We start from the raw sequence: 144,179 nt of genomic DNA, 5'->3' as shown, positions 1-144,179 counted from the left end.
CTTTGAAGGTTGAGTATTCTTGCTAGACGCACTAGCGAAAGGGTCGGCAGGCGCCGCCTTGGCTTTCTAATCTTTCCCAGGTGCAGGGTTGGGAGTGGAAGGAACTGTTCTGGCATGACGGGGCCTATCCCGATTTTCTAACTGGCTTGTACTGCCTTCGGTTGGAGTAGGGAAAACATCATCCACAGCCTTACCTACGACTGCGAATACCTGTTGTTTACTCATCCCCTCGGCTTTCAAAGCCTCGATTGCCCATAGCAGTTGTTCAATGGGATCGGTATCTGCCTTCATTTTGTTCTTGCCTCTGGCCTCATCCTGATCGAGGGTTTAGGTTGATGTTGATACGTCATTGTTATAGTTGGAGGCCACCTCGGGTTGGCTAAGTTCGATCACAATCCGTCCCAACGGTGGGGGCTCCTGTGGCACAAAATTCCCGGCATACGGTGCGGCTGGTTGCGAAGCTGACATTCCGTAAGCGAGATCCACCACGGACCTCTGGCGGTCACCTATCATTCCCATCAATTCGAATGTGGTGGGCTCACGAGCCTAATACAACTGGGGGTCCAGACTGGGTGCGCGACAGGCGACCTGGGTGGATGCGGTACATCAACATTGGTCTCGCTTTGCAGAGTGATTCCTTGATCTAATGCGGCCGTCATAACCACAATCTCCTCTAAATTCTGTGTCATGATAAGTCCGCTGTACTGAACAGTGACTGACGGATCAGATATCTGTCTTGCCTCAGCAAGGGGGAACACTAGCTATTCTGTATCAACTCTCTGAACTGAAAGGAAAAACAAGCAGCGTTTCAGCCCAAACGGATCAAACACAGATGTAGCCGAACAACTGTACTCTACTGCTGACCATTGTTGCCCAAAATCACTGCCCCCAAAATAGTGAATCGAATACCCACAGATATAACTGATTCTCATAAACTGATACTAGTGCCCTCAGGCCTGATACTCAAACTTGCAAACTGATATGTACGTTCCCTGTAGAGATGCACTCTAAAGGCACATAGCAAGTAAAGAGAGCCAAAACACCCCTAAGTTGGGGTAGGGTTTCCCTGTCCTATTTTGTTAGGAGCTAGGCTTTCACTATGCACGCAGCAGTTTTCAAACAACCTAACATCGGGTAAGCAACCTGTCCTAGTTTGGAATAGTCATTATGGATTTCGATATGCGCTAGGTCGAATGGTCGAAAAGGGTGCCCCGGTAAAATCGGGGTTTGTGTTCCCATACTGTCAGAGCCCACAACCGGTCAGCCTTATGGCACGCTTTGACAAAGTCAAGCCTCCGGCAAACCGTTCAGGAATGGCAGATGGCAAACACGGTGTCCTAGGCGTACCAATGCAAATGCAATGCAAAGAGACACATAATTGAAATCAAAACAGGATATCATGAGTTTGAGTCAAGCTCTCTAAACTCCCCAGCAGAGTCGCCAGAAACTGTAGATGTCCCCAAATGCCCCGGGAGGACGAGTCCCGTTCAGTTCGTTTGGGTTCACTACAGTTCGGACTCTCAAATTGTCACGATTCTAAATCTGAACCAAAGAGTCCAAATCCGGCAAATCGTTCTGAGAAAACAGATTTTTAGAAAAGAAGTGCCAAACATGGACTGCTTTGCCAGATATAGAGTGGCCACCTAAATATTTTTTATGGGGGAATTTAGGAAACCCTGACTCAGTGCCAAAGGCCACGTGTCCGTCATCACCAAAGTTGCCTCGGCTCGGGAGCTTGGGTACGATTGGGGAAGGTCAGCTATGAGCACCCCCTCTCGCCCGATCCGAAGATCGGCCTCTACTAACTGTGATATCCGTTTTTGAAAGCGTTCGGTGTTCTTATTCCGGTTATTAGCCTAGAATTACTATGTTATGCGTACACCAAACAAATATAGACCAAATCGCCTAAATTGGAACAAAACATTGCATGTTTGTTTTGAAAATGGTTTGCTACTCGTAAGTAGGTTAAAATGCAAGTTTTTCCACCCTCAAGTGGGCTTTAGAAAAGATGGTTTTGCCACTATCTAGTGGGCTTAAAACTCACAGTTTTAATACATTATTCCAATTTAGGTAATTCAACCTCTACCCACAAGCATTCAAGCAGTTATATCATATAAGCAAGTAGCGTCATGGTAAGCATGCTGTCATGGCAACACTCACACGCATGCAAGGATGCTAAAACATAAATGCTCACCGAGTACTCCAAGCCGAAACAGAAACTAGTTAGTAATCATATGCATAATCCTAGTTCATGTTAAGATGGCTAATGCAACACATGCAAGATGCTGCTACAATAGGCTCGGCTAATCTATGGATGACATATGATGATGCTACAACTAACACGTATTCAACTTTGAATTGAAATACAATGCAGTTAGTAAGATGCGCCGAGCCCAGTGCATGCAAGACAAATGTATAGATGCACGCATGCATAGCTTAAGGTATGCTAAATCAAATATGACCTAATACTAACCATCAAAAGCGGATAAGTAAAAGGGAGAAAGAAGTGGGGGTTGGAAGACATGCACACATGCACCCGCACTTATTACAATTTAGCCCTCACTCGGAGGGACCGAAAGAATAATACAATTTAACTAACTAACAAACTAATTAAATATTACAGAGCACCTAATTAATTAAGCAAATTAATTAATCTAATTTAAGCAATAAACAGCCTCGAGAAGAGGGTCCAATGCGATGCGTGCTCGATTCTGCTCGGATGTCACTGCCATGCACAAGCTGCCTCTGCTTTGACTGTTCTGTGTCTCTAAAGACTGCACATGTCCCAGGGTTGCTTCTCTGAGTGCTGTGGAGCACCACCGGCCGTGAGGAATAGTCACCGGCCATGTATGGTGGTCACCGGCCTCAAAATAATCCATCGGCCAACAATGGATGGCCGGTCGACACTTAAGATGGCCGGCCGGCCAAAACTTCCTGCAAAAAACTGGTTTGACAGCAGCAGAGGACAGAACTTGGCATGGCAATGCATTTCAAGCAATGTATGCACCAACCACATTCCTTATCATATTTACGAGTCAAAGGAGGATGGGCCTCGATTCTTGGGCCACCAATCACGCATTTCCATGCATGATGGCACAAAGAATCAAGTGTGCATGTTGATATGGAATGCAATGCACATAATCAAGCAAATTGAACTCAACCTCTATCACAAGCAATTCAAGAGGCGAAGCATGCATGCCAATGCAATGCAATCCTAAGCATGTCGACTAGTATGCAACATGGACAATGCTAAGAAGCATACAAGGCATACAATGGTCATGCAAGACATAGGGCATGAGACAATGCAACTAACAAGTATGCAAGGCACAATGTGGATGTTCGAGCATGCAAGCAAGCATGTGACTTCATTTAATCATGCAACTCCAATCATGCAACAACACACAAATATGCAATAACATACAAGGTGGACATACAACAACATGCAAAGGGGTGGGCTTAAACTAACATGGGTAGCTTGCAGGCTTGCCAAAATCAGTGGCCAATGCTATGGAAGTGAGGTCCAACACACACACACGCATGCATACAAATATGGTCCAACACTTAAGCATATGAAGACAACTTGTAAGCACAAAAACATGGACTAATGACATGCAACATAAGCTCTGAAAATCATGTTAAAATGGTGCCAAACCAAGCAAACAAGACAAGCATAAGCATGCAATTAGAGGTCCAAAACTCAAAGCAAGCTAAAGAGGTATTGAACTACCCTTAGCAAAACCAAACATGGCATGAATTAAATGACCAAAAACGGAGTTTTAGCATATTAAAACAAAGCCTAAAGACCACTTAGATGGCATCTAAATGACTTAATTTCAAGGGCATGCACAATGACCAAACATGGAGCATAAGGCACAACCTCATAAGGCATCAAAGAGGCATCAAAGGCAAGCATGCAAGCATGTCATGAGGACTGAAATGATGCTATAGGTGGTGTCGAACCACTAAAATAAATCAAACAATGCATGCTTAACACTTCACACATTTAAAGCCTACAGGCTAAACAATGTAAAGGGGCTATACAATGCATGCCATTGTCGACCAAAACAACTAAAGGCAGACCTTAAGCTTGGGGAAACAAGTACAAAAGCTTCACAAAACAGGGCCTAAAACATGCTTGAACAAGGGTCAAAGCCTAAATGCATGTTAAGGCTAAATGACGGCATTACAAGACATGTATGCAAAGCATGCAAGGTGTGTCCAAACCAACTCAACACAATGCTATTTCATGGAAAAATAAGCATAAATATTAGTCAAGGCATGGTCAACACACACTTAAACTAGATGCTCCCTCTAGAGGCAAAAATAGCCCTTTTCAAGGACAACAAGGATAGGGGTGGCCCTCTCCTTCCTAGGACCTCAAGGCACCATCCTCACCTCTGAAATCCCTCAAGATTTCAGTGGTGAGGAGGCCCAAACACAATGGTCCCGGAGCTCAACCAAAATGGCACAAAACAAAGGCCAAACAAGCCTTAAGAGGGGTCAAACAACTCCAAAGCTTAAAACACCCTTAAGAAACTATTTAGAGAAGATAAAAACAAGACTTTTCAATGTTATATGTTAAGCTCAAAAACAGTTGCAAGATAGGCAAAAAGACTATGCAAGAATGGGGGATAAAGGGTGAAGTTCTTACCCTTGATGACCCTTTTCACAAACAATGGTCCAGCAGCTTCTCTAAGCTCAAAACCAGCCAAAAACTTCAAGAACAGCCTCTTAGTACCTCAGTAGTTAAAAGAAGGTGTGATGGTGGGTGTTTATGCACAAAAGCAAGACAAAACACACACAAAACACAAAAGAGAGGGAGATATAGATATAGGATAGATACACAACTCAAACCCTAAAACTAGAACCCTCTGAAAATATTGCCTAACCTAAAAAAGGGAGAAGAGGCCCCTCTTTATAGAACTTCCCTCTTGTAAAGCTTCTCAAGTAAGCCATCTAAGAGGGAAATCCCTCCATACACGTGTATGGAGGGGAGCAAAGTGTATGCCAGCTAGCACAGCTGGCACAAAAAATATCTGCAAAAGCAAATGAACAGTGATCGGCCAGCCAAAAAAGTAATTTGGCCAAAATAGATGGCCGGTCGACTATATATAGTGCCGGCCGGCCAAATATTTGGCCGATGGAAACAAAACACAGCCGGTGGCCTCAAGCCATGGCCGGTGATGTGTGGGGATGGCTCACAAGCCGTTCCCTTCCCCTTCAAGGCAAAACACAAGTGTTTGGTGCAAAACCAAACACAAAACAGTCGAGTCAAGAGGCCTTGAGGCAAGGCGCGTAGCCGAGACCTCCGGAAACTCAAGACGAACACAAACAAGGATGATCACCGGGTGTTCAAGCAGTGACGTCCAAGTCTTGAGGACGGGCAAAAATGGGGTGTCTACAAGATGCAATCTGCAAGAACAAAAAACATATGAATGAGCAACTTCAAGCTTAAAACCAACGCAGATTCCATGCAAAAAGATCTAAAACACACTCTGACCACGCCAAAATACGGGACGAGGAAAGAAAAAACACTTCTCAGGGTTGCATTTCACACATCCTGAGAAGCTAAGAAACAAAAATCGCTCTAGGTTGTGTTTTACGCGTCCCAAGATAAAAACTGCTCAAGGTCGTGTTTCACGTATCCTGAGAAACAAAGAAGAGAAAACCACTCGTGATCGCGTTTCACGCATCCCGAGATAAAAGCCACTCAAGATCGCGTTTTACGCGTCCTGAGAAATAAGAAAAACCGCTCGGGCTCACGCTTCATGCGTCCTGAGATAAAACACGCCTAGGGCCACGTATCACACGTTCTAAGAAACAAAAAAAACTGCTCGGGCTCACGTTTCACGCGTCTCGAGATAAAACACGCATAGGGCCGCACTTCACAAGTCTTGAGGAACAAGAAAAATTGCTTAGGCTTGTGCTTCACGCATCCTAAGAACAAGGAGAACTACTCAGGCTCGCGCTTCACGTGTCCGGAGATAAAACACACCAAGGGTCGTGCTTCACGCGCCCTGAGGTACAAAAAAATTGCTCGGGCTTGTGCTTCACACGTCCCGAGATAAAACATGCCCAAGGTTACGCTTTACGCGTCCTGAGATACAAGAAAATTCACTTGGGTTTGTGTTTCACCTATCCCGGGATAAAAAACGCCTAAGGACGCGCATCACGCTTCCTAAGAAACAAGAAAAACTACTTGGGCTTGCGCTTCATGCGTCTCGAGATAAAACACGGAGCACAGAATATGCGCGATAGATGCACAAAATGAATAAGTGCGATAGATGCACAAAGAGAATAAGTGCGATAGATGCACAGAGTGAATAAGTCAATATAGTGACAACGCTTATTCTATGCGTAATAAACATCCTACGTATGATGTTAATTGAAAGCATGTTCCATGCAAGAAACAAAAGCATATTCTATGCATGAAACAAGAACATATTATATGCAAAAATTGACGTCATGTTCTAGGCACGAACCATAAATGATACAAGACATGCGTGCAGCATACGTATATGTGAAAATGCACATTCTATGCAACGGAAGAGAACAAATACGTAATTTGACAAAAATGAATAAAATAATATCTGGTGACAACCTCTGATTTACCTCTCAGAGGCATTGCAACATGCTCAAAAAGGATACACCTTATTTACAGTGGAAAGTGGGACACGTTCACACACCAGAACGCAGTTGTAAGCAACCAAAACATAACCTTCCATACACTACTCAAGAAGCAGGATCACAAAACAGCTCCAAGACCCACCTGACAGCCACCAGCCACCCACCAGTCACCAGAAGAAGTTGCCGACCACTAGAAAACCTTGCTGGTCATAGATGTGGCCTGCCGGCCACTGATGGCGGATTCCGGGCGAAACTGTCTCTTTGGCTCTGGTCTTTAAGTATACAACCCAAGGCTTCATTTCCTCACTTCTCCAACCTCGAAACTTCTCTCCCTCTCTCTCTTGGTCCTTTCTCTCTCAAGATCCGTGCTTTATACGCGTTTTTCAACTCCTCACGCAAACTTTTTTCATAAAACCCTCTTAGTTCTCTACATTTTAAACGGATTAGATTTGGATTTTGTCAATTTTTTTTGAATTTTCACCACTTTAGGCTTGTTCCCCTCGAGTTTTTCTCAGGTTTCGTGAACTTTCCCAGGTTTTGACTTTTTCTCTCAGTTTCTCTCTCCTAGGGTTGACTTTTTCCAAGTTTACCCTATTTTCCTCATTTTTCTTTGCTCTTCACCTACTTTTCACCCATTTTCCAGATGGCAGACGATATATCTCATGACGGAGCTCCTTCCATGGTTCCACCTACGTTTCCACCCGTAGCCGAGGTAGAGGAGCCAGCAGGTGCCGAGGCTGGAGGCGCGGCTGAGGACATAGAGGCTGATCTCGAGGCGGAGTTCGCTCCAAAGTTCGAGCTAGAGCCGTTACCATTGAGAGTGCGGCCCTCCAATCCAGTGACATATCATCCTCGTACACACATCTTACCACTTGGAGGCATTAGGAATTTCAGCGACTTTGCTCGCGGCGCACCAGAGGACCTCTTGTTGAGAGAGGCGACCTCCCACCTTTCTTCTAGCGCTACTGAGGTATGAACTCTGTTTTCATGCATTCCTGTCTTTCTTTTCTCTGCATTTCTTGCACTGCCTTTTCATCAGATTACTCTTTCATCACTTCCTTTCATCTAATTCACCTGTTCTTTGCCACAGGGAGACTTTTGTGCCTACATGGGGTACGGAGCGACAATGGCGAGGGACTGGTACAATGAGCTACCTACCGGGGTCTGTGACATCGTTGATGAGGCTGCCTTCGGCCTTTTCTACTCTGGACTGAGACGCGTCATAGCGAGCCGCCCCCTTCTAAGAGCGCTAGTGGAGAGGTGGTGGGACACTACCAACTTCTTCCACCTCTCTAATGTCGAGGAGATGATGATGACTCCCTACAACTTTGCCATAATCACTTGCTTAGGAGTAGGGGGCAAATCGATCCCTTTTGACACAGGCATGAGGGAGTGAGAGGCTGCTTGGATTGACCTATTGGGAGTGTACCCACCTCTGTACCAGCTAGCCATGGTGAGATACAGTTGGTTCGCCGAGCAATTTTGCAGGAGCGAGCCTGAGACACTAGAGGAGATGGAGTAGTATGCATGGGGCTTCCTGATGTTGGTTCTCGGTACCACATTGTTTTTGAACAGGTGGAACACCGTGGGTTTATATCTATTGAGCGCCTTGGTGACCCTTCCCCAAGTATGCTTTTATGACTGAGGCAGAGCTGGCCTCGCCACCCTATACGGTTATATGAGCTCCACCTCCTGCCTAAGGGGAGAGTGGATCGGAAGCTACTGGCAAGCTTGGGAGGTATGCATTGCAGTTCCCTATTTGCACTTTACACTTTCTACTTCACATTTTCTGCTTTATATCTATTCATGTTGTGTGCTTTCTGCTTTCCACTTTCTATATCTGTTCATGTTGTGTGCTTTTTACTTTGCGTTTTATATATCTGTTCATGCTCTGTTGATCACATATCACTGCATTTTCCTTGCAGCTATGGGTTTATGTGTATTTTCCAGACCTCGCTCTAGAGCCTATAAAGGAGCTCCCCTTCGCAGTTCTGTACTTGAGATGATACAACAATCGGTGTCAGCGCAGGATTCGTGAGACTTTCGCCTTCTTTCTCCATTGCTTTGATATAGTGGCCCCCTACGAGGTAACATGAAACACAGTCATTTTTCCTTTACAACGATTCTGATTCATACTTAGCAACTAACGGCAACTAACAATCTATACATCCCCTGTTTGCAGATCGCGTGGCAGCCTTGGGCCGTGATGTCAGCCGAGGTGAGAGATCAGTATGCTGGAGCTTGGAGCACATCGCGCTTACGGATTCTGCTGGCGGGCCCAGTCTGCTGGGCTTGATTTTTGAGTGAAAGATTCGTTCGCCAGACTATGGGCTTGCCTAATCCAGTCGTTCCGATGCCACCCCTGAAGTCTATGAGAACAGCAGATAGCCTATCTGTTGACGCAGTCATATAGTTCATGGTAGGCTTGGACGTTGACTTCTTTAGAGGAGAGGGCAATTACACGACATTCATTCAGACCCACCTTATGCCTCTTCTGACGGGCACTCACGTAGGCGAAAGAGCAGGGGCTTCTGTGGCGGGCAAGGCGATTTGGGCGACAAGGTCTTATACGAGAGGGGCTTCCCCTATTGAGCATACTACCCATTGGCTGGAGCTTTCCACCGTGCTCACATGCTGGTAGCCTACTGGGATTGCTTACCAGATTTTGATCGAGCTAGCAGAAGCAAGGCACAAATATGTCAGAATTTGGGGCTTGTCCCAAGTATGGACCACACTTTACAATTTGCATCTCCATATTCCCATTTCAAATATGTTTATTCCAGACATTAATAATCCAAATGCACTTGCAAGCATCTATAGAGTGTACGGGGAACCTCCTCAAGCTGGTGGCTTTCCTTATGGGTATGGTGCAGAGGAGGGAGATGCTGCTTGGTGTAGACACCCCATTTTTTACCGTGCTCAAGACTTGGACGTCATCGTTTGAACACTCAATGATCATCCATGCCTGTGTTCGTTTTGAGTTCTTGGAGTCCTCGGTCGTGTGCCTTGCCTCAAGATCTCTCAACTTGTCTGTTTTGTGCTCGGTTGTGGACCAAGCACTTGTGTTTTTGATTTTGAGGGGAGAGGGTGGCTTGTTTGCTATCCTCTCAACCCATCGGCCAAGGCTTGAGGCCATCGGCCTTGTTTTCTTGTCATCAGCCAAAAGTGTTGGCCGATCGGCACATTATTTGGTCGGCCGGCACTTATGTTGGTCGATCGGCCATGTTTTCTGGCCGAACCCTGTTCATCTACTTTATGCAGATATTTTATGCCAGCTGTCACAGCTGGCATGCACAATTCACACCCTCCATACACGTGTATGGAGGGATTTGCACCTTTGCTTAGCTTGCTTAGGAAGCCTTGGAATTGGATTTCTATAAGAAGGGAGCTCCTCCTCCCTTCTCAGAGGTTCTAAAAAATAGGGTTAGAGAAGTTGTATCTATCTGTCTCTATAGTTCCCTCTCTTTACATCTTTGTGTGTGTTTTTGTGCTCTAAAGGGTGTTTTGTTCTCACTATTGCACACAAACAACTAGCAATACAGCATCCTTGGTTGTTGAGGTGCTAGGGAGTTAGTGTTAGGGTTCTTGAGGTGATTTTGATTAGAGAAAGTTGCTGGAGTGGTGTTCTTGAAGAGGTTCTTCAAGGGTGAGCAAACTTGCTTTTAAACCCACATTCTTGCTCAAGCTTTTAGACCTACTTGCTTATTATTTTAAGCCTAGCTCTTAACTGATAAAAGTTCTTTTTTTTTTGGTTCTTTAAATCTTTGGTTAAGGTCTCTTTTTGGTTTGGGGTTGTTTACCCCCTCCAAGGCCTTGTTAGGCCTTGTTTGGAGCCATCCCTTTTGGCCTTTGTTCTTGTGTTTGCATGACCTTTCTACCACTGAATTCCAGAGGATTTTTAGTGGTGGAAAGGTAGTTTTGAGTTCTTAAATAGGAGAGGGTCATCCCCTCTTCTTGTTATCTTGTATGCTTGCATAAATGGCTTATGTTGGTAGCATGTTTGTTAAGCTTGTCTTAGCTTTATTTCAGAAAGTATTTGGTGTTACTTTGCCATCCTTTACCTCTGTCTATGGTTGGTTTAGTGGCATCTTGCATGTACCATACACTTATAGTGTAAATCACACACACTAGCTTTATATGCTTCATGTTTGAGCATGTCTTTCTAGCCTATGTTGTGTCCATTTCAGCATGTTTTAGGTGATATTTTGCCATATCATACCTCTATTTGGGTTTGGTTTGGTTAACCTTTGCATGCTCCTTGCACTTGTGGTGCATTTCCATGATTTGGCCTAACATGCATCATGTTGTAACATGTCATTTTGGCATGATTTTGGCTCAACTCCATGAAGCTTTTAGCCTTGTTTTATCATTCTTGAGCTCTATTTTGCATCGTCTTGGTCATGCTTGCATTGTTTTGTATAGCTACCATGCAATCTAGCTTGTTAGCTTTGGGTGTTCAAGTCACTAGCATGCTTTACTTGGCTCATTTCAATGATTTGGCATCATTTGTAATGTTATTTCAGTCCATGTTTCATACTCATATACTTGCATTTGTTATCCTTTCAATGCTTTGAAAAGTTGATATTTTATACCTCATGATTGGACCATTGTGCATGCTTCCATGTTTAGGCCTCTAGGATGCCATTTCAATGTGTTTTTGGGCCTATTTTTGACATGCCAAAACTCTGATTTTGGTTGCTTAAATCATGCCATGTTTGGTTTTGATAGGTGTAGTGTAACACCCCTTTTGTGGCCTTGCATGCCTCATGCCTTGTGCCCTTCGTTCTAGCCTATTTTGGCTTTGGTCCTTGCATGTTTTAGACTCATTTTGACATGATCTAGGACTGTTTTAGATTATACATGCCATTTGCTTCATGTTTTGCATAGCCATGGTTTGAACCCCTTGGCTAGCCTTGAGCCTTGAGTCTTCTTGCATGATTTGCATGCTTTGGCACCTTTCCTAACATAATTTCAGAGCTTACCATGTTTGTCACATGCCCATATTTTTCTCCTTTTAAGTGCTTTTGAAAGTTGCCCTTTTATGCCTAGGTGATAGGCCATTACATGTGCATGTTTGTATGTGCTTTTGTCCATTATTTCTTAGCATTTTGGCCACTGATTTGGGCATGGCCGAGGTCCTCCCATTTTGGTTTAAGTCCATCTTCGCATATTGTTGCATGCTTGCCTTGTATGTTGTCGCATGCTTGTTGCATACTAGTTTCATTGCATGCTGTTGCATGCTAGTCCTATTACATCATGCTTGCATGCTCGCTGCATGCTTGTCAAATTGCATGTTGTCTCATACTTGCTAATTAATATGTTGTTACATACTTGCCCCTTTGCATATTGTTATATGCTAGTTGAATTACGTGGCATTGTTGTTAACATGCTCATGTTGCATTAGCTTTGCTTGCATACTTAGGTTGCATTGCATTGTGTGTGCATTCCCTTGCCTCTTGATTAAGCATGATAGAGGTTGGGGCCCCTTGTGTGTTTTTGTGCATTTCATTCCATATTGAATTGCACACTTGGCCTCTTTGGCCATCATGCATCGAAATGCGTGATTGATGGTCCGAGGGTCGAGAACTACACTCCTTTGAGTCTCAAACATGATAAGGGGTGTGGTTGTGCAAACATTATCTTGCAAATGTATTGCCATGCTCTGTCTGTCCTCAGTTGCAGCAAAAGAAGCATTCAACAGGAAGAGATGACCAATTGGCTATATTCAGTGCCGGTCGGCTAACAGCATTTGGCCGAGAGCCTTATATTTGGTTGATGACCAATTTCCCATGGCCGATGGCCCTATCTTTTGGCCGATGGCCTCTCAGCATGCCCAGAAGGTGGTTCTGAAGTGTCACAAAAGTTGGCATAGTTTTCAGAGGTACAGAGCAGTGTAAACAGAGGCAACATGATGCATGGCAACGGATTTTCGAGCGAAGCCGACCGAGCATGCATTCGTCCCTCTTCCCGAGGCTGCTTTACTGTCTTCATAGCTTAATTAATTTGTTAATTATTTAAGTGTTGTAATAATTAGTTGTAGCTAGTTATTCATTTGGTTTTGTAATAATTAATTAGCTTGTTAGTTAGTTAGTTAGTTAATTAGTTAATTTGTATTATTCTTTCGGTCCCTCCATCGAGAAGGCGCAATTGTGTAATAAGCGTGCGTGTGTGTGATGCATGTCTTCCAACCCCCATTTCTTTCTCTCTTTTACTTAAACCGCTCACGATGGTTAGTTCTTGGGCACATTTCATTTAGCATACCTCATGTTTTAATGTTTGCATCCATTCATCTGTATTGCATGCACCGGGATTGGCGCATCATACTAATTGCATCGTATTTCAATTCTTACTTGAATACATGTATCGAGTTGTCACACCTCATATGCCATCTTAGAATAGCCGAGCTTATTCTAGTTTTATTTTGCATGTGTTGCATTAGCCATCTCAACATGAACTAGGATCATGCATGATTACTAACTACTTTCTTGTTTTGGCTCGGAGTACACTGTAAGTGTTTATGCTTTAGCATCTTGTATGTATGTGAGTGTTAACATGACAACATGCTTGCCATGAGGCTAATTGCTTATGTGATATAACTGTCTTCTCTTGCCATCAACACAAGCACACAAGAGAAGAGGATGGGGGACAACCCCCATCCACTTGGGGCCTCAAAACACACTTTCTACCCCTGAAAATCCACTGGATTTCAGTGACTAAAAGGCCAAGAGAAGGTGATCTCAAAGGCCTAAAGAGGTGGCACAAAACAAAGCATAACAAGTCACCAAAGGGGGGTAGACCACCCCTAACCCAAACCAAACCTGAAACAGACATTTTAATACTTAAAAATGAAACTTTTTGCAGGTTAAAGTTAAGCCAAAAGAAACATGCAAATAGGGCCAAATAAGCAATGAAAACAAAGCCTAAAAGAGGGAATAGGCTCACCCTTGAAGAACAACTTCAAAGCAGCTTCAACAACTTTTCTAAGCTAAAACCAGCTCTTGAGTCCAAGCAAGACCCTTAGGTACCTCAGCAACAAGATTGTGGTGTTTCACTAGGTGCTTTAGTGCAAAAGTGTGAAGAAAAACCACTTTAAGGCACAAACAAGTGCAAACATATAGACAGAGGGAGAAATATAGAGAGAGAGATATCTTGTCTTTAATGAAAATTTCTGAACCTCTGAAAGGGGAGAGGAGCCTCCCTTCTTATAGAAATCAAAGTCTCAAGCTTGTTGGACAAGCTAGAGGCTTGGTGCAATCCCTCCATACACGTGTATGGAGGATGAGTTCTATGCTCACCAGTTGGCAGAACTAGCAATAAAAATATCTGAAAAAGCAAAGAAAAGGGCCTCAGTGAAAAAGTATGGCCGACCAGCCATGAAAGGTGCGGACCGGCCATCAGTGAAGCCGACCGGCCACCACTGATGGCCGATGGAAAAAGGGAATGGCCGATGGACAAAGGGCTGGCCGATGGGTTGTAGGGCTAGCCAACAGGCCACCCCCTTGCCTCAGAAACAAAGCCACAAGCTCTTGGTCCACAACCAAGCACAAACCAGACAAGTTGAGAGGCTCCAAGGCAAGGCGCACAGCCGAGACCTTCAGAAACTCAAAAAGAACACGAGCATGGATGATCATCGAGTATTCAAACGATGACGTCCAAGCCTTGAGGACGGTCAAAAATGGGGTGTCTACAGTTGCCCCTCTTTGGTAGAACTCGAATGTCAAGAGATGACGGGAGTGAATGTCAAAGCCCAGAGACGATCCATTTTTGACAAGGCCGAAGACTTAGACAAATATACAAAATAACAATGAGATGTGCCCGCAGGTTGGGGCAAAATGCAAATGACATGCACAATGCAGAACCTAACTTATGATTATGCAAAGAGAGCAGTAATGAAGCATTTATGCAAATGTTCTGCAAAAAAATGCTAAAGCAAACTCGTACACAAGCAAATAAGTAAACACGCCACGTGTGGGAATTACAGACCGAACTACATTTCATGCAGAAAGGATGTAAGAAAATTATGCAATCTTAGTGAACATGGGCGATAGATACACAAAGCGAACGTGGTGTGATAGATACACAAAACGAACGTGTGATAGATACACAAAGTGAGCAAAGTGCGATAGATACACAAAGCGAACGTAGTGTGATAGATACACTAAGCGAACATGTGATAGATACACAAAGTGAGCAAAGTTTGATAGATACACAAAGTGAACGTGTGATAGATACACAAAGGTGAGCATAGTTCGATAGATACACAAAGTGAGGAAAGTGTGATAGATACAGAAAGCGAACGTGTGATAGATACACAAAGGTGAGCATAGTGTGATAGATACACAAAGTGAACGTGCGATAGATACACAAAGTGAACGTAGTGTTATAGATACACAAAGAGAACGTGTGATAGATACACAAAAGTGAGCATGTGTGATAGATACACAAAGCGAACGTGTGATAGATACACAAAGTGAGCAAAGTGTGATAGATACACAAAGCGAACATGTGATAGATACACCAAGGTGAGCATAGTGTGATAGATAAACAAAGTGAGCATAGTGTGATAGATACACAAAGGTGAGCGTGTGTGATAGATACACGAAGCGAACGTGTGATAGATATACAAAGGTGAGCATGTGTGATAGATACACAAAGCGAACGTGTGATAGATACACAAAGTGAGCAAAGTGTTATAGATACACAAAGTGAGCAAAGTGCGATAGATACACAAAGCAAACGTGTGATAGACACACAAAGGTGAGCATGTGTGATAGACACACAAAGCGAACATGTGATAGATACACAAAGTGAGCATGTGTGATAGATACACAAAGTGAGCATGTGTGATAGATACACAAAGCAAGCAATTTTAAACGAAACTTCTCTGAATTAACCGCACATCCAATCGCCCTGTTGCGCCAACTTCAAATGAACCGTACATATAATATCGTCCGTGTATGAGAGGGAGACTTGAAAGATACGATGCAATGCCATGCATGTCTTCTGCGAGACGAATGACAACGATGCACATGCAATGCAAGATAACCAACAGTGCATATTCAATGCCAAATAAACAATGGTGCATAACGATGCGAATAGAATGGTGCATAGTAATGCAAGTGAAAAGTGCATAATAATGCAAGTAAAGTGTGCATAACAATGCAAGTGAAAAGGTGCATAACAATGCAAAGAGAGTGTGCATAACAATGCGACTAGAGTGTGCATAACAATGCAACTGAAACATGCATAACAATGCAACTTTGCATACATGACCAGATGCACTAACGCAACACATTCAAAGGCGATTCATCGATCTTGTGGTATACAAAAGGATACAGAAAAGGATATACTTTGTTCGTACTGAGTGCCATGCACTGGAAAAACAGTATGGAGCTTCCATGAAAACCGCTTGAGCTCAAAGGTGTATTTTCTTGAACTTTCTTGAGAGATAAGGGTACAAATCAACAGAAAAACCCCAAACAAGGGCATTGGAGGTCCATCAGCCACCAAAGGGAGCCATCGGCCATCAAATAAGCTAATTGGCCAACAAAGTGGCCGGCTGGCCAACAATTTGGCCGATCGGCCAAAAATGGCAGATTCGGGGCAGCTTGGCCCATTTCTCTCGGGTCTTTAAGTATAGGGTTCCAAACCCTATTCTTTCACTTCTCCCTTGCCAAAATCCTTCATCCTCTCTCTCTAGATCGCTTTCCTCCCTTCGATCCGAGCTTTACACACATTTTCAAACCTCCCAAAACTTTCGATTCACAAAACCGTCGTTGTTTCAAACACTTTGAACGGATTGAAAAGTGATTTTGGTGCCACATTCTTGATTTCCATCACTTGGGGTTTGTTTCCCCTAAGTTATCCTTGATCTTTGTGCCCTCTTCCGCACTTCAACATTTGCTTCCATTTTTTCACCCCTCGGAGTTGACTTTTTGTTGACTTTTGGCATTCTTGCCCATTTTCCATACCTTCGACCATTTTTCCCATTCTTCTCGAGATGGGGGATGACATTCCACATGATGGGGCTCCTCCAGGGATGGAGATGGATCCCGAGTTTGAGCTTTTGTCGCTCAGCATTCGACCCTTCGATCTAGCGTCTTATCACCCTGACATACATGTGTTACCTCCCGACAGTATTCGCCAGTTCAGGAGCTTTGCGCGAGGTGCTCCGGAGGACCTCCTGTTACGCGAGCCGGAGTCACACTTATCCAATGGCGCCGCTGAGGTATACTCTTCCTTTTTACTTTCTGCAATGTAGGTCATATGTCTTGGATAGCCAATATTACCCTTCATCTGATTAATCCAAACACACTTGTACATCACATGCCTAGTTCATTCTAAACACATTCATACATGATACTTCTATTATCCTGAACAAATGTACACACTGCATTTCTAGCAATTCCGAGCACATGCATACACTGTATTCCTGACACTGCTTCACATCTGTTTGTCTTGAACACAGGGAGATTCTCATGCCTTCCGGGGCTATGGGAACACCATTGCACGAGACTAGTACATAGAGCCTGCATAGGACTCTCGCGCCTCACTGCGAGTCCGCCTCTTCTAGGTGCCTTAGTGGAGAGGTGGTGGGACACCACCGATTCCTTCTACCTTTCTACAGCAATGGAGTTAACGATGACTCCCTTTGACTTCTCCATGCTCACTGGCATCGGAGTAGGGGGTGATCTGATCCCTTTTGACACTGATATGGGCGAGTGGGATGCTGCTCAGATATTTTTGCTAGGGACTCGCCCACCTCTCTCTCGACCAGGGATGGTATGATATTCATGGTTCGCCAACCAGTTCAGGGGAGAGACACTGACGACTTGCGAGGAGGCCGAGCACTACGCCTGAGGGTTCCTCATGTTCTTGCTCGGCACTACTCTATTTGCCGACCGGGCAAACACCATTGGCCTCTACCTCTTGAGTGCACTAGTAGACGTGTCTCAGATCCGGCATTATGACAGGGGCAGTGCAGGCTTGGCCACACTGTACGGATACATGAGTTCCTCATCTCGCCGGAGTGGGCACCTGTTAGGAGGCTACTGGAGAGCCTAAGAGGTACATCTTTCCCTTCTGCTTTACAGTCCTGCTTTACATTTTCTGTACACCACACACACTTCATAACACGTAATCTCCTTTACACTAGTTGTACACTGCATACACTGCACAAGACACTGCACATCATTCTCTAATTTCTGCTTTATCTGTATACTGCTTTACTGATAAACATACTCATTATTACCCTTTCACATTCTGTAGTTGTGGGTATATGCCTACTTTTCGAGGCTTGCGCTAGAGCCGGAGGTAGAGACGCCCCCCATGGTTCCATATTCACATAGGTTCGATGAGAGATGCAAGCAGAGGCCGCGAGAGTCTTTCTCATTCCTCTGCCAATATTTTGACACTCTAGCCGCAACAGAGGTATTTCAAACCTTACAGTTCATCTAAGCTTTGCTTTATATTGCACTTTCAATAGCATATAACAACCTGTGTATCCATCATTTGCAGATCACTTGGCAGCCCTGGGCAGTGTTGCCTAACGCAATTACACACCGGTTTATGGGCGCTTGGGAGACTTGCTGATTCCGAGTTTTACTTGAGGGTCCGGTCTGTTAAGCGTGGTACATGGGTGAGCACTTCCTGTCACAGAGCCTCGGTTTACCCGAGCCGGTGGTTCCGATGCCGCCTCCTTCGCACATGAGGCATACAGAGACATACACCCCGCAGGAGATGACCGATTTCACGATCGGTTGGGATGGCGACTTTTTCAGACTTGATGGCGACTACACCGTTTTCATCCAGACATATCTCACACCGCCTTTGGCCAGTGTTCGCCGAGGTGAGAGAGAGACCTGTAGCCCCAGCAGGAGGAGTGGGAAGATCCAGGGCGACCTAGGCCCATGGCAGGAGGGGTTCCCGGAGGGGATAGAGGGCGGAGTGGCCAAACCTGCCCACTACTATGACATGCCGAGGTCGGGCTGGAGAGCCTTATCAGATTCCCATCGCTCCTCCCCCAGTTGATCATGAGCTCGTCGGAGTTCGAAGCTCGACCCCAGTATATGCTATACTTTACATTCTGCAAATTCATTTCATTTCAGTTGATATCCCACAGATTACTGATTACCTCAACACTTTTACAGGCTTCCATAGAGTACACTGGGCAGGCTCTGGAGCTGTCGGCTTCGGTGATGAGGATGCTGCAAAAGAGCATGGACCTGCTCAGTATTTACGGTTTTCTGGTATGTTCTTTCAACCTCTGTCCCAAAACCCTCTATAATCCACTCCGTACTGATCTGATGCATCACATTATCAATATTGCATTTGATACACCACACTCATATACCACTCACGGCACTGATACACTGCATCTCATATACTGGCCACAGCCCTCATACACTACAATCATTTACCGCTCACGGCGTTCATATACTGCTCACAGCATTCATACTGTAATCATTCACTGTATTTGATACCATACTCAGCTTCGCATAGCATAACTGATGCATTTGCCATATTGTTATTTTCAGGCCCTATTCCAGATACCAGCCATAGCGGGCGCCTCAGCGGGACCTTTAGTGCCTCCCCGAGCAGCAGGGGGAGTGGGACGAAGGACTCCTGCGCACAGCCGAAGCAGAGCTGGGCGTGCTCACACCGGGAGTAGTTCGTGGGAGCCTGCTCTAGATGATGATGAGTCTGACGAGGAGGCAGTGAGTCCGCAGTCAGAGTCGTCTCAAGATGGAGATGAGGCTGGAGATGGTTCAGGTTCAAACTCAGGCAGTGGAGTTGATGGTGGTAGTTCTGGGCCTTCATCGAGGAAGAGGACGAGGAACGCTTCCCGCTCTTGAGGCGACTGGCGCCGATTCAGATGTTTTGTTTTTGCTTTATTTCTCTTTTTTCGCCTGTAGTTTTTGCACATTGTACTGCCTCAGGCAGTTTTATGTTCTTAAAAACTTGTACTTTTGTAAAAGAAGAAATCATGATGGAATGAAAACAACTTTTTTTTTTTTCAAAAAGTGTTGCATTTTACATTCTAAGCATCGCATCGCATCACACAACATGTAAATAAGATTGAACTTTCTTTGAAAACTACACACTCGAATTGCATTGCCTTAATCAGGTAGTGAGCCAACTGACAACCGAAAGAACAAAACAACTCGATAAGAAAAACAAGGACTAGACATGCTAACCAAATGTAAATACAACTCGATAAGCAAGACAAGACCTTAACAATCCACGCAAAATACAACTCAATAAACAAAAATGCAACAACTTGATAAACAAATTGAAGTAACACAGGCATGACTTCACAAAATTGTCACAAAAAGGCATTCGAAGTGGAACAAGTCACAAGTTCTCAACACCTCAAACATATGGACAGCTCAGAGAACAAAAGGAGAGGCCATTGGCCAGAGTGGGAGGCCATTGGCCACCATAAAGGGCTATCGGCCACAAAAACTAGCCGGTCGGCTAAAAAGATGGTCGGTCAGCCATCATCACTGGCCAAGTTTTCGGCGACACGCCCTCTGCTTGTGTATGTTGTCTTATTTCTTGCTTGCCCCAGGCTCCGGAGGATCGAGCGTCCTTTTGATTGAGGTTGCCCAAGTCTTAAAAGAGGGCAAGAGCTGCATTGCGATGACACTAGCTAAGACATTGATGGGTTTGGATCCTTTCCATCGCCGGGAGTCGACTAGGTTTGCGGGGAGTCCACTACTGTTGCAGGTAATGTTTGCCACCCTATCTCACAAATATTTCTCACATCACTCGGCCCTCAGGCTCGGTTTTTCTCTCAAAATCATTTTCTTACTTTTCTCTCCACATACACCTCTCTATTCTTTAATCTCTCATTTTTCATCCCTTTCCAAATATGGTTGATGGATAAGTTGAAAGTTATGGACTCATGCCCAGCATATTCAGCTCGCGGCTATTTCTTCCGGTGACATCTAGTCGATGCCCCTGATGAGGGATAGTAGTGCGAATGGATGTGCAGTCTGTTTGCTGCCAGTATTGCTTAGCATTGCCCCTGGCTTAATCTGCCAGCGATGAGCTACAACATGTCTTGCCAGCCCGGGATTCAGTTGATCGGCCTGACACATTGCGTCTTTTACTTCCCGTTTCGAACCCGGCGCTAATTCGGGCATGATCAGACTTTCCCGGAAGAAGGGATAGAGTACCCTGCCACATTTCCCGTCCGAGGCACACAGCTAGCTCGGTGTGCCACAACATGGAGGACGAGAGAGCTTCTGGCCCCCGCTCCCACTTTCAGTTGCACCCTATATGATGAGTGCATAGCTTGGCTTGATGAAGAGGCACAGGTTGGGCCTACTTTGACATCAGAGGCTTCCACAAGCTCTGGGAGGGGTTGCAAGGACACCTGACTATGCCCCGAGTTTATTTGCTTTAATCAGTACTTTCAAGTTTTCTTTATGAATGTAATAAAAATCAACTTCAATTTGTATTCATGAGCAGAAGAACTCTGTACTGAAATCAATGTAATTGAAGGTTGTGGGTATTGAAAATTTTTCATTTGGTCCAAAAATGGTCTAAGTCGTAAAAAGATTAATTTGAGCAAAATCAACTTTTATTAAAACTTTTCAAAATCATTTTCGATATGGATCACAACTAGACACGCTCGAGATCTATCACAGAGATGTATAACCCCGGATCTAGCAACTGGAAAGGTGCCCCTAGTCTGAATAGCACTGCACTGGAGATCATAACCGAGCTCTTGAATGTAGAGTAGACAAAGATGGCCAACATGATCACATGGACAAAGTTGATTTGGAAGTGTTTATGGCTGGACTTCAGAATGAAGTTGCCTACATATCCCAAAGATGGGAATCAAGCCTTACGTAGTTCAGTTCTGGTTCACTCGTCTATTAACACTCTCCTTTTGTGCTCTAACCTTTGCCAAGGCCGCCCTTTCCGGGTTTTCAACCTTGCGAGCTCAGTTTTTATCATTTTAATTTTTTCATGCTCTAACTTTTGCCTAGGTCTCCCTTTCGGGTTTTCGGCCTAGCGAGCCACTCAGGGATAGTATTTCTTCAACTTGTCCATATTGATCGGCTGGGAGAACTCAAGGCCATCTAAATCCATCAGAACAACAGCTCCACCCGACTAGATAGACTGTTGATGTACGGACCAGTCCAATTAGGTCTGAAATTGCCCCTAGGGTCGTGGATGAGAGCTTGGTTGTCTTTGAGCATTAGATCCCCCTTTTTCAAATTCCTAGACTTAACCTTCTTGTTGAAAGCCCTGGCAATTCTTCGTTGATAACCCTGAACATGATACAGTGCTTTCAGCCTTCTTTCATCAAAGAGCATGAGTTCTTTGAACCAGCTTTGTTGCAAATCTGCGTCAACTATCTGACACTCAGCCAATACCCGTATACGTAGCCCCAACATTCTTCAACCCAAACGGCATCACCCTATAATAATAGGTTCCCCACGGGGTGGTGAAAACAGTCTTTTCCCTGTCTTTGGATGCCATCAAAATCTGATTGTAGCCTGAAAACCCATACATGAACGAGAGCAACGAATGCCCAGAAGTGAAGTCCACTAATTCGTCAATATGCGGTAGAGGGAAGTCGTCCTTCAGACTGGCTTTGTTCAAATCCCCGAAGTCCACACATACCTGAATTCTGCCATCCTTCTTCGACATCGGAACTATATTGGCCAACCAAGTAGGGTATTCAGATACCAATAGGAACCCTGCGTCAATCTGCTTGGTGACCTCTTCTTTGAGCTTCAGAGCCTAGTCCGGGTGGATCCTTCGGAGCTTCTGCTTAATAGGTTGGGCCTCTGGGTCAAAAGGGATCCGATGCTGTACAATCTCAGGATCGATTCCAAGCATGTCTTCATAGGACCACGCGAAAACGTCTTTCAAATCTTTTAATAAAGCGACTAAGCGCTCGCGCTCCTCCAAAGACAACGTGGACCCGATCTAGACCAGCTACGGGTCCTTCTCAGTACCAACATTAATTGTGGTGATTTCATCAACCAAAGGTTTTACAAACCTCTCCTGCTCTTGATCAATAAAACGTTGTAAAACGGGAGGAATTTCTTCCTCGTCGTTTTCATTAAAATTTTGAAAGTCTTGATTAATGCAATAAATTAAAGGCATAGAAAAGTACTTGGAAGCCACAGCCGTACCATTCTTATGAATAACATCCAGTCCGCCTGATTTCCCTGTTACAACAGACTCAAAGGAAAAAGAAAAAGACGACCTGGACAGGACAATGGCATCCGGGTTATCACCCCCAAGAATACCGGACTCAGACTCAGATGAGCTGGAACCTGATTTTGACTCCATAGACTCAGTGGAATCAGACTCTGACTCACTACTTGATCCGAAACTGCTTGATAAAAAGCCCTCCTCGCATTGCCAGACGAGGGAGGGTGCGACGGATGCGTCAAGAATGCCTGAAGATGGGCCCACAGCCGCTTCATCCCTGATCATGGAAACTGAGAAGTTATCCCCTAAGCACTCCGGTATGATCTGAGGATCTGCCAGGAGACAAGCCAGTGCTACCCCTATCTCAATTTTTGTGCTCTCGGAATCCTCCTCCTTGCACTGCTCAGCCTTAGGTGGTGGGTCTATCTACTCTTCGGCAATTTCATCCCCGAATAATTGCAAGTTAGAGAAAATCTCAAACCCCGGCAAGCGCCGCCTCTCTGCATTTAACCATGGCTCCGGAAAATGACAGAACGGGAAATCTTCCCCCTCCCAGACAAAGCGTCCATTCAGGGCCCCCTAGATAGGTCGGCGCACCAACTCATAATGTTTCTCGGCTTGCTTTGCCTTGGCTCTTCCGGCCATTTCTCTTCCTTTCCTCGCCCAATCTTCCTTGGTAGGCAGATAACCTAAGGCAAAGGTATATGGGTTGTGCGGCACTTCGGCCAATGCTGCAACGCCCTATCGGCCATTTCACCCTAATCCCATCCCGGGGATGTGTTAAAGCTTGTTCATAAGGTAGACAAACTGTGCACTGACGTGTAGCCACTCATCAATAGCTAGAATATTCTGTACAACTCGGGCCTCAACTAGGGTGAATCCTGACAAAAGCACATCCTCCATGCTATGCTCAATCTCCAGAACTGGTGTAGAAACCTCTAGCGGCGGGTGTATCAAAGAATTCCCAAAAATGATTGCCACCGCCTTCCCAAGGGGGTATTTCAGCATTTGGTGTAGGGTGGAAGAGACAGCCTTTACCTGGTGCAGCCACGGCCGCCCTAGGAGTAGATTGAAGGTTGCGGGAACATCCAAGACATGAAACTCAATGTCCTGTTGTCCTGGACCGACCTGAGTCTTTATCCGTACGGTCCCCATCACCTCTCGGTTGGTATTATCATAGGCCCATATCACCTGGGCCGTAGGCACAAACTTCGCAGGCTTCAACCCAATAGCATATATCGTTCTCGACGGACATACATTGATAGCAGATCCTGTGTCAACAAGGACCACCGGTATCCATTTCTCTCTACACTCGACAGAGATATAGAGCAGTTCGTTAAGATTTGAGCCCTCAGGCGGCAGTTCCTTGTCAGTGAAGGTCAATGTTGGGGATGCTCCTCCCGGGAAAACCAACCCTACCAACTGCTCAGGAGTTGTATCGATTGAAAGTTTAGCCCTGTCCATTGTAGAAAGGACAACTTGTCTGTGAACTCTTGAGGCCATAAGCAGTCCCGAGATGGAGATGTCTGCTTGAATTTTCTTAAGCTGTTTCAGCACAGCCTCCTCCTCGAGCAGTTTTTCCTTCTGCCTCTCTGCTTCTTTGTCCTTCCCGGACGCCTCCGGTTGGTCCAAGTGTGGGGGTTGGAAATACTGCCCACTCCTGGTCATATGGTCAACCTCCTCAACATACCAGGTGCCATCCAGTTGGTTCTGCCCTCAATCTTAGTCAGTGTGGGCAAGACGTAAGTCGTCGTCTTCTCACCACATCCCGTCGGTAACCGACAGACAGTTGTCCCATTCTGTTGCAACTGTTCCTGTGCTCATAGCACATTCCATCCCTGCAGGCGCTTTGGCTTTCCTAGCCCTCTCAGATCCTCGATCTTTTCTCGCTCAAGACGCTTCAATACAGCTTCCTATTCAGTATCTTCTGTACTCAAACTGCTCGGATCCCGAGCAAAATTTTTAACACCGGTGATCTCCGACGATGCTTCCTGATTCTCAGCCATTCCAGCCACTGCTGATGTTCTCGTTCCTGACGGTCCCTATTCTAGCCGAGGCTGCTCAACAACATCTGGCTTGTCACTGAGCCACCCTGTATTTTCTGTCGATCTGTCTAGTTCAAACCAGTTGACAGTCACGTCCCCTGGATTTTGCTCGTTGAAGAACTGCAGATTGGCAATATCCTCTTCTAGCTCTGCTAGGTCATCTAACCCCTGACTTGGTTCATCCCCTCGAACTGCACTGATCTCTTCCCTAACCGGCAACTCTATCCTCGGCTTAACCTGATCTGTTGATGTGATATAACCACTCAGGTTGTACGCAAAGCTCCCAGACCCCTCAAACTCTGGATCAACATTCCCATCTATCTCCAAAGTCATCCCGGTTCTGTCTTCGACAGTCACCACCACCAGTTCAGGTTGAGTTTGGGAGACGCTCAACATGCATAAGTCCGTGCTGTCTTGAATGACACCTCAAGCTTGGGTAGATGGGAGGGTGTGATATATATGCTTGGGTCATATGGAATAGCCGCGGTTTGAAATAGGTTGATGTATTTAGGTGGTGAAGCTTGGTTATGTGGTAGGAGTGGGTTGGTGGTGACATTCAGCTTCTCTAGAGGTGCAATCACCTTATTGTCAATGAGATCCGTGATCTCATGACGCAGTCTGTAGCACTGGTCGGTGTCGTGACCATGCTGTTGGTGAAAGGCATAGTATTTGGTCGGGTTATGGGAAGCAGGAAGTTTTTTTGGTAATGGCTGCGGCTCTAGGGGCTTCAAATGCCCTTTCTTGATCAGGAACCTCAGGGCCGTTGATAGAGACATATATAGTAGGGTGAAGGTTCTCTGGCCTCGGGGTGGATATCTAGCCGTTTGTGAGCTGGTTCTAGACGCACTGGTGAAAGGTGTAGCTGTAAGTGTTTTTGGAGTGGTGGTGGTAACCATGCCACATCAAAAGTTCTGGCAGCTGCAGCACTACTCGTGTCTGCATTCGAACTGCGAGTAAATGCCCTCTTGGGCTACTCTCTCTCGTGGTCAATCAAACCTTGCTTCATAGCGTCCTCAATCTGTACCCCAATCTCGTGTAAATTCGCAAAGGTGGGAAGGAGTAAGACGATCATTTTCTGCATTAGCTTGGGTTGGAGGTTGCACACAACCATCCGTATCTGATCCTTCTCGACCGGTCTGGTGGTCGTCATAGAAGCTTTGGCCCTCCAACGGGTTACAAAGTCAGAGGAGCCCTCTTTTGTCTCCTGTCTGGCAGTCTCGAGATCACGAGTTGTGATCTCGATCTGCGTGTTATAGGAGTATTGAGCTATAAAGGCCTCAGCCATCTCCTCCTAGCTTCTCTTGATAGAGTCCTCTAGCTTTGCGTACCAAATAGCCGCAACACCCGACAGGGTCTGGTTGAAGAGGGAAAGCTTTTGCAGTCTGGAGAGGCCCATTGGCCTTAGGATATCTGAGAACAACCGCAGGTGTACCATGGGATCCCCAAAACTGTCAAAACGATCTATATGCGGCATCTTGAACCGGTTCGGCAAAGTCACTGCCGAATTCGTGTATCCATCCTCTATGTCCAGAATGGAATTAACGCCTTGAGCCTTTTTGAATAACTTTTCTAACTTGCTCACTTTCAGCACTGTTGGATCTACCTCTAACTCAAACAGTGTGTCCATTAGATTAGCTGGTGCTTTGGACAGCTGAGGTAGGATTGGGAGTGGAATTGGCCCCGTTGGGATGTTCGTATTCTCCTAGACATTTGTCGTTTCCCCGAGTGTTGGAACTCTAGGCTGGGGTGGGTGTGGATGCGAGGCAGATGCTTCGACTTGTTGTGGTTGCTGCTATTGCTGAAGTCTGGCAATCAACTCTGTCTGTTGAGCCACAACCTCTGCCTGGCGTGCGGCAAACTTTGCCTGGCGGACAACATCCCGCTGCATGGCTTGCATGGTCTCTTGGAGCTGACGCATCATGTCATCCATACTTGCCATAAGGTGCTGATCTTACTGGACAACAAGTTTATCTCTCTCTGTGGTAGAAACGGAGACCTCATCCCGACTACTCATTGGTGGGGTGGATAAGGACCGTTGATCTGGTAATCGCTGTACAGATGAATTGTGCCTAACTGACCTCCATCTAGTAACCGGGGGTAATGAAAGGAACACTGCTTGTCCGTCAACTAGATCCTTGGATCGATGAAGTCTTCAACCTCTAACCCAGAGTGCTTGGGGAATATCTGCCTACTCAGAAGCAATGATGCTAAACTACCTTGCAAAAAGATAAATAAAGCATAATGAGGAAACAATAAGCAGAAAAACGGACAGCTAATTACGACAACACACAGTTGATATTGTAAGCTGAACACACTGTTCTCAATACTGATCACTATTCCAAAATCACTACCTAAAATCTAATACCCTCGAGCAAAACTGATTCCTCCAAATACTGATGTCCTCAGACTGATACTCAGACTTGGAAACTGATACGTGCATTCCTGTAGAGACACACTCTAAAAGCACATAACAAGCAAGTGAGAGCCAAAACACCCCTATGGAGGGGTAGGGTTTCCCTGTCCTAGTTTCGTCAGGAGCTAGGGTTTCACTACGCACGCAGCGGTTTCAAACAACCTACGATCAGGTAAGCAACATGTCCTAGTTTCGAATGGTCACTATAGTTTTCGATATGCAACTAGGTCAGCCTTATGGCCCGCTTCTCAAAACAAGCCTCCGGCAAACCGTTCAGGAATAGCAGACATCAACCACTGTGACTTAAGCGCACCAATGCAAATGCAAATGCAAAGAAACACATAAGTGTAAACAAAACAGCATATCATGATGTTCGAGTCAAGTTCTCTAAATCCCCAGTAGAGTCGCCAGAAACTGTAGACCGCCCGAACTCCACTCCGCGCGCGAGGGCGTGAATTGGGTTCTAGCTACTAGAGTTCGGACTCTTATCACGGCTCTGAATCTAATCTCACAAAGGGCAATGTAAGACTGATAAATCACCAATGAGTCCAAATCCAAAAAATCGTTTTAGAAAATCGATTTTAATCAAAAAGTGCCAAACATTGACTACTTTGTCAGATTTCAGAGTTGCCACCTAAATATTTTGTTTTTGGGATATTTCGGAAATCCTGATTCGTGCCTAAGGCCACGTGTCCATCATCACCAAAGTTGCCTCGGCTCGGGAACTTGCGTACGAGAGGGGAAGGTCCTGAAATGAGCACCCTCGCTTGCCCGATCAAAGATCGGCCTTTACTAACATGGTGTGTTGTTTTTGAAAACACATGTCTTCTTATTCTGAATATTAATCTAGAATTACTATGTGATGTGCCCAGCATACAAGTGTAGACTAAATCACTCAACTTGGAACAAGACATCTCATGCTTGTTTTTCAAAAATGGTTTGAAAGTGCTATTCGCAAGTAGGCTAAGATGTGGATTTGCCACCCTCAAGTGGGCTTAGAAAACATGATTTTATCACTCTCAAGTGGGCTTAAAATGCACATTTTGATGAATTGTTCCAATTCAAGCAATGAAGGCTTCATCCACAGGCATTCAATGCAATTGAACACTTAAGCACATAGCCTCAGGGCAATCATGCTATCATGGCAGTCACTTACACACATGCAAGGATGCTAAAGCATAAACACTTACAGTGTACTCCAAGCCAAAACAGAAGCTAGTTAGTAATCAATGCATGATCCTAGCTATGTTAAGTACCTAATGCAACACATGCAAAATGCAACTAAATGGGCTCGGCTATCTAAGATGGCATATGAATGCTACACTTGATACATGTATTCAAATAGGAATTGAAATACAATGCAGTTTGAATGATGCGTCGAGCCCGGTGCATGCAATACGAATGAACAATGCACGCATGCAAACAAAAAGTATGCTAATTGAAACATGCCCTAAAACTGACCATCAAAAGCTGGTGAATAAAAGGGAGAAAGACGTGGGGTTGGAAGACATTCACACACTCACGCACACTTATTACAACATTGTTCCCTCTCGACAGAGTGTCCGAATGAATAAGCTAAGCTAATCTTAACAAAGCTACTTATTACAAGCCAAAGCTAATTAACTAACTAGCTAATTAATTATTACAACACAAATTGAACAATTAGCTAATCTAAGCTAATTAAAGCACAAAATGAATTAATTAATTAAATACATTTAACTAATCAATTACAACAATGACTAAGCTAACTTAGCTAAGCAAAACAATTAGAAGGCCTCAGGACGAGGGATGTATGCATGCTCGGTCGGCTTCGCTCGAAAATCCACTATCGTGCCTCATGATGCCTCTGTTTGCACTCTTTTGGACTTTTGAAACTTATGCCAACTTCGAGAATGCTTCTTACCCACCTTAGGAACATGCTGAGGAATGGTCGGCCAAGAAGGATGGCCATCGGCCAAAGTTGATGGCCATCGGCCACTTCTGATAGCCCATCGGTAGACTTTGTGGCCGATCGGCAGCCTTGATGGCCGGTCAGCCACTGCTTCCTGCAATTTCTCCTTTTGCTGCAACAGAGCACAAACAGAGGCATGGCAGTGTATTTGCAAGGAAATGTGTGTGCAACCACACTCCTTATCATATCTCAAGTTCAAAGGAGTGTAGTGCTCTGCTCTTGAGCCACTAATCACGCATCTCAATGCATGATGGCCAAAGAGTCAAACTTGTACAATGTTGATGAATGCACAAACAACACATAAGGGCCTTAACCTTTATCATGATTGATCAAGAGGGTTGGCGACCAAGAAATGCAACACGTTTCATCACTTCAAGTACAAAACGTGCCACATTCCTTGTGTTTGGATCAACACTCGATCCAAACACAATCCAACAAATACAATATGATCAACCGATCAATGCTAATGGCATGCACAAGATTCTATCATGTAAACAATGCATGCATGGCATATTTGAAGGCTAAAGCATCAAAGCAAGTAAAGAGCATCATACAAGAGGCATGCAATACAATGCTCAATGGATTAAACCAACCCTAAATAGTCCTCATGCATGCCAAAATAATGGCCAAAATGCTAGCATTCAAAGCAATAAAATGCATGCTCATGCATTGGCCCGTGAATAGGGCATAAAGGTGCAACTCTTAAGAGCACTTAAAGAGTGAAAAACATGGAAGTGTGACAACACTATATGCTCTAAAATATCATTCCAAATGATGCCAAAACATGCACATAAGACAAATGAGGCACGCTAGGAGACTCAAAGCTTAAGGCTAGCAAAGGTACTTGCACCATAGCCATATCAAACAAGCCCCAAAGGGCCAAGATGACTCAAAATAGTCCCAAGGCAGGTCAAAACAATGCCAAAACATGCATGGAATGAAGCCAAAACAAGCTAGCATGGTAAGCCAAAACACCACGCATGAAAGGCCAATGAGCATGGTTACACTACAAGTGTAAGAAGCAAATGAGGAATGCTCTAACCAACCAAAAACAGAGTTGTATCATGGCAAAATATGACCCAAACACATTGAAATGGTAGCCCAAAAGCTTAAGCAAGCATGCATGCATATTAGCTCATGTTTAAGGCATAAATCATAACTCTCCAAAGCATTGAAAGAGTGAAATATGTGAGGGCATGATAGTGAAACATGCTCTGAAATCATATACCAAATGATGCCAAATCATGCAAATAGCCCAAGCAATGCATGCTAGTGACTTGGAAACTCAAAGCTAGTGAGCAAGATTGCACTATGGCTATACAAAGCAAAGCATGCATGACCAAAACAACTTAAAACAGAGCGTAAACATGGCAAAACATGAGTAAAATTTTGCTGGAGTGGAGCCAAAAACATGCTAGAATGATGGTTCAAAGCATGATGCATGTTAGGCTAGTGAGTGGAATTGCACTACAAGGGTATGAAGCATGCAAGAGGCAATCAAACCGACCCAAAATAGAGCTATATCATGGTAAAACAAGGCCTAAGACATGCTGAAATGGAGCCTCAAGGAGGTAGAAAAACATGCTAACTTGGTGAGCCATCAACACAAGCACACAAAAGAAGAGGAGGGGGGACAACCCCCACCCACTTGGGGACTCAAAACACACTTTCTATCACTAAACATCCAATGGATTTCAGTAGCTAAAAGGCCAAGAGAAGGTGATCTCAAAGGCGTAAAGAGGTGGCACAGAACAAAGCATAACAAGCCACCAAAGGGGGGTAGACCACCCCTAACCCAAACCAAACCTCAAACAAACATTTTTAATACTTAAAAATGAAACTTTTTGCAGTTTAAAGTTAAGCCAAAAGAAGCATGTAAATAGGGCCAAATAAGCAATGAAAACAAAGCCTAAAAGGGGGTAAAGACTCACCCTTGAAGAACAACTTCAAAGCAGCAGCTTCAGCAACTTTTCTGAGCTAAACCCAGCTCTTGAGTCCAAGCAAGACCCTCAGGTACCTCATCAACAAGATTGTGGTGTTTCACTAGGTGCTTTAGTGAAAAAGTGTGAAGAAAAACCACTTTAAGGCACAAACAAGTGCAAATATAGAGAGAGAGGGAGAAATATATATAGAGAGAGATATCTTGTCTCTAATGCAAATTTCTGAACCTCTGAAAGGAGAGAGGAGCCTCCCCTCTTATAGAAATCCAAGTCTCAAGCTTGTTCAAAAAGCTAGAGGCTTGGTGCAATCCCTCTATACACGTGTATGGAGGATGAGTTCTATGCTCACCAGCTAGCACAATTGGCAATAAAAATATCTGAAAAAGCAAAGTAAAGGGCCTCAGCCAAAAAGTATGGCCGACCAGCCATTAAAGGTGTCGACCGGCCACTAGTGATGGCCGATGGAAAGAAAGAATGGCCGATGGACAAGGGGCCTAGCCGATGGGTTGTAGGGCTGGCCAATAGGCCACCCCCTTCCCTCAGAAACAAAGCCACAAGCTCTTGGTCCACAACCAAGCATAAAATAGACAAGTTGAGAGGCTCCAATGCAAGGCGCACAACCAAGACCTTCAGAAACTCAAAACGAACACGAGCATAGATGATCATCGAGTACTCAAACGATGACGTCCAAGTCTTGAAGACAGTGAAAAATAGGGTGTCTACAGTGGCAGGTAATCTCTCGATTACTAGCCGGTTATGACCTTAACCCATGGAGGTAGGTACGGGCCATGACTGAGTGGTATTAGAGCACGAGTTATTAACTCACACACTTGTCCAAAAGAGCAATAAGCATCTAGAAAAGATCTAGGATGCATTCATGTGATAAGTAAGGATTTGAAAACATCAAGAATGTGCTTAAATGCTTCAATATGAATGATTATGTGCTATCTGTTTATGATTTACTTGCATTGCGAATTATTTGAATATGTGTGCTCTTTGGTATATGCATACTTGTGAACCTTTTGTATAAGGAATAATGCAAGTCTAATCAGATGGTGAGAACTAGAGGTGATGAGATAGAGGAGTCTTCTACTGCCAGAATGGATAGGATGGAAAGATTGATTCAGGAAATGGCAGAAACATTTAAGGCAACAACAACAGTGGCAGCAACCATATCCTCCACCTCCATATACGGCACCACCTGTGCCAGACCTACAAAATGATGACCAAATAATAGCTCTTACCAAAGAGTTTAAGAAAATAAAACCACCACAGTTTCATGGGGGATTGGATCCGTTGGAGGCCGAAGCATGGGTTCTCAACATTGAAAATCTATTTGAAGTGTTTCTTTGTTTAGAAACATAGAAAGTACTTCTAGCCACCTTTATGCTAGAAGATGAAGCAAAAAGATGGTGGATGTTAATGCGTGAGAATCATAAAGACATTGGCTAGAAACAGTTCTTGGAAATTTTCTACGACAAGCACTTTCCACAATGTGTCTGTGATAGGAAAGTATCGGAGTTCACGGAACTTAAACAAAACAGCATGACAGTAGCTAAGTATGAGGCCAAGTTCACTGAGTTGGCCAGATTTGCACCACATGTGGTCGATACCGACTACAAGAAAGCGAAGCATTTTGAAGGTGGGCTTTGGGATGATATCTTAGAAATGGTGAATGTTCTCAAGCTAGAAACCTATATTGGGGTGCTGGACCGGGCCATAATATCAGAAGCTAACATAGCCAACCAGGCCAAATCAGTAACTGACTGGAAAGGTAGTAAAAGACATGGTTTCTTTTCGAAGAAGAAATTTTCAAAGAAGCAGAATACGGGCTCCTCAAGTACTTTGAATTCTTCCCGAGATACATCTCCAATGTGCAATATTTGTAGTAAAAGGCATCGCGGAGTTTGTTACCGTGTGTCAGGAGCTTGCTTTAAATGTGGTAAAACTGGGCATATGGCTAGAGATTGTAATCAGAATAGTGGAAAGTTAGCTGCTAGCTCTACCGCATCGATCCAAAAATCGAGAAATACTACGAGGCCTACTACCACCGGAGATACCGTCAGTCAAGGGAGAGTTTTGCGCTTGTTCCGGGTGATCCACGGAACGTCGAAGCCGTTGTCTTAGGTACTATCTCTATATGCAATTAGGATGCCTTTGTATTAATTGACTCCGGATCAACACACTCTTTCGTAACTCTTGCATTTGCTTCTAGACTGAGTAGACCTCTAGAATCATTGCCATATTTGCAGTGTGTATCTGCTCTATCTGGGGAATCTGTGTTATGTCATCTGTATATCGATTTTGTGACATGCGTATTGGGAATGCTATTCTATATGTAGATTTATTACCCTTGGACTTTAGACATTTTGATATAATTTTCGGCATGGATTGGTTAACTAAATATTGTGCCACCATTGATTATGTAACGAAACGAGTTATATTTAAACCACCGGAATAGGAAGAAATTATGTTTGTGGGTAATGGGGTAGTGCCTCCCCCTTATTTGATATCTGTAATGAAAGCATGTGAATTGATCAAGAAAGGGTTATTTGTGTTGTGTGCTATCTGAACAATCTGTCAATGTTGAATTGAACAGTATCCCTATTGTTAGCCAATTTCCAGATGTATTCCCAGATAAATTACCAGGGGATTTGGTTGACAAGGAGATAGAGTCTACCATTGAAGTTGTGCCAGGCACTCAGCCTATTTCTAAAACTCTGTACAGAATGGCTACTGCTGAAATGAAAGAATTGAAAGAACAATTGCAAGGCTTACTTGACAAAGGGTTTATTCAACCTAGTATTTCACCATGGGGTGCACCAGTGTTATTTGTGAACAAGAAAGACGAAACCTTACGAATGTGTATTGACTATCGATAATTGAACGAAATGACAATAAAGAATAAATATCCTCTACCTCATATTGATGATTTATTTGACCAGTTGCAAGTATCACAAGTGTTTTTCAAAATTGATTTGAGATCTGGATACCACCAGTTGAAAGTAAAAGTCGAGGATGCTGAGAAAACTGCGTTTCGGACAAGGTATGGCCATTATGAATTTCTTTTTATGCCATTTGGGGTGACTAATGCTCCTGCAGCATTTATGGACCTAATGAAGCAAATTTTTAAGACTTGCCTTGATGATTTTGTTGTGGCCTTTATTGATGATATCTTGATATATTCAAAGAATAGACTTGAACATGAGCACCACTTGAGAACTGTCTTGAAAACACTTAGAGAAAAGAAATTATTTTCCAAACTAAAGAAATATGAATTTTGGTTGGATGAAGTTATTTTCTTAGGGCATGTTATCAACAAGGAAGGGATTTCAGTGGACCCACAGAAGATAGAGGCAATTGAAGGGATTTCAATGCAACTGAAGTCCACAGTTTCATGGGCTTGGCTGGGTACTACAGAAGGTTTGTGAAAGGTCTTTTGAAAATAGATGTGCCTCTTACCTAACTGACACGCAAAAGGCAACCATTTGAATGGAATGACGAAATAGAATCTGCCTTTCGTGAACTGAAAATGAGACTGACCGCTGCGCCAGTTTTGACATTACCATCAAGTACGAAAAACTTTGTGATTTTCAGTGATGCATCTTATAAAGGTTTGGGTTGTGTATTAATGCAGAATGAGAGGGTGATTGCCTACGCCTCTCGGCAGTTGAGGCCGCATGAGAAGAACTACCCAACACATGATTTAGAATTGGCCGCGGTTGTATTTGCTTTGAAAATCTAGCAGCACCACTTGTATGGGGCAAAGTGTGAAGTCTACACGGATCACAAAAGCCTAAAGTACTTCTTTACATACAAAGAGCTAGATATGCAACGGAGGAGATGGCTTGAATTGATAAAGGATTACAATCTTCAGATTTACTTTCACCCCGGGAAAGCCAATACAGTTTCTAATGCCTTGAGCAGGAAATCGACGGGGAATTTAGCTTGTTTTCTTACTGAACAGAAAGAAATGTTACTAGATTTTGAGAGAACCAAGATTGAAGTCGTACTACGCGAGCAAACCAGGCTGATTGCCGCAATTTTAGTTGAACTACCAATAATTACAGAAATTAAGCAAAGGCAAGAAGAGGGTGAGTTCCTCAAGAAGATAATTGATGAGTTTGAGGCAAACGCGAAATCAGAATTCAGCATTGATGGTGAAGTGTTGAAATTTCAAAACCAACTATGTGTTCCAAACATTTTGAACTAAAGAAGAGGATCTTAGATGAAGCCCACAAATCAGTGTTTGCTATGTATCTGGGAAATAACAAAATGTATCAGGATTTGAAGCAAAGCTATTGGTGGCCCAAAATGAAGAACGAAATTGCATAATATGTGTCCAAATGTCTTCAATGTCAGTAGGTTAAAGCTGAACACAAGAAACCAGGTGGTCTACTTCAACCTCTCCCTATTCCAGAATGGAAGTGGGAACATGTAACCATGGATTTCGTTGTTGGCCTACCTCGAACTCCTTGAGGTATGGATTCTATTTGGGTTGTAGTTGATAGACTGACCGAGTCAGCACATTTTCTACCTATTAGAACTACATTTGATGCTTATAGACTGGCTACTATATATGTTGACGAGATTGTTCTTTACACGGAGTTCTAGTATCTATTGTCTAGGATAGAGATTCGAAATTAGTATCTAGATTGTGGAAAAGTTTGCAAAGAGCTATGGGAATAGAATTGTGGTTTAGTACCACATTCCACCCACAGACAGATGGGCGATCAGAACGGACAATACAGACCTTGGAAGATATGCTAAGAATGTGTGCCTCGGAATTTCAAGGGGGTTGGGAAGATTATTTTCCACTAGCAGAGTTTGCATACAATAATAGCTTCCACTCCAGCATCGGTGTGGCACCATACGAGGCACTGTATGGTAGAAGGTTTAGATCACCGATTTGTTGGATAGAAGTCAAGAATAGGGCTTTACTAGGGCCTAAAATCGTGCATGACACTTCTGAGAAGATTAAAATTATTCAGCAAAAGCTCAAGACAACTCAGAGTCGGTAAAAGAATTATGCAGATGTTCGAAGAAGACCTCTTGAATACAAGGTTGGTGTGAGACGATGAAATATCCTCTCATATGGATGTTGTAGACAGCCAACGAAGAGAAGAGCTTCATCCTTGTAGATCTGCAATGATGAACATAGTCGGTGCCACCCAATCGGGGTTGCCGGGCGGGGACTCTCCGATGATGAAGTTAGTCATTGAATCAAGGAAGTAAATAGTATATCCATTTGAAGAGGTATGTGTTCTGTAGAGAAAGATGAGACATACCTTCCACTTGGGATGGCCCCTCCTTTATATAGATAGGGGGTGTAATATTTGTTTGGGGTGGACCCATTGTAGGCTTTGTTTGGGTTAGGCCCAATAAGCTAGTACCTTTATTTTTTTGGCTCCCACAATTGCCCCAAAACTTTCATTGTCTTCGGCAGAAGGAATGAGAGTTTTTATTGCCGAGCTATGCTGTTCAAATAGATGTTAGGTCCTTTGACAAAGAATACATTTGATAAATGAATAACATAAATGAATGAATGGCTGGATGAATGCATGTATGTATGAATGTATGTACAAATATATGTATATAGAGGAGAGAAGTGAGCTAAAGCCTAGTGGGTAATACCATCTCTATAACGATGGGTCATGGTATTACAACCCCCAGGTAAGGGTGTAGGCCGCGGTATTATAACCCAGGCAAGGGTATGGTATATTGTTGAGTGCAAAGATTGCTTCCAAATATGGACTTTCGTGCCGAGCTAGAAATATTTCTATAGGCTGAGCACGGAAATGATTGCCTAAACCAAACAAGATAGATTAAATAAGGTAGATATATCAGTCAAAAATTGGACCACGGTATTATTACCCCCGGGTAAGGGTGTAGGCATGCAATATTATAACCCCCGGGTAAGGGTGTAGGCCGCAATATTCTAACCTCCGGGCATAGGTGTAGGCCGCAGTATTCTAACCTCCGGGCGTAGGTGTAGGCCTTTGCTGATGGCGCTCCGTGCCGAGTGCGAAGATTACACTATACTCAGAGACTTTGCTGATTCTAAGTGGTGACCAAGTGCCAATATGGCAAGGACTTTGACTAATGCATCCTGTCAGTGATGGCCAGAACTGAATCACAAAGAATATTGCTCTACTTGTAAGGAATGACCAAATAGATATTAGGCCAACTATTTAATTGCTGAGTAAATTTTGAGCCAATTAGCATTGCTCGGTTTGCGTTTAGTCCAATGTAGACTTGCCCCATTGCTTTCGAATGACAAGCGTTAGTCACAAGGAATGCAGATTGGACTTGCCCCATTGCCCTATGTTGTGGGGAAAATTCGGCTTTGGTAAAATGATGGCGCGTAAAAATATGCGAATTGCCGACTGCCAAGTGTGTAATGTATTGCCCCAAAATTGGCGCTTGCTTCGAGCTGTGTGAAAAGGAGCGGGAGTTTGTAACTCAAGTAAATGTCTTTGTAATGTTTGGACCAAGTTGGCCGAGTATGCATGTATAGCGGAGTGAAAAGCCGAATTGCAGAGTTGAGCAATGTTGCAGTTAATTGTTTTGCCGAACAATGTTGTTAGGCGTATAAAGTTGCCAAATACTGTGGCCAATGTTGCTGCATAAAGTTGACAAATAGTGCCAAATAATCCTGCCGAGTAAAGGTGTTGCACTGCCGAGTAACTAGTGCCAAAACATCGGTGTCCATTTCATACATAATGTGATTTTTCCGAGAAGTTGGTCAGCAACACTAGGGTCGGTAATCGTGCTGATCTTTTGGTCGGCAATTTTTTTTAGTTTCGCGGTGTATCGGCGTCCCTTCGGAGTTTGGATTTGCTAAACTTGGATGGCAACGGTTGTCGATTTATTGAACTTGAGTTTCTTGTCCAACATGTACTTGTCCCATTGCTTTTGAATGACATTGGTTATTCAAAAGGAATAAAATTGACTTGGGCCAAAATTGTCGAATAGGCCGATAAAATTTTGAAACGGATTCTGTGCCCTTGTTTAGTGCCTTGGCGATAGCGGAATGAAGCAGAGACAAAGTAGGGTGCTTGGTGATATGTGAAAGAAGCCATTTCGCACAATTCTTTGAATAAATTCTGCATTTTACTTTATTTTATTATTATTATTTATTTATTGTGAGTTGAATTTGCAAATTATGATCGTACAGATGGACCCGGACTGCGTCAAATAGCTGGAAAGGACTATTGGATCGTTGTAATCAGACTCCTGATGGCGTAGTTATAGCCGAAATAAAACTGATGGCTTAGATCGGTTGAGAATTGTGCACCGCGAAGCATCGGATAACTTCTCTTGCATGGCTGGTTCGTCGTCCTCAGCAAATTCGTCAATTTTGAGCAAACTTTGATCGGCCCGCACGGTGTTGTTTTAGCTCTGATTTTGACGCGGTTTGTTGTGTTGGACTCGTCTTAATGAGCACTTCACATTGGTATGGTCAAAACTTGAGTTTGACAGCTTTTAAAATTTCAGTTTTCGGCACGTGTGATCCGTTTCACAACTTTCGGCAGACTTAGGTTGCTTCTTGGCTTCTCGAGTTGGTGGGTTTGGACTCCTTGTGCCGATACGAATCCTGTGGTATGCTCAGATGTAGATTTTGGCAAGCCGAGATGCTAATTCTATGGTGAGATATTAGTGCCGAATAAGTTACAACGTTGCCGAATATTTGATGTAGAAGAATATTGCAAGTTGTATTCAAAGGATGTGCCGAATAAGATGCCGAAGCCGAGTTGATCATATGCATGCGGCGTTCATAATGCCGATGAATTCTGTTGCCGAATAAGTTGACTATGTTGTATAGTCAAAAAATGTTGTCGTATAAAGTTGACAAGTAATATTGTTAGCCGAATAACGTAGATAACAGTGGGAGATTGCCGATGCTGTGCATGACGTATGGGCGGCCAAGTAGTCTTGCGGCCGAGTAGTGTTAGCTGCCGAGTATGTTGCCGAAGCCAAATTATGTAGAGTAATGTTAGCCGGTTCAGAATCATTTGGGTGACCGTAGTGGGCAGCTTAGGTGAGCATAATGATGCTGAGAAGGGAGGAAGAGCTACCGAATAGCCTTGTCAGATTGCCGATTTTAGCAGTAGGTTGCCAAATAGTAGCTTGGCTTGGCCAAGATGGTTAATTTTGATGACGAACTAAACTGCTAAGCAATGAAGCCGAGGTGCTGGTGCTATATTAAGGTGCAGTGCCAAGCTTTGTGGGTTGGTCTCTATGAATAAAGTGTCGAACAGTATGTATATGAGGTCGATGATGGAGTTTTCAAACCTCCTTTATATAACACTAAAAATTATTTGGGCAACAAGAGCTGTATAGATTGCTTCATATTCTCATAAATTATGAAGTAAAAAATGTTAAATTACTTGTGATAATAACTCATGGCTTTATGAATGTCAATTTAGTCTAGAGAGACAAAAAGTGAAGACCCACTTAGTGATGAATAGATCATGCATGAATTTGGCTGAGAAACTCGATTAGTGATGCCGAAAAGAGCTGAAACCCATTTTTAGAGAGAATGAGTGAAAATGCTCTGCTTTGTTTTTGTTCTTGTTGGTTTTAGCTACACAAAAAATGATATTCAAAAAATGAACCCACCATAACTGGCATCATAGGTATATAATATTATATGTACGTAGATATGCATATTGCGAATCAACCTGAATCAAAATAAAAATAAGAGACCCAGCTGTGGGCCATATTACTCGGAATTGAGTTTAATTTTGTAAAAAGTGCACTAACCTTAATTCAACTAACATACGTTTACTCACAATAATATGTTTGTTGTGTTCTTCATTGATCTCGTTCAATCGTTCCCATAGATGGCGCCAATTGTGAGACCATGAAACATCCTCTCACATGGATGCTATAGAGATCCAATGAAGAGAAAAGTTTCACCCATGTAGATCTGCAATGATGAACATAGTTGGTGCCACGAAACCGAGGTTGCCAGCCGGGGACTCTTCGATGATGAAGCTAGTCATTGAATCAAGGAAGTAAATAGTATATCCATTTGAAGGGGTGTGTGTTCTGTAGAGAGATGAGACATACCTTCCACTTGGGATGGCCCCTCTTTTATATAGATGGGGGTGTAATATTTATTTGGGCTGGACCCATTATAGGCTTTGTTTGGGTTAGGCCCAATAAGCTAGTACCTATATTTTTCTGGCTCCCACAGTTGGTGATCATGTATTTATTCACGTGACTCCGATGAAGGGCGAAGTAAGATTCTGTAAGAAAGGAAAATTGTCATCCCGTTACATTGGGCCGTTTCAAATTCTGGAAAGGCTTGGTCCAGTTGCTTATCGAGTCGCTTTGCCACTGGGATTCGAACAAATACACAATGTATTCCACGTGTCGATGTTGAGAGGTTATCTATGAGATTCGTTTCATGTGATTGATTATCACTGGATAGCTCTTGATGAAAATATGGAATACGCAGAATGGCCGAAAGGAATCATTGACCGGCAAGTGAAACAGTTGAGAAGGAAGTGCAACCCGATGGTGGAAGTGGAATGGAAAGAACACTATAGGACGGACGCTGCATGGGAAAAAGAGGATGAAATGTGACTACACTATCCACATTTGTTTCCAGACGAAGGTAAAACAAGTTTGGAGGACCAAACTTCCTAAAGGGGGAAGATTGTGATAACCATGTTCCGTATTATCCTAATTGATCGTAATTATGATTGTGATTATGTGTTTAATATGATTTTGAGTGTTATTTATATGATTATATGTGGTTTTGAATTTCTATATGTTCACCATAGGAGAATCTGTTAAACTTACTATTGTAAACTGAAAATTGAAGGCCTTATCGGCCACAGAAACTTAAATGGACTACGCCATTGTGATTGGCATAATTTTTAGAGCCTACGGTGAAATTTAATTGAAAATTTATTCGGATAAAAATAATTAGATTCATAACTATTAAATTAGAGCATTACTTAGCCTTAATCAAATTTGATTAGGCAAACATATATAAGGGCCTTATTACACTTAATCTCATTCCTTTTGAACTCAAAATCTAAAAATCACACCCTAGAGAGAGAGTGGGCCGAATTTAGAGAGAGAAAGGAGCTAACATTGAAGATTTTGATAGGAAATTGGAGAATTAAGTGGATTAACTAAAGGATTAACTATAGTTTGAAGAATTGGATCTCCTAGGTGAGTAAATTCATGAGTTTGAGTTTGTAATTTGTGAATTCAAAATTAAATGGTAATCAAGAACATGAATTGAATTGATCATGAGGAGATTGAAGTCTATACACACATGCATGTTTAGAATTGCCATGAATTTGCATAATCTAGCATTAGGCATGATGAACATGATGAATTGGGCACCAAATTTCACATGCATGCATAATTTTCATGAGTTTCATGATTATAAGTATCATTTATACCATTTGAAATAAGATTGGAGTCAAAAGTTAACATGCATGCATGATTGATGAAAATATGGAGCTTGTATGAAGTTGAATGCATGAGTTTTGAAACTTATGAAGGGAACTCAAGATCATTTTGTAAATGGGCCATGATTTTGAACAATTGGCCTCATATTGCTTATATCCTCATGATATATAATGTGTTCCCACATTTTTGAACCAAAAACATGACTTTTGGGCCTTTGAATGCTAAGTTTGAGTTTCAAGAACAATTCTGAAAATTCCAAAATTTGGCATGCCCGCTCAAGCGGGGAAAGCGCTGCTCGAGGGTGAAATGTTAGTTCCCAGAACTTTTGCAGACATTGATGTCCGCTCGAGCCGAAAGAGTTACGCTCGACTGCCAGCCACATATTTTGACTCTCAGCTCGAGCGTCCGAAGTTACACTCGAGCGTAAAAATGAGGCAGCTAGTACTTTTGCAGACCAAAGGGGTCCGCTCGAGCGGCAAAAACTGCGCTCGAGCAGGGAGCCCTGTTTCAAAAATTTTGAAAAGTGGTTTTGTGTTTCGCTTTCCGTTCTCTTTCATTTCTAAGCACTTTTAGGCATGCATTGAACATTATAAATGAGTTAAAAGGATAAGAAAGAAGCCTAAGAGGAATGTATATATTAAGAATAGATTGAATCGTTTGTAACCCCTTATGTGTTATGTAATGTGTAGGGTCGAGCTCAAGGGCGAATCCACCGGCAGAACACTGTGAGTAATATCTAGGTAAAGATATTTTGAAGTATGCTTCTCGTCCAAATGCTTATTTCTATATGAGTATCATGAGTTTGTTAATTCGAATTATAGACAAGTATTTGTTATGCCATGCGATTGAATAAGTCGTTGGATAGAAATGATTGGGCCAAAGGCCGTTTGACATGAAAGAATGGGCCAAAGGCCATTTGATATGAAACAATGGGCCAAAGGCCGTTTGACATGAATGAATGGGCCAAAGGCTATTTGACATGAATGAATGGGCCAAAGGGCGTTTGATATGAATGATTGAGCCAAAGGCCGTCTGGCATGAATGATTGGGCCTTAGAGCTGTTTGAACAAAGTGGAACAGAGGCCGTTTGATATGTTCGGGCTTAAAGCCATGTAATGAACCAGTTGGAAACATGAATGAGCCTAAGGCCGTTTGATATATCTGTTTCGAATTTCATTCATGTATCTTCTTTATTTGATATTATTCATTGGGCTTTCGCTCACTCTCATTCATGTGTATGTAGGTGAGCCAAGAGATGTTCAAACCCAGCCCCAGTGAAGTATGTGAGAAAATGTCAAAGTTTTGAGGAGTCAGCCCAAACGTCTCACGCACGAGACTTGTATGATTCTTTTGTCTTTCTTTTGTCACCTTGGTGAAAATGTTAGATCACTATGTACATAAACTTTTGGTTTAACTGACTTTGATTTGAATGATCCTGTGTGTATAAGACCTCAAGTTGTTTTCCTTTTTGGTGTGGGTTATTAATGAATACGTATATGTGATGTTTTGATGTGCCATATAAGCACAGCTCTATGGAAAAATTTAAAGTTTGCTTCAGTTTTGGCCCCTTAACTCTGTTGTAGTATGCTTAATTAGGTTTGAGGCCGTAGGTAATCTCTCGATTACTGGCCAGTTATGACCTTAACCCATGGGGACGGGTACGGGCCATGACAGTAACCTTGCCTAAAAATCTTTTGGGCTAACATAACTCCGTTTATGTGCGTCCCGCACTTCCTGCCGTGGATAGCCTCCATCTGGCGCTTTGATTCCTCTTCTTCAACACATAAATTATGCATTCATAGATGACATCGTTTACACAGTTTACCTCTGCAGATGATAAATTGGACAGCTATTCACTGTATTTGCCTTTTGTCCTTAGCATTTTTCCCTGGTGGATAAATCTCTTTTTTCATGAAGTTCCAAATATCATAGTACCAGGGTTTTTGTCTTGCACTTCATCTATTGTGGCGATAGTTTCATAAGACGGCGTGTATTTCTGATCGATGATAATCAGACGCATCCAGACTCCAAGTGGGATGTCTACTATAGAAGATAGAGTTACTAAAACTAGGATGAGATAGCAGAGACTTTCATTGCACAGTACTTCTATATCACACAAATTGAGATTACGACCCATGATCTTGAGACGACAAGGCAGGAGCCTAAGGAGAGCTTCTCTTAATTCGTAGCCCGGTGGAGGGCAAAGGCCTTAATGATGACCCTAAGGCCTACTAATAAAGACCAAATCTGGATGATTGTGAGCAATCTCCAGCCTAAGCTGATGCAGAAAATGATCGTGCTCCCCTTCCCTACCTTTTCAGATCTGCACGAGATAGGAGTACAGATTGAGGATGCCTTGAAACAGGGCTTGATTGATAATGACAGAGAGCAACCCAGAAGAACCTTCAACCGCAGAAACAATACAGGCACCAGCAATGCCGCAAATGCTAGAGCTTCAGAAGTAAGTATGGTCACCACCATTCCCCCTCCAAGACCCATGGCAGCTACACCTTTCTCCGACGCGTCAGGAAGCAACACACAAACCACCAAATACCAACCTCAAGGCCAGAGAACCTTCACCCCATTATATATGCCCCTGTCCAAGGCTCTTGGGGTATTAATCAGGAAAGGGCACTTAAAGCCCCTGGAGCCGAGGCCATTGCCAAATCCACTCCCTCCCTCTCATAACCCAGCAAAATACTGCGCATATCACCAACAACATGGTCACGACGCTGACCAATGTTTTAGATTGCGTCATGAGATTCAAGATCTTGTTGACAAGCAGGTGATTGTGCCTCTCGAAAAACCCAATGTCACAACAAACCCTCTCCCACCGCACAACCAAGCTCCACCCCCCAAACGTATCAACTTTATCCAGACTGGGGTCGTATCTTACGATCCTAGCATATATATCACCCTGTCCCACCTACCCAAGCCGGAGGTGCTCCTTCCTGACTGCACTGACTTGTGCATGTTAGACATCTCCATAACCCAACCCGAACCAATGATGGTGACTATCAAAGACCGAACAGGGGAGATTTCAGGACAGAATAAGATTGTTGAGTCAGAATCCGAGGAATCTGGGAGTTTTGCTGAGGAGGTATACAGTTCGAGTGACTACATTCTATCAGTAGACCAGGTTGGGTCAAATGTGGAATTGCCGGCAGGGGCAGAGCTTTGTGTGATACAGGGGAACGAATCTGGTCAGAGGATAGATGACTTGGCAGTTGTGGAAGGAGACTTTGCTAACCTCCAATTTTTTAATGAACAGGATCCAGAGGGCATGGTAGTCAATTGGTCAGATTTTGAGGAGTCAGCAGAGGTCACCGGGTGGCTTGATGACCTACCAGATGTTGTCGATGAAACTCAGTTGGGACACGGCCCGGTAGGGTCAAGAACATTAGTTGTGGCCGGAAGGCCCGAAAATCAGAATGCATCGCCGGAGAGCGCCGGTGCTAAGAATTTCGCTCAGGCTCTGGGCATTTTGAATACAGGAATTATAAAGCAGCCAGCTGTACTGACGCAGTTGGAACAAAAAGAGTTTGAGAGAATCGGAAAAGCCAAGGCCCCCGTAGGGAGTGAAAGGGCTGTGTGTACAAGGATAGAGAATGTCACGAGCATGTGGACAGAAAGTACTGTGAGTACAATTGTACCGGAGCCGGACAGGTATCTGTTGGCTGCCGACGGAATGTGGTGGGAGGACGATGATTTATGTCTTTCCCACATGGATGAAGATTGGGGGAGTAACCAGCCAGACGATACCTGGTACATTGGTGAAGTCGACCATATGACTAGAAACGGGCGGCACTTCAAGGCCCTGCACCTAGATCAGCCAGAGGCGTCTGGGAAGGATAAAAAGGCTGAGAAGCAGAAAGAGAAGCAACTCGAAGAAGAGGTTGTACTGAAGGAGTTGACAAGGATACAAGCAGACATCTCCATCTAGGGACTGCTTATGGCATCGCGAGTGCATCGACAAGTTGTCTTATCGGCCATGGACAAGGCCAAGCTCTCAATAGACACCACTCTTGAACAGCTGGTGGGCATAGTTTTTCCAGGAGGAGCTACCCCAATGTTGACTTTCTCCGACAAAGAACTGCCACCTGAGGGTGCGAACCATAACAAGCCACTCTACATCTCTGTGGAGTGTAGAAACAAATGGATACCCGTGGTGCTTGTCGACACAAGGTCCGCCATCAATGTGTGCCCGGCAAGAACTGCATATGCAATCGGTTTAAAGACCGTGGACTTTGTGCCAACAGCCTAGGTGATTCGGGCATATGATAACAAGAGCAGAGAAGTAATGGGGACAGTAAAAATTCAGACCAAGGTTGGGCCGGGACAGCATGAGGTAGACTTTCACGTCTTAGAAGTTCCCGCAACCTTCAATCTACTCTTGGAGCGGCCGTGGCTGCACCAGGTGAAGGCAGTTTCGTCCACCTTACATGAGATGGTGAAATACCCCCATAGGAAGGGAGTAGCCATTATTTTTGGGAATTCATCGATCCATGCACCGCCGGAGGTGTCTACACCAGTCCTGGAAATTGAGCACAGTATGGAGGATGTGTTCTTATCCGATTTCACGCTGGCTGAGGCCCGGGCTGTGAAGGACATTTTGGCTATTAATGAAGGGGTGTATGTCAGTGCTCAATCAGTATACCTTATGAACAAGCTTCAACACATCCCTGGGATGGGATTGGGAAAGAGCGGCCGGAAGGGCGTTGCAGCGTTGGCCGAAGTGTCACACAACCCACATACCTTTGGTTTGGGTTATCTGCCCACCAAAGAGGATTGGGTGAGAAAAGGCAAGGAGATGGCTCGGAGAGCCAGAGAGAAACAGGCGGGGAAGCCTTTTGAGCTAATGCACCGACCCATCCAGGGTACCCTAAATGGACGTTTCGTCTGGGAAGGCGAGGACTTTCCGTTTTGTTGCTTCCTAGAGCCATGGCTGAATGCGGAAAGGAAGCCCGCACCAGGTTTTGAGATCTTCTTTGATCTACAGTTATCCGGGGATGATGTTGCCGATGAGCAGACGGACCCATTAGCTGAGGCTGAGCAGAGCAAGAAAGTGGACTCTGAGGATGCCAAAAGTGAAATGGGGGTAGTGCTGGCGTGTCTACTTTCAGATCCTTTAATCGAACAGAAGTGCTTGGGGGATAACTTCTTGGTATGCGTGATCGGGAATGAAACGGCTGCGGGCCTACAAGCAAACATTTTGGATGCATCTATCGCACCCTCTCTCATTTGGCAGTATGAAGAGGGATTTTTGTCAAGCAGCACCGGGTCAGGTAGTGAGCCGGAATCTGATTCCACCGAGTCTGTTGAGTCCGAATCAGGTTCCAGCTCGACTGAGTCTGAGTCTGGTATTCCAGGGGGTGATAACTCGAATACCACAATCCTGTCCAGGTCGTCTTTTTCTTTCTCTTTTGAGTCTGTTGTAACCGAAGAATCGGATGATTTGGATGAGCTTAATGAGAATGATGTGGCTGTGGTTTCTGAGTACTTTTCTGTGCCCTTGATTTATTGCATTAACTCAGACTTTCAAAATTTTGATGATAACGACGAGGAAGAAATTCCTCCGGTTTTACAACGCTTAATTGAACAAGAGCAGGAAAGATTTGTTAAACCCTTAATGGATGAAATCACTACTGTGAATATTGGTACTGAGGAGCACCCGCGGCTAGTCCAGATCGGGTCCACGTTGTCTTCGGAGGAACGCGAGCGCTTAGTCGCTTTATTAAAAGATTTCAAAGATGTTTTCACGTGGTCCTACGAAGACATGCCTGGAATCGATCTTGAGATTGTACAGCACCGGATCCCTCTTGACCCTGAGGCCCGACCCGATAAACAAAAACTCAGAAGGATCCGCCCAGACTGGGCTCTCAAGATTAAGGAAGAGGTCACCAAGCAAATTGACGCAGGTTTCCTGCTAGTATCCGAATACCTAACTTGGTTGGCCAACATCGTTCCGGTGCCGAAGAAGGATGGTAGGATCCGGGTATGCGTGGATTTTAGGGACTTGAATAGAGCTAGTCCGAAAGACGACTTCCCCTTGCCGCATATCGATGAGTTAGTGGACTTCACAGTGGGGCATGCTTTGTTTTCGTTCATGGATGGCTTTTCGGGCTACAACCAGATAGTGATGGCACCTAAAGAACGAGAAAAAATTGCATTCACCACCCCGTGGGGGACGTATTGCTACAGGGTAATGCCATTTGGGCTGAAGAACGCTGGAGCTATATATCAACGGGCCATGACCACAATATTGCACGACATGATCCACAAAGAGGTTGAGGAGTATGTGGATGACATGATTGTCAAGTCCAAAGAAAGAGAGGGCCACTACACCGCCTTACAAAAGTTCTTTCAAAGGATCAGAGAATTTCGGTTGCAGCTGAATCCTCAGAAGTGTACGTTTGGTGTTACAGCAGGAAAATGCTAGGCTTTCTGATTACACAGAGAGGTATCGAAGTCGACCCTTCCAAAATCAAGGCCATCCTAGAAATGCCACCACCAAGGACTGAAAAGGAGGTGCGAGGCTTTCTGGGTAAAGTACAATTCATAAGATGGTTTATCTCAAAATTAACCTTGACTTGTGAACCACTTTTTGGCCTCCTGAAGAAAGGAAAGAAATTCCAATGGGACGGCCGATGCCAAGCTGCTTTTGAACAGATCAAGGAATACTTACAGAACCCGCCCGTGTTGTCACCGCCAGAGCTGGGGAGACCGTTGATTTTATATTTTTCAGTAACTGAGACTGCAATGGTCTGCATGCTCGCACAAGATTCAGAAGACAAAGTGGAGAGAGCCATCTACTATCTGAGCAAGAAGATGCTATAGTATGAGACTCGCTACACACCGTTGGAAAAGGCTTGCTTGGCTTTGGTATGGGCTACCAGGAAGCTGCGGCACTACCTGTTAGCTCACTCCATAATGTTAGTTTCACGACTAGATCCCATCAAATATCTCTTCGAGAAACCGGCACTTATGGGTAGGCTAACTCGTTGGTTGCTGTTGCTTTCCGAATTCGATCTAAAATATGTAACGCGCAAGTCAGTCAAGGGAAGAGTAGTAGCAGAATTCTTAGCCGATCATCCCGTGGAAGGAGGTGAAGTAGTTGAGTATTTATTCCTAGATGAAGCCATTTTGCATATCGAAGACGAAACTTGGACGATGTACTTTGACGGAGCATCGAACCAATACGGGTATAGGATAGGAGTGTTGCTAATAGCACCCGACAACTCCCGTATCCCTCTAGCATTCAAACTCTGGTTCAAAGTCTCGAACAATGAAGCAGAATATGAGGCATGCATTGTCGGTCTAGAAGCCGCCCTAGAACTAGGGGCAAAACGGTTGGACGTCATTGGGGACTCGAACCTCGTTGTATCCCAAGCTAAGGGGGATTGGAAGGTCAAAGAAGAAAAGATGATAATGTACCACTAGACCTTGAACCTGCTGATTCCTCGGTTTGAGAAGCTAAACTTCAATCATCTACTAAGAGAAAACAACAGGTTCGCAGATTCACTAGCAACTCTATCTTCCATGATAGACATCCCGTTCGGAGTCCTGATGCGTCCAGTCATTATCGACCAAAAATTTGTGCTGGCTTACGAGTCGATTGCTGCTATAGATGACGTTCAAGATAAGAACCCCTGGTATTATGATATTTGGAATTTCTTGGAGAAGGAAGCATATCCACCAGGGGTAAATGCCAAGGATAAAAGGGCAATCAGAAGAATGGTCGTTCAGTTCATCATCTACAGAGGTAAATTGTATAAGAGAGGTCATCTGGGAATGCATAAGCTGTGCGTTGAAGCTGAAGAATCAAAACGCCTGATGGAGGCCATCCATGGAGGGGAATGCGATGCGCATATGAACGGGGTCATGCTAGCGCGAAAGATCCTCAGACAAGGTTATTATTGGTCCACCATGGAGGAGGATTGTATCGGCTTTGTTCAGCGATGCCACAAGTGTCAGATCCATGCAAACCGCATGAACATTCCGCCGTCGAAGCTGTACAATATGACTTCGCCATGGCCATTTTCAGTTTGGTGAATCGATGTGATCGGGGCTGTCACTCCAAAAGGGTCGAATGGGCATGAGTTCATCCTAGTCGCGATAGATTATTTCACGAAGTGGGTTGAGGCCCAATCTTATGCGGTGTTAAAGGCATCGCACGTTGCAAAGTTTATCAGAAACAGCATCATCTGTCGTTATGGGGTTCCAAACGAGGTCATTTCAGATAATGGTTCCCACTTCAAGAAGGAAGTGATTGACTTGTTAGAGAAATACAACGTGGCTTTTCATAAGTCATCCACATACCGGTCGCAAACCAATGGAGCGGTTGAGGCTGCCAACAAGAACATCAAGCACATACTGCAGAAGATAGTGGAAACCTACCGGGATTGGCTAGATATGCTGCCATTTGCTCTGTGGGGTTACCGGACGTCAATTCGAACTTCTACTGGGGCGACTCGGTATTCATTAGTTTATGGGATGGAGGCTATCCTACCTATCGAGATTGAGGTTTTGTCTTTACGAGTGTTGGCTGAGTGTCAAATAGCCGAAGTAGATTGGCAGCAAAGCAGATTTGAAGAACTCATGCTCTTTGATGAGAGAAGACAGAAAGCACTGTACCATGTTCAAGGTTATCAGCACAGAATTGCCAGGGCTTTCAACTAGAAAGTTAAGTCCAAGAATTTGAAAGAAGGAGATTTGGTGCTCAAGGACAACCGAGCTCCCATCCACGACCCTAGGGGCAAGTTCAGACCCAACTGGACTGGCCCTTACATCATCAAGTCTATCTGGTCAGGTGGAGTTGTGGTTCTGATGGACCTAGATGGCCTAGAGTTCTCACAGCCGATCAACATGGACAAGTTGAAGAAATATTACCCCTGAGAGGCTCACTAGGCCGAAAATCTGAGAGCGCGACCTAGGCAAAAGTTAGAGCACAAAAAATTTGAAATTATAAAAACTGAGCTCGCAAGGTTGAAAACCCGCAAAGGGCGGCCTTGGCAAAAGTTAGAGCGTAAAAGGAGAGTGAAAATACTCGAGTGAACCCGAGCCTGAACTACGTAAGGCTTGATTCCCATCTTTGGGATACGTAGGCAACTTCATCCTGAAGTTCAGCCATAAACTTTTCCCCGATCAACTTTGTCCGTTTGATCATCTCGGCCATCTTTGTCTATTCAACATTCAAGAGTTCGGTTATGATCTCCGGTGCAGTGCTTTTCAGACTAGGGGCAACTTTCCGTTACTGTGCAGTGCCGCGGTACTATTCAGACTAAGGGCAACTTTCCAGTTGCTAGGATCCGAGGTTGTGCATCTCAGTGACAGATTTCAAGCGTGTCTAGTTCTGATCCATATCGAAAATGGTTTTGAAAAGTTTTAATAAAAGTTGACTTTGTTCAAAATTAATCTTGTTACAACTTAGACCATTTTTGGACCAAAGCGGAAAATTGTCAGTACCTACAACCTTCAATTTCATTGATTTCAATACAGAGTTCTCCTGCTCTTGCATACAAATTGAAGTTTCTTTTTATTTCATTCATAAAGAAAACTTGAAAGTACTAATAAAGCGATAAATCCGGGGCATAGATAAGTCAGGTGTCCCTGCGCCCCCTCCCAGAGCTGGTCGAAGCCTCTGATGCCAAAGTGGGCCCTTCCTGTGCCCCTTCATTGAGCCAATCCAAGCACTCATCAGACAAAGTGCAACTGAAAATGGGAGCGGGGGCCAGGAGCTCTCTAGTCCTCCATGCTGTGGCATACCAGACAAGTTATGCACCTCAGGCTAAAAATGCAGCAGGGTACTCTATCCCCTCTGGTGAGCAAGTCAGATCATGCCCAAACTGGCGTCGGAATCGGAATGAAAAATAGAAGACACAGTGTGTCATGCCAATCAATTGAATCCCAGGTTGACGGGTCATGTTGTAACTCATTACCGGCAGATTGAGCCAAGGGTAGCGCCAAGCAACGCAGTTTGCAGACAAACTGTGCATTCAATTGTACCACCACCCCTCATCCAGGGCATCAACCAGGCACTGTCGAAAAAAGTAGCCGCAAGCTGAGTATGCTGGGCAAGACTCCACAATCTGTAAGTTGTCTATCAACCACACCTGGAGAGGGATGAAAAATGGGAGAATAAAGAATAGAGAGATGCACGATGAGAGAAAAGAAAGAAAAGGGTTTTGTGAGAAAAATCGAGCCTGAGGGCCGAGTGATGTGAGCTATACATATGTGAGATTGGGTGGAAAACATTACTTGCAATAGTAGTGGGCTCCCTGCAAGCCTACCCGTCTCCCGGCAATGAAAAGCATCTAAGCCCATCAATGTCTCAGCCAATGTCATGGCGATGCAGCTCTTGCCCTCCTTCAAACCTTGGGCAACCTCGATCAACCAGACATTGAATCCACCGAAGCCCGAGGCAAGCAAGAAATGAGATATCAAACATAGGCAAAGCGCGTGTCGCCGATAGCCCTGCCAATGATGGTCGCCGTGATCACCGGCATCAGAAAACCAGCGCACCAAGCTTGAGATGTCCAGCTCCCCATCGTGAATCAATGATCAAGCGTCATGCAAAGTGAGGCCGCACATTCGCCCTAGGGCTTGGACGTGGCCAAATCGGAGTTGAGGCAAGATTTCCTCATTGCGCTCGGATTCCATCAAAGCATGGAAATCTTCGAAAGTAGGACACATCTCTTGCCCGCTAAAGCTAAAGACGTGTGTTACCGGGTTCCAAAACCTTGCCACGGCATGGAGGAAAGGAAGATGCAGCAGAGTACGGCCCAGCGTGAATAGTGCATTCAAGCCGAAGCCCCGGAAGTTCAACTTTTCCGAGCCATCTAGAGAAGCAATCCAAGCTGTGAGATTTTGGACAAGGAGCGCCTCCATTTTGGTGCAAAATTGAGATAAAATGGATGAACCACGAAGCTGGAACTTTTATAGAGGATAAGGCACTGTTCGGGGGACACGTGTCAATAATTTGGTGGTTGCCAAGCCAGGTGGTTGGCCGACCACCTTTTCTGGTAGGCCGACCACTCCTTTGGTTTCTAATGAAAAAAGCTGATCGGCCAGCTCCCTCTAATGGTCGGCCATGAAGAGAAGTGGGGCTTTGGTCTTGTCCTAGCCTCTAGAAGAAAGTTCCTAGCATTTCCATGCATCAAGAGTGTTGAAGGTGCGATTTTTCTTCTGTTTCGGATGCGTTTCGTCACTCCGATAGTCCGAAATGCATTTTGTTTATCGAGTTGTTGTTGAGTCTTGCTTATCGAGTTGTTGTTTTGCTTATCGAGTTGTTGTCTTGTTTATCGAGTTGTTTTGTTTATCAAGTCATCGAGTTTCGTGTATTGAGTTGCTACTCTCTGTTTAATCAACATTGTTGTGTCTTGCTTATCGAGTTGTAAACTTGCTAAGGTTTTATTGTTTCCTAGTAAGTTAAATTGTTTAGTTTGTTGTGTCGGTTCACTACCTGACTTGACAATTTTCAGTACACAATTCCATTCAATCTCATTTTCATGCAAAATGATGCGATGCAATGCTAAGAACATAGAATGCAACACTTTTTCAAAAAACTGTTTCATTCCATCATGCTTCCTTTGTTACAACATTTTACAACAAGGGTACAAGTTTTACAGAAAATAAAACTGCCTAATAATGTACAATGTGCTACAACTACTAGTAAAAAAAGGCAAATAAAGCAGGAATAGCTGTATCAGTGCTATCAAGCACAGGAATAAGAGGCCCTCTTCGTCCTCTTCTGCGGAACAACCTCTGCACCATCATCATCATCAGAATCAGAGTCGCCGCCCTCAAAATCCTCCTCGGCATCATCTCCACTACCGGAACCGAAACCAGAGTCATCCTCTCTGCCAGCGGATGTCTCTGACGGGGGATGTGCAGGCTCCTTCTCCTCGCTGGACTCCTTCTCTACGACAGGTGCTCTGCGTCTGCCTCAGCCGGGAGTCGAACCCCCTCTCCCAGCTCTCCGAGAAGGCCTGAATGGCCCGGCCTGTGGCCCAGTATGTAGTGGAGGCATCTGAAAAGAAAGAGCGCAATTTGAATACATCAGCCAATGTATGTATATCAGATGCAGATGCAAGAAAACTACATAGAGTGGGTGTATGCAGATACATTACATGAATGTGGTGTGTGTCAGATGTGCTCTACACATACAGTCAATCAATGCAGTGAAATGTTCAAATTCAGCATGTCATCAGAAGTATGATAAATGCAAGAAAACTAAAGAGTACCGGGACACCGACGATGGATAACTGTGTCTCTCTCCGCAGGACCATGCCCTCGAGTGAGGCTACTAACCCGAGTAACCCCTCCGTATACTCCCTGGTAGGCTACAGATACAAGCTCAAGTCATCAATGAGTAAATGCATGCCTAAGTACATGAGTTGTAAATGAAAAGGAGTGGAACATACCGGTGGTGAGTCAGGATCACTGACGTATCGGTGATCGGGCATAGGGGGCTCTATCGGAATCGGGTATGAAGTCCCGTATCGCCATCCTGTCAACTCAGTCGGGATATCTGGCCAACCGGTCTGATGATAAGTCGGGGGAATCGGGGGGACCAGTCCAGCCCCACCTCTCGATGTGCCGGCCTTGCTGGTCAAAGGAATATCTGTAGCCGGGGCCCGGCTCAATGATGGCATGCCAGCAGGCCTCCTCGTGGGAGTACAAACACCTGTCAATGGAGGCATCAAGTATGTATGATGGTAAGTCGCGTACTCCCCCTCCTCCAAATGTAGAAGTACGTCGATACCCAACATGGCGCTATCGACATCCTGGGGAGTGAGCCCCTCAGTAGACCGCATATCGACCGGAGGTGCTATAGGGACATTCTGCTCGGGGTAGCCCATAGTCTGACGCATGAAGTGGTCCCCCAGAAATCAGGCCCTACCAACGGGCCCCTCAAATAGGATCCTGTACCGAGAAGCGGCCCACTCCCCAGCAAACTGAAATCGGGTATTTCCACCCAAGGGCGCCCAGGGCTGCCATGTGATCTGCGGATAACCAATGCATAAGCCGATTAGAAATCATAAATGTGCAAGATGAATCAAAGATGAAAACATGGAGAACTGAGAGTTCTGAATTACCTCTGTCTGCCGCACTGTATCAAAAAACTGCCGTAGGTAGGGGAGAGAATCCCGAGCTTTCAGCCGGTACTGGCCCTCAAATACAAGCGAGTAAGGAATCATGAGAGGCACCGCCACCTCGAGCACCGGGGCCAGCTTCGGAAAGTACGCGAAAACCCATAGTTGTGGAAAATAGGGCAATAGTCATCAGAATACAGAATGCTGAGTGCAAGATGTGAATGCAGAATGTACAGAGAATGCAGAATACTGAGAATAGAATGCAAAGTACAAATTGTATAGTGTGCCGTGTGTGCAGTGTACAGATAACGAAAACCAGAAATGTAAATCAAGAGGGCAGAAAATACCTCCCAGACTCTCCAATAGCCGCCGACTATGTTCCCCCGTCCGCGGGAGGTCACACTCATGTAGCAGTAGAGGGTAGCCAGGCCGGCGCCACCCCAGTCATACTGGCTGACTTGTGATAGGTCTACCAGAGCACTCAACAGATAGAGTCCAATGGTGTTCCCCCTATCGGAGAACAGAGTGGTCCCGAAAAGGAACATCAAAAATCCCCGAGTGTACTGTGCTACCTCCTAGGGAGTCTCGGGCTCAATCCTCCTGAAATGTGTGGAAAACCAGGTGTACCGGACCCTGCCCGATGATCTGTCAACCGGTGGGCGAGCTCCCAACAGATAAATCCAGGCAGCCTCCCACTCGCCCATGTCCTCGTCATAAGGGATCGACCAGCCTCCCATGTCAAGGCCTATCAGCACAGCAAAGTCGAACGGGGTCATAGTCATGTCCCCGGTAGCTGAGAAATGAAAGGAGTTGGTGGTGTCCCACCATCTCTCTACAAGGGCGCCCATCAACGTCCTGCTAGCGGGATAGCGAGATATCCCCGTGCAAAAGGGTCCGAACCCTGCCTAGTCAACCCAATCACAAACGGCCTCCGGGAGCTCCGTGTACCACTCCCTCGCAACGATGGAGCCATATCCTCGCATAATACGGGAAGATACCTGCATTCAGAATGAACACATGTATTCAGTTCAACATGAAAATATGAGCTGGCTATAAATCAAATCAATTACAATGTTGTGAGCTGTGTGTTCAACATGAAGTATATGAGTTGTGTGTTCAACATCAAGTGTTCGGGCTGCGTGTTCAGATTTTAGAAATAGTGGGTTGTCTGTTCATCTCAAAGTTCGAGCTGTGTGTTCAACATCAAGTGTTTGGGCTGCGTGTTCAGACTTCAGAAATAGTGGGCTGTGTGTTCATCTCAAAGTTCGAGCTGTGTGTTCAACATCAAGTGTTCGGGCTGCGTGTTCAGATTTCAGAAATAGCGGGCTGTGTGTTCACCTCAACAGTTTGGGCTACGTATTCAACTCTCAACAAGTGTGTGCTGTGTGTTCACTTCAACAGTTTGGGCTGCGTGTTCAACTCTCAACAAGTGTGTGCTGTGTGTTCACCTCAACAGTTTGGGCTGCGTGTTCAACTCTCAACAAGTGTGTGATGTATGTTCACCTCAACAGTTTGGGCTGCATGTTCAACTCTCAACAAGTGTGTGTTGCGTGTTCATAATAAACAATGGGCTGCGTGTTCAGAAATTCAAAGTTTGAGCTGCGCGTTCAACTCTTAACAAGTGTGTGCTGCGTGTTCACAATCAACAATGGGTTGCGTGTTCAGAAATTCAACAGTTTGGGCTGCGTGTTCAACTCTCAACAAGTGTTTGTTGTGTGTTCACAATCAATATGCGGGCTGTGTGTTCAGAAATTTAAGTGATTGAGCTGTGTGTTCAAGATGCAAATGGAATACTGTGTTATAGACTAAGTGTTCAGAACAAGCTGTGTGCTAGAATGAGTAGATAAGCATAGCGAAAGCATGAAATGCGCGGAAAATGCATGATACATTGCGAAAAATGTAAAAGTAAAGTGCATACCTCTCGTTCCTGATGAGAGAGATGGGACTCCGGCTCCCGCAATAGCAGATCCACAGGTGCTCGATCATCAAAATCGGTAAAATGGTAGAAAACGACCCGAGGAAGGATATGCTCCCGAGGGTGATACCTCTCGGGATCGAATGGCCGAACCCTCGGAGGCAATGACATAAAGTCTGGCTCATCTCCGGCACCTGGAGGACCTCCGCCATGAGGGAAATGACCTGCCATTTCAAGAAATCTGCGAAAAGGAGCAAAAATGAGTAAAATGAGCCAAAATTGGAAAAAGTCGACAAAAGTCAACTCTCGAGAAATGAAAAAATCAACAAAAGTCAACTCCCGAGAAAATGTTCCAAATATTGAGACAAACTTACCTCAAGTGGTGAAAATGGGGAAAGAAGCTCTGAAATCAAATTTTAATCGGTCCAAAGTGAAGAAAACTGAAAGATTTCACGAAACAACTTTGCGTGGGGCGTTGGAAAACGCGTATAGAGCACAGATCTGAGAGAGAAAAAGATCTAGGAAGCAAGGGGCGATGATTTCGGATCTGAAGTTCTGAGCAAAAAGTGTTTGGCCGTGTGTATTTAAAGAAACAAGGGTGAAAGGACAAAACTGCCCCTGTTTCTGGCTAGGTGGTCGGTCGATCACCTTTTCTGGTCGGCCGACCACCCCCTGCACCAAACCTGGTCGGTGGCCTCCAAACCTGGTCGGTGATGTTCCCAAGATGGTCCCCAATGCCTTTTTGAGCTCCCTGCAAATTTTGGTAATGATCGGAATCCCCAGCACCCGAGAAAGTACAAGAAAAGTGCACTTGTCGTCGCGAAATCCCTCCGCATGAACTTCAACTCCAACTTTCGATGCGTGTTTCATTATTACTCGTCAAGAGCAAGATGTATCCTTTTTGAGTACATTTTGACCCTTCCAGGAGGTAAACCGGAGGTCGTGATTGAGTCGCCCTTGTCGAAACTTGCATTTCTTTGCCCGTTGTTTTGTGTCAAATGTGCATTCAAAGTTGTACTTATCCTGCATTGTTATACATGTCACTTGGATTGTTATGCACATCACTTACATTATTGTGTACATTTCACCGATATTGTCATACCTCCATGCTTAACTTGCGTTGTCACGCACATTTTAGACACCATGTTTGTCTGCGTTCAATATAGCGTTGAACATATGTTGCTAACTATGTTGTGCTTGTTAAGTTTCTTTATTTTGCAGGCACGATATTGTATGTACGGTTCATTTGAGGCTGGTGCGACCAGACGAACCGCACAGGTATTGTATCTTCTCCGTGTGAGACGTAGCGAGAATTGTGATTCTCTTACATTCTTACTGCATGAAATGTAGTTGTTGCTTTGCATTCTTGCTTAAAACTGTTGCATCTATTGTGAATATTTGCTTCATTACGGTTTGCTGCTTTGCATGATCATGAGTTACATTCGACTTGGTGCATATCGTTTTGCATTTCGCCTCCTGCCTGCGGGCACATCTTTGTTTATCTCGCTTGTTTGTCAAAGTCTTCGGCCTTGTCAAAAATGGGTCGTCTCTGGGCTTTGACATTCACTCCCGTCACTTATGACTTTCGATTTCTGTCAAAGAGGGGCAACTGTAGACACCCCATTTTTGACTGACCTAAAGACTCAGACGTCACCGATTGAGCGCTCAGTGATGATGCATATTGTGCTCGTTCTGAGGTTGCAAAGTCTCGGCTGAGAGCCTTGCCTTCGGACTTCGGGACTCTTTTGTGCTGTCTTAGTTTGCAAACCAGGTCATATTTTCTCTGTTTTCTCTTCCCGAAGGGAGGGAGAGGTCTTGAAGACCATCTCTCAATGGCCGTAGGCCACTATTCCCGTTTGGAGACCAGTTTCCGATTTTTAGAGCCGTCGGCCGCGCGCCTCGGTTTGGGACCGCTTAACTACCTCCGTTTGCTCCGATTTTCAGTAAACACCTTGTTTCCCCTCCCTAGAGGGACACTACGGCCCGGGAGACCACCTTCGTGGTCGCACGCCACTTCTGGCGCTTAACAGTCAGTTTTCAGGGCCCCCAGCTACGCGTTTTGGCCCCCGAACCCTCGTTTTGCATCGGTTAGGGTTCATTTTTGGCGTGGACCCTTGTTTCGTTGTTAGGAAGGTGGTACAAGGGTGGGAGACCACGTTTTCCCCTTGGAAACCAGTTTTCACCATGGAGACCACTTTTCTCTCTCCTCCAGCCAGCTTTCTTGTCGGGAAACTGGTCTCCCTCACTTTTGGGCCATAATTTCTGGTCTCCCATGCCACCATTGTGTTGCATTCATCTGCAAGGCCACCTATTTGGTATGGCTGACCACCTTTAGTGCTTGACCCTTTTGACCCTTTGGTCTCCCTCACTTTTGAACCACATTTTCTGGCCTCCCATACCACCACTGTGTTGCATTCACTTGGGAGACCACCAATATGGGTAGGCTGACCGCCTTTTCTTCTTGAACCTTTTGACCCCTGGTCGGCCGACCACTTGAACTTGTCGGCCAGCCTTCTCTTTTTTTGTCCTTTTGAGTGCAATACAGCTGCGCCAGCTGGGAGGCATTTGCCCTATCCTCTGAGATTTAATCCTTTTGTTTGTCTTCTTAAGGAAGCTTTGGCCCTTTTTGCTTAGCTTCTAAGAGAAGCTTGACCTTTTGTCAAGCTTCTTGAGGAAGCTTGACCCCTTAAGCCTAGTTTCCTCAAGAAACTTGACCCTTTTGGTTTAGCTTCTTTTGGAAGCTTGGTCCCTTTGCTTGAGGCTTCTTCAAGAAGCCTTGGACCTCTTCTTCTATAAGAGAGGCCCTCCTCTTCATTGGCCAAGGTTCAGAATTTTTGGCCTCAAGCATACATACACTTCCCTCCATATCTCTCTCCTTCAAGCTTCAAACTCCATTTGTTCTTCCACCCATTGCACTACACCTCCAAGCACAACACCTCCATTATCAACCTAAGCACCTTGGAGCTGATTTTTAGAGGTTGAAAAGTTCCTACCTTGGTTCAAAAGTTGCTAGAGGTCTTCTCTACAAGGGTAAGTCTCTATTTCCCACTTTGTAGCATTATTTTGCTTCATATCTTAGCTCTGTTTGTAAGCATTTCTGGGTTTTGTCATAAACTGAAAAAAGTTTTGTTTTGAGCTTATAAACATGTTTGTTTAGGACTTTTTTTTTCTGTTTGGGGTCATCTTCCCCTTTGCATGCTTCATTTCCTCATGTTTAGGGCTATGCATTAGAGCATTTGTGTTGGCCTTGGTTTACCCTTTTAGCCACTGAAATCCAACGGATTTTCAGTGGCTAACATGTGTTTTTGAGCCCTAAAATTAGAGAGGGGTGACCCTTTCACCCCTTGATTTGTTTACTAGCTTTGTTGGCCTTCCAAAGGGGCTCCTACTTGCATATTTCAAAGCCATATTTCAGGCCCTATTTGGTAAGTTTTAAGGTCTGCATAGGCTCTTTCCAGAGCCCATTTTTCCATATAATGTGTCTATTATGCATGTGTAGAACAATCCTATTCAAGGCCTTTCAAAGGAGCTTTCACTTGCATGTTTCCTAGACTAATTGTAGGACCTTTTTGGTGGGTTTTAGGACCCTCATAATCTCTTTCCAGAGGTGGTTTTTCCATTTTATGTGTCCATCATACATGTGTAGAATAACCCCTTGCATGACCTTCCAAAGGAGCCTATTATTCTTGCATGCATTGACTGAGTTTCAGTGGGTTTTTGGGCATATTTTTGCATGGCATACGTCTGTTTTTGGCTGGTTTGGTGAGCTCTCATATGATTCATATAGTTGTAATACAACTCATGGTTCACTAGCTTTCTTTGCATACTTTGTTGACCCTTGATTTTAGCACTTTTTGGCCATGCCTTAAACTGATTTTGTGCGTATTTTGGACTGCCTTAGCTTTGTTTTTGGGTCTCATGGTTGAATGATGCTTGTTTTGCATGCTTGTAGTTCAATGTCCATGCTTAGCTTTGAGTTTCAAGGTCTATCACATGCACGCGCTGAGGTATTTTCATGTTTTGGAGCCATTTTGCATCATATTTCAGAGCCTCTATGAATGCCATATCCTCATGTTTTCTACTCTTTAAGTGTGCTTGAGAGTTATGCATGAATACCTTGTTTTCGGACCTTTGAATGAGCTCCATTTCCTTGCATGTTGAGCCATCATTTTAGGCCATTTTCCCACTGTTTCAGACCTGCATAGGGTCTGTTTGGGGTTGGTTTTGACACTGGTGCATTGCTTTGTGTACCTCTACTGTAACGCGCTTCACTAGTTTCGGTATTCGGGCCATCTAGCTTGCATTGCGTGACATACTCGCATGTTTCGGGATCATATTTTATGCCATTTCAGAGCTGTATCATGTGCCATCTCATGCCATATTTCATTCCTTGCCATGCCTTGTTAGAGTCGCATGTTGTGCCTCAGGATCGGTCCTTTGCATTCGCGCATGTTCGCATGTGTTTCGGTTGTCTCATTTTCATCGTATAGCCACTAATTAGAGTGTGGCTAAGGCCCACTCACATTGGTTTAAGTCCATCTTGTATTGTGTATGTCATGTTACAATGTGTTGTGCATGTTATGTTGTTGTTGGCACTGTGTATGCCATACCATTCCTTTCATTGCATTTAGGATTGCATGCTAGTCGCATTGTGCATGCCTCATTTGTTGCGTTGTGTTTGGTGTAGGAGTTAGTTTAATCACGGAAAACGAGGGACGTTTCATACTCTAAGTGATGAAACGTGCCTCGATTTTTGGTCCTCGACATTCTTGATCGCCCATGATGGAATTGTTGGCTTCATGAGTTCATACTTGCATTCATTCCATACTAAGTAGTGCAATTCGACTTCTCGGCCATCATGCATCAAGCTGCATGATTGGTGGCACGAGGATCGAGGACTACACTCCCTAGAGCTCATGCAATGACGGGGAGAGTGATCTTGCACACATATGTTAAAAATGCATTGCCTTCTCCGTCTCTTGCCTTTGTTGCAGAAAAACCAGAATCCAGGGGCAGAAAGCGGTCGGCCGACCAGGTTTTCTGGCAGGCCAACCACCTTTTTTGGTTCCCACCACAAAGGGTGGTCGGCAGGTGTCTCCCAAGCCAATATTTGGTCGGCAGCCTTCCCAGGGTGGAGTTTCAGCCTCTTGGAGCCTTGTGCAAATTTCTAAAATCAGTTGCAAACAAAGGCGAGACGAGGCATCGTGATGGAATTTCCCAACTAGGCGACTCGAGCATGCATGCATCCATCGTCACCCAAAACAGAGCCGAGGCAGTCACATTCATGTAGTTTACATGCTTACTTAGCTAGTTTGTTAATTAGTTAATGTTACGTAATAATTAGTTGTAGCTGTTATTTATTCGAACTGTATTTTTTATTCGGACCCCCCGAGCGAGGGCACAATTGTAATAAGCGTGTGTGTGTGTGATGTATGTCTTCCAACCCCACGTCTTTCTCCCTTTTATTTATCAGCTTATGATGGTTAGATTAGGGCATGTTTCAATTAGCATACTTATGCTCGCATGATTGCATTCATTCATTTGTTTTTCATGCACGGGGCTCGGCGTATCATACTAACTGCATTGTATTTCAATTCCAAGTTGAATACGTGTTAGCTGTAGCATCTCATATGCCATTCTTAGGATAGCTGAGCCTATTATAGTTGCATTTTGCTTGTGTTGCATTAGCCATTTTAACATGAACTAGGATCATGCATTGATTACTAACTAGTTTCTGTTTTGGCTCGGAGTACTCGGTAAGTGTTTATGTTTTAGCATCCTTGCATGAGTGTGAGTGTTGCCATGATAGCATGCTTACCATGAGGCTAACTACTTATGTGATATAACTGCCTGAATGCCTGTGGGTGAAGGTTAGATTATCTGAATTGGAACAATTCATTGAATGCGAGTTTTAAGTCCACTTGAGAGTGGCAAAAGCATATTTTTTAAGCCCACCTGAGGGTGGCAAAATCAACATTTTAGCCTACTTGCGAGTAGTAAACCGTTTCAAAAACAAACATGAGGTGTTTTGTTCCAATTCAGGCGATCCAGTCTATACTTGTATGTTGTGTGCATCACATAGTAATTCTAGGCTAATAAACAGGAATAAGAGCACATAACGTTTTCAAAACTCGATATCATGGTTAGTAGAGGCCGATCTTTGATTGGGCGAAAGTGGGTGCTCATGAAGTGACCTTCCCCCATCGTACCCAAGTTCCCGAGCCGAGGAAACTTTGGTGATGACAGACACGTGGCCTTAGGCAAACGAGTCAGGGTTTCCTAAATTCCCCAAAATAAAATATTTAGGTGGCAGCTCTGTATCTGGCAAAGCAGTCCATGTTTGGCACTTCTTTCAAAAAATCTATTTTCAAAAATGATTTGCCAGATTTGGACTCTTTGATGATTTATCGGTCTTGCATTGCACTCTGCGAGATTAGATACAGGACTGTGACTTTTGAGTCCTGAACTGTAGTGAGCCCCAAATGAACAGAATGGGATTTCCCTCCTGGGACGTTCGGGGACGTCTACATAACCCCACGTCTTTCTCCCTTTTATTTACCAGCTTATGATGGTTAGTTTAGGGCATGTTTCAATTAGGATACTTATGATAGCATGTTTGCATTCATTCATCTGTCTTGCATGCACCGAGCTCGGCGCATCATACTAACTGCATTGTATTTCAATTCCGAATTGAATACTTGTTAGTTGTAGCATTTCACATGCCATCTTTAAAATAACCGAGCCTATTGTAGTTGTATTCCTGCATGTGTTGCATTAAGCATTTCAGCATAGTTAGGATCATGCATGGATTTCTAACATAGCTTATGTTTTGGCTTGGAGTACTCGGTAAGTGTTTATGCTTTAGCATCCTTGCATGTGTGTGAGTGACTGCCATGATAGCATGCTTACCATGAGGTTCTGTGTTTATGTGATATACCTGCCTGAATGCCTGTGGGTGAATGTTGGATTATCTGAATTGGAATAATGCATTGACTGTGAGTTTTAAGCCCACTTGAGAGTGGCAAACCATCACGTTTTCTAAGCCCACCCGAGGGTGGCAAATCCACGTCTTAGCCTACTTGCGAGTAGCACCATCAAACCATTTTCAAAATAAACAAACATGAGATGTGTTGTTCCAATTCAGGCAATCCAGTCTATACTTGTATGTTGTGCGCATTACGTAGTAAATCTAGGCTAATAACCGGAATAAGAATGCATAATGTTTTCAAAACTCGATATCATGGTTAGTAGAGGCCGATCTTTGATCGGGCGAGCGGGGGTGCTCACGAAGTGACCTTCTCCAATTGTACCCAAGTTCCCGAGCCGAGGCAACTTTGATGATGACGGACACCTGGCCTTCGGCACGAGTTAGGGTTTCCTAAATTTTCCCAAAATAAAATATTTAGGTGGCAACTCTGTATCTAGCAAAGCAGTTCATGTTTGGCACTTCTTTCTAAAAATCTATTTTTCAAAATGGTTTTCCAGATTTGGACTCTTTGATGATTCATCGGTCTTGCATTGCACTCTGCGAGATTAGATACAAGACCGTGACATTCGAGTCCTGAACTGTAGTGAGCCCAAACGAACAAAATGGGATTTCCCTCCCGAGGCGTTCGGGGACGTCTACAGTTTCTAGCGACTCGGCTGGGGATTTAGAGAACTTGACTCGAACTCATGATATCGTGTTTTGACTACACTTATGTGTTTCTTTGCATTGGTGCGCCTAGGGCACCGTGTTTGTCGTATGCTATTCCTGAACAGTTTGCCGGAGGCTCGCTTCGAGAAGCATGCCATAAGGCTTACCGGTTGCGGGCTCTACCACGACGGGAACACAAACCCCAATTTTATCGGGGCCCCCTTTTTGACCATTCGACCTAGTGCATATTCAGAATCCATAGTGACCATTCCAAAGCTAGGATAGGTTGCTTACCCGATTATAGGTTGTTTGAAACAGCTGTGTGCGTAGTGAAACCCTAGTTCCTGACAAAATAGGACAGGGAAACCCTACCCCAACATAGGGGTGTTTTCGCTCTCATTTGCCTGCTATGTGCTGTCAGAGTGTCTCTGTAGGGCTGTGTATATCTGTTTGCAAGTCTGGGTATCAGGCCTGAAGGCGTCAGTATCTGGGGAATCAGTTTGACCTGAGGGTATCAGTTTACAGGCAGAATCTTGGACAAAATTCAGTAGAGAGCACAGTTATTTGGCTGCTCATATCTGTTTTGGTGAAATCAGGCTGAGATGCTGCATGTTTTCTCTTTTGGTAGGTAGTCTTGGAACCATAGCTTCAGAAGGCTCCAATATCCCCCAAGGTTCATCAGACTTGTTCTGATAGACTTTGTCAGATCAGAGATTCAGTTCAAGGGCAAATCAGTGTTCCTTCGCCAGAGGCAGGGTAAAAAGGACAGTCAGGCATAGATCACCAGTTCAATAGTTACCAGATCAGTGGCCCTTATCCACCCCACCAGTGAATAGTCAAGCTGAGGCCTCAGTTTTTATCACAGAGATAGATAAACCAGTCAGTCAGCCAGAACAGCAGAACATGGCAGGGATGGAGGACATGATGCGTCAACTCCAAGAAAGTATGAAACTCATGCAGCAAGACGCTGCCTGCCAGACGGAATTTTCCAAACAACAGGCTGCGATCATGGCCCAGTAGGCTGAGCTAATCACCAGGTTGCAACATCAAAATGGAGCATCTGCTTCGTACCAAGCCCCTCCCCCACCAGGAGTTCCAACACCCGAGGAGGCACCAAATGTCCAGGGAGATACGGACATTCCGACAGGACTGGCTCCGCCCCCAATCCCACCCCAATTATCCAAAACACCCACCAACCTGCCGAATTCTCCCTTTGAGTCCGAGGTGGACCCCACAGCATTGAAGGTGAGCAAGCGTGAAAAGCTGTTCAAGAAATCTCAAGGCGTCAAGTCCATCTCGGACATTGAGGATAGGTATACCGATGCGGCCGTGACGTTGCCAGACCGCTTTAAAATGCCATATATTGACCGCTTTGACGGGTCCGGGGATCCCATGGTGCACTTACAGCTGTTTTCAGACATATTAAGGCCGATGGGCCTCACCAGACTACATAAGCTTTCTTTATTCGGCCGGACCCTGTCGGGTGTGGCGGTCATCTGGTACGCAAAGCTGGAAGACGATGCTAAGAGGAATTGGGATGAGATGGCCGAGGCTTTTGACGCTGAGTACTCCTATAATACATAGATCGAGGTCACAACCCGTGATCTCGAGACGACTAGGCAGGAGCCTAAGGGGAGTTTTTCTGACTTCGTAACCCGGTAGAGGGCCAAGACCTCAATAATGACCACTAGGCCCACTGACAAATATCAGATTCAGATGATTGTGCGCAATCTCCAGCCAAGCTTATGCAGAAAATGATTGTTTTCCCCTTCCCCACCTTTTCAGATTTACATGAGATGGGGGTACAAATTGAGGATGCTATGAAGCAGGGCCTCATTGACCAGGAGAAGGAGCAGCCCAGGAGGGCATTTTCCCGCAGTTCGAATGGGACCACCAGTGGTGATGCAGCTGCAAGATGTTCTAAAGTGGGTATGGTTACCACCACCGCATCAAAAACAGTTACCCCATTCCCCGGTGCGTCAGGAAATAGCTCACCAAAAACCAAATATCCACCTCAAGTCAAGAGGGTTTTTACCCCACTTTATATGCCTTTGTCAAAGGCTCTAGAGGCCTTACTCCGGAAGGGATATCTAAAACCATTGGAACAACGGCCTCTACTCGATCATATCCCTCCAAAGCATGACCACACTAAATACTGTGCCTACCATCAACAAACTGGTCATGACACTGACAGTTGCTTTCGTCTTCGCCATGATATACAAGATCTGTTTGACAACAAGGTCATCACCGCACTAGCTCATCAAAGTCTATCGGCACTTGATCAGTGAACTTGTGGGGGATAATGTGACGTGATCAAGGGATGAACCACCTGCGGGCGGCGCTCAGTTTACTCCAGATGTGGCGTATGGCACGCACTGTTTTGAGCATTTGTGAATGCTAGTTTTTGTACTTTCTGACTTAGGTATTGGGTCAGTTTTGTTATTTTGTGCATAGGCAGTCTTTTTGTACTAAGTCAGTCGGGTCTCTCTTGTGGTATCGAGTTAGTCCTGTTGCGTTGGAGTCAGGTGATTCCGGGTGTGTTACCTCGAACATCACTATTTTGTTTTGTGTTTGTCTTTTTGCTTTCTTTTTGAGTCAGTTTCTGCCTTGGAGCCAGTAATGCCAACAGATTTGAATGAACAGCAGTGATTTTCACACACTTGTGTTTGCTTCTGCCTTGCGCCAGTTATGCCAAAAAGTTTGAATGAAATGGCAGTACTTTTTGCCTACTTTTCTGTGCCTCGAACTCATTGCATGGACCTAAGTTTTTCAAAACTTTTTGAACATTGTTATGAAAACAAAGAGGAAGGAATTCCTCGAGATTTGTAAAAAAATTGATCAATTGAGAGAAAGAGAGGCGTGCTAAGCCCTTAATGAATGAGATCATGCTAGTTAGTGTGAGTACCGGGAAGGATCCTGGCTTGATCTAGATTGGTTCTACACTGTCTTCAGAGCGAGCGATTTGTCGCTTTCTTAAAAGATTTTGAAAAATGTTTTGCGCGGTCCTGCGACGACCTGTGTGGAATTGCTCTTAAGATTGTGCAGCCTAGGATCGCTCTCAGCCTCGAGGCTCGACCCCTCACTTTCAAACCTTGAACTTGGATTTAGAATGTTCAATAGTCAACCACCATGTAAATCCTGTGTGGCAGGATCAGAAGCAGCCCTCGAACTAGGGGCAAGTCAAATCAAGAATATCAGATGTCGTCAAAAGAAGCTTGCAAAGCTAGATTTGAAGCACCCCTTGAACTAGGGGCAAAAGATGTCAGATTGTGCTCGAAGAGTCGAAGATGGATCATTCTACAAACCAATGAAGATCGGCAAGAATGCCACATCCCAGAAGGGGGGAAAGAAGAAAGTATTGTTGAAGGACAACCAAGTTCCTATCCACAACACTAGGGGCAAATTCACCCTCCATTAGATGGACTTCTACATCATCAGCGAACAGCAACCATTCTCTTGGATTCAGATGGCTCCGAGATCTCAAACCATTCAACATGGACAAAGCTAAACTTTCATCCTTGAGAGGCTCGCTGGGCTGAAAATCCGGAAGGGTGACCCAGGCAAAAGTTAGCGCAAGAAAAAGAGCAAAAAGAACAAAAAAAATGAAAAAGAAAAATGCAAAGAATAAAAAAAAAAACAAAAGAAAAATGAAGAAATTGAAAAGAAAAGATGAAAAAGAAAAAAGAAGAAAAGAAATGAAAAAAATTGAAAAGAAAAGAAGAACATGGCTCGCAAGGTTGAAAATCCGGAAGGGCGGCCTTGGCAAAAGTTAGAGCGTAAAAAGAGAGGTTAATACCCGAGTGTACCTTAACCCCGGAACTATGCAAGGCTTGATTCCCATATTTGGGATACGTAGGCAACTTCACTCTGAGGTCCAGCCGTAAAACACTTCAAATCCGACTGTGTCCATGTGATGGTTTTGGTCATCTTTGTCTTCTCTGTATCCGATAATTTGGTTGTAATTGTCACTGTGAAGACTGGTTGCCATATGCTGCGGCGCTATTCAGACTGGGGGCAACTTTCCATTGCCATACAGTGTGCCGCGGTGCTATTCAAACAAGGGGCAACTTTCCGTTGCCATGCAGTGTCCTTCAAGCAAGGGGCAATTTTCCTTCGGATCTGAGGTTGTGCATCTCAAGAGTAGGTTCTGTGCTCGTTGAGCAGTGGTCATTTGCAAAAATAGCTTTTGAGAATTTTTACTGAGGTTGACTGATTTTCTCGAAAAGTATTCCATTTTTCAAAACTGGACCATTTCTTGGACCCAAAAAAGGAAAACTTTTAGTGCTCATAGCTTGACTTGCATGATTTTAAATCAAAAAATTGAACAAGCATGTTAATCTAACTCTCATTTTGGTCAAAATTGTTTTAGTAGAAAGCCAAAAACAAAAAATGGTCAAAATGATGAACTAGGGGCACAGTTGAGTCAAGTGTCCTGTCTTTTCCCCATTGTCAATGCATTTTCCAGAAAGGGCACCATACTTGCCAAGAAGGGCACTCTACCTGCCAGAAAGGGGCGCAACTGAAGCTAACAATAAAAGGACGAAAAGCTCTCTCATCCTCCAAGCAGCGAGGTATCATATCAAGTGCGAAGCATGAACTGGAATGGATCAAGATATTCCACTCCCTCATCTGGACAGATCCGATCACGTCCAAACTCCCCAGCAGAGCATCGTCAACCAATGTGAGCTGCAGATTTGCTACATACCCAGTCTTAGTGCAACCCCTCCGTGGGAGGAACTCACTGGCTGTGAGCGGAAGAAAGAGAATCTAGTAGCATGCTAGGGGCAAGAGCCCGCAACTTCATGCTTACGCATCAACCACCCAGGGGAGGGATAAAAAATAAGAGATTGAAGAATAGAGAGATGTGCGCTGAAAGAAAAAGTGAGGAAAAGGGCTTTTTCAGAAAAACAGAGCCTGAGGGCCGAGTGATGTGAGAATCACAAATGAGAAAGGGTGGGAAACAATACCCGGAGAAGTTGGCTCCTCGTGCACCAAGAGGTCTCTTGCCTTTGTAACACAGCTGAGTGTGGTGTTTGTGTGTTTTTGTTTGTCTCGATTCTTGTTTTGAGTCGTTTGAGTGTCAATAGATGTGTTGAGGTTGTTTTTCCTTTGTTGAGTGGTGTTTAGGTTGTTCCACCTTTGTTTTCCATTGTTGATTCGTTGTGGTTGTGGTCAATTGTAGGCTCAATACCCAGTTGAGAACCCTTTTCTCATTTTAATTTCAAAAATGAATCGTTTTGTGCTCAGAGTGCCGTGCTGTTCTCCACATTTGTGCAAAACAAGATTTTGTTCTTTCAAAAATCGTTGGGTTTAACCCAGGTCATGCGCGAATAGTAAAACTAGGACCTATCTGAAGCTATGAAAGTTCCAGGCTGCAAAGCAAAAGAAAAAAGAGAAAATGTCGGGTATCTGAGTTTGTTTAAACTTCAGCAAGTTCCGAGATTACATTCCGTGTGTACCTCTTCAGGTCTTGCCAATGCTCCGAAGCATGAGTGCGCCTCTACCTCAAGCTTAAGATCAAGCCTGCTTCAAGCCAGGATGGCGATCAAAGGTGCTCTCCCTGAGTACCATTCCCTGCCAGAGGCATCTTGGCTGTGTTCGCAATGAGTTCGTAGGAGAACAACTGCGACGGTGGAAACTAGAGTTCGAATGGCTGTTGCCTAGAACGCAAAGGTTCGGGATTTCCGAGACTAATGTGTGATTTAAATACCCAGAGGTGTGTCCTCAGCTTGAAATCTGTATGGAAGCCCCATAGGTTGAGATAGCGTGTATGCACCTCAATTCTGGGTACCGAACCAACCTAGTCTGTCACCCCGTTGAAGAATAGGGAAAGTTGTGAATATGATCAGGAAGAAAGGCAGCATCCAAAGTGTTCTACGTGAAGAACCCTTGTCAGTATTTCAGAGCCTTTGTACTGTGAGTTGAAGGTAAGTGTTCGAAGAGCACGACGAGAGATCCCCATCAGAGTAGAGCGGTTCATCGCCACTAATCCCATGAGGTGCTTTCTAAAGCGCCGCTAGGTTTGTTTATTGCATTCCTTAAACACCACGCATTGTATTGCATTGTACCTATCAAGTTTCTTTCTCATTCATGCACGATATTATATGTACGGTTTATTTGAAACTGGCGCAACCAGGCGATATTGTATGTACGGTTCATTCAAAGAAGTTCTGTTTAAGATCATTCACTTAGTGTATCCATCACACTTCATTTACTTTAGTGTATCCATCACACTTCATTTACTTCATTTACTTTACTCTCTAAGTGTATCCATCACACTTCATTCACTTTAGTGTATCTATCATACTCTGTTCACATAGTGCATCTATCACACTTTCTGTTCACCTTTAGTCTATCCATCACACTTTATTTACTTTTGTGTATCCATCACACCTGTTCACATAGTGCATCTATCACACTTTGTGTTCATTTTTAGTGTATATATCATACTCTGTTCACATAGTGCATCTATCAGACTTCGTGTTCACCTTTTGTGTATCCATCACACTTGTTCACTTAGTGCATCTATCACACTTCATGTTCACCTTTAGTGTATCTATCATACCTATTCACATAGTACATCTATCACACTTCGTGTTCACCTTTTGTGTATCCATCACACTTGTTCACTAAGTGCATCTATCACACTTTGTGTTCACCTTTAGTGTATCTATCATACTTGTTCACTAAGTGCATCTATCACACTTCGTGTTCACCTTTTGTGTATCCATCACACTTGTTCACTTAGTGCATCTATCACACTTTGTGTTCACCTTTAGTGTATCTATCATACCTGTTCACTTAGTGCATCTATCACACTTCGTGTTCACCTTTTGTGTATCCATCACACTTGTTCACTAAATGCATCTATCACACTTTGTGTTCACCTTTAGTGTATCTATCATACTTGTTCACTAAGTGCATCTATCACACTTTGTGTTCACCTTTTGTGTATCCATCACACTTGTTCACTTAGTGCATCTATCACACTTTGTGTTCACCTTTAGTGTATCTATCATACTTGTTCACTAAGTGCATCTATCACACTTCGTGTTCACCTTTTGTGTATCCATCACACTTGTTCACATAGTGCATCTATCACACTTCCTGTTCACCTTTAGTGTATCCATCACACTCGTTCACTTAGTGCATCTATCACACTTCGTGTTCACCCTTTGTGTATCCATCACACTTTGTTCACTAAGTGCATGTATCACACTTTTTGTTCACCCTTTGTGTATCTATCACTCGCTTGCTTTGTGTATCCATCACATGTTTACTTTGTGTATCCATCACACGTTCGCTTTGTGTATCCATCACACGCACGCTTTGTGTATCCATCACATGTTCACTTTAGTGTATCTATCACTACACTCGCTTTGTGTGTCTATCGCACATGCTTACTCACTCTGTGTATCTATCACACCTCGTCCACTTTTGTGTATCTATCGCACATGCTCGCTAAGATTGCATAATCTTTTTATATCCTTTCTGCATGTAATGTTGTTTGGTTTTTATTCGCTTGCATAAATTGTTGAATTTATTGTGTATATGTGCTTCATTACAGCTTCCTTTGCATGATCATAAGTTATGTTCGGCTTTGTGTATGTCTCTTTCATTTTGCCCCTGCCTGCGGGCACATTTCTTTGTTACCTTGCCTGTTTGTCTAAGTCTTCGGCCTTGTCAAAAATGGGTCGTCTCTAGGCTTTGACACTCACTCCCGTCACTTATGACTTTCGAGTTTTATCAAAGAGGGGCAACTGTAGACACCCTATTTTTGACCGACCTTAAGACTCAAACGTCATCGATTGAGCGCTCGGTGATGGTGCATGTTGTGCTCGTTCTGAGGTTACGGAGTCTCGGCTGAAAGCCTTGTCTTCAGACTTCGGGACTCTTTTGTGTTTTGCCTCGGTTTGCAAACTAGGTTCTGCTTTCTCTTCTCGAAGGGCAGGAGAGGTCTCGTAGACCATCTCTCAGTGGTTGTAGGCTACTTTTTGTGGTCGTAGACCACTGTTCTCGTTTGGAGACAAGTTTCCTGTTTTCGGAGCCGTCGGTCGTGCGCCTCGGTTCGAGACTGCTTACCTTTCTCCATTCGCACCGGTTTTTGGCACACACCTTGTTTCCTCTCTCTAGAGGGACACTGTGGTCCGGGAGACCACCTTCGTGGTCGCACGCCACTTTCGATGCTTAATAGTCAGTTTTCGGGGCCCCTGGTTGCGCGTTTTGGCCCCCGAACCTTCGTTTCGCATTGGTGTGGGTTCATTTTTGGCATGGACCATAGTTTCATTGTTAGGAAGGTGGTAGTAGGGTGGGAGACCACCTTTTCTTCTTGGAGACCACCTTTCTCGGTCGGCCGATTTTTGTTGACAGGTAGGTGGTCTCCCTCACTTTTCAGCCACATTTTCTGGTCTCCCATACTACCACTGAGTTGCATTCACCTGGGAGACCACCAATATGGGCTAGCCGACCACCTTTTGAGCTTGAACCTTTTGACCCCTAGTCGGCCGACCACTTGAACTGGTCGGCCAGCTTTCTGCTTTTTTGTCTCATTGAGTTGAAGTCAGCTGTGCCAGCTGGAAGCCTCAGAATGCATCCTCCATACACGTGTATGAAGGATGTTTAAGCTTAGTTTTAAGCTTCTTGGAGAAGCTTTGGACCTTCTCCTCTATAAAGGGAAGGGCCCTCTTCCATTGCTAGGGTTCAGAATCTTGTTTAAGGCTCATGCATACACATCTCTTTGCATCACTCTCATTTAGCTTCAAAGGTTGAAGTTCTTGGCCCCATTGCCCTACACCTCCAAGCACAACACCTCCACTATCACTCTAAGCACCTTGGAGCTGTTTTTCAGAGGTTGAAAGTGTGCTACATTGGTCCAGAAGTTGCTGGTTCTCTTCTCTACAAGGGTAAGTCTATATTTCCCTCTTTGTAGCCTTATTTTGCTTCATAGTTTAGCTCTATTTGCAAGCATATTTATGCTTTGTCATAAACTGAAAAAAGTCTTGTTTTGAGCTTCTAAACAAGTTTGTTTAAGACCATTTTTATGTTGGGGGTCATCCACCCCCTTGCATGCTTCATTTCCTCTTGTTTTGAGCTATGCATTAGAGCATTTGTGTTGGCCTTGGTTTGGCCTTTTAGCCACTGAAATCTAGCGGATTTTTAGTGGCTAACATGTGTTTTTGATCCTCAAAATCAGAGAGAGGTGACCCTCTCACCCCTTGTTTTGTTTACTAGCTTTGTTGGCCTTGCAAAGGAGCCCCTATTTGCATGTTTCAAAGCCATGCTCCAGGCCATTTTTGATGAGTTTTATGACTTGCATGACCTCTGTCCAGGGGTGGTTTTGCCATATTAAGTGTCCATTATGCATGTGTAGAGTAATCCTCTTCGTGGCCTTTCAAAGGGGCCTTTCCTTGCATGCTTCCTAGACTCATTTTAGGCCATTTTCAGTGAGTTTTACGGCCCTCATAACCTCTGTCCAGAGGTAGCTTTTTGATTTTTTGTGTCCATCATACATATGTAGAACAACCCTCTCATTTGCCTTTCAAAGGAACACTTCATTCTAACATGTGTTGACTGAGTTTCAGTGGGTTTGTGGTCATATTTTGGCATTCCATGTTTCTATTTTTAGCTGGTTTGGTGGCCCCTCATGTGCTTCATATACATGTAGTGTAAACCATGCTTACTAGCCTATGTTGCATGTTGTTTTGGCCCTTCATGTTAGCTCTTTTTGGCCATGCCTTAAACTGATTTTGTGCATGTTTTGGACTGCCTTAACTCTGTTTTTGGGTCTCGTGGCCGAATGATGCTTGTTTTGCAAGCTTGTAGTTCAATATCCATTCCTAACTTTGAGATTTGAGATCTATTGCATGCATATACTGAGGTGTTTTTATGCTTTGGGGTCATTATACATCATATTTCAAAGCTTATATGAATGCCATATTCCCATGATTTCCACTCTTTAAACGTGTTTGAGAGTTGTGCATAAATGCCTCGTTTTCGGACCATTGCATGAGCCTCGTTTCTTTGCATGTTGAGTCATCATTTTGGGCCATTTTCCCACTGTTTCAGACCTGCCTAGGGTCTATTTGGGGCTAGTTTTTCCAGCTATACATTGCTTTGTGTACCTCTAGTGTAACCCGCTTCACTAGTTTCGGTATTCGAGCCATCTTGCATGCATTGTGTGACATATTTGCATGATTCGGGACCATTGTACATTATGTTTCAGAGCTGGAAAATGTGTGTTTGCATGCCATACTTCATCCTTTGCCATGCTTAGTTAGAGCTGCATGTTGTGCCTTTAGATCGGTCCTTTACATCCGTGCATGTTTGCATGTATTTCGGTTATCTCATTTCCATCATATGGCCACTGATGTGAGTGTGGCTGAGATCCACTCATATTGGTGTAAGTCCATCTTGCATTTGTATATGACATTTAGTTCATGTGCGCATGATAGTCTTCGTAAGTGCATTGTGTATGCCATGTTATGTCACACGCATTGTGTATGCCATTTTAGCCCACAACATTGCGTATGCTAGGTCGCATGTTAGTCGCATTGTGTATGCCATCTCATTTCTTTGTGTTTAGTGTAGGGCTCAGTCCGAACACGGGAAACGAGGAACGTTTCGTACTCCAAGTGACGAAATGTGCCTCGATTCTCGGTCGCTGACACTCTTGACTGTCCATGATAGAGTTGTTGGCTTTACTTGCTTATATGTGCATTCATTTCACATCGAGTCATGCAATTCGACTTCTCGGCCATCATGCATCGAGATGCGTGATTAGTGGCATGAGGATCGAGGACTACCCCCCCTTGAGCTTGTTCAAGGATGGGAAGAGTGGTCATGCACACATTTGTTGAAAATACATTGTTTTTTCTCTCTCTTGCCTTTGTTGTAGAAAAACCAAAGACCAGAGCTGAAAACTGGTCGGCCAACCAGATTTTCTGGCAGGCCGACCACCCTCTTTGGTCTCCACCACAAAAGGTGGTCGGCAGGTGATCTCCTATGCTAATAACTGGTCGGTGGCCTTCCCAAGGTGGAGTTTCAGCCTGCTGGAGCTTTGTGCAAGTTTCTGAAATCAATTGCAAACAAAGGTGAGGTGAGGCATCGCGATGAAATTTCTCGACAAGGAGACCCAAGTATGCATGCATCCTTCATCATTCGGAACAGAGCTGAGGCAGTCCATTGCACGTAGCATAGCATTCTAGTTTACTTTGCTTACCTAATTCATTTGTTAAGTAATTAGCATTGTGTAATAATTCATTATTTATTTTGGTTGTGTAATATTCTTTCATACCCTCCGAGAGAGGGCCAATTATTGTAATAAGTGCGCGTGTGTGTGACGTATGTCTTCCAACCCCACGGCTTTCTCCCTTTTATTTACCAGCTTATGATGGTTAGTTTAGGGCATGTTTCAATTAGCATACTTATGATAGCATGTTTGAATTCATTCATCTGTCTTCCATGCACCGGGCTTGGCGCATCATACTAACTGCATCGTATTTCAATTCCGAGTTGAATACTTGTTAGTTGTAGCATTTCACATGCCATCTTTAGAATAGCCGAGCCTATTATAGTTGCATTCCTACATGTGTTCCATTAGGCATTTCAGCATAGTTAGGATCATGCATGGATTTCTAACATAGCTTCTGTTTCGGCTTGGAGTACTCGGTAAGTGTTTATGCTTTAGCATCCTTGCATGTGTGTGAGTGACTGTCATGATAGCATGCTTACCATGAGGCTATGTGCTTATGTGATATACATGCCTGAATGCCTGTGGGTGAAGGTTGGATTATCTGAATTGGAATAGTGCATTGACTGTGAGTTTTAAGCCCACTTGAGAGTGGCAAACCATCACGTTTTCTAAGCCCACCCGAGGGTGGCAAATCCACGTCTTAGCCTACTTGCGGGTAGCACCATCAAACCATTTTTAAAATAAACAAACATGATATGTGTTGTTCCAATTCAGGCGATCCAGTCTATACTTGTATGTTGTGCGCATCACGTAGTAAATCTAGGCTAATAACCGAAATAAGAATGCATAATGTTTTCAAAACTTGATATCATGGTTAGTAGTGGCCGATCTTTGATCGGGCGAGCGAGGGTGTTCACGAAGTGACCTTCCCCAATCGTACCCAAGTTCCCGAGCCGAGGCAACTTTGGTGATGACTGACACGTGGCCTTCGACACGAGTCAGGGTTTCCTAAATTCCCTCAAAATAAAATATTTAGGTGGCGAATCTGGAAAAGCGGTCCATGTTTGGCACTTCTTTCTAAAAATCTATTTTCCAAAACGATTTGCCAGATTTGGACTCTTTGATGATTCATCGGTGTTGCATTGCACTCTGCGAGATTAGATACAGGACCGTGACATTTGAGTCCTGAACTGTAGTGAGCCCAAATGAACAAAATGGGATTTCCCTCCCGGGACGTTCCGGGACGTCTACAGACTCCCGCTGCCTCCGCTCGCACCTCACGTCGAATCGGTGAGAATATGGGACAGCAAGGGGCATCTCTACCTCCGGCTCTGGAGAAAGCCTCGAAAAGTAGGCATACACCCACAACTACAGAATGTAACAAGGTAAGAATGAGTATGCTTATCAGTAAGGCTGTATGCAGATAAAGTAGAAATCAGAGTCGTGTGTAGTGTATTATGCAGTGTGTGCAGTGTACAGCCAATGTAAAGCAGATTGCGTGTATGCAGTATGTGTGGTGTACAGATAGTGTAAAGCAGAACTGTAAGACAGAAAGGGAAAATGTACCTCCCAGGCTCGCCAGTAGCCTCCTAGTAGATGTCCGCTGCGACGGGATGAGGAGCTCATGTATCCGTAGAGCGTGGCTAGGCTTGCGCCACACCAGTCGTAGCGATGGATCCTTGTTATGTCCACCTATGCGCTCAGCAGATATAGGGCAATAGTGTTCGCCCGATCAGCGAATAAGGTGGTGCCCAGCAAGAACATGATGAATCCTCAAGTGTACTGCTCCACCTCCTCGTGGGTCTTAGGCGCCTATATCTGAAACTGGTCCTCGAACCAAGAATACCTCACAAACCATGGCTGGGAGAGAGGTGGTCGAGCGCCAAGCAAGTAGATCTGGGCAGCATCCCAGTCGCCTATATCGGTGTCGAAGGGAATCAGATCACCCCCTACTCTAATGCAGGTGAGCATGGAGAAGTCGAAGGGAGTCATCATCATCTCCCCTACAGCAGAAAGGTGGAAGGAATCGGTGGTGTCCCACCACCTCTCCACCAAAGCACCTAAAAAGGGCCTACTCGTAGTGAGGCACAAGAGTCCCATGCAGAAAATGCCGAAGCCGGCCTGATCGACGATATCGCGAACCGTGTCGGGAAACTCCATGTACCAACCTCGGGTGATGGTGTTCCCATACCCCCGGAAGGCATGGGAACCTCCCTGTGTTCAAGACAAAGAGATGCGAAGCAGTGTTAGAAATATAGCGTTTGAATGCGTTCAGAATTGATAAAAATACAGTGTGTGTGCATGTGTTCGAGTTTACACAGATATCGTGTGAGTGTGCTCACGGTGAACTAAACAAGTGATCTACAAGTGTGTTTGGGTTAATCAGTTAAAGAACAATATCAGCTACCGAAGATATACGATCTACATTATGGAAAGTAAAAGAGGAGAAGGGTATACCTCAGCGGCGCCGAAGGATAGATGCGACTCTAGCTCGCGTAGCAGGAGCTCCAATGGCGTGCCTCGTGCGTAGCTCCTGAACTGGTGGATGCCATCAGGAGGCAATACGTGTACCGTAGGCCGGTATGTCGCTGGGTCGAATGGTCGAACACTGAGCGGAAAAAGCTCGACCTCGGGATCCGTATCCATCTCTAGGGGAGTCCCACCCCATGAAATATCGTCCGCCATCTCGAGAAGAGTGCACAAATGGTCGAAAGTGTGAAAAATGGGTAAAAATACAAAAAGTCAACCAAAAGTCAACCCCGACGGGTGAAAAATGAGAGAAAAGGTCGGAGTGTGGAAAAGGCACGAAGATCAAGGTAAACTCGAGGAAAACAAACCCCAAGTGGTGGAAATCAAGAAAGGAACGCCGAACGCATGTTTCAATCGGTTTAGAATGTGGAGGATGAAGAGGGTTTCATGAATCGGAAGTTGTGGGAGGATCGAAAACGAACGAAAAACACGGATCGAAGGGGGGAAAATGCCATAGAGAGAGAAAGCAAGGAATTTTGACTATGAGGAAGTGAGGAAATAGGGTTTAAAGCCCTATATTTAAAGACCCGAAGCAAATGGACAAAATTGCCCCGAATCTAACACTTTTCCCGATCGGCCAAATTGTTAGCCAATCGGCTAAATTTTTGGCCGAGAAGCTCTTTTGATGGCCGATGGATGGCCGATGGACTCCCCTTGTGGTCGATGCACCTCTAATAACCTTGTTTGGGTCATTTCTGTTGATTGGTATCCTAATCTCTCAAGAAAGTGCAAGAGAATCCACTTTTGAAGCTTAAGCGGCCTTCGTGTTGACCTCGAACCGTGTCTTCCGTGTGTGGCACTCGATACGCACGAGTTGTATCATTTTTCTTATCCTTTTGTATATTGCGAGATTCGAAAATTGTTTTAAATATGTTGCATTACAATGTTTTGTCATGTTTGTAATAAGCGCGCTTGTTATATGTCCTTTCGCTCTTGCATGGAGCTTTCCTCGTCTTGCTTTGAAGTTGCATCTCAACATCGCGAATAACATGCCTTTACCATGCTTGCGTTGGATATGTGCCTCTCTTTGTTATCGCATTGTTACACACATTGCTTGCGTTGCCGCGCATGCTTTACTTACATGTGTTTATGCCTTCCGTGTTATACACATTGCTTGCATTGTCGCACATGCTTTAGTTACATGTGTTTATGCACCACACGGCATGCGTTGTCACACATGCCCTCCTCGCATTGTTATACACATTGTTTGTGTTGTCGCGCATGCTTTACTTACATGTGTTTATGCACCACTCGGCTTGCGTTGTCGCGCATGCCCTCCTCGTATTGTTATACACATTGTTTGCGTTGTCGCGCATGCTTTACTTACATGTGTTTATGCACCACTCGGCTTGCATTGTCGCGCATGCCCTCCTCGCATTGTTATACACATTGCTTGCATTGTCGCGCATACTTTACTTACATGTGTTTATACACCACTCGGCTTGTGTTGTCGTGCATGCCCTCCTCGCTTATTATACACATTACTAGCGTTGTCGCGCATGCTTTACTTACCTGTGTTTATGCACCACTCGGCTTGCATTGTCGCGTATGCCTTACTTGCGTTGTCGCGCATGCTCTCTCTTGCATTGTTATACACTGTTCCCTTGCATTGTTATGCACGTTCTAGTTGTATTGTTATGCATTGTTCCCTCGCATTGTTATGGTCGTTCTAGTTGCATTGTCATGCATCTTTTCACTGGTATTGCTATGCACCTTCTCACTCGCACTGTATATGTATGTGTTTATCACATATTGAAATGATATCTTGATCTAACGATTGAACATGTGTTTCTACTATATTGTATCTATTGAATTTCTTTCTTTTGCAGGCACGATATTGTATGTACGGTTCATTCAAGAGAAGTCCCGGTTCAGCTTGACTGTTACTCTTCTCCACTCGCATTTGGCATGCATTTGGACATATCTCTCTCCTCTCGCGTTTGGCACGCGTTTGGATGACTGTGCTTTCTTGCACAGTCCTTTCCTCTCATGTGTGTGCCATGCTGAGAGACGCTCCCTTTCCTCTCATGTGTGTGCCACGCTGAGAGATGCTCCATTTCCTCTCATGCGTGTGCCACCCTAAGAGATGCTTTCTTTCCTCTCATCCGTGTTCCATGTTCCTCTCATGCGTGTGCCACGCTAAGAGATGCTCCCTTTCCTCCCATGCGTGTGCCACGCTGAGAGATGCTTTCTTTCCTCTCATGCGTGTGCCACGCTAAGGGATGTTTTATTTCCTCTCCTGCGTGTGATACGCTAAGAGATGTTGTGTTTGAGACTCCGGGTGTCCTCGGTAGTCACTTTTAGTCTTCTCCGCATGAGACGCAGTGAGAATTGCATAATTTTCTTCCATCCTTTCTGTTGGAATGTGTAGGACTATTCTTTTTTACTCCCTTGTTCAAAATGTTGTATTTGTTTTGCATAAGTGCTATATTACAGCTCTCTTTGCATGATCATAAGTTATGTTCGGCATTGTGCATGTCATTTGCATCTTGCCTCCACCTGCGGGCACATCTCTTTGTTATCTTGTATGCTTGTCTAAGTCTTCGGCCTTGCCAAAAAATGGGTCGTCTCTGGGCTTTGACATTCACTCCCGTCATCTTATGACTTTCGAGTTCTGTCAAAGAGGGGCAACTGTGGACACCCCATTTTTTACCGTCCTAAAGACTTGGACATCATCGTTTGAACACTCGATGATCATCCATGCTCGTGTTCGTTTTGAGTTCCCGGAGGTCTCGGCTGCGCGTCTTGCCTTAAGATCTCTCAACTTGTCTGTTTTGTGCTTGGTTGTGGACCAAGGACTTGTGGTTTTGCTTCTAAGGGGAGAGGGTGGCTTTTTGGCCATTCCTACAACCCATCGGCCAAGGCATGATGCCATCGGCCTTGTTTTCTTGCCATCGGCCATAAGTGTTGGCCGATCGACACTCTTTTTGGTCGATCGACACTCTTTTTGTGTTCGGATCATCATTCTTGCATGTTTTGGCTCAACTCAAAGAAGCTTTCCCTCATGTTTTACCATGCTTGAGCTCTGTTTGATGTTGTTTTAGTCATGCATGCATTGCTTTGTATAGCCATAGTGCATTCTACCTTGTTAGCTTTGAGTGTCCAAGTCACTAGCATGCATTGCTTAGACCACTTCCATGATTTGGCATCATTTCATATGTGATTTTAGTCCATATAGTGTGGTCATGCACTCACATTTGTCACATTTTCCATGCATTGGGATGTTTGTGTTTTAAGCCTTGAACATGAGCCATTATGAATGTCTTATTGCTTAAGCTTTTGGGATGCCATCTCAGTGGGTTTTTGGGCTTATTTTGACATGCCATAACTCTGATTCTTATTGGTTAAGTCATACCATGCTTGGTCTTGGTAGGTGTAGTGTAACCCTCTTTATTGGCCTTGCTTGCATCATGCCTTATGCCTTTCATGTTGGCTTATTTTGGCCTTGGTCCATGCATGTTTTAGACTCATTTTGGCATGATCTAGGACTATTTTGGTTGTCCTTGGCCCTTTGGGGTTTGATTCATGTGGCCTTGGTACAAGCTCCTTGGCTAGTCTCAAGCTTTGAACCTCCTAGCATACTTTGCTTGTATTGTGTGCATGATTTGGCATCATTCCTCACATGATTTCAGAGCTTACTTCATTGCCACATTCTCATGTTTGTCACTCCTTGCTTATGTTTGAGAGTTGTGCTCCTTATGCCTTAATTCTTGGGCCAATTGGCATGCATGCTTGTCTTGCATTTCATGTCATCAATTCATCATTTTGGCCACTGTTTTGGACATGGCTGAGGTCTGTCCCTTTTAGTTTAAGTCCATCTTGCATGATTTTGCATGTTGTTGCATGCTTGGTACATTTCATGTTTGCATGTTTAGGTTACATTGCATTTGGCATGCTTGTTACATTAGCATTGTGTTGCATGCTTGGTACATTGCATGTTTGCATGTTTATGTTGCATTACATAGCTTCTCCATGTTGCATGCATTGCATTGCGTTTTGTTTGGGTGTTAAGCCAAGCACAAGGAAAGAGGGACGTTTCATACTTGAAGTGATGAAACATGCCTCAATTCTCGGTCACCGACACTTTTGATCCAACATGATAGAGTTCAAGGCATTTATGTGTTTTTGTGCATTTCATCCATATTGATTTGTGCAACTCGGCCTCTTTGGCCATCACGCATTCCAATGCATGATTGATGGCTCGAGAGTCGAGCACTACACTTCTTTGAGTTTCAAACATGATAAGGGGTGTGGTTGCACAAACATTCTCTTGCAAATGTATTGCCATGCCTCTGTTACATCAAAAGGAGCAGTTTACAGGAAGAGATGGCCGATCGGCTATCAGGTGTGCCGATTGGCTAACAATGTTTGGCCGATAGCTTCATATTTAGTCGATGACCATTATCCATTGGCCGATGGCCACCTCTCTTGGCCGATGACCTCTCAGAGTGTCCATGAGGTAGGTCAGTGCATCACAGAAGTTGGCGTAATTTTCAAAGTTGCAGAACAGTGCAAACAGAGGCAACATGAGGCATGGCAACGGATTTTCGAGCAAAGCCGACCGAGCATGCATATGTCCCTCTTCTCAAGGTCGTTTTAACTACTTTGCATAGTTAGTTAATTTGTAATTAATTAGTTAATGTGTTACCTAATTTGATTCATTGTTGATAATTCTTAATTAGCTTAGTGTTAGCTAATTTCCAATTCGGTGTTGTAATAATTAGTCTAATTAGATTATTAGATTAGTTGTTTAACATACCGCAGCTAGCTTGCATTATTCATTCGGACCCCCCGTCGAGATGGCGAATTTTGTAATAAGTGTGCGTGAGTGTGTGAATGTCTTCCAACACCACGTCTTTCTCCCTTTTATTTAACCGCTTACGATGCTTCGTTCTAGGTCATATTTCAATTAGCATTCCTTATATTTGCATGATTGCATACATCTATCTGCCTTGCATGCACCGGGCTCAGCGCATCATACTAACCGCATTGTATTTCAATTCCTATTTGAATACATGTATCAAGTTGCATCTCATATGCCATCTTAGAATAGTCGAGCCTATTTTTAGTTGCATTTTGCATGTGTTGCATTAGCCATCTTAACATGAACTAGGATCACGCATTGATTACTAACTAGCTTTTGTTTTGGCTCGGAGTACACTGTAAGTGTTTATGCTTTAGCATACTGCATGTGTGTTAGTGTTGCCATGATAGCATGCTTGCCATGAGGCTAACTGCTTGAGTGTTTAACTACCTGAATGCCTGTGGATGAAGGTTGGATTACTTGAATTGGAACAATTCATCGAAATGCGAGTTTTAAGCTCACTTGAGGGTGGCAAAATCATGTTTTTCTAAGCCCACTTGAGGGTGGCAAATCCACGTCTTAGCCTACTTGCGAGTACCACCTTCAAACCATTTTCAAACAAACAAACATGCGATGTTTTGTTCCAACTTAGGCGATCTAGTATATGCTTGTGTGTTGTGCGCATCACATAGTAATTCTAGGCTAATTAGCCAAAATAAGAATGCATGTGTTTACAAAAACAAAATATCATGTTAGTAAAGGCCGATCTTTGATCGGGTGAGCGGGGGTGCTCATTGCATGACCTTCCCCTCTCGTACCCAAGTTCCTGAGCCGAGGCAACTTTGGTGATGACGGACACGTGGCCTTAGGCACGAGTTAAGGTTTCCTAAATTTCCCAAAAACAAAACATTTAGGTGGCGACTTTGTATTTGGCAAAGCAGTCCATGTTTGGCACTTCTTTGTAAAAATCAGTTTTCCAAAATGATTTGCCGGATTTGGACTCTTTGCTGATTTATCGGTCTTGCATTGCACTTTGTGAGATTAGATTCAGAACCGTGACATTGAGTACAAACTATAGTAGCTTAATGAACCAAGCAGATTTCGCGCCTTCGCGTGCGGAGCCAAAGAGTTCTCTGGCACGTCTACAGTGACGATGCTAGGGATGGCTTTGAGGAGGGGAGTGGAGATGGTTCTGGATCATGCTCCGGCTCAGATTCGGACAGCGGCGGTGATGGCGATAGTTCTGAGTCTGTGCCCAGGAAGAGGATGAAGAGGGCCTCTTGACCCTGAGGTGGCTAGCGCCGATTCAGATGTTTTTTGCTTAGTGGTGTTAGCACATTGTACAGCCTTAGGCAATTTTATTTTCTTAAAAACTTGTACTCTTTTTGTAAAAAAAGAAACATGAATGGAATGAAAATAGTTTTTGCTTAGAAGGTGTTATATTTTGCATTCTAAGCATTCATCGCATCGCACCATTTTACACAAAAACGGGATTTGATGGAAATTGGGTGTTGTATTGGCAATTTCTAAATCAGGCAATAAACTAACCAACACATAACAAACAACGTAAACGACTCAAAGAACAACTAATACAACAACTCGATAATTGAAACAAATACAGCTCGAATCGACAACTCGATAAGCAAAACAACAACTCGGTAAGCAATTCAACAAAATTCTTAAAGAAAGATGGAAGAAATGCATCAAGAGTGGAACAAAAGACAGGTTCTTAGCCCTTTCAACACATGGATGGCCCAGAGGGCAAAATAGAAGGCCACTGGCCATAAAAGGATGCTGTCGGCCATCAAAAGTGGTTGTCGGCCACTAGTACTGGTCGGTCGGCTACAAAAGTGGCTGGTCGGCCGCCAACACTGGCCAGTCGGCCCCGAGTGCAGGGATCCTGTAGGTTGCTGCCACCTGTCTTCCACTCAATACCTTATCTTCTACAAAAACTCCAGCTTCGTGGCTTCTTCAATTCAGTTCTGCTTTTGCCACAAATGGAGCCATTCTTTGCCAAAAAACTCTCGACTTAGATTGCAACTTTAGATGGCTCGGAAAAGCTGAATTTCTAGGGTTTCGGGATAAATGCGCTATTCCCATTTATTCATACTCCACTGTGTTTTTCGTTCCTCCACGTCGCGGCTAGATGTTAGAATCCGATTACACATGTTTTCAGTTTCAGGGACAAGAGATATGCCCCACAATCGAAGAATTCCAAGTTTTGATGGAATCACAGCATGACGACGAAATCTTGCCCCAGTCGCGTTTTGGTCACATCCAAGCTTTGGGAAGGATGTGCCGGTTCACTCTACATGACGCCCGATCTTTGGTCCATAACGGGCAGTTAGATATTTCCAGCTTGATTCATCGGTTTTCTGACACCGGCAACCGCGACAACCATCTTTGGCAAAGTTTTCGACAGCATGCCCTCTGCTTGTGTATGTTGGCTCATTTTCTGCTTGCCCCTAGCTTCGAAGGGTCTAGCATTTGCTTGATCGAAGTTGCCCAAGGCTTAAAAGAAGGCAAGAGCTACATTGGCTTAGCACTAGCCAAGACTCTGATGAGCTTGGATGCTTTTCATCGCCGGGAAACAACCAAGTTTTCAGGAAGTCCACTACTCTTGCAGGTAATGTTTCCCACCCTTCTCACATATTTTCCTCACATCACTCAGCACTCAGGCTCTGTTTTTCTCTTAAAATCCTATTCTCACTTTTCTCTCCACATACACCTCTCTATTCTTTAATCTCTCTTATTTTTCATCCCTCCCCAGATATGGCTCATAGACAGGTTGAAAGTAGTGGACTCTTGCCCTGCATATTCAGCGTGCGGCTATTTCTTTCACCAACAGCTAGTTGATTTCCCGAACAAGGGGTGGTGGTGCCACTGGATGTGCAATAGATCTACTGTTGACATTGCTTGGCGTTGCCCCTGGTTTGATCTGTCTGAGATGGCTTGCAGCATGGCCCGGCAGCCTGGCATTCAGTTGATTGGCTTGACACACTGTGTATTCTATTTTCCATTCTGGTTCAGGCGCCATTTCAGACACGACCAAACCTGCCCAGAAGAGGGGATAGAGTACCCAACTTCATTTCCAATCCGAGGCTCACAACTAGCTCAATATTCCACTACATGGAGGACAAGAGAACTTCTAGCCCTTGCTCCCAATTTTAGTTATGCCCTTTCTGGTGAATGCGTAGCTTGGCTTGAAGATGAGGCGCAAACTGGGCCTACTTTAGCATCTGAAGCTTTCGCAAACTTTGGGAGGGGATGCAGGAACACCTGACTCAACTATGCCCCAAGTTTATTGCTTTGATCTAACTTTTAAGTTTTCCTTTTGAATATAATAAAAAGCAACTTCATTTGTATCAAGAGTCGGAGAACTCTGTATTGAAATTAATGAAATTGAAGGTTATGGGTACTAAAAATTTTCCTTTTGGTCCAAAAATGGTCTAAGTTGTAAAAGGATTAATTTGAACAAAAACAACTTTTATTAAAACTTTTCAAAACCATTTTCAATAAGGATCACAACTAAACACACCCAGAATCTATCCTCAAGATGTACAATCCCAAATCCAACAAACAGAAAGTTGCCCCTTGTCTAAATAGCACTGCACTATACTGTAACCATCCCTCATAACGAAGATCACAACCGAACTCTTGAATACGAAAAAGACAAAGATGACCAGAACAATCACACGGACAAAGTTGATTTGGAAGCGTTTATGGCTGGACTTCAGAATGAAGTTGCCTACGTATCCTGTAGGTTTCCACCATCTTCTGTAGAATGTGCTTAATGTTCTTGTTGGCAGCCTCAACAGCTCCGTTGATTTGTGGCCGATATGTGGATGACTTATGTAAAGCCACATTGTACTTCTCCAACAAGTCGATCACTTCCTTTTTAAAGTGGGAAGCATTGTCTGAGATGATCACATTCAGGACCCCGACAGATGATATTATTCTTGATGAACTTGGCTACGTGCGACGCTTTGAGCACTGCATAGGATTGGGCCTCAACCCACTTTGTAAAGTAGACTATTGCTACCAAGATATACTTATGCCCGTTTGACCCTTTTGGCGTAACTACCCCAATAACATCAATTCCCCAGACTGAAAAAGGCCACGGAGAAGTCATGTTGTACAGCATTGACGGCGGGATATTCATGTGATTTGCATGGATCTGACACTTGTGGCATCGCCAAACAAAATCGATACAATCCTCCTTCAAGGTTGACCAATAGTAACCCTGTCTAAGAATCTTCCGAGCTAGCATCACTCCGCTCATGTGCGATCCGCACTCCCCCCCATGAATGGCCTCCATTAGGCGCTTCGACTCCTCTTCATCAACACAGAGCTTGTGCATTTCCAGATGGCCTCGTTTGTACAATTTACCCCCGCAGATGATAAACTGAGCAGCCATTCACCGTATTTCCCTCTTATCTTTGGCATTTACGCTTGGCGCATAAACCTCCTTTTCCAAGAAGTTTCAGAGATCATAATACCAGGGGTTCTGATCTTGTACTTCATCTATTGCGATAATCAACTTGTAGGCCGGTGCATATCTCTATTCAGTAACGATCGGACAGATCTGGACTCCCAAAGGAATGCCTATCATGGAAGATAGAGTTGATAAAGGGTCAGCGAACCTGTTGTTCTCTCTTAACAGATGGGTGAAGGTCAACTTCTCAAACCGAGGAATTAGAACATCCAAGGTCTAGTGATAAGTTTTCATTCTTTCTTATTTAACTTTCCAATCTCATTTTTCTTAAGATACAACCAAGTTCGAGTCCCCAATGACGTCTAACCGTTTTGTCCCTAGTTCCAGGGCGGCTTCCAAGCCAATGATGCATGCCTCGTATTCTGCTTCGTTATTTGATACTTTAAAACGGAGTTTGAAGGCTAAGGGTAAGTGGAAATTGTCGGGTGCTATCAACAACACTCATATCCCATACTCGTACTGATTAGACGCTTTGTCCAAGTACATTGTCAAAATCTCTTCTTCGACGTACAGAATGGCCTCATCCGAGAACAGATACTCTACTGCTTTATCTCCCTCCACTGGGTGATCAGCTAGGAACTCTACTACCGCTCTCCCCTTGACAGACTTGCGCGTCACATACTTCAAATTGAATTCGGTGAGAAGAGGTAACCAACGGGCTAGCCTACCTGTAAGTGCTAGTTTCTCAAAAAGATATTGGATGGGATCTAATCTCGAAACCAATATTACGGAGTGAGGTAATAGGTAGTGCCTCAACTTCCTGGTGGCCCATACCAAAGCTAAACAAGCCTTTTCCAGCGGTGTGTAGCGAGTCTTGTATCCCAGCATTTTCTTGCTCAGATAATAGATGGCTTTCTCCACTCTATCCTCAGATTCCTGTGCAAGCATGCAGCCCATTGTCGTGTCGATTACTGACAGATACAAAATCAACAGCTTTCCCGGCTCTGGCAGTGACAACACAGGCGGGTTCTGTAGATACTGCTTAATCTGCTCGAAAGCAACTTGGCATCGGTCATCCCATTGGAATTTCTTTCCTTTCTTCAGGAGACCAAATAATGGTTCACAAGTCAAGGTTAATTTTGCAATAAACCGTCTTATGAATTGTACTTTATCCAGAAAGCCTCGCACCTCCTTTTCAGTCCTTGGTGGTGGCATTTCTAAGATGGCCTTAATCTTGGAAGGATCAAATTCAATGCCCCTTTGTGTAATCAAGAACCCCAGCATTTTCCCTACCGTGACATGAAAAGTACATTTCTGAGGATTCAGTCGTAACCGATACTCTCTGATCCGTTGGAAAATTTTCTTTAAGGCGATATAGTGGCCCTCTCTTTCCTTGGACTTGACAACCATGTCGTCCACGTACACTTCAACCTCTTTGCGGATCATATCGTGCAAGATAGTGATTGCAGCCCGTTGATAAGTAGCCCCAGCATTCTTCAAATTGAACGGCATTACCCTATAGCAGTAGGTTTCCCACGGCATGGTGATGGCAATCTTCTCTCTATCCTCGGGTGCCATCAAGATCTAGTTATACCCGAAAAATCCATCCATAAAGGAGAGCAACGCATGCCCTGCTATGAAGTCCACCAATTCGTCGATATACAATGGAGGAAAGTCATCCTTCGGACTAGCTTCGTTCAGATCTCTGAAATCCAAACATACCCGAATTCTGCCATCTTTCTTCGGAACTGAAACAATATTGGCCAACCAAGTCGGATACTCAGATACGAGCAAGAACCCCGTGTCTATCTTCTTTATGACCTCTTCCTTAATCTCTGAAGCTTCTGCTTAACAGGTCGGCCCTCAGGGTCAAGAAGGATCCGGTGCTGTACAATCTCAAGATCGATTCCAAGCATGTCTTCGTAGGACCACGCGAAAACATCTTTGAAATCTTTAAATAAAGTGACTAAGCGCTTGCGTTCCTCTGAAGACAACGTGGACCCAATCTGGACCAAGCACGGATCTTTCTCAGTACCCACATTAATTGAAATGATTTCATCAACCAAGGATGTTACAAACTTCTCCTCCTCTCGATCAATCAAATGTTTTAAAACTGGAGGAATTTCTTCCTCGCCATTTTCATCAAAATTTTGAAAGTCATGATCAATGCAATATGCTAAAGGCACATAAAAGTACTCAGAAACAGTAGTGGTACCATTCTCATTCGCAACTTCCAGTTCGTCCAATTCTTCGGTTACAACTGACTCGAAAGAAAAAGAAAAAGACGACCTGGAGAAAACAACGGCATCCAGATTATTAACCCCAGGAATACCAGACTCTGACTCAGAAGAATTGGAATCTGATTTCGACTCCACAGACTATGTGGAATCAGATTCTAACTCACAACCTGATTCAGAACTGCCAAACAAAAAGCCCTCCTTGAATTGCCAAACGAGGGAGGGTGCGATAGATGCATCCAGAATGTCTGTAGAAGGGCCCACATCCGATTGATCCCCAATCATGGAAACGGAGAAGTCATCCCCCAAGCTCTCTCGTGTAATCTGAGGATTTGAGAGGAGACAAGCTAGCGTTGCTCCTATCTCAAGTTCTGTGCAATCGGACTCATCCTTTGCATTCTGCTTTGCCTCAGCAGGCAAGTCAATTTGTTCTTTTGAGGCTTCATCCCCTTCCAGCTGTAAGTCAAAAAGATCTCAAAGCTGGGCAAATGTCGCTTCTCTGAATTCAGCCATGGCTCCAGAAAGCCGCAAAATGGAAAATCTTTTCCTTCCCGGACAAAGCGGTCGTTTAGGGTACCTTGAATTTGTCTATGCACTAGTTCATAGTGCTTCCCAATTTTCCTTGCCTTGGCTCTTCTGGCCATTTCCTTTCCCTTTCTTACCCAATCCTTCTTGGTAGGCATATAACCTAAACCAAAGGTATGAGGGTTGTGTGGCACTTCAGCCAATGCAGCGACGCCCTTTTGGCCACTCCTTCCCAATCTCATTCCGGGTACATGTTGTAACTTATTCATGAGGTAGACGGATTGAGCACTGATGTATAACCCCTCATCAACAGCCAGAATATCTTGCACTACCCGGGCCTCGGCCAATGTGAATCCAGACAAAAAGACATCCTCCTCACCATGTGCAATTTCCAATAGCGGTGTAGTAACCTCGGGTGGAGGATGGATTGAGGAGTTCCCAAAAACAATAGCTACCCCCTTTCTTCGGGGGTATTTCAGTATTTGATGCAAAGTGGAAGAGACAGCCTTCACTTGGTGCAGCCACGACTGCCCAAGAAGTAAGTTAAAGGTGGCTAGAACATCTAGGACGTGAAACTCAACGTCCTGTTATGCCAGGCCCACCCGCATTCTGATCTGGACTGTCCCCCATCACCTCCCGGCTTGTATTATCATAAGCCCGAATCACCTGGGCTGTTGGCACAAAGTCTGCGGGTTTCAAACCGATAGTGTAGGCCGTATGCGATAGGCACACATTGATTGCATACCCAGTATCAACCAAACAACTGGTATCCACTTCTCTTTGCACTCAAGAGAGATGTATAGTGGTTTATTGTGCTCAGGGCCCTCAGGTGGCAATTCTTTATCTGTAAAGGTCAAAGTCGGTGAGACTCCTCCCGGAAAAACCAATCCCACCAACTGCTCAGGGGTTATGTCGATGGAGAGCTTGGCTTTGTCCATTGTAGATAAGACAGCTTGTCTGTGCACCCGTGATGCCATGAGCAATCCCCAAATAGATATATCCACTTGAATCTTTTTCAGCTGCTTCAGTACAGCTTCTTCTTCTAGCAGTTTCTCTTTTTGTTTCTCCGCCTCCTTATTTTTCCCAAATACTTCTGGTTGATCCAGGAGCGGGGGCTTGAAGTACCGCCTGCTCCGGGTCATGTGATCGACTTCTTTGGTGTACCATGTATCATCTAGAAGATTCGGCCCCTAGTCCTCATCAGTATGGGCAAGACGCAAATCATCGTCTTCCCACCAAGTTCCTCTGATAACTGACAAGCACACGTCCAGTTCTGCTGTAATTGTTCCCATGTTCACAACACATTCTGTCCCCGTAGGGCCTTTGGCTTTTCTAGCCTTCTGATCATTCTCAATTCATTCCTATTCGAACCACTTCAGTGCGACCTCCTGTTCTATATCAATTGTACAAATGCTACTCAATTCCCGAGCAAAATTCTTCGTACTAGTGCTCTCCGGCAACTTCCCCTTGTTATCGACCATTCCGGCCATTGCAGACGTTCCTATTTCTGACTGTTCCTATTTCGATTGAGACTCCTCATCAACATTCGACTCATCGCTAAGCCACCCTGCATTATCCATTGATCCGTTCATGTCAAACCAACCAATCTGTACATTCTCCAGATCCTATTCATCAAAGAACTGCAGGTTACTGATGTCCTCCTCAAGCTCAGCCAAATCATTCAGTCCCTGACTTAGGCCATCCTCCCGGACTACATTAACCTCCATTCCTCTCGACAATTCCACCTCTGGTCTGGGTTAATCGGTTAATGTAATATAGCGCAAGGGTTGTATTCCTCCTCTGTTAAGTCCTCAGATCCCTCAAGTTCTGAACCAACATTTCCATTTTCCTCCAAGGTCACCCTGACTTTATCTTTCGCAGTCACTACCACTGGCTTGGGTTGGGATATGGACGCACTTAGCATGTACAAGTCTGTGCTTTCTGGAATGAATAGCGCCGGCTTAGGCAGGTGGGAGGGAGTGATGTATATGCTGGGGTCGTATAAGACGGCCATTGTTTGGATAAAGTTTACTTGCCTAGGTGGAGGGGGTTGGTTATGTGGTGGGATAGTATTTGTAGTGACGTTTGGCTTCTCAGGAGGCACTATCACTTTGTTGTCAATGAGATCCTGAATCTCATAACGGAGTCTAAAGCATAGGTCGGTGTCATGGCCATGTTGATGGTGGAAAGCGCAGTACTTGGCCGGGTTATGTGTAGGAGAAAGAGGATTAGGCAATGGACGAGGCTCCAGGGGCTTTAGATGTCCCTTTCTGATTAGGACCCTCAAGGCGGCTGACAGAGACATGTAAAGTGGGGTGAAAACCCTCTAACCCTGGGGTGGGTACTTTGCAGGTTATGAGGTGGGTCCGGATGTACCGATAAAAGGGATGGCAGTTTTTGGTGTGGTGGTGACCATACCAACATCAGAAGTCCTTGCAGCCGCATTACTACTCATAGCCGCATTTGACCTGTGTGTAAAGGCCCTCTTGGGCTGCTAATTTTTCATGGTCAATCAGACCCTGTTTCATCGCATCCTCTATCTGCACCCCTATCTCATGAAGGTCAGCAAATGTAGGGAGGGGTAAGACAATCATCTTTTGCAGCAGCTTCGGTTCCAAGTTACGGACCACTATTCGGATTTGGTCTTTTTCAGCTGGTCGGGTTGTCATCATGGAGGCCTTGGCCCTCCACTATGTGACAAAATCTGAGAAGCTCTCCTTTGGCTCTTGACGAGTAGCCTCGAGATCATGAGTTGTGACCTCGATTTGAGTGTTATAGGAATATTGGGCAACAAAGGCCTCAGCCATCTCTTCCCAGCTCCTCTTCATAGAATCTTCTAATTTAGCATACCAGATGGCCGCAATACCCGACAAGGTCCGACTAAAGAGGGATAGCTTCTGTAATCTAGACAGGTCCATTGGCCGCAGAATATCTGAGAACAGCCACAGATGGACCATAGGATCACCTGAACCGTCAAAGTAATCTATGTGAGGCATTTTGAATCTATCTAGCAATAGCACTGCCGAATCTGTGTAACCATCCTCTATGTCTGGGATGGAGTTGATACCCTGAGCCCTCTTGAACAACTTTTCAAGCTTGCTCACATTTAACGCAGTTGGGTCGACCTGGAACTCAAAGGGGGCCTCTGTTGGGTAAGCCGATACTTTGGAGGTCTGGGATGGAATCGAATCCACTAGGATGTCTACATTTTCCTGGACATTAGCTGTGGGAACAGGAGCCTTGTGTACTGGAATTTATACAGGAGGTGGGTGGGATGCAGAAGCTATTTTCTACTGCGGTTGTTGTTGTTGTTGTTGTTGTTGTTGTTGAAGTCTAGCAATCAATGCAGTCTGCTGGGCTGTAACCTCTGTTTGGCGAGCGGTAACCTCCGCTTGGCGGGCAGCATCCCGCTGCATGGCCTCGATGGTCTGTTAGAGTTTACGCATCATATCCTCCATACTGCTTACAGGGTGCTGATCTATTAGATCTGATGTGTATTCTCTTTCTGAAGTGGAAGCAGGAATCTGGGCCCGACTGTCCTCCGTCTAGTAACTGGGGGGTGAGAAGCAAACATTGGTTGTCATCCAATAAGATCTTCAGATCGGTAAATCCTCCTGACTCGAGTCCAGAGTGCTCGGGGGGTATCTGCCTCGTCGGAAGCAATTGTGAAATACTACCTTGCAAAAAGAAAATAAAGCAAAAAAAAAAGAAACAACAATCAGCAAACGCACAGCACCTCGGCTTAGACAGAGACAACACACAATTGAAATCATAAGCTAGACAATCTGTACTCAAACACTAATTTCTGCCCCCAAAATTTTGCCTAAAAACTGATACCCCCAAACTGATACCCAGACTTGCAACTGATACATACATTCCTGTATAGACGCACTCTAAAAGCACATATCAAGCAAGTGAGAGCCAAAACACCCCTACGATGGGGTAGGGTTTCCCTGTCCTAATTTCGTCAGGAACTAGGGGTTCGCTATGCAAGCCAACGATTTAAAACAAACCTACATTCGAGTGAGCAACCTGTCCTAGTTTGGAACACTCTCTAAGGCTTCTGATATGCAACTAGGTCGATTGGTCAAAAAAGGTGCCTCAGTAAAACCACCTAATATACCTCTCGCTCCTATCACCGAGAAGTGAAAGGAGGATCAAATGGTACAACAGTGATTCAGATCCAAGGTTTGTGTTCCCATCATGGCAGAGCCCACAACTGGTCAGCCTTATGATACACTTTTCCAAGCAAGCCTCCGACAAACCGTTCAGGAATAGCAGATGGCAAACACAGTGACATAGGCGCACCAATGCAAATGCAATGCAAAGAAACACATAAATGTAGATAAAACAACATATCATGAGTTCAAGTAAAGTTCTTCGAATCTCCAGCAGAGTCGCCAGAAACTGTGGACTCGACTTTCTTCACGCGCCCCCCTTTCGGAGAGCTCGAATTGGTCCTACAGTTCTGACTCCTGTCACGGTTCTGAATCTAGTCTTACAAAGTGCAATGTGAAACTGATAAACACCAAAGAGTCCAATCTGGAAAATCATTTTGGAAAATAGAATTGAAATCAAAAAGCGCCAAAAATGGACTGCTTTTCCAGATTACAGAGTCGCCACCTAAATATTTTATTTTGAGAAAATTTAGGAAACCCTGACTCGTGCCTAAGGCCACATGTCCGTCATCACCAAAGTTGCCTTGGCTTGGGAACTTGGGTACGAGGGGGGAAGGTCATTAAATGAGCACCCCCGCTAGCCTGATCAAAGGATCAGCCTCTACTAATCATGATATGTTGTTTTATAAACCTCACGTGTTCTTATCCGGTTATTAGCTAACTTTACTACGTGACACGCGCGTAAGCAAGTATAGACTAAGTCGCAAGAATTGGAACAAAACAACTCGTTTTTGTTTTCGAAAATGGTTTGAAGTTGCCACCCTTAAGTGGGCTTAAAAATGCGGATTTGCCACCACAAGTGGGCTTAATACATGATTTTGCCACTTCGCAAAGTGGGCTTAAAACATACATTCGTTGAATCGTTCCAATTCAAGCAACAAAGCCTCATGCAGTTAATCAAGTAAGCACATAGCCTCATGGCAAGCATGCTATCATGGCAACACTCACACTGATGCAAGTATGCTAAAGCGTAAAACTTATCGAGTACTCAAAGCCAAAACAAAAATTAGTTAGAAACAATGCATAATCCTAACTATGTTGAATGCCTAATGCAACACATGCAATATGCAATTAATAGGCTCGGCTACTAATATGACATGATTCGATTTGATAACATGCTTTTAAACACGTATTCAAATAAGTGTTTTGAAATTGCGATGCAATTTGAATGATGTGCCAAGCCTGGTGCATGCAAGACAAATGCATAATGCAAACATGCAAGCATAAGGTATGCTAATTGAAAATGTCCCTAAACTAACCATTGAAAGTGGTTAAGTAAAAAGGAGAAAGACGCGGGGTTGGAAGACATGCACACATGCATGCACACTTATTACAACATTGTGCCCTCACGAAGGAGAGTCCGAATAAATAAGCAAAGCTACACTAAGCTAAGCTAATTATTACAAACCAACTAATTAACTATTCTAGTTAACTAATTATTACAACACAATTGAAGTAAATTAACTAACTATTCTAAGCTAGCTAAATATTACAAAATGAATTAATTAGCTAAACACATTAACTAACTAATTAAAACATTTGAATTGAACAATTAGTTACGCTAACTAACTAAAGCAATTTAAATAAAGCAAGTAAATGGCCTTGAGGGCGAGGGAGACATGCATGCTCAGTTGGTTTCTTCCCAAAAATTCATCGCCTTTCCATCGGTTGCCTCTATTCACTTGTTGTGACTCTGAATACTATACAAACTTTCAGACTGCTTCTGCTCCAACATAGGAACACTTTTGCACAAAAATTGATTGGTGCCCGATCGGCCAGAGAAGGTGACTATCGACCACCTTAACTGGCCGGTCGACTAGTTTAAGTGGCCGGTCAGCTACTTCAGGTGGCCGGTCGGCTACTTCAAGTGGCCGGTTGACCATCCCTTTTTCCAGACTTCTGTTTTTGCTGCAATAGAGGCAAATCAATGTATTTTTCAAGGAATGTGTGTACTGCCACCCTCCTTATCATTTCTCAAGCTCAAATAAGTGTAGCACTTAGCTCTCAAGCCACCAACCAATCATTTTCAATGCATGATGGCCAAAGAACCAAGCTTGTACAAGCTTGATGAATGCACAAATAAGACTCGAGGACCACCACCCTATCACGCATGATCAAGGGTGACTGTGACCAAGAAATGTGACACGTTTCATCACTTTGAGTATGAAACATCCCGCATTTCTTGTGTTTGGATTAACATCCAATCCAAACACATGCAACGCAACACAAATATGCTTATCTTGCACAAGTTTTACTTGGTTCATTTTGTTTACACATTTTAGATTACCGATTAGTCCTTTAACCGATTAAGTCCAAAAGTGAGAGTCCACTAATCGGAAAGAGGGTCTAAGCCACAAGTACCTTAAGCATGAAAAAGGTCTCATGTTGTTGGTTAGGAGGAACCCTCAAGAGAGGATTAAAACCATTAGGCATGAGAGCCTCAATTCCACACTCAAGCCATCAAGGGGCTCAAGGCCACTTTCAAAGCAAATTAAAAAGTGAAGAATAGAGGGATGTTGCAGACTTTCAGTGCTGACATGGCATGCAAAAAGACACTAAATCAAGTAAGCAACACATGCAAGACATGCTAGGGGCCTAAAAACATCAAACTAGTGAAGAACACAACACTATAAGCATGCAATACAATGCTCAAATGACCAAACTAGCTCTGGACAGAGTTAAAATGTGCCAAAACAGTGGCTAGCACATGCTGAGATTGAAGCATAATAGGCTAGAAAAACATCCTCATGTGTTAGCTCGCAAATGAGGCTCAAGACACAACTCTCAACAATGAAAGAGTGAAATAAGTGAGAGTAAGACAAAACTATATACACTGAAATCACATGTAAAATGATGCTACAACATGCAATCATCACATACAATACATGCTAGAGGCCTTAAAACACTAAGCTAGTGAAGGCATTTGTATGGCAACTATACAAAACATGGTTCATATGATCAAAGCAGCCCAAAACAGAGCTAAATCATACCAAATCAGAGCCTAAAACATGCCTGAATTAAGCTAACACAAGCTACAAAAACATGCTACCATAAGATGCTAACTAGGCATGGAAGTGAAACACAATGAAGGGAGGCCACCCCCTCCATTTTTGGACTTCAAAACATACTTTTTTCCACTGAAATAACTCTAAATTTCAGTGGTTTAAAGGGCCAAAAAGTTTGACTTTAATGTGCTAGAAGATGGCACAAAAGCTCACTCAAACAAACATTAAGAAGGGTGGACAACCCCTTAGCATAAAATGATCTTAAACCAATATGTTAAGGCTAAAAAATCAAAGTTTTTTGTAGTTGAAAACCAGGCCAAAAATAGTGTAAAAAGGTGGCAAAGCAAGCAACTAAAACAAAGCTTACAAAGTAACTCTTATACCTTTGAAGCACAGCACTTAAACAACCATAATTCTGAGCTTAAATCAACCTTAGGAGCTCAAACAAAGCCTCAAAGAACCTCAGCTCCAAGATGAAGATGTTTGGCTAAGGGTCTCTTTGCAAAAGTGTAGAGAATTCTCACTTTCAAGCACAAAATAGGAGGAGAGAGAGAATTCTAGAGAGAGAGAGAGGAAATTTGCTCATAAAATTTTCTAACCCCTCAAATGGGGGACAGATCCCCCATATATAGAAATACAAGCCAAAGGCTTGAATTCATCCCTCCATACACGTGTATAGAGATGAGCATCAGTGACCAACAGCTGGCCCAGCTAGCAAATAAATATCTAAAAAAGGAGAAAAATGGCCGTCGACCATCATGAGTAGCCGACCGGCCACCACTGATGGTCGGCAAGCACAAGCCATGGCTGATGGACATTGGGGATGGCCGACAAGCCACCCTCTCTTCCAGATTCAAAGAAACAAGCTCTTGGTCCACAACCAAGCACAAAACAAACAAGTTGAGAGGCCTGAAGGCAGGGCACTCCGCTAAGAACTTCAAGGACCCAAAACGAACACGAGTGAGCACATTTATCGAGTGTTCAAACGATGACGTCCAAGTCTTGAGGACAGTCAAAATGGGGTGTCTACACCATATTTCGCATGCTTTCCATGAGTCTAATTGCTTATGTGCTATAACTGCTTGAATGTCTATGGATGAAGGCTTATTACTTGAATTGGAATAATTTGAGTAATTGTTCATATGCGATCACTTCTTTTTTTTATCAAGTGGTACATATTTCGAAACAATTTTCAAAACAAACATAAATGAAGTGTTCCAATTCTTGCAAAGTTAGTCTATACTTGTGTGTGCGCATCACATAATAAAGCTAGCATAACACTTGGAACAAGAGCATATAATGTAAATAAGATTCATATCATGATTAGTAAGGGTCGATCTTTGATCGGTCGAACGGGGGAGCTCAATTGTATTCATTACCATCCCCTCTCGTACCTAAGTTCTCGAGCCAAGACAATCTTGGTGATGACGAACACGTGGCCTTTGGCACGAGTCATGGGCTTCCTAGATTTCCCAAACTATTTAGGTGGCAACTCTGTATTGGCAAAACAGTTCATTTTTAGCATTTTTGATTCAAAATCGACTTCCCAAAAGATTTGTTAGATTTGGATTTTTTGGTGATTATCTATTTCACATTGAACTTGTGAGATCAGATTCAGAACCATGGGAGTCCGATACTGTGCGGCTTATTTGTCTTCAGAAATGGGGCACGAAATAGTCGAGCCATAATTTCTGGTGACTCTTGTAGACACCCCATTTTTGACCGTCCTCAAGACTTGGATGTTTTTGCAGGCACATCCAACGACAAGTTTGATTGCTCGTCAAGTGCTCGACTTCCGCAACAGAATGCTCCAAGTTTGATCTTTCCAAACCCTATTTCCGTTTTGTCTCATACTTGGACCATGTGTTGGTCCTTTTGGCATGTAGCTTTTGGAGCACTGTCGGCCATGGGCTTTGCCCTGCCCGCCATCAATGAGGCACTGTCGGCTACTACTGATGGCTGGCCGGCCACCAACTGTTCAGTAGATATTTTGTAGATATTTTTGACAGCTGTTTGCACAGATAAGCTCATCTGCACCCATGTGGATGGACGGATCTCTTCAAGGCTCTTTTGTATCCTCTATATATACAAGCCATCTATATGCATGCAACGGGGTTAGAAAATTTTGGCTAAGATATTTCTTCCTCTCTCTCTCTAGAATACTCTCTCTCTATATTTTGTGCTTGAAAGTGTGTTTTCTTCACATGTTTGCACTAAAACACCTAGCCAAACACCTTCACCTTAGTGTTGAGGATCTTGGAGGTGTTGTTTGAGCTCCTTAGAGTGGTTTTGGCTTGGTTTTGGCTGAGAAGCTTGTTGTTTTCCTGCTGTGCTTCAAGGGTAAGAGTTTTACCCTTTTAAGCTTTGTTCTAGTTCATTGCTTTGCCATCTTTGTATGCAACTTTGAAGCTGGTTTTAGTCTCAAAAAAGTTCTGTTTTTAAGGTTTAAAAATGTTGATTTGAACCTTGTGTGGTTAGGGGGTGGTTCTCCTCTTTTGCTCTTTGGTTTGTAAAGCCTCTTGAGCCACATTTCTAAGCTTTTGTAACATCCTTTGTTTGGCCTTTCTACCACTGAAACTTAGAGGTATTTCAATAGTAGAAAGTTGGTTTTGAGGCTCAAAATAGGAGGGGGTGATCCCCTCTCCTTATATCTTGTTTGCTTGTGTTGACGGCCTCATACTTGAGCATGCTTTTCTACTCTTTTGTGACTTAGTTCAAGCATGTTTTTGGTTTTGTTTTGACATGCTTTAACTCTATTTTTGGGTGTTTGGGAACACAAAAGACAACAATCAAACAGAAAGAAACATCCAACCAAAATAAAACCAAAATCTGTAAACTACAATCAGAATTCACCATTCATCATATGAAAACTTGAGCTTGGCTATCACTTTACAGGCCATAAAAACAATAATTAGTATCAAATGGATGAATTCCTTAAGTAAAGACCACTAGCTACCGACAATATTTATCATTCTAGGTCTCAATAGCACATTTTTCTTTCTCTCTCACTTTCTTGGTCTTTCTTTTTATCTATATATCATGTTATTACAAATCATGACAAAGCCCTAAGAAATGAAACCACAAAAACCAAACCCATTTCACAAATCAACATGAAATCAAACTAAATCAAGCATACAAAACCCTAGAGCAACAGTCAGAAAGGGGAAAATAGAGAGAGAGAGAGAGAGAGAGAGTCTGTGATCTACGACAGTGGCGGTGTGCGTCATACGATGAGCGACGGTGGTCTACGGTGAGGTGAGGTGGGGTGAGGTTTGGTTGTGAAGGAGAATCAGAGAGAAAACAATCTGTTTTGCTTAAACAGAGAATAGGCGGGCGCCATTTCCATCAAAAATTTTCACACCTTTGGCGACTAATAATAAATTTGGTCGCCAATTAATTTTATAAATCCCTCCACAATTTGAAATGGGTCCCTCCAAATATTTAGTTCTTTGTTGACAAAAATATTTTTTAGTCGCTAAAAGTAAATTTTTGGTCGCCAAAGATAAAAAATAAATTTTTGTTTTTCATTCGGCGACAAAATAATTTAAGTAGCCAAAACTAACTCTATAGCGACTAAAATATTTTTTAGTTACTAAAAATAAATATTTATCGACCAAACTTTTGGTCACCAAAGATAAAAATAAATTTTTGTCTTCCATTTGGTGAGTAAATAATTTTAGTAGCTTGCTTGTTTTTGATTCTTGTAGTGCAATCTTGCTTGTTGGCCAAACACGCTTCATGCATTAGCCTATCATCCTAGCTTGTGTTAGCTCTACCTCAGCATGTTTTTGTCATTATTTTAGCATGCTTTAGCTCTATTTTGAGTGGTCTTCTCCATGTGAGACTTGTTGTACATGGTTATAGTGTAAAGGCCCTTGACTAGCTTTGAGTTTCAAAGTCCCTAGCATGGTTTGCTTGAGTTGTTTGCATGCCTTAGACTCATTTCTCACATGATTTCAGTGCATATAGCATAGTCACATTCTCACATATTCCACTATTTCATAGCTTTTGTGAGTTGTGCCTTATGCCTTGTTTGTGAGCCAATACTTGAGCATGATTTTATTGCCTCATGGACTTTCATCTCAGCATGTTTTGGCCTTTATTTTGACATTTTTGAGCTCTGTCCAGAGTCGGTTTGGCTGTTTGAGTTCGATATTGCATGATTCTAGTGTAAAGCTCTTCACTAGTTTTAATGCTTAAGTGTCTAACATGTTGTACATGAGTTGTTTGCATGTTAGAGTCTTGTGTTTCATGCCATTTCAGCACTGAAATTCTGCCACCTCCCTCCCATCTTCATCATTTCATTTGTTTTGAGGATTGGTTAGTCTTGAGGATGTGTTTAATGCTTAGGATTGAGGCTTATGCTTAAATGGCTTTAACCCTCTTTTGAGGGTTCCTCTTCGTCAAAGGCATGGTTTCTCCCATGCTTTAAACCATTCTTTTGATTGACCTTCCCCTCATTGGAGGACTTTCAAAATTGGACAAATCAATTAATGAATGGCTTGGTAAGTTAAAATGTGTAAACAAGAATTAATCAAGTAAAACATGTCAAGATAAGCATGTTGTTTGCATTGCATTGTGTTCAATTGGACGTTATATTGAACATAAGGTGGATTGGCCCATTTCATACTCAAAGTGATGAAAATGAGCCAATTCCCTTGGTCTCCATTGCTTTTGATTATCCATGATGAGGTAGTGGTCCTAGAGTCTTGTTTGTCATGCATTTATTGAATGTGTGCAAGTTGGATCTTTAGCCATCGTGCATTGTGAATGCTTAATTGATGGTTTTGGACCCAATACTGCCTCCCCTTTGATGTTTTGAGATGATAAGGAGTGGCACTGTACAAACATACCCTTGGGAGACCCTCCATTTTTCTCTGTTTTGTGCTCTGTTGCAGTTTGGTGTCACAACGCACCAGTGGCCGGCACCCTTTCATTGTTGGCCGGTGGAAGCACACTCTTGGCCAGTAGAGGCACACTCTTGGCCAGCAGGTGGCCGGCAGCAACTCCTCATGGCCGGCAGGCCCCTGGTGCACTCCCCAGCATTGTTTTGGTAAGTTTCAGCGAAAGTTCTGAGAGACACCCTGCAAACAGAGCCTCAAAAGAGCAAACCGAAAGGCGTTTCGGGGCGGCAACTGAGAGCATGCATTCTTCAGTCCTCAAGGTGGAGCTGAGGTAGCCAAGTTTGCATATTTTACCTGCTTTACTTGTTAGTCAGCTTTGTGGGAGCCGAATAATGGGTAAAATCAGAAGGTGCGTACTTTAGAAGACTGATATTAATCGGTTGTATCCTACGAGAATGGGAAGCCGAGTATAATACATGTGCCGAATAAGTGTAGATCCTTAGAGCCGAATAAGAGGAAGGACAATGATTAAAAAGTAGGCCCTGGCCCCGAGGATCAAAAGGAACAGGTATAAATACAGGAACAATGGATTGAGAAAGGTATGTAAGAATCACTTCACTTAACTTAGTAAACAAGCTATCCTGAATGTCTGAACTGACTTGTCCGTTAGAGTGCTAATTCTGGCACCCCCGACCGGAGTGTTTGTGTCTTTTCAGGTGACTAGTTGAGGATCACTAGCGTCTCCCAGGATCTGAAGAGTATTTCCAAAACCACTTCCCCACAACTGGCACCGTCTGTGGGAATACTCAAATACATCCATGGCAGACGTGACTGAAGATCCTCCGATAGCCACTGACGAGACCGCACAGGGAGATGACCTCACTCCAGCAAATATGCTCGGAAAGGAAACCATCGCTGCAAGACGCTCCTTGAACTTCGACTCACCAATGACTTCAGCGCAAGAGACAATGCAAGCGATCATGGAACAAGCAAAGCAGAATGAACGAAGGCTGAAGAACATGATTGCTGAAAATGAACGTCTTTGTCAAGATTTGGCCCTGGAAGTAGCAAAATCCAAAGAAGTCGTGCGCCAAGATCCCGAACGACCTCCGAGGGCAAGTGGACAACGACCTCGAGCCCGACCAAAGGATACCGATAGCGACTCAAACTCATTACCCACGGAGCTCAACAAGAAGGGACGATCCAAAACATCCAGCTCCTCCGAAAAGAGTCTACATACAAGGAACAAGCGGAGAAGAAGCAGTTCAGACGAAGAGGACCAGCACGATGCTTTTGTCCGACGGATTGCAAGGGCGGCCCTCCCCAAGAAGTTCAAAGCTCCGTCATTCACTCTTTACGATGAGAAATCAGACCCCACTGATCATATCCGTCACTACAAGCAGGCCATGACATTGCATGCAGACAACAAAGCCCTCATGTGCCGAATATTCCCCAGCAGCCTGGGGCCATTAGCTGTCAGGTGGTATTACAAGCTGGAGCCGGCTTCGATCAAAAGCTTCCATCAATTACAGAAATCCTTCAGGGCCAGGTTCATCATCAACGAGGTACAGCCGAAACAAGCCTACTCTCTCTAGGCTATACAGATCCAGTCAGGAGAAACGCTCAGAGCGTATTCGGCGCGCTATTGGGAGTGCTTCAACCTCGTCGACGACGCTTGCAACGATTCCATGGCCATCACCGCCTTCAAAATGGGACTACATCCCGACAGTGCTCTTCGCAGTTCCCTGACCAGAAGACCTCCCAAAACAGTCTGGGCGTTAATGAAGAATGTCGAAGAGTATTGCAAAGTGGAAGATGATGCCTTGAGAATAAAAGCCGGACAAATGTCCAACAAAATGGCCCCCCTTGAAATTGCTTAACCAATAAGTTTCGTGCCACCTCCGAGCCCTGAGCCACGACAACGCGCTAAATGAGACAAAAGGCGGGACTCTTGCCGATCAACCAATCAATGCTCCCACCGGACGAATGAACAACTGCAAGTCGACAGCAGGCGCTCGAGGCGTGCCGACAAGAAGTACACAGAGTTGTCAGAACCAATCACTGCAATAATGACCAAAGTCCAACACTTTCCATTCTTCAATGGCCGTCAAAGATGGTGGGGCCACCCGACACGCAAAGAAGGGATAGGCAGTGCGAGTATCACAAAGATCACAGCCACGAAACCAAGAGCTGTTACGCATTAAAGGATCACCTGGAAGAACTGGTGCAAGACGACCGACTACAACAGTACGTGAGAAAGGGAAAGCCAATCAAGGCATTAGTGTTGAGGCTGGACTCACCACCACTTGGCATGATCCACATAATCTACAGCCTGCCTGCATCCCCAACCGTTCACACAATTAAATCGCATCCAATCCCCTAAAAGCAACGTATTCCGACCGAATGGCCCAGAGAAGCTCTGACAATTACTTTCAATGACTCCGATCTTAGCGGCACAACAGCCCCCCACATCGATCCGTTGGTCATCAAATTACGCGTAAATCTGTTCACCATTGAACGCATTCTCGTAGACCGAGGGAGTACTTCAGAGGTTATGTCTTACAAAACTTTCATCAAACTCTGTTTCAACGAGTTAGATCTGTCTCCGGCGCCTCACCCATTGTTCGGCTTTAATACGAATCCTGAGTACCCGTTAGGGAAGATCATACTACCTGTTCAAGCGGGCTCCAGAACGGTCGAAGTAGAATTCCTGGTCGTAAAGCTCCCTTCGCCGTATAATGTCATCATGGGGCGAACCTGGTTACATGTTATGAAGGCCGTTCCAAGCACTTATCATCAGCTTGTGCGCTTCCCGACAGCCCATGGCATTGAAGAAATCTGTGGCTCCCCACAATCGGCACAAGCAGAGATTTTATGAAAACCCTATCACTGACCCGACCTGTGGGCTTTGATACTTGAATATATATCACTTCTGCAATGCAAACCATTTTTCTTCATCGCTCAATTCATGTCTCAAAGCCCTCTTTGGTGCATGACACCTTAGGGCCGACTAAAGTCTTCGGATTCAGAGCCCCCTTTGGTGCATGACACCTTAGGGCCGATTAAAGTCTTTGGATTCGAAGCCCCCTTTGGTGCATGACACCTTAAGGCCGACTAAGACTCCAGATTCGGAGCGCCCATCGTGGATGTCACGATTGGCCAAACTAAGTCTCCGGATTCAGCGCCCCCTTTGGTGCATGACACCTTAGGGCCGAGTAAGACTCCGGATTCGGAGCGCCCTTCGTGGATATCACGATTGGCCAAACTAAGTCTCCGGATTCGGAGCCCCCTTTGGTGCATGACACCTTAGGGCCGATTAAAGTCTCCGGATTCGGAGCCCCCTTTGGTGCATGACACCTTAGGGCCGACTAAGACTCCGGATTCGGAGCGCCCTTCGTGGATATCATGATTAGCCAAACTAAGTCTCTGGATTCGGAGCCCCCTTTTGTGTATGACACCTTAGGGCCGACTAAGACTCCGGATTAGGAGCGCCCTTCGTGGATATCATGATTGGCCAAACTAAGTCTCCAAATTCGGAGCCCCCATTGGTGCATGACACCTTAGGGCCGACTAAGGCTCCGGATTCGGAGCACCCTTCGTGGATATCACGATTGGCCACACTAAGTCTCCGGATTTTGAGCCCCCTTTGGTGCATGACACCTTAGGGCCGATTAAAGTCTCCGAATTTGGAGCCCCCTTTGGTGCATGACACCTTAGGGCCGATTAAAGTCTCCTGATTCGGAACCCCCTTTGGTGCATGACACCTTAGGGCCGACTAAGACTCCAGATTCGGAGCGCCCTTCGTGGATATCATGATTGGCCAAACTAGGTCTCCGGATTCGAAGCCCCCTTTGGTGCATGACACCTTAGGGCCGACTAAGACTCCGGATTCAGAGCGCCCTTCGTGGATATCACGATTGGCCAAACTAAGTCTCCAGATTCGGAGCCCCTTTTGGTTCATGACACCTTAGGGCCGACTAAGACTCCGGATTCAGAGCACCCTTTGTGGATATCACGATTGGCCACACTAAGCCTCCAGATTCAGAGCCCCTTTTGGTGCATGACACCTTAGGGCCGATTTAAGTCTCCGAATTTGGAGCCCCCTTTGGTGCATGACACCTTAGGGCCGATTAAAGTCTCCTGATTCGGAGCCCCCTTTGGTGCATGACACCTTAGGGCCGACTAAAACTCCAGATTCGGAGCGCCCTTCGTGGATATCACGATTGGCCAAACTTGGTCTCCGGATTCAGAGCCCCCTTTGGTGCGTGATACCTTAGGGCCGACTAAGACTCTGGATTCGGAGCGCCCTTCGTGGATATCACGATTGGCCAAACTAAGTCCCCGGATTCGGAGCCCCCTTTTGGTGCATGACACCCTAGGGCCGATTAAAGTCTCCGCATCGAAACACCGGTTACAGAGCCCCATCGGCGCATGATATCTTTGGACCGATTAAGACTCCGAATTCACAACGCCTCTGACGCGTAACACCCTAGGGCAGATCATACCTCCGAATTCGAAGCACCCTTCGGCACGAACAAAACGAAACAAAACATGCCCACATTCGAAATAAGATGCTTAGCTAAGCATATAAAAAATCCAGAGTAAGACGCAAATGTTTGAAATAAAACTTTTTATTTGATCAAACAATTGTTACATAGACGCAATCCGCGTTCGAACATTACAATATCTATCTTTAACTTCTAAGGCGAAAAGGGAAATTAATCACGTTGATACAGCGGAGGCCCCGAATCAATGCACGTCGTTTGGAAGGCCTCCGTGGCTCAAAATGCCTTGATCCAATCGTGCCCGAATTAGCGTATCTCTGGACCTCCCTCTGACACCGTCGACAATGTCACGGCCAAGATCCAAGACAAGGAAGGTTAAGGGCAACGGTCGTTGTGTCTCCTTTTGGGGCGATCTGCTTCGACAATTTGGAGGCTGACTCGCCTCCCGTTTCTTTTTTAACGATCTACCTCCCACACCGGAGAATTCTCCGCTGCGATCCATTGCGGCATCAAGCTCGGCCAAAGTTTGAGTTTGGCTGATTAAAGAAACTCTGTTTTACATCCACAATATTATATCACCCCACGCAACAAATGGCGTTATATTAATGAGGTCACTGGCACAAAGAGTCCATCCCATTTATTTTTAAATGCTGGCAGTGACCCTGAGGCAATTTCATTAACGCCAAAACCCCAAGAGACGAACGTCGGTTGACATTCACCACGGCCTAGGTACCCGAACGGCTTTTTGGAACATATGCACTAACTGGGCAGGGGCAGCGCTATCAATCCAACCGGCCAAGCATTTAGACCCCGCGTCGACTGGAATTTGCCACAGCCACTCCATGTACTGGCTTTTGGCCTCTTGAAATTACAGTGGCCATATTCAAGAATAAATGGCCATCACGATTGGGCCGACCCCGCCTATAAGCCGGCATATCACTATATGATCAATGTTTGTACATTCATTCAAACACCCATGTAATAAAATGAAACACGTATATACCGAATACGAACTACGACGGAATATTTATAATAGAACGTTTCTATTCAATCCAACAATAAATTACAAAGTTTTTATTGCGATTCAACCTTATAATGCGTATTCTTATACGGCGTCACCCTCATCCTCACTTTTCTCAACTTCAAAAGCGGAAAACGGAAAATGTTTACTGTGGTAGAGTGGCAATGCCGAGTCAATGCCCGACGCTTGAAGAGCTTCCGCGGCTTGAGATGCCTTGATCCAACCGTGCGTAAATCCATGATTCTCACATCGGCAAACCTCTTCGGCAAGCTTCTCCTTGGTCTTTTCAATTCCAACTTTTCGGCCTTCATGAAAACCTTTTTCATAGGCCCTCCCCTTCGCAGACTCCATTGCAAACATACTCGCCGTCTCACGATCGGCGAGCATGGTACTGATGAGCCGATTGGTAACCCTTTCCTCCACAATTGGGTTTCCATGCCCAGCGGGTTGTGCCTGAGCCGCCCTGGTCTTCTTTAACTCAAGCTCAGCAGCCTCCGCACGAGCCTCCAAACTTTGAATACGTTCCTCCTTCTTCCCCAATTCTCGACGGGCAGCGCGCAGCCGCATGCCAATTTCATAGGTAGTGTAAAGCCCCTTCACCGCCCCGTGAATGCCTTCGCGAAATACGTCATAGTCCTGGTGACCTACCATTGACTGCTGAACCTTAGGAGGAAAAATTTGTTGAGCAAACTCGACCGCTACATTTGGGTCTCGAATGATCGAGTCTGCCTCTATCATGTGTCTATTCCCCACAAATACCACAAAGCTTAATGGGTACGGATTCGCGTCAGATCCCCTCTCGACTCGTAGTTGCAGAGATCTGCCCTGCGACTGCTTATCCTGCCTGGGTGACCTACTTCGACGTCGAGGAGACTGACGCCTCTCTCGATCCCTAGAACTCCTACTTTCTGTGCGCGAAGGTTCACCAGCTCGATTTATATCTCCGCCCAGCTCAGCTAGCATCCTCGCTTCCCCTCTGCTGTTAAAGAAGAGTCTATTCGACAGTCACACTACAAATCTTCCTCCAAGAGCTGGAGTCAGCTGTTTACTAAGCTCATAAAGGTTGTACCTTTGTTCATTTATCCTTTACAGAGGCAGCGCCCTCGAGGCAATCTCATTAATTGAGAAAACATCAATCGTCCGACGCCCAAATGATCATACACCGCTTGGGGCAAGGGCAGATTCATCAATCTATTCGACTCAAGTGCCTAAGACGGCTCATGAATCGACTCTTCAAAATTCTTAAGGTCATCTCATCCAGCTCCTGAATGATCATGCACCGCCTGGGGCAAGGGTAGATTCATCAATCTATTCGGCTCAAGTGCCCAAGACGGCTCATGAATCGACTCTTCAAAATTGTTAAGGTCGACTCATCCGGCTCCCGAATGATCATGCACCGCTTGGGGCAAGGGTAGATTCATCAATCTATTCAGCTCAAGTACCCCAGCCGACTCATGAATCGACTTCAAAATTCTTAAGGTCGTCTCATCCTGCTCCCGAATGATCATGCACCGCCTAGGGCAAGGGCAGATTCATCAATCTATTCGGCTCAAGTACCCCAGCCGGCTCATGAATCGACTCTTCAAAATTCTTAAGGTCGTCTCATCCGGCTCCCGAATGATCATGCACTGCCTGGGGCAAGGGCAGATTCATCAATCTATTCGGCTCAAGTACCACAACCGACTCATGAATTGACTCTTCAAAATTCTTAAGGTTGTCTCACCCGGCTCCCGAATGATCATGCACCGCCTGGGGCAAGGGCAGATTCATCAATCTATTCGGCCCAAGTACCCCAGCTGGCTCATGAATCGACTCTTCAAAATTCTTAAGGTCGACTTATCCGGCTCCCGAATGATCATGCACCGCCTAGGGCAAGGGCAGATTCATCAATCTATTCGGCTCAAGTACCCCAGCCTGCTCATGAATTGACTCTTCAAAATTCTTAAGGTCGACTCATCCGTCTCCCGAACGATCATGCACCGCCTGGGGCAAGGGCAGATTCATCAGTCTATTCGGCTCAAGTGCCCAAGACGGCTCAAGAATCGACTCTTCAAAATTGTTAAGGTCGTCTCATCCGGCTCCCAAATGATCATGCACCGCCTGGGGCAAGGGCAGATTCATCAATCTATTCGGCTCAAGTACCCCAGCCGGCTTATGAATCGACTTGAAAATTCTTAAGGTCGTCTCATCCGGCTCCCGAATGGTCATGCACCGCCTGGGGCAAGGGCAGATTCATCAATCTATTCGGCTCGAGTACCCCAGCCGGCTCTTGAATCGGTTATTCAAAATACTTAAGATTCATCAATCTATTCGTCTCGAGTACCCCAGATGGCTCACAAATCGATTCTTCAAAATTCTTAAGGTCGTCTCATCCGGCATCCGAACGATCGTGAACCACCTGGGGCTATGGAAATTTCACCAACCTATTCGGCTTGAAGGCCCACAATACTCGGCATATGAGTGATAAATCAATATTGTCATAAGATATTCAATCTCTGAAAGCTCAAACACAGCAATGATTTTATCCAAAGTAGTTAAAGGCAAAACATTCTTCATTAACATAACTTCACAAACTGTGTACAAGTGGTGGTGAAATAACAAGGAAATTTTCATTAATAAATTGAGGCAAATAGTAACCAATTTATACATGAAAACTACCATGAACCAACAAAAGTCTACCGAACAAAAACTTACATCGGAATTAAAAATACTTAATAAAATTGAAATGTCTCCTAGATCAATCCTCGGGGTCAGATTCAAGTGGCTCAACGTCCACTTGCTCGTAGGGAATTGGCAAGGCCAATGTAACTCCAGCGGCAGCAAGGGCTTTGAGCCACCCATGTTTGAACCCCCGATTCTCAAATTTGGGGATTTCATCTACATATTCCGTGTAGGCGGCGCTTTTTCCTGCTTCAAAATGCCGCGCAAGCCTCAGAATCGGCTTTTTCCTTGGCCGCCTTGAGCTCCTCTAACTGAACCTCCACCTCGGCAAGCGCCTCCTTGGCTAACTTGAGCGATTCTTCGCTCGCATTTGCCCTACTCTCAGCATCAAAGCAGAGCTGTTCAGCTGAGCGAGCCCTCCTCCTCTGCTTCAGCTCGCGCACTCTCCATTGTGGCTCTCATCACTTCAAACTCGGCCCTACTCTTTTGACCGTCCGCCTCCATTTGCAAACGATCAATCCTGCCAAGGGCATCATGCAGGCATCGGCCTAGGTCCGCGATCCTGCCAACTGTCTGCAAAACAAGTTGGGATCGTCAAATACCTTAATGAAAAAAAATTTAAGAGAATTTGAGATGGTCACTTACCAGGAGTGCCGAATGCGCAGATAGGGCTACGACCATAACATCTGCCACGGCGTGAAAGGCTGCGTTGTCAACCGACAAGGAAATTGAAGCCGCCAGGCTCAATGCCACGGCTGGATCCTCAATGGCTGAAGCGTCAGAAGAGATCGGTGTATCTTTGATCTTTGGTTGAACAATAAAAGGAGCAATCACGTCTGACTCTTCTAAACGAGGCCGTTTGGAAGCAGGGCTAATCTCCTACCCAGTCTCTCCCTCGACACTACGCTTTTTGCCCCGCTCCTCCGAAATCAGCCGTTCGTCAATGACCTATTGTTCAACCTCTTTCCCCGCTTCAAACGCAGCAACCTGAGTCATCTCTTCAATAACGGGTACAAAATTTTTAATCAAGGTGGGCTCAGAATGGGCGGCCTCAGCCTTCTTTCGAGCAGCCATTGGCTCGGCATTTTTCTTTCGCGCCATTTGCGTAAGGCTTTCCCCAGCCATACCTTTGGAAAAATCGCCTGGTAGGTCTCCCAAATTCGCAAAAATATCTCCAGAAGAAAACTCTGCTCGACCCAAAGTGGACGGTGAAGGCTGGTTAAGTCCGACAGCCTTGAACGCCGAGCGTATCGCCTCGTCGACCTCTCCGGCCTCCTCAGTGACCTCTCTGGTTGGTTCGGCAATTACCTCTACCACCGGCTCCGCGTCTTCCCCCGAATCCGAAACTTCAAGGCTAATTTGCCTAAGGCTCTGGAAGCTGGGAAAGAGAAGAGCCGAAAGGTGTTGATCGCCGGATGGAATTGGAATGTCGTCCGTGGCCGAGAATGTAGTATAAGTAGGTTCGTATCGGAGGAGTATGTGAGCAGCTCTCCCTTGCTTTTGTACGTTTGGACGGTCGAAGTATCTGAGTGTAGACTTAATTTCCATAAGGACTGCGTCGTCAGTTGAGGGAAGAATCTTCTTCAATCTGTTACCTGCAAAGAACAAGTGGTGATTAAAGGAAAAGAGCCGAATAAAAGGCAGATCAACAAACACGAGGCGTTACATGGCAACCAGGATCACTCTTCCGTCTGGGAATAGGGTCTAGGCGGTCTTCACCTTCACCAAACTCCCAATTACCTCGGACATTGACCATTACGTCATCAACTCTCTTAGCAGAACTGGCAAGCATGGTTATCAAGTGATGGTCAGTGTCCTTGGCCCTGAGAAAGTATCGCCCCAGCCGACCGGAAGATTTGGCCAAAGCATAGCAGTGCCGAATCGCCGGAATGCCAAGGTTGATCCTAAGGCGTCGGTTCAACTCTATCACCCCCATGATGATTCGAAAGAAATTTACGTTGGGTTGAGAAGGAATCAGATTACAATAGCGAAGGACGACCCTAAGCAATGGGTGTAGGGGAAAACGAACTCCGCCCTCCGCTATGGATAAGAGAGGGAAGACGATCGTATTTTGATCCTCCCTCTCCATATCAAGAGTGTTGTCCGTTACAAGAGATAAGTGGACATCATCGGGAATGGAAAAGTGTCGCCGGAATCCGGAAATACAATCCTCAGAAAGGAGGTCTTTCAAGTGTTTAGCCATTTTCGCCGGGATTCAAGGTTCCACCGAAATCAAAATGACAAACAGAAAATAGGATTGCAAAAAAGAGAGAAGAAGACTTACGAGGAGTAAACGGGGCAAGGTTAGACGGAGAAGAATTGCAGAAAATGCGAGTCAGAGAAGGGATACCCGCTGGCGGTCCAAGAGTCTCGAATACTCGACAAAATGTGCACTCGAAAGGACTGAAATTTCAAATCGCAATAAATACGAGACGCACGAATGAGGCGGGAAAGTGTAATGATGACCGAAAAGATGTGCGCATTCTGACATCTGTATCGGGGTACGCGAAGCCGCCTGACCAATTTGACTTTTCCATATCAAGACCAAACACGCCGATTAACTACCGTCAATGGGGAGTTCGGGGGGCAATTGTGGGAGCCGAATAATGGGTAAAATCAGAAGGTGCGTACTTTAGAAGACTGATATTAATCGGTTGTATCCTACAAAAATGGGAAGCCGAATATAATACATGTGCCAAATAAGTGTAGATCCTTAGAGCCAAATAAGAGAAAGGACAATGATTAAAAAATAGGCCCTGGCCCCGAGGATCAAAAGGAATAGGTATAAATACAGGAACAATGGATTGAGAAAGGTATGTAAGAATCACTTCACTTAACTTAGTAAACAAGCTATCCTGAGTGTCTGAACTGACTTGTCTGTCGGAGTGCTAATTCTGGCACCCCCGACCGGAGTGTTTGTGTCTTTTCAGGTGACTAGCTGAGGATCACTAGCGTCTCCCAAGATCTGAAGAGTATTTCCAAAACCACTTCCCCACAAGCTTGGTTCTGTAATTTAATTAATTAATTGGTTAATTAGTTAAAGTGTTGTAATAATTAGTAAGTAGTTTATTAGTTATTCAATTTGTTATGTAATAATTAGTCTAATTAGCTTAAGAAGATTAGTTCGATTAGCTTAGCTTAGATTATCTTAGCTAGTATTCATTCGGACCCTCCTTCGAGAAGGCACAATGTTGTAATAAGGGTGTGTGTGTGTGTGCATGTCTTCCAACCCCACTTTTTTCTCCCTTTTACTTAACCGCTTTCGATGGTTAGTTTTAGGGCATTTTCAATTAGCATACCTTATGCTTGCATGCGTGTATCATTCATTTGTCTTGCATGCACCAGGCTCAGCGCATCATTCAAACTACATTGTACTTCAATACCTACTTGAATACGTGTTTCAAAGCATGTTATCAACTATTGCATTCATATGCCATCTTATATAGCCGAGCCTATAAGTTGCATTATTGCATTTGTTGCATTAGGCATCTTGTATAGTTAGGATCATGCATGATTTCTACCTAGTTTCCCGTTTTGGCATGGAGTACCCTATAAGTGTTTACGCTTTAGCATACTTGTATGAGTGTGAGTGTTACCATGATAGCATGCTTGCCATGAGGTTATGTGCTTTCTTGATTAACTGCATGAGTGCCTGTTGGTGAAGGCTTGATTGCCTGAATTGGAACAACTCGATGATTGTGAGTTTTAAGCCCATTTTACGAAGTGGCAAAATCATGTTTTAAAGCCCACTTGAGGGTGGCAAATCCGCGCTTTAGCCTACTTGCGAGTAATACTTTCAAACCATTTTCAAAAACAAACATGAGTTGTTTTGTTCCAATTCTTGTGATTGGGTCTATACTTGTATGTTGTGCGCATCACATAGTAAGTTAGCTAATAATCGGAATAAGAACACATGTGTTTATCAAACAACATATCATGTTAGTAGAGGCCGATCTTTGATCGGGCGAGCGGGGGTGCTCATGTTATGACCTTCCCCTCTCGTACCCAAGTTCCCGAGCCGAGACAACTTTGGTGATGACGGACACGTGACCTTTGGCACGAGTCAGGGTTTCCTAAATTTCCCAAAAATAAAATACTTAGGTGGCGACTCTGTAATCTGGCAAAGCAGTCCAGTTTTGGCAATATTTGATTTAAACTCTGATTTTCCAAAATGACTTGCCGATTAGACTCTTTGGTGTTTATCGGTCTCACACTGCACTTTGTGAGATTAGATTCAGAACCGTGACAGGAGTCCGAATTGTAGTGAGACCAAATTCGCGCCTTCTCCGAAAGAGGGGGGGCGCGAAGAAAGTCGGGTCTACAGTTTCTGGCGATTCCGCTGGGGATTTAGAGAACTTGACTCGAACTCATGATATGTTGTTTTATCTACATTTATGCATTTCTTTGCATTGCATTTGCATTGGTGCGCCTAAGTCACAGTGTTCGCCATCTGTTATTCTTGAACGATTTGTCGGAGGCTTGCTTAGAAAAGCGTGCCATAAGGCTGACCGGTTACGGACTCTGCCACGATGGGAACACAAGCCTCAGATCGGGATCACCACCGAGGCACCCTTTTTGACCAATCAACCTAGTTGCATATCGGAAGCCATAGAGACCATTCCAAACTAGGACAGGTTGCTCACCCGAATGTAGGTTGTTTGATACCGTTTGCTTGCGTAGCGAATCCCTAATTCCAGACAAAATAGGACAAGAAAACCCTACCCCATCATTGGGGTGTTTTGGCTCTCACTTGCTTGCTATGTGTTGTTAGGGTGTGTCTCTATAAGAATACATGTATCAGTTGCAAGTTTGGGTATCAGTCTGAGGACATCAGTGTTTGAGGGTATCAGTTTTAAGGCAGAAATTTGGGGGGCCAAAATTAGTGTTTGAGAACAGATTATCTAGCTCATGATTATCAACTGTGTGTTGTTTCTATTTGAGCTGGGATGCTGTCTGTTTCCTAATTGTTGTTTCTTTCTTTTTGCTTTATTTTCTTCTTTGAAAGGTAATGTTTCATCATTGCTTCCGACAAGGCAGTTACCCCCCAAGCACTCTGGACACGAGTAAGAAGGCTTTATCGATCTGGGGATTTTGTGAGTGGACAACCAGTGTTTGCTTCACTTCCACCGGTTACAAGACGGAGGAGAGTTCGACTTAATTCACCAGTTCCTCAGTCACCTATGCTCAGTGAGGACCAGTTTTCTACTTCTACTTCAGAGGGTACACAGAGTCTGATAGATCAGCAGTTTTCACTCAGTATGGAAGAAATGATGCGTCAACTCCAGCAGACCGTGGAGACCATGCAGCGGGATGCTGCTCGCCAAGCGGACATTACCGCTCGTCAAACCGAGGTTGTGGCCCAGCATGCAAAACTAATCGCTAAGCTTCAGCAAAAGTAGCAACCGCAACAAGCCGGAGCATCTGCTTCGCATCCACCCCCACCTAGGGTTCCAACACCCGGGGATACAGCTACCATCTAGGAGAATGTGGACATTCCAACAGGGCCGGTCCCGCCACCAATCCTGCCATAGATTTGAAAAGCACCGGCCTTCTCAACTGACACGCCGTTCAAATCTGAGGTTGATCCTACTGCCTTGAAAGTCAGTAAGCTTGAAAAGCTGTTTAAACGAGCTCAGGAAGTCAACTTGATCTCAGACATAGAGGATGGCTATACGGATTCGGCGGTGACGTTGCCGGATAGGTTCAAGATGCCTCACATAGATCGTTTCGATGGCTCAGGCAATCTTATCGTTCATCTAAGGCTGTTCTTGGATATTCAGCACCCGATGGGCTTGACTAGACTCCAGAAACTATCTCTCTTCGGTCACACCCTGTCGGGTCTTGCGGGCATCTGGTACGCCAAACTGGAGGACTCAGTGAAAAGGAGTTTGGAGGAGATGGCCGAGGCCTTCATCGCCCAATATGCTTACAACACCCAAATCGAGGTCACTACTCGTGATCTTGAGGCAACTAGGCAAGAGCTGAAAGAGGGCTTTTCTGACTTTGTCACTCGATGGAGAGCCAAGGCCTCCATGATGACAACTCGGCCACCCGAAAAGGATCATATAAGGATGGTTGTGCGCAACCTACAACCCAAGCTGATGCAGAAAATGATCGTCTTACCCCTTCCCACATTTGCTGATTTGATTGAAGATGCTATGAAGCAAGGTTTGATTGACCAAGACAAGGAGCAGCCCAAGCGGGCATTTACACGCGGTTTGAATGCAGCTATAAGTAGTAGTGCAGCCGCAAGAACTTCTGACGTCGGCATGGTCACCACTACGCAAAAGACAGCCACACCCTTTACGGGCACATCTGAAACCACCATACAACCTGCAAAGTACCCACCTAGAGGCCAGAGGACCTTTACCCCGCTTTATATGCCTTCATCCAAAGCCCTAGGGGTTTTAATCAGGAAGAAACATCTGAAGCCCGTGGAACCACGCCCATTGCCAAATCCCCTCCCTCTAACACATAACCCGGCCAAATATTGTGCCTTTCACTAGCAGCACGGCCACGACACTGACCTCTGCTTCAAACTCCATCATAAGATCCAGGATCGCATTGATAACAAGGTGATTGCGCCTCCTAAGAAGCCAAATGTCACCACTAACCCTCTCCCACCACATAACAACCCTCTCCTCCACCCAAGCAGATAAACCTGATCCAAACAGTAGCCATCCCATATGACCCTAAGGCATATATCACTCTCTCCCACCTGCCTAAGCCAGAGGTGTTCATCCCATACAGGACCGACCTGTGCATGATGAGCACCTCCCTAACTCAGCCCAAACCAGTGGTGGTGACTGTCGAACACAAGACTGGGGTGACCTTGGAAGAGAATGAGAATGTTGGTTCGGAACCTGAGGGATCTGAAGGCTTAACGGAGGAAGCATGCAACCCATGAGGTTATATTGTGTCAACAGACCAGGCTAAGCCGAGGGTAGAATTGTCAACTAGGATGGAGGTATATGTTGTGCAGAAGGACGGGCCGAGTCAGGGGCTAGATGATTTGGCGGAGCTGGACGAGGATATTGCTAATCTGCAGTTCTTTAACGAGCAGGGTTTGGAGGATGTTAGCATCAATTGGTTCGACCTGAATGGAGCAACAGATACAACAGGATGGCTTAGTGACGAGCCTGATATCGATGAGAGATCTATACCGAGGTAGGAACTGCCAGAAATAGGAACATTTGCAGTGGCCAGAACAGTCGAGAATCAAGGAGAGTCGCCAGAGAGTACCGGTACCGAGAATTTTGCTCGGGACTTAGGCAATTTGAGTACAGCAGACAGCAAACAGGAAGCTGCATTGAAGCAATTTGAGTAGGAGAAGGTTTAGAATGATAACAGGGCTAGAAAAGCCAAGGCACCTGAGGGGGCAGAATGTGTTGAGAACATAGGAGCAGCTACAGCGGGACCGGATAGTTGTTTATCTATTGCTGATGGGATGTGGTGGGAAGACGATGATTTGCGTCTTGCCCACACTAACGAGAACTGGGGACAGAATCAGCCAGACGACACCTGGTACACTGAGGAGGTCGACCATATGACCTGGAGTGGGCGGGACTTCAAAGCCCCACATCTGGACCAACCGGACGTGTCAGGGAAAGACAAGGAAGCAGAAAAACAAAAAGATAGACTGCTAGAGGAGGAAGCTGTACTAAAGCAGCTAAAGAAAATTCAGGCGGACATCTCCATCTAGGGACAACTTATGGCCTCAAGAGTTCATAGACAAGCTGTCCTTTCAACCATGGATAAGGCTAAGCTTTTGATCGATACAACTCTGGAGTAGTTGGTGGGACTAGTGTTCCCGAGTGGAGCTTCACCAACCCTAACCTTCACCGACAAGGAGCTACCACCTGAGGGCTCTAATCATAACAAGCCGTTGTATATCTTCGTGGAGTGTAGGGAAAAATGGATACCGGTTGTCCTGGTTAATACAAGATATGCAATCAATGTATGTCCGTCGCGAATGACGTATGCTATCGAGTTGAAGCCCGCAGATTTCGCACCAACAGCCCAAGAAATTCGACCCTATGATAACACCAGTCGGGAGGTGATGGGGACCGTACAGATCAAAACTCAGGTTGGCCCGAGGCAGCATAACATTGAGTTTCATGTCTTAGATGTTCCAGCCACCTTCAATCTACTACTTCGGCGGTCGTGGTTGCACCGGGTGAGAGCCGTCTCTTCCACCTTGCACTAGATACTGAAGTACCCTCACGGGAAGGGGGTAGCAATAGTTTTTGGAAACTCTTCCATACATCCGCTGCCAGAGGTTTCTACACCGGTTTTAGAGATTGAACACGGCCAAGAGGATGTATTTTTGTCAGGATTCACCTTCGCTGAGGCTCGGGTAGTACAGGATATGCTGGCTGTTGATGAGGGACTGTATGTCAGTGCATAATCTGTTTACCTTATGAATAAGCTTCAACACATGCCCGGAATGGGACTACGACGGAGTGGCCGGAAGGACATCGCTGCATTGGCCAACGTGCCATACAACCCATATATCTTTGGTTTAGGTTACTTGCCTACTAAAGAGGATTGAGTAAGGAAGGGAAACGGCCAGAAGAGCCAAGGCTAAGCGAGCCAGGAAGCACTATGAGTTGGTGCGCAGACCTATCCAAGGAACCCTAAACAGACGCTTTGTCTGGGAGAGAGAAGATTTCCCGTTTTACGGCTTTCCGAAACCATGGTTGAATTCGGACAAGCGGTGCTTGCCTGGCTTCGAGATCTTTTTTGACCTTCAATTGTCAAGGTATGAAGTTGTGGAAGAGCAGACTGACCCACCGACTGAGGCTAAGCAGTGCAAGGAGGATGAGTCTGAGGGCACAAAACTTGAGATAGGAGCAGCACTGGCTTGTCTCCTCTCAGATCCTCAGATCACACCGAAGTGCTTGGGGAATAATTTCTCTGTTTCCATGATCGGGGATCAAGCGGTTGTGGGCCCTTCTTCTGGCATTCTGGATGCATCCATCGCACCTTCCCTCGTCTGGAAATACGAAGAAGGATTTTTATCTAGCAGTTCTGAGTCGGGTAGCGAACCAGAATCTGATTCCACAGAGTCTGTGGAGTCGGAATCATATTCTAGCTTGTCTAAGTCAGAGTCAGGTATTCCTGGGGTTGATAACCTGGATGCCACTGTCCTATCCAGGTCGTCTTTTTTATTTTCCTTTGACTCGGTTGTAACCGAAGGATCAGAGGAACTGGATGTTATTAATGAGAATGGTACAGCTGTGGCTTCTGAGTACTTTTTTGTGCCTTTAGTTTATTGCATTAATCAGGACTTTCAAAACTTTGATGAAAACGAAGAGGAAGAAATTCCTCCAGTTTTGAAACATTTGATTGACCGAGAGCAGAAGAGGTTTGTAAAACCTTTGGTTGATGAAATCACCTCAATTAATGTTGGTACTAAGAAGGACCCGCAGCTGGTCCAGATCGGGTCCATGTTGTCTTCGGAGGAACGCGAGCGCTTAGTCGCTTTATTAAAAGATTTCAAAGATGTTTTCACGTTGTCCTACAAAGACATGCCTGGAATCAATCCTGAGATTGTACAGCACCGGATCCCTCTTGACCTAGAGGCCTGACTTGTTAAGCAGAAGCTCCGAAGGATCCGCCCGGATTGGGCTCTGAAAATCAAAAAAGAGGTCACCAAGCAGATTGACGCAGGGTTCCTATTAGTATCTGAATATCCTACTTGGTTGGCTAACATTGTTCCGGTGCCGAAGAAAGATGGCAAAATGCGGGTATGTGTGGACTTCAAATATCTAAACAAAGCCAATCTGAAGGACGACTTTCATCTGCCGCATATCGACGAATTGGTGGATTTCACTGCTGGGCATGCGCTACTCTCGTTCATGGATGGGTTTTCAAGCTATAATCAAATTATGATGGCACCTGAAGACTGGGAGAAGACTGCTTACACTACCCTGTGGGGAACTTAATGTTATAGGGTGATGCCATTCGGTTTGAAGAATGTTGGGGCCACGTATCAACAGGCTGCAACCATGATTCTACACGACATGATCCACAAAGAGGTTGAGGTGTACGTGGACGACATGATTGTCAAGTCCAAAGAAAAAGAGGGCCACTACATCGCCTTGAAGAAATTTTTCCAACATATCAAAGAGTATCGATTGCGGCTGAATCCTCAGAAATGTACTTTTGGTGTTACAGCAGGAAAAATGCTGGGGTTCTTAATCAAGCAGAGGGGCATCAAGGTCGATCCTTCCAAGATTAAGGCCATCTTAGAAATGCCACCACCAAGGACTGAAAAGGAGGTGCGAGACTTTCTGGGTAAGGTGAAATTCATAAGACGGTTTATTGCAAAATTAACCTTGACTTGTGAACCACTGTTTGGTCTCCTGAAGAAAGGAAAGAAGTCCCAATGGGATGACCGATGCCAAGTTGCTTTCGAGCAGATCAAGCAATATCTGCAGAATCCACCTGTGTTGTCACCGCCAGAGCTAGGAAAATCGTTGATTCTGTATCTATCAGTAACCGAAACGACAATGGGCTGCATGCTTGCGCAGGAATCTGAGGATAAAGTGAAGAAGGCTATCTACTACCTGCGCAAGAAAATACTGGAATATGAGACCCGCTACACTCCGCTGGAGAAGGCTTGTTTGGCCTTGGTATGGGCTACCAGGAAGTTGAGGCACTACCTGTTAGCTCACTCTATAATTCTGGTTTCGAGATTAGATCCCATCAAATATCTCTTCGAGAAACCAGAACTTACAGGTAGGCTAGCCCGTTGGTTGTTTCTTCTCTTTGAATTCGATCTGAAGTACATGACGCACAAGTCTGTAAAAGGGAGAGCGGTAGCACAGTTCCTAGCCAATCACCCAGTGAAGGGAGATGAAGCAGTAGAATATCTGTTCCCAGATGAGGCCATTCTACAGCTTGAAGAAGAGGTCTGGACTATGTACTTTGACGTAGCGTCTAACCAATACGGGTATAGGATAGGGGTGTTGCTGATAGCACTTCACAATTCCCACATACCTCTAGCTTTCAAACTCCAGTTCAAAGTATCGAGCAATGAAGTAAAGTATGAGGCATGTGTCGCTGGCTTAGAAGCCGCCCTGGAACTAGGGATAAAAAGGTTGGACGTCATTGGGGACTCGAACCTGGTTGTGTCTCAAGCTAATGGAGACTAGAAGGTGAAAGAAGAAAGGATGAAAATCTATCACCAAACTCTGGATGTTCTAATTCCTAGGTTTGAGAAGTTAACCTTCACCCATCCGTTGAGAGAGAGCAACCGGTTTGCAGACGCTTTATCGACTCTATCTTCAATGATAGACATCCCTTTCGGAGTCCCAATGTGTCCAATCATCATTGAACAGTGGTATGTGCCAGCTTACAAGCTTATTTCTGCCATAGATGAAGTACAAGATCAGAACCCTTGGTATCACGGCATCTAGAACTTCTTGGAAAATGAGGCTTATCCACCAGGGGCAAATGCTAAAGATAAGAGAGCAATACGAAGAATGGCTGCTCAGTTCATCGTCTGCGGGGTAAACTATACAATCGGGGTCATCTTGGGATGCACAAACTGTGTGTTGATGCTGAAGAGTCAAAACGCCTGATGGAGGCCATCCATGGAGGAGAGTGTGGAGCACACATGAATGGGGTAATGCTGGCTCGGAAGATTCTCAGATAGGGTTACTACTGGTCAACCATGGAGGAGGATTGTATTGGCTTTGTTTGGCGATGCCACAAATGCCAGATCCATGCAAATCGCATGAACATTCCACCGTCAAAGCTGTACAATATGACTTCACCATGGCCATTTTCAGTTTGGGGGATTGATGTGATTGGGGTAGTTACTCAGAAGGGGTCGAATAGGTATGAGTATATCTTGGTGGCGATAGACTACTTTACAAAGTGGGTTGAGGCCCAATCTTACGCAGTGCTGAAGGCATCGCATGTCGCCAAGTTCATCAGGAACAACATTATCTGTTGCTATGGGGTCCCGAATGAGATTATTTCAGACAATGAATCCCACTTCAAAAAGGAGATGATCGACTTGTTAGAGAAGTACAATGTGGCTTTTCATAAGTCATCTACATATCGGCCGCAAACTAACGGAGCTGTTGAGGCCGCTAGCAAGAACATCAAGCACATACTACAGAAGATGGTGGAAACCTACATGGCCTACCGGACATCAATTCGAACTTCTACTGGGGCAACTCCATATTCCTTGGTTTACAGGATGGAGGTTATTCTACCTATCGAAATTGAGGTTCCATCGTTACGAGTAATGGCTGAGTGCCAGATAGCTGAGGCAGATTGGCAGCAGAGCAGATTCAAAGAACTTATGCTATTCGACGAGAGAAGGCTGAAAGCACTGTATCACGTCCAAGGCTATCAACGACGAATTGCCAGGGCTTTCAACAAGAATGTTAAGTCCAGGAATTTGAAAGAAGAGGATTTGGTGCTCAAAGACAACCGAGCTCCCATTCACGACCCTAAGGGCAAGTTCAAACCTAATTGGACTGGCCCTTACATCATCAAGTCTATCTGATCAGGTGGAGCTGTCGTTCTTATGGACTTAGAAGGCCTAGAGTTCTCCCAACCGATCAACATGGACAAGTTGAAGAAATACCATCCCTGAGTAGCTCGCTAGGCCGAAAACCCGAAATGGCGACCTAGGCAAAAGTTAGAGCATGAAAAATTTGAAATACTAAAAACTGAGCTCGCAAGATTGAAAACCCAGAAACGGCGGCCTTGGCAAAAGTTAGAGCGCAAAAGGAGAGTGTTAAAACTCGAGTGAACCTGAACCAAACTACATAAGGCTTGATTCCCATCTTTGGGATACGTAGGCAACTTCATTCTAAAGTCCAGCCATAAACACTTCCAAATCAACTTTGTCCATGTGATTGTTCTAGCCATCTTTGTTTATTTCGCATTTAAGAGTTTGGTTGTGATCTCCAGTGCAGTGCTATTTAGACAAGGGGCAACTTTCCAGTTGTTGGATCCAGGGTTGTACGTCGCAGTGATAGATCTCGGGCGTGTCCAGTTGTGATCCATATCGAAAATGGTTTTGAAAAGTTTTAATAAAAGTTGACTTTGTTTAAATTAATCTTTTTACAACTTAGACCATTTTTGGACCAAACAGAAAATTTTCATTACCCACAACCTTCAATTTCATTGATTTCAATACAGAGTTCTCCGACTTTCGATACAAATTGAAGTTGCTTTTTATTACATTCAATAGAAAACTTGAAAGTACAGATTAAAGCAATAAACTAGGGGCATAGTCAAGTCAGGTGTTCCTGCGCCCCCTCCAAGAGCTTGTGGAAGCTTCTGATGCCAAAGTAGGCCCAGTCTGCATTTCATCTTCAAGCCAAGAGATGCACTCGCCAGAAAGGGCACAACTAAAAGTGGGAGCAGAGGCTAGAAGCTTTCTTGTCCTCCATGCGGTGGTATATTAAGCTAGATGTGAGCCTTTAATCGGATATCAAGACGGGTATTCCACTCCCTCTTCTGGGCAAGTCTGGTCGTGTCCATACTGACGTCGGAACTGGAATGGGAAGTAAAAGACGTAGTGCGTCAAGCCCATCAACTAAATGCCAGGCTTCCGGGACATGCTGTAACCCATCTCAAGTAGATCAAACCAAGGGCAACGCGAAGCAATGTCAACAGCAGATCGAGTGCACATCCATTCGCACCACCACCCCTCATCTAGGGCATCAACTAGCCGTTAGTGAAAGAAATAGCCGCGTGCTGAATATGTTGGGCAAGAGTCCACTACTTTCAATTTATCCATAAGCCATATCTAGGGAGGGATGAAAAATAAGAGAGATTAAAGAATAGAGAGGTGTACGTGGAGAGAAAAGTGAAAGGGTTTTGAGAGAAAAACAAAGCCTGAGGGCCAAGTGATGTGAGAAATACGCATATGAGAACGGTAGGAAACATTACCTGTAAGAGTAGTGGACTTCCTGCGAACCTGGTTGTCTCCCGAGGGCCAAGTGATGTGAGAAAGCATCCAAACCCATCAGAGTCTCGGCTAACGTCATGCCAATGCAGCTCTTGCCCTCTTTCAAGCTTTGGGCAATTTCAATCGAGCGAATACTAGACCCTCCGAAGCCAAGGGCATGTAGAAAATAAGACAACATGCATAAGCAAAAGGCATGTCTCCGAAAACTTTGCCAAAGATGATCGTCGCGGTTACCGGCATCAAAAAACCGATGAATCAAGCTGGGAATATCCAACTCACCGTCACGAATCAGAGACTGAGCGTCATGCAAAGTAAGCCCGCACATCTATCCTAAAGCTTGGATGTGGCCGAAACGGAACTGGGGCAAGATTTCCTCGTTGCGCCAGGATTCTATCAAAGCTTGGAATTCTTCAAAGGTAGGGCATATCTCTTGACCCCCAAAGCTAAAAGTGTGAGTTACAGGATTCCAACACCTAGCCACGGCATGGAGGAACAAAAAACGCAGCGGGGTACGGCTCAGTGTGAATAGTGCATTTATCTCAAAACCTCAGAAATTCAACTTTTCCAATCCATCTAAAGTCGCAATCCAATTGGAGAGTCTTTCGGTGAAGAATGGTTCCATTTGGGGCAAAAATGGAGCTGAAATGAGGAAACCACGAAGCTGGAACCTTTATAGAAGATAAGGCATTGAGTGGAAGACAGATGTCAACATTTTGGATGAGCAGCTCATCGATGCCTGACAATGGCTCATAGATGGCCGACAGTGGCTCATCAAAGGCCGGTAGTGGCCCATTGATGGCCAGCAAAGGAACGTAATGGCCGACATCCTCCCTTTCAGGCTCACTGATCTCTTGTGTGAAGATTCAGGGGTTTCCAGCAGTTTTATTCTGTTATTGGCACCCTTTGGGGTCTAGTTTTGGTTCTTTTCAGGCTTAAGCATGTCTGTTTGAGTTGTAACCATCTAGCCTTGTTTAGTAAGTTGTGCGCCTGTTGTTTATCGAGTTATTGCAAGTTGCTTATCGACTTGTTTGCACTTTGCTTATCAAGTTGTTACGATTTGCTTATCGAGTTGTATTTTTGATGTTTGTCGAGTTGTTTTGTTCTTTCAGTTATTAGTTGGTTCACTACCTGATTTAGAGCAATGCATTTGCATGTGCAGTTTTCAAACAAAGATCAATCTCGTTTTTCACGCTGTGCGATGTTATGTAATGCTTAGACGCAACACTTTTTAAACCAAAACTGAGTTTTCATTCCGATCATGGTTTCTTTTTGCAAAAGAGTACAAAGTTTTAAAGAAAATAAAACTACCAAAGGCTGTACAATGTCCTAACACTACTAGCAAAAAAAAAAAAAAAAAAAAAAAGACAAAGCAAAAGAACATCTGAATCGGTGCCAACTATCTCAAACTCGAGGAGGCCCTCTTCGCCCTCTTCCTCGGCGGAGCAAACTCTAGAGCACTGTCGCCATCAGCACCGCTGTCCAAAGCCGGATCAGAGCCTGAACCAGAACCTCCTCAGTCTCTCCAGCCTCACTAACGGCGTCGTCGTCTCCCCCATTAGATGACTCAGACTTTGGACTCGCCGCCTCAGCCTCCTCGCTCGTCTCGTCGTCATCATCACCCAGAATGGGCTCCGAAGGGCCACTCTCGCAGTGGATGACTCTAGCTCTAACCCAGCTACGCGCCTGAGCCTACCTCCTTCTCCTCTCTGCTACTGGGGGAGGAACTGAAGGTCCTGCCGCAACTCCTGCTAGGGCACTTGATGGGGCTGGCATCTCGAAAAGAATCTGAAAAGGGCAGTTTGTTAAGATGTGTTAGAGTTGTGGTGTATACAAGATACAAAGATAATGTGCAGGAAATAGTAAATGATTGCAGTGTATATGTGCTGTGAGCTGTATATGGGAACAGTGTATCGATGCGGTATTCTAGTACAATGTCTCAGATCAGTGTAGTATGGAACAATTAAAGTGCTAATGTGTCAGCAAACAAACTGTGTGATATAAAGTGCAAAGTTAAAGAAATTACTGGAATTCTGTAGAGGCTGAGCAAATCCAAGCCCGTATGTACCATCTCTGCCAAGGAAGCCATTAGCTCAAGGGCTTGCCCTATGTACTCTATGGTTTCCTGCAAGTGCATTGAAGGGATCAGTATTCTATAAAGCATAATTGAAATGAAGTAAATATGCAAAATGTGAAGTTTGGTGCATACCGGGATCGAGCCTCGAACTCCGACAAGTGCATGACTAGTTGGTGTAGGCTCAATGGGGATTTTGCAAGTCTCCTCAGAATGTCTCCGATAAGTCACAGAGGTAGGCAGCTCTGGCCATCCTAGCCCCTGTCTCTGCCTATTCCCAAAATCTCTCCTCCTACGAGACCTGGTCGCTCTAGCTCCTCTGCCTCTCTCTCGTGCAACTGGAGCTCTTGCTCCCTCACCACCGCGAACGCCGATCAGAGGCTGCATCAAATGAGTTTGGATAAAGGTCGCGTAGTTGCCCTTTATGGTGTACAGAGCGGAGCAGAGACATGTCCCGATAACACGGCACCAAATGCGGAAGGGAGCACCAATCAGAGGACGACACGTGGCACGGGGGAAGCGTCCCAGTAATATTATAGGGATGCTCCTGGGATCATATATAAGTCACTCACTTACTCCCTTATACTAGTAAAGTTTTTAGAGAGTGACTTGCATCATTCGAGAGAGTAAGTGACGTCATTGTGAGTGAGTGACTTATGGCCTCAATGCGACGCCGCTTTAGAGTTCAAAATAAGAACATCTTCCTCACATATCCCAGATGTTCTTTACCTAAAGAGAGGTTTTTAGAGAAAATAAGAGAGTTGTTCACTAACAGGCCACCAAATTATGTGAGGGTTGCGCATGAATTACACGAGGACGGTGAACCACATCTACATGCGCTCGTCCAATTTCCATATCGTTTTCAAACACAGGATAAATGGTTCTTCGACGTTACTCACGATCACACTAATCGCCATTTCCATCAAAATATACAAGGCGCCAACAATCATCAGGCTGTGCTGGAATACATTTCCAAATACGGGGATTTCACAAAATGGGGTGACTTCCGTCAGAGGGGCCGCTGCGCTAATCAGGAAAACAACGACAATATATACCATGAGGCTCTTGCAGCCGGAAGCAAAGAAGAAGCGTTGGCATTGGTTAGAAATGGCGATCCAAAATGTTTATGGTTGAATTACGACAAGTTGTCATCCAATTACGACAAAATTTCATTTACTCCACCATTGCTGTATGTTCATCAATTTATAGATACAGTATGGATCGTTCCAACAGCCATACAGCAATGGGTTACAGAAAATATAAGGGACGAAGCCCAAAGACCACACAGGCCCAAGAGGATTAAAATTGAAGGCTCATCTAGAATTGAGAAAACATGTTGGGCCTGGTCTTTGAGGCCGCATAATTATTATTCTGGCCACATCGATTTGAGGGACCACAATGATGACGCTTTTTACAACATAATCGACGATGTGGCCCCACAATTTTTGAAACACTGGCGGGAGTTTATTGGAGCGCAACAGGAATTTTTTTCAAATTGTAAATATGCCCGCCCAAAAAAAATAAAGGCAGGATTCCTAGTATTATATTATGCAACCCCAGAGCCGACTCTAGTTACAAAGCATTTCTAGAAAAACATGAACACGCTGGGCTCCAAGCGTGGACGATCCGAAACGCAGAGTTCTACACAGTCGAGCATCCCCTGTTCGCCAGAACCAATCAAGAAGAGGCATCGCAATCAGAAGAAGAAGGCCCAACGCAGGAAGATATTCCACTTCCAATGCGGCTGTTCGATATTCCATGCGAACGGATGTGTCGAACCACATCCACTGGAGAGAGAAGATGCTGTCAGGGGTCTTCTACGACACTTTGACGAACCCGATGTGGTTCAGAGCCGTAGACATGTCCATGCCGGGGAATCAGGGGGTATACAAGATAGAATGCCTGTTCAACTACAACCTTCAGAAAGCACTGGGAGTCCGGACGTTCACCGCCACAATGTATACATGGCTGACATACAGTGGTCTCAAAAGCCTATCAGAGAATGTATTTACCCGGCTTATTGCACGCAGGATGACGAAGACATTATCCAGCTTTGCAATTATTAGCCCTCTAAATTATTGTCTCGCACTGACCATTGTACTCGACGAGCTTTCGTATTATGTAAAAGATTGGCTGTGGGAAAATATTTATGTATATTGTAACGATTAAATAATAAAATGTTAAGATATATTTAATTAATGTGATTATTGTTTTGGATCATCAACAATAATATAAATGGGCCCAATTACAGTCTCCCAAATGAAGAGGCCCAATTACAGTCTCCCAAATGAAGAGGCCCAATTACAGTCTTCCAAATGAAGAGGCCCATATAATGTGACAAGGCCCATAGTTAGCCAATGTTTTTTAATAGGCCCATCAAAACTATGAAAGAAGTGGACACTAAAATGGGCGTCCAAGTATTACAATATAATACACAACATGACAGAAATACAACACATTTGAACAAATTATTTATTTGGAATAGTAACAATTATACAATTATGATAATTAGGAAATTGTGTCATTATTCCTATGTGTGTCTACACATCGCTCCATCGTCTGCATGGATGGAGCCATCGCCTGGTTTTCTAATTCGGAAACCGCTTTCAGACCGGCGAATAGAGCATCTTCTTGCCGCTGTAAGGCATTGATGAGCTAGATTAAATTTTCGGCGTTGTTTTCGCCGATGACCAACAAGTACCAGTCCAGCAGTAAAAGATCTGGCTCGTATTTTAAAATCAACCGCCTAAATTGACCTAGATCTCCGAGATCCTTCGCAAAATAATTCAAAATCCCCAATTATTTTCACTTATATAATTTCCCGCTTGCGCTTCCCACTGTTTAAATTAAAATTCCCGCCACTTACTCCCTCGGATGACGCAAGTCACTCTCTAAAAACTTTACTGGTATAAAGGAGTAAGTGAGTGACTTATATATGATCCCAGGAGCGTCCCTATAATATTACTGGGACGCTCCCCCCCCCCCCGCGCCACGTGTCGTCCCCTGATTGGTGCTCCCTTCCGCATTTGGTGCTGTGTTGTCGGGACATTTCTCCGCTATGCTCCCAGATCCACGACCAGGATTAAAAGATCTAAAAAGGCAAGCGCAGGCGGGAATTTTAATTTAAAAGGTGGCAAGCGCAAGCGAGAAATTATATAAGCGAAAATAATTGGGGATTTTGAATTATTTTGCAATGGATCTCGGAGATTTAGGTCAATTTAGGCGGTTGATTTTAAAATACGAGCCGGATCTTTTACCGCTGCACTGGTCCTTGTTGGTCATCGGCAAAAACAACGCCGAAAATTTAATCCGGCTTATCAACGCCTTACAGCAGCAAGAAAATGCTCTATTCACCGGTCTGAAAGCGGTTTCCGAATTAGAAACCCAGGCGATGGCTCCGTCCATGCAGACGATGGAGCGATGTGCAGACACACATAGGAATAGTGACACAATTTCCTAATTATCATAATTGTATAATTGTTACTATTCCAAATAAATAATTTGTTCAAATGTGTTGTATTTCTGTCATGTTGTGTATTATATTGTAATACTTGGACGCCCATTTTAGTGTCCACTTCTTTCATAGTTTTGATGGGCCTATTAAAAAACATTGGCTAACTATGGGCCTTGTCACATTATATGGGCCTCTTCATTTGGAAGACTGTAATTGGGCTTCTTCATTTGGGAGACTGTAATTGGGCCTCTTCATTTGGGAGACTGTAATTGGGCCCATTTATATTATTGTTGATGATCCAAAACAATAATCACATTAATTAAATATATCTTAACATTTTATTATTTAATCGTTAAAATGTACATAAATATTTTTCCACCGCCAATCTTTTACATAATACGAAAGCTCGTCGAGTACAATGGTCAGTGCGAGACAATAATTTACAGGGCTAATAATTCCAAAGTTAGATAATGTCTTCGTCATCCTACGTGCAATAAGCCGGGTAAATACATTCTCCGATAGGCTTTTGAGACCACTATATGTCAGCCATGTATACATTGTGGCGGTGAACATCCGGACTCCCAGTGCTTTCCGAAGGTTGTAGTTGAATAGGCATTCTATCTTGTATACCCCCTGATTCCCCGGCATGGACATGTGTACAGCTCTGAACCACATCGGGTTCATCAAAGTGTCGTAGAAGACCCCTGACAGCATCTTCTCTCTCCAGTGGATGTGGTTTGACACATCCGTTCACATGGAATATCGAACAGCCGCATTGGAAGTGGAATATCTTCCTGCGTTGGGCCTTCTTCTTCTGATTGCGATGCCTCTTCTTGATTGGTTCTGGCAAACAGGGGATGGTCGACTGTGTAGAACTCTGCGTTTTGGATCGTCCACGCTTGGAGCCCGGCGTGTTCATGTTTTTCTGGAAATTCTTTGTAACTAGAGTCGGCTCTGGGGTTGCATAATATAATACTTGGAATCCCACCTTTTATTTTTTTTGGGCGGGCATATTTACAATTTGAAAAAAATTCCCGTTGCGCTCCAATAAACTCCTGCCAGTGTTTCAAAAATTATGGGGCCACATAGTGGCTCCCGCCTCAGCCTCCTCGCTCGTCTCATAGTCATCATCACCCAGAATGGGCTCCGAAAGGCCACTCTCGCGGTGGATACCTCTAGCTCTACCCCAGCTACGTGCCTGAGCCTGCCTCCTTCTCCTCTCTGCTACTGGAGGTGGAACTGAAGGTCCTGCCGCTACTCCTGCTGGGACACTTGATGGGGCTGGCATCTCAAAAGGAATCTGAAAAGGGCAGTTTATTAATATATGTTAGAGTTATGGTGTATACTAGATGCAAAGATAATGTGCAGGGAACAGTAAATGATTGCAGTGTATATGTCCCGTGGGCTGTATATGGGAACAGTGTATTGATGCGGTATTCTAGTGCAATGTCTCAGATCAATGTAGTATGGAACAATTGAAGTGGTAATGTGTCAGCAAACAAACTGTGTGATATGAAGTGCAAAGTTGAAGAAATTACCGAAATCCTGTAGAGGCTAAGCAAATCCAAGCTCGTCTGTACCATCTCTGCCAAGGAAGCCACTAGCTCAAGGGCCTACCCTATGTACTCTATGCTTTCCTGCAAGTGCATTGAAGGGATTAGTATTCTATAAAGCATAATTGAAATGAAGTAAATATGCAAAATGTGAAGTTTGGTGCATACTAGGGTCGAGCCTCGAACTCCAACAAGTGCATGACCAGCTGGTGCATGCTCAATGGGGATTTTGCAAGTCTCCTCGGAACGTCTCCGATAAGTCACAGAGGTAGGCAGCTCTGGCCATCCCAGCCCCTGTCTCTTCCTATTCCCAAACTCTCTCCTCCTACGAGACTTGGTCGCTCTAGCTCCTCTGCCTCTCTCTCGTGCAACTGGAGCTCTCGCTCCCTCACCACCGCGAACGTCGTTCAGAGGCGGCATCAAATGAGTTTGGATAAAGGTCACGTAGTCGCCCTCTGCACGGAAGTACTCCGTCTCCAACCCTACCATAAACTGGATCACCATGTCAACAGACAGTCTATGCGTCTCCCTTATCTATACTGGAGGTGCCGCCGGTACGAACGGAACAGGCAATCCTAGAGTCTGGCGTGTGAAATGCTCACTCAAGAACCAAGCCCGGAAGATCGGGCCCTCGAGGGGAATATGGTAGCGGGCAACGACCCTAGCTGTCTCACACCGGAATCTGAGTCCCGAGGGTATCACATCCCACGACTGCCATGTGATCTGAAAACAAGAGCATGAACAGATGATTAGTCGGCATCAATTGGCTAAGGTGGATGTATCAAGATTGATTGAAAAGCGATATGGCTTTGTTTTGGGTTACCTCGTGCACCGCAACCGTGTCGAAGTACTGTCAGAAGAACATGAAGTTCTCCTGGGTCCTAAGAGAGAGCTGGTCGTCGTATACCCGAGAGAACGGGACTATCACCAGGGTCTCCTCTACATGCTCTGGAGCAAGAGCTGGGAAGTATGCGTACACCCACAACTGCAAAGAAAATGTGATTAAGTACAGTGTATGAGCAAACACAGAAAATGCAGAGTAGAAAGTACGAATGCAAAGCAGAAAGCATGCAAATACAGAGAATGTAAAGCAAGAAATGATAAGTAGAAAATGTAAAGTGAAAAGGGGGAACTAAGTTGTGTACCTCCCAGGCCTACCAGTAGCCGCCGATCAAGGTCCCGCTAATCCGAGAGGTCGAGCTCGTGTATCCATACAAAGTGGTGAAGCCGGCTCCACCCCAGTCATAGAACTGGACCCTCTGGAGTACAACCAATACGCTCAGAAAGTACAAACCTACGATATTCCACCTGTTCAAAAACAAGGTGGTACCGAAGAGAAACATGAGGAAGCCCCGCGCATACTGCTCTGCCTCATCAGCTGTCTTGGGCTCCTCTCCTCTGAACCGCTCCTCGAACCAGCTATATCTGACCATGCCTGCCCAAAGTATTGGAGGGCGTGCTCCGAGCAATGCCATCCATGCAGCCTCTCACTCCCCCATGTCAGGGTCGAGAGGGATCGGATCACCTCCCATGCCTAAGCCCGTGATCATGGCAAAGTCATAAGGAATCATTATCATCTCCCCTATCGTGGAGAAGTGGAAAGAGTTAGTGGTATCCCACCACCTCTCCACGAGAGCCCCTAAGAGAGGGCGGCTCGCTATGACCCGTGTCAAGCTGGAGCAAAACAGACCGAAGCCGGTCTTGTCGATGATGTCGTGGACCCTGACTGGCAGCTCATCGTACCAGTCTCGGGCTGTCGTCATGCCATAGCCTCTGAAGGAGCGGGATTCATCCTGTAGTAATGCATGAGATGCAATCAAATCAAGTACAGTTAAAAGGTACAGTGTAAAGGTACAGTTAAAAGTACAGTTGAAAAGTGCAATCAAAAGTACAGTTAAAGGTACAGATGAAAGTACACTGAATGTGAAGCAGTGATGTATGAGATACAGTTAGATCAAAGCAGTGCATGGAATGCAATCAGATTAAAACAGTGCAAGAAATGCAAACAGTTAAAGGTAGTACTGCAGAAAAGCAGAGTTCGTACCTCCACGGCAATGGCCGACAAGTGAGACGCAAGCTCTCTCAAATCAAGTACAGTTAAAGGTAGTAATGCACGAGATGCAATCAAATCAAGTACAGTTAAAAGGTACAGATGAAAGTACACTGAATGTGATGCAGTGATGTATGAGATACATTTAGATCAAAGCAGTGCATGACATGCAATCAAATTAAAACAGTGCAAGAAATGCAAACAGTTAAAGGTAGTACTGCAGAAAAGCGGAGTTCGTACCTCCACTGCAATGGCCAACAAGTGAGACACGGGCTCTCTCGAATCAAGTACAGTTAAAGGTAGTAATGCATGAGATGCAATCAAATCAAGTATAGTTGAAAGTACAGTTGAAAAGCGCAGTCAAAAGTACAGTTAAAGGTACAGATGAAAGTACACTGAATGTGAAACAGTGATGTATGATATACAGTTAAATCAAAGCAGTGCATGAAATGCAGTCAGATTAAAACACTACAAGAAATGCAAACAGTTAAAGGTAGTACTGCAGAAAAGCAGAGTTCGTACCTCCACGGCAATGGCCGACAAGTGAGACGCAGGCTCTCTCAATAAGAGGTCGTCTAGCATGTCCTCAGCAAAGTCAATGAAGGCTTTGATACCTCCTGCAGTAGGTATAACGTGAATCCCGGGGTGATACCTCGCTAGATCAAAAGGGCATATGCTCGACGGTAACAGCTCAAGCTCGGCCTCCAGTTCGGCCTCAAAGTCCGCTGCAAACTCCACCGGAGGAGGAAGTACAGGGAAGGCCCCGTCATGTGGGATATCATCAGCCATCTGAAATAGATACAAAGTGAGCAAAAATGGGGAAAAATGAAGAAAATGGTGAAACATTGAACAATTTAAACCCCAGGAGAGAGGGAAAAGCCAAAGAAAATCAAAACCCGGGAAAAGTGTGCCAACCTTGAGAGAAACTCGAGGGGAATCAACCTAAACTGGTGGAAATGGCTAAAGAAGCACCGAAATCAAATTCTGATCAGTTCAAATCGAAGAGAACAAGGGGATCTTTGCGAAGAAAATATTTTTAGGGTGTTGGGAAATGCGTAAAACTCGTGAATCTAGAGAGAAAGCACACCTAGAGAGCAAGGGAAAGCAATTTTGTGCAAGGGGTTGTGAGGGAATAAAGTGATTTTGCTTGTATTTCAAGAGCCACAGCTGAAAAGACCAAACTGCCCAAATCTACCATCAATGGCCGACAGTGTGTAATTGTTGGCCGGCAGGGGGCCGGCAGCCTCCCTTGGTAGCCGGCATGGTCCCACCAGCTTCCTATGTCCCTTTGGCCATAATATGTGTCCTTGGGTTCCAAGAAATGTAAGTTTTGGTCAAAGTTTGATTCGAAATGCCTCCGCGAAAGTTCAAAATAGCGTTCGCAGTACGTGAGGGTCGTCACCCATCAACCCGCACAAGGTGTATCCTTTTTAACATATTGTAATTCTCCGAGAGGTAAATCGGGACTTTCCTTTGAGTTGTCTTTGTCCCACATGCTTTAGTCATTGCATAAAGTGTGCATATGCTTTCATCGTTGCATGGAGCATGCATTTTGAATTGTTGCATTGAGTATGCATTGTTGATTATGTTGCATTGAGCATGCATCATGGATTATCTTACATAGAACATGCTTCTGTTTCATTTCTTACATGTTGTGTATGAAACATACCTTAGCATTGTGTCATGCTGTCAATCTCGCATAGAACATGCATTCCTATTGTATTGCATTATACCTATAGAGTTTCTTTCTTATGCAGGCACGATATTGTATGTACGGTTCATTCAAGGGGATTCCGGGTAAGATTATTCCTGTCCTATACCTCTCTGCTTTGGTTAGAAGCGTTTGGGGCGTGTGCCCGACGCTTATACTCCTCCGATTAGAAGCATTTGGGGCGTGTGCCCGACGCTTATACCTCTCTGCTTTGGTTAGAAGCGTTTGGGGTGTGTACCCGACGCTTATACCACCTCGTTGGTTAGAGACATTGGGTCGTGTGCTCGATGTCTATACTCCCTTGGTTAGAAATACTCGGGTACGCCCGATGTTTATACCACCACTTTGGTTAGAAGCATTAGGTTGCAGACTCGATGTTTATACCACCCCTCCAATTAGAAGCATTCGGAACGAATTTCGATGCTTATACCACCCCCCCTTTTGGTTAGAAACATTGGCAAGTGCTCTGATGTTTATACCATCCTTCGGTGTGCGCACTGCTCCCTTTTCCCTCCCACACGTGGCGCGTTAGGATGCTTTGGTTAAATACATCTGGATGGATCTCAATGCTTATATCGTTCTTCGTTTTGTTTGCATAATAATTGGATGTGTTTCAATTGTTATTATGTGCTTTTGTTGGTTTGGAACCTTAGGGTGTGTCCCTGGGTTCGCACCACTTCTCTTTTCATGTGTGCCACACGTTGGGATCTTGTTTGTCGTCTCGGGTGCGCCTTTCCCCTTTCTGCGTGAGGCGTAGTCAAGATTGGTGTTCTTCATTGGGTTGCAGTTTGGTGTCACAGCACACCAGTGGCCAGCAGTTCTTCATTGTTGACTGGCACCCTTTCATTGTTGGCCGGCAAAGGAACACTCTTGGCCAGTAGATGGCCGACAGCAGCTCCTCATGGCCGATAGGCCACTGGTGCACTCCCCAACATTGTTTTGGTAAGTTTCAACAGAAGTTCTGAGAGACACCTTGCAAACAGAGCCTCTAAAGAGCATGCATTCTTCAATCCTCAAGGCAGAGCTGAGGCAACCTAGCTTACATATTTTACCTGCTTTACTTGTTAGTCAGCTTGGTTCTGTAATTTAATTAATTAATTTGTTAATTAGTTAAAGTGTTGTAATAATTAGTACGTAGTTTATTAGTTATTCAATTTGTTGTGTAATAATTAGTCTAATTAGCTTAATTAGATTAGTTCGATTAGCTTAGCTTAGATTATCTAAGCTAGTATTCATTCGGACCCTCCTTCGAGAGGGCACAATGTTATAATAAGGGTGTGCGTGTGTGCATGTCTTCCAGCCCCACTTTTTTCTCCCTTTTACTTAACCGCTTTCGATGGTTAGTTTTAGGGCATTTTCAATTAGCATACCTTATGCTTACATGCGTGCATCATTCATTTGTCTTGCATACACCGGGCTCGACGCATCATTCAAACTGCATTGTACTTCAACACCTGCTTGAATACGTGTTTCAAAGCATGTTATCAACCGTTGCATTCATATGCCATCTTATATAGCCGAGCCTATTAGTTGCATTATTGCATGTGTTGCATTACGCATCATGTATAGTTAGGAATATGCATGATTTCTAACTAGTTTCCTGTTTTGGCTTAGAGTACCCTATAAGTGTTTACGTTTTAGCATACTTGCATGAGTATGAGTGTTGCCATGATAGCATCCTGGCCATGAGGTTATGTGCTTACTTGATTAACTGCATGAGTGCCTGTGGGTGAAGGCTTGATTTCCTGAATTGGAACAACTCGATGATTGTGAGTTTTAAGCCCACTTTGCGAAATGGAAAAATCATGTTTTAAAGCCCACTTGAGGGTGGCAAATCCGCACTTTAGCCTACTTGCGAGTAGCACTTACAAACCATTGTCAAAAACAAACATGAGTTGTTTTGTTCCAATTCTTGTGATTGGGTCTATACTTGTATGTTGTGCGCATCACATAGTAAGTTAGCTAATAATCGAAATAAGAACACATGTGTTTATCAAACAACATATCATGTTAGTAGAGGCCGATCTTTGATCAGGCGAGTGGGGGGTGCTCATGTTATGACCTTCCCCTCTCGTACCCAAGTTCCCGAGCCAAGGCAACTTTGATGATGACGGACACGTGGCCTTTGGCACGAGTCAGGGTTTCCTAAATTTTCCAAAAATAAAATATTTAGGTGGTGACTCTGTAATCTAGCAAAGCAGTCCAGTTTTGGCAATATTTGATTTAAAATCTGATTTTGCAAAATGACTTACCGGATTAGACTCTTTGGTGTTTATCAGTCTCACACTGCACTTTGTGAGATTAGATTCAGAACCGTGACAAGAGTCCAAACTGTAGTAAGACCAAATTCGCGCCTTCTTCAAAAGGGGGGGCGCGCGAAGAAAGTCGAGCGTCTACAACTCTGCTGGGGAAATTGGAGAACTTTACTTAAAATTCATGATATGAAATTTTATTTACACTTATATGTTTCTTTGCGTTGCATTTGCATTGGTGCACCTAAGTCACTGTGTTTGCCCTCTGTTATTCCTGGACAGTTTGCCGGAGGCTTGCCTGAAAAGCTTGCCAAAAGGCTGACCGGTAGCGGGCTTTGCCACGATGGGAACACAACCCTTAGATTTGGACTACCGTTGTACCATAGCCGTAGAGACTATTCCAAACTAGGACAAGATGCTTACCCGAATACAGGATTACATGAAACCACTTTGTTTGAATAATGAATCCTAGCTCCTGGCAAAACTAGGACAAGGTAACCCTACCCCCTTATAGGGGTGTTTTGGTTCTCACTCAATTGGTATGTGCTTTACAGTGAAACTGTACAGGAATGTGCGTATCAGTTGCAAGTTGGGTATTAGTTTTTGGAGGCAAAATTCAGTGTTGAGTGTAGTCTTACAGTTTTGATTACATCTATGTGTTGTTAACATCTGAGCTGAGGTATTGTGTGTTTTCTGATTTCTACTTTCTTTTTGCTAGGTAGTATAACACCATAGCTTCGGATAGTCCGGATATCCCCCAAGCACTCTAGACCCATGTGAGGAGGCTTTACAGATCCAGAGATCTTGTTAGGGGACAACCTGTGTTTGCTTCGCTCCCCCCAGCTACTAAACGGAGAAGAGTTAGGCATAATTCACCAATCCAACGATCACATGTATCTTGTCAGGCTTGGTTTTCTACATCCAGTCCAGTACGAGATCACTCGCCAATTCCGATGGCACAATATCCCTCAGTCAGCATGGAGGACCTAATCCACCACCTTTAGCAAATAGTTGAAACCATGTAGCAAGATGCTGCCCGTCAGGCCGAGGTCACAGCACGTCAGGCTGAGGTAATAAACAGGCTGCAACAACAACAACCATAGCTGACGGTGGCTTCCGCATCTCATGCACCCCCTACGGGCATCTCATCACCCGTAGCCACAGTCCATACTGCTAATGCCTAGGCTAAAAATCAGGGCAACCCAGCAAAGGACCTTGGATTAGGTTTAGCATCTACAGGTTTAGCATTGTAACCGGCCAGTAATCCTTGAATTACCAAAGGCCTCTTAACAGTATAACATATAATTAACGGCTGCGGAAGCAATAAGTAAACATGCATAGTCCATTGAGCTGTGCTGACGAATGTGAGACAAAATTTTCAAAATAAACGTATATATATATATACACGTGACGTCATAAATACAATAGCCTTATGTTACCCATTTACACAAATAAAGTCAAAAGGGAACTTAGCCCATGTACAAATAAATAGAACAAATCCAAATAAAGCCTTGACATGGACCTCTCAAAAGGAACCTCCTCGGGAGGCATAGTGGTTGGCTGACAAAAGAGAATCTTAGGCCGTCAACTCTGGGCCTGGTAACATTCCTGATCACCGACATATGTAATATAAATAGTGAGCGGGAGCCCAGTGAATAATAACGAAGTGAAGGATTTAATGAATGATGTCCATACCATATTCAGAAAATAGGTTCATATTTATTTCAAAAACAGAAGCAGATCTATATTCATAATCTTGTTCAAATCATATACAAAAATTAGAGTTCATACTTGATCATACGTGGTACATCCATTAGTGCTAATAGAATAGATATACAACAGATACAGAACATATGGTGGTTATGAATAACTAGTTCCATAAAGGAACCTTCGAATCAAGGTAACAGATAATAGATATGCTGAGCTCCATGATGGAGCCTCCGGTACAGGTAACAGAGTGTAGATATAATAAGTTCCATGATGGAACCTCTGATACCGGGTAACAGCTAACAGATATCACATGATGCTAAGGATGCCACAAATATATTTTCAGAAATTGGAAAATCATTCATTGTACAAAATATAACATTTCAGAAAACAGATCTTCATTCAACATATAGAAAATAAATAAAGTTGAACATAGATTTACTAAGTTATTACTCACAGAGGGCTCCAACCGTAGATAGATGGTACAAGCAAATCAGATAGCTTACGGCGCGTGACCTACAATAACACATAACATGTACACATTGTAACATACGCTTGGTTGGTACTTAACTTCTTTCGTTCCATACTTAGTGTGTTTCTAGGTCTTAACTTCTTATTGAGTCTTAATCATGCCTAGGAATGCCTATAATCCAATGTGGATACCAAAATGCACTTGAACATGTTTTACAAAACTTGTTGAAAACAGGGGTCTCGCTCGAGCGGTCTGCATACTTCCTTCGCTCGAGCAGTCTGCAAACCTCAAAAAAGTAGTGTTTGAGAGATTTTTACGCTCGACAGTCGCTTGAGCGTGAGACTCAGGTCCTCGGTCGAGTGCAACTCTTGTCACTCAAGCGGTCTACAAAACATGTAAACTTTGGGGAGCTTGCATTTCACACTCGAGCGGATTTCTGGTCGCTCGAGCGGAAGTGTAAAATCACAGAGTAGTCGCTCGAGTGCAAGTTCTGTCGTTTGAGTAGAAATGCAGAATCTAGAATTTCCAGATTGTACTCCCAAGCTCCAAACTCAAATTCAACCCTTCAAAGCACTTCTCTTGGGCCCCAAAACTTTAGAAAACAATTCTAAATTTGGAAAACATAAAGAATTAAAGATCATTTCATGAAATCAAGGCCCATAAGTATGTCAATTTTACAAACTCAAGCTTGAATTGTGAAAACATAACATGAATATCATATGCATGGAGTGATTTAAGCTCCAAGTTTCCAAATCATGATCAAATGAGCTGTTTAGATCAAAAGCTTGTTGAATTCCTTAAACAAAACCAAGATATGGACATGCATGTGGAAATTCTTGAGAATCAAACTCAAAATGCTATGATATATGCATGCATGCATGATACACTTCTACAACCAACCACCTAAGTTCAATTCTTGCACTACACAACTCAATTCTTTGAATTCATGTGCTAAGTGACTTAATCCCAAAGCTAAAAGGTTGAATTCTTACCTTCAATGGTCAATTGTTTGAAGTCTCAAGCCAAATCCTCCAAATTCTCATGTAATTCTCCTAAGATGAACTCATTCTTCTCTTTTTCCTCTCTCTCTACATTTGTCTCTTGAAGGCTCAAGGATGATGAGAAAAAGGTGGCTCAAGTGGTGAGTATAGGCCTTATATAGGCTTGCTTAGGGCATTTAATCAATCTCAACTTAAGTTGGGCAATTGACATCAATTATTCTAATTTGATTCGTTCCAAATCGAATTTCAATTGAACCTACCATAATATTCTAAAAATTTCAAATAACACATATAGCAAGTCAATTTTGTGATCGGATGCCGATAAGGCCTTCGACTCACAAAATATAACAAAATTTCAAACAGATATTCCTACAATCAATAGATAGATATGCAAATAATGCAATGCACAAATAATTAATGCAAGATTTCATCTTAATTACTTATTAGGTGTATTAAATAATGGATTAACGTTAATCAGAGGTTGGGGTTGTTACAGTCTTCCCCCCATTAAAGAGTTTGGTCTTCCAAACTCAAATTACCTTCATTTTGAAAGAATACTGGACCCAAAGGAAATAAATGAGGGTATCTCCTCATCATATCTTCTTCTGTCTCCCAAGTTGCATAGGTTTCTCTATGATTCTACCAATCAATTTTCACTAATGGGGTTTCCTTGTTTCTCAATCTTTTAATTTGGTGATTCACAATTTGTATTGACCTCTCCTCGTACTTATAATCATCTTTTAAAAACACATGAGTCGGTTCAATCACATGTAGTGGATCTCTCAAATAATCCTAAAGCATTGAAACTTGAAAAACGTTGTGCATATTTTCCATCACCGGAGGTAAGGCCACCAGATATGTCACCGGGTTGATTTTCTCATGGATTGCATATTGTCCAACATATCTCGGTGCTAACTTGCCTTTCACTCCAAACCATGTTTGGCCTTTCATTGGAGTTACTTTGATAAACATGTGATCCCCGACTTCATATTCTCTGTCTCTTCTTCGGACATCAACATAACTATTTTGGCAATTTTGTGCAGTTTTCAGACGTTGTTGAATCAATTTCACTTTCTCATTTGTTTCTTGCACAAGTTTTGGCCCCAACAACGGTCTATCACCTACCTTAGACCAGCAAATTGGAGAACGACACTTTCTACCATACAAAGCTTCATACGGAACCATACCGATGCTCAAATGGTGGCTGCTGTCATACACAAACTCGGCCAACGGTAAGTAGGTTTCCCAATTTCCCTAGAAGTCCAATACACACATTCGTAACATATCTTCCAAAGTTTGATTTATTCGTTCAGCTTGGTCGTCTGCCTGTGGATGGTAGGTACTACTCAATCGTAATTCAGTTCCCAAGGCTTGCTATAAACTCTGCCAGAATCTTGATGTAAACTTAGAATCTTTGTCAAATACAATAGATACTGCTACACTATGTAATCTCACAATTTCATTCACATATATGTTAGCTAACTTGTCCGCATTATAAATAGTTTTAACAAGTAGAAAATGGGTAGACTTAGTTAAACTTTCGACAATTACCCAAATAGAATCCATACCTCGAGAAGAGCGAGGTAGTCCAACAATGAAGTCTGTCGTTAATGTTCAGCTTTAACTTGTTGGTAGTGCAAACATCTAGCTACAAAGTCAGCAATACTCTTCTTCAGTCCAGGCCACTAGAAGTTTTGTTTCAAGTCATGGTACATCTTGGTATTCCTCGGATGCATAGCAAACTTTGAATTGTGAGCTTCGGTCATAACTCGCTTCCTCAAATCCAGGCAATCCGGTACACAGAGTCGATTCTGAAACTTCAACACATTGCTCTCAAACACAAATCCTGGTCTCGGTTGAGTCAAGTTCATCTACAATTTTTTTAGGAATTCATCTTCAAGTTGCTTCTTTTTGATTTCTTCAATGATTGCATGTTGAGCAGAAATAGGGGCCAAGATTCTGCCTTGTTCACGTAACACTATTTCAATCTCATTCCTTTCCAAGTCACATAACAATTCCTTCTGGCCAGTGAGCAAACATGACAAATTCCCGATAGATTTTCGACTCAATATATCTGCAACAGTATTTGCCTTCCCTGGGTGATATAGAATTTGCAGGTCAACATCTTTTATTAATTCAAACCATCTTCTTTGTCTCATGTTTAGTTCCTTCTAAGTAAAGAAATATTTTAAGCTTTTATGATCTGTATATATGTAGACGCGCCCGCGTGGGGCCTTCGCTACAGTTCGGACTCGTTTTTGTTTGCGGTCCTTAATCTGAACCAAAGAGTCCAAATCTGGCAAATCGTTTTGAGAAAACAGATTTTTGAAAAGAAGTGCCAAACGTGGACTGCTTTGCCAGATACAAAGTCGCCACCTAAATATTTTTAAATGGGGGAATTTAGGAAACCCTGACTCGGTGCCGAAGGCCACATGTCCGTCATCACCGGAGTTGTCTCGGCTCGGGAGCTTGGGTACGATCGGGGAAGGTCAGCTATGAGCACCCCCTTTCGCCCGGTCCGAAGACCGGCCTCTACTAACCATGATACCCAATTTTGAAAACGTTATGTGTTCTTATTCCATTTGTTAGCCTAGAATTACTATGTTATGCGCACAGCAAACAAGTATAGACTAGATTGCCTAATTTGGAAACAAGCATTGCATATCCGTTTGTTTTGAAAAGCGCTTTGGAATTTACTACTCGCAAGTAGGCTAAAACACGGATTTCAACGAGTTTTTCCAACTCAAACAATCCAACCTTCACCCACAGGCGTTCAAACAATTATATCACGTAAGCATTTAGCCGCATGGCAGGCATACTGTCATGGCAACACTCGCACGCATGCAGTATGCTAAAGCAGGAAAACACTTACATAGTACTCCGTGCCAAAACAATAAACTAGTTAGCAAACATGCATGATCCTAGTTCATGTTAGAGTGGCTAATGCAACGCATGCAAAATGCAATTAGAGTAGGCTCGGCTAACCTAAGCATGGCATGTGAAATACAGTCAATTGATGCACGTATTCAATTTGGAATTGAAGTACAAATGCAGTTAGCGTGATGTACCGAGCACGGTGCATATAAAACAAATGAATGAATGCACGCATGCATTGCATATGGTATGCTAATTTAAACGTGCCCTAATCTACCATCAAAGCAGGTAAATAAAAGGGAAGAAAGAAGTGGGGATTGGAAGACATGCACACCACTCACACACACTTATTAAAGATTTGCCCTCGCCCGGAGGGACCAAATAAATAATACAAATTAATTAACTACGCAAGCTAATTAAATATTACAAATTTCCTAATCAGCTAACAAACTAATTAAGCTAGGAAAAGCAGTAAACCGCCTCGGGAGGAGGGCCAGATGCAGCGCATGCTCGGGTCTTGCTCGGAAGTGCACCGCCATGCATAGTCTGCCTCTGTTTTCCCTGCTCTGCTCCTCAGGAGGCTACCAAAACTTCAGGGATGTTTCTCTGGATACTGGGAATCACCACCGGCTGAGTAGGATTACCACCGGCAGTGGTATGTGGTCACCGGCCCAAAATGAAGCTATCGGCAGAAGAATAATTGCCGGTCGGCAATGTACACTGCCGGTCGACAAAGGATGCCTGCAGAACCTGCAACTCACAGCAGCAGAGGACAGAACTTGCATGGCAATACAAATCAAACAATGTATGCACCAATTATGTCCCCTATCATGTTTGTGACTCAAAGGGGCATGTGTCTCGATTCTCGGACCGCCAATCACGCATTTCCATGCATGACGGCCCAAAGAACCAAGTGTGCA

At 44.3% G+C, this 144,179-nt stretch overlaps 1 protein-coding gene across 1 annotated transcript; it reads left to right on the top strand.

The window, feature by feature from the left end:
- The first annotated feature begins 126,841 nt into the window (after positions 1-126,841).
- Positions 126,842-127,774, top strand: LOC114315647 (uncharacterized). The gene has a single exon (XM_028262259.2). It carries the CDS (start codon positions 126,842-126,844, stop codon positions 127,772-127,774), a length of 933 nt encoding a protein of 310 aa, XP_028118060.2.
- The last annotated feature ends 16,405 nt before the right edge of the window (positions 127,775-144,179 follow it).

Source organism: Camellia sinensis, chromosome 9 (genome assembly GCF_055761805.1).
Source record: "Camellia sinensis isolate YWXY chromosome 9, ASM5576180v1, whole genome shotgun sequence".
Taxonomy (NCBI): domain Eukaryota; kingdom Viridiplantae; phylum Streptophyta; class Magnoliopsida; order Ericales; family Theaceae; genus Camellia; species Camellia sinensis.
The sequence above is the reverse complement of the archived record's forward strand: the minus strand, read 5'-3'. Positions and strand labels throughout refer to the sequence as shown.

Bases quoted from the DNA above. Each gene is read 5' to 3' on its own strand.
- LOC114315647 (XM_028262259.2), top strand. From the start codon at position 126,842: ATGGCCTCAATGCGACGCCGCTTTAGAGTTCAAAATAAGAACATCTTC.